Source organism: Rhyacophila brunnea, unplaced genomic scaffold (assembly GCF_057557595.1).
Source record: "Rhyacophila brunnea isolate RB1 unplaced genomic scaffold, BYU_Rbru_1.0 scaffold_4, whole genome shotgun sequence".
Taxonomy (NCBI): Eukaryota; Metazoa; Arthropoda; class Insecta; order Trichoptera; family Rhyacophilidae; genus Rhyacophila; species Rhyacophila brunnea.
The window spans coordinates 31,199,334-31,333,143 of record NW_028233068.1 but is presented as its reverse complement, the minus strand read 5'-3'; the positions used below and the strand labels follow the sequence as shown (position 1 = coordinate 31,333,143).

Genomic DNA, 133,810 nt, shown 5'->3' with positions numbered 1-133,810 from the left:
ACAATTTTTGAACAATTTTTATACAAAGTTAAATGATTACCAAACCGATGTATCTCGGTCTGGACTAAGCATTATTTGATTGTATTTATTATAAATGCATTATAGCTACGTGTTGTGTAGGTTTTATAGTATTATGAATATTTTGGTATAAAATTTTGAATCTATCAACCAAAACTAATAATTGAATAGAAGTCAAAAACAATAATTATTGGTCATCAAATTTTATTTAGATGTTTTAACTAGAACAATAATTAGATTACCTACCTTATTTATTGATCAGGGTGTTAAAAAGTATTTAGGTGAATAATATTTTATTTTGAAAACCGTGCCATTATCAATTAATGATAAAGTAAATGTGTTCTAGTCATACCTGTTAGGTATCCTGATAATTATTATTGTGTTATATTTTCAGTGAAAATTTCTCTCATCTTATTGTTAGATAATATTCTAATTATTTATTTCTGTGTATCCGTTGTATTAGCGCCTGTACACGTGCATGGTTTTAATTGCACCAATAGTGTGTAAATTAAACTATTGTAATAATAACTGTTTACATGACGTAAAAGTGCTGACTGTCTCTCTCGCCAACGGCATTCTTCAAGCATAAATGAGATGTGTTGTTGTCATTGAATGGTGCTTTTTCACTCGGGAGGTGAAAATTCAGAAGCTGCTGAACTCTTTTGATCCATGCATGCAATCTTACAATACGTGTTTACACATGAATTTTCCATTCTGGCCATGATAATCCATTCTGTCAGCAGCAAAACCATGCACATGTAAACGGGGTATTATAATGAAATATCTAAAGCTATTTATTAAGTGTTGAACCTATCTAATTAAATATATGTTTATTGAAATGTGTCATATGTTATAACTTACTATCCCACCTTAACACACAATGCAGCACACCATGGCATGATGCATATTGGGCATAATGCATAAGTATCAAGATTTAAATCAATGGGTCTTTTTTTTTCTGTGCCATATCCATTATCAGTCGTCGGTGATGACTTTGGCGATGGCTATCTTTTCTCTTTTTGTTGTCACTTTAAACAGAGGTGGACTGCTGAGCTCAAACCATTCTTCAAAATTCTTTTGCTATAGCTTCACTTACCGGAATACTTCCCTTGAATGATAAGACGCTGATGTTGATGTCTCTCGGGATTACATAATTCCGTGGTCAAAAGGAGAAGTGGTATATGTCACAAAAGTCTTATTTTGCAGGAGAATTATTTTTAACTTAAAAGTTGAATATCAAATCAGATAGTTATAATTTTTACGGAGTTATTGTTTTACACATATTACATAAAAATAATGTTTATGTAATTTGTATATTTTTTTCATTTTTATTAGTCATTTGTCTAAAAAATGAGATATACCTATTCTCCTGAATGAAATTCGAGCACTTGACTAACATAATATTATTTTCAAGTTATTTTCATAATCTGGTATGGACTAAGACTTAAATAAATGAAGATAATTATTATGTGTCATAAAAGTTTTAATTTATTCATAAAGTAACAATAAAATTTGTTATAGTTACAGCTTTTACGGGACTAAAAATAATAAAACTTGGAATGATAAATTTTATATTTTACAGTTTTACGCATTTGAAATTTTCAGAAGGAACATAAAATTGAACACTTATAGGCTGATTTTCCAGTCATGCTGACTGTCGGCGCTGATTGGCGAATATGTATTATCACAATGTAGCGTTTCCTAATAAAGCTGATTGCTTAGCGCTGAGTAGTGTCGGCGCCGACCGTATGCTGACACACCTTCAGGGCCAATGAGAGTTGCAGTGTCACGCTGATCGTACGTTACGACGAGTACAGTCAAAATGACCCATTGTCATTTTTTTCCATTAGTAATATGCGGCAACAATTTTGACAAGCATTTCGCCAACTGTACTTAGCGGCGATCGGCACGAGACTAAAACGAGTCTTGGCTGACAGTCAGCGCCGAGCAGCTACGCATCATCGTCAGCGCCGACAGTCAGCATGACTGGAAGATCAGCCATAAAGTACCTACCTTCTAGATAATATTCATCCATTTTACCTTAATTTTATCGTAAAATTAAATCATATTAATCTAGCGCAGTGGTCTCCAAACTCAATAAGGATGTGAGTTACTTTCAGAAATTGAAATTCCCTGGTGAGCTACTTATACATATTCTTTCTTTATAGTTTTTTATCATCGTCGTTTATGGTACCATATTATTAAATAAAATTAAATTATTACTTCAAATAAATTAGGACTTCAGACTTTCAATAAGACATAAAATGTGGTATTGACCATGTCGTATTATATGCATTGCTGAATGTCATTCCCACCTAAGCGGCAATACAAATGAGCGAGAGAGAGACAAAATGTATGGCGCAGTTCCCATCGTAGTACATCACTGACTGCTTCTCTATTTTGTTTCGTCTGTACGCACAAATCGTTATGCGAAGAAATTCATATTATACCAGCAACTTGTTAACCATTTCATTGAAACTAAGTTCGAGAAATATTTCATTTCGGAGTGCAATAATAAAATTTGAGAGGCAAATTTATAAATATGATAAAATATCCTACGCGAGCGACCGTTTGGCAATCACTGCTAGCGGCTCCTCTTCAAAATCTCGATCAATGTATTGGAAGTTTTAGATTGTCTCCCTCTACCAATATAACTATTTTTTCTAAATACAGTTTTCGTATTCATAATAATTGTTTTGAAATAAATTATTCGAAATTCTTTTCTATATTGAAATCATTTTATTTCAAACCATGAATATTTCTGCCCATCAGTATCAACTTTTCGGTTTTGGAATGGTGCCTTCAATAAATCATAAAATTGATCTTGATCCATAACATCAACATGGATATTTTTTTTGTTCCCGCTAATCTTTCTAGTTGACACCAATTTCATGGGTGTTGTATTAGTATGTCCCACTCCATGTGACTGTGCCCAGGTATCAAAAATTTGTGGTCAATTGATTTGAATGTTTGAGGGCTCGCACATCAGAACTCGCCGCATGCATTTTACGATGAATTTGTCGATGTGACGTCATCGTAAACCAAGAAACAAACATTATCAAATGGAGTTTCGCAGATTGGCCGATGCAACTGCGACACTCCTGCATGTGACAAATTGCGTTTGCTAGAGCCTGCATGTCTGCGCACAGCCGCACAATCGGCCATTTCTGTCTCTGTCTCTGTCTACACTGTCATTGCTCGCTCATCGCTGGTCACCGCGTTTGACGTTTGTTTATACAATCAACACAATAAAAATGGCAGACGAGAGACTTCTCCTTAAATGTCTCTGGTACCAATACATAATAATCGCTGTTTTCGCGTCTGATGACATATTTGCACAATGGCGTTGTCTAGCTAGAGTATATTTTTACGTTTCGGGAGATAACGCGCGAATGCGGCGAATGTCGATGTCGCTAGGCAGATGTGCGAGGTTGTAACATGCAACATTCGTCGGCGGTCTCGGAAGTTTTGATTTATGGCCGTCAGGTACACAAGGCGAGTTGTGATGTGCGAGCCGGCTTAGTGATTGAGACATACAATATAAAAACATGAAAGTCACGTAGCTATTTCTGTTTTGTACTCCACCCCGTAAAGTGTCAGAAAAAAATGTCACTTGTGACAAATTTAATGTAGAGGTTTAATTCTATTTTAAAAAGTGAAATAAACGGTGCAATTTGATAACCCCCTTTTCCTCCTATAGCCTCGTGCCACATGTAACACTATGGATGCCCACCATCACAATCGTAGATGGTTAAGTTAAGAATGTACAAAGTAGGCATTTATAGAAAGAAACATTAGATGCTAGCATCGAGGTTGGCAGGCACTGCTGAAGATCGAAGGAAAAAACCCTCTTGGTTGGATCCAAGTTGGCTTCCTCTTTGTCTTACTTTTTTGTATCATATACTTTAGCGGATTCTTGATATTTTTTTTAATTACAAATTTGTATATTAATAATGACTATTGCAAGTGTAAATAACAAGTCAACGTGAAGTAAAATATACACTGTGATACGTTTTCTGTGTTGAAATATCACTCATCATTTTATGATTTCACCGGCAAAAAAATTGATGTCACTCGGAAAGAGAATATTGTATCTAATTTCAATGTAATAGAGTGTTGGTTGCCAAAAGTGCATCAGACTGGCATTTTTATGCTCTCTATAGGCACCGTCCAACCTCTTTGGGTATATGTCACTGATTCAGACAGCACCGCAGTATTAATTGTACGCTACAGCGAATTGGGAGTGGAGGTATAAGTCACATAACACTGTTCTCTTAACGGTTTTCTGAATATTTTTGACATAAACCAAAATCAAATATTGAAAACAGTCATAAGCATTTTTTTTTCATTACTTGTCTTTGTTCTCCTGAATAGAAGGATTGAAATTTTAGACATCTGCATACTAACTCATTTTCGGAATTTTGTTGACATACCACTTGTGCTGGCTATGGTGTGCCAAAGTATGAAAAACTTTCAAGTTTTTACTTCTATCATCATTTCTTCGGTCGTTAATTTTCCTAAAATTTTAGAATGGCTGCAGGTTGCAAATTTTACCCTAAAGCCAGGGTTTCACAAATCAATCAAATTTAACCCATCCACATAATATGTGATGTCGATTTTAGATGGATTTACTTTTACAACCATTCATCTCATGGCCCCCACAATGGGGGGGGGCTGACAGGGTTCTAGTCCGGGGGCCCAGCGTGGCGGCTCGATCAGTTAAGTGAGATAAATACACACCACAAATATGCTCTGATAGTAAAACAGTCGCTTGCGGCGCTATTTCACAAGTAGGACTTTATTTCATAATTATTCTTAGTGTCCCTGACTAATAAAAATGACTATTTATCCAATATGGTGAAGGGTTGCATGTTACTTGGCTGTCATAAAAAGGGGTCGTGATCAGTGCATCATAATTTGATGCCGAAAGCCGACAATTCAAACACATTTTTTTATATCATATTTACACGAAATACTGTTTATTTTACATGGAACCCTGGAGTTCCGCGGGATACCATTTGGGGAACACTACTGTAAAACATTACACTGCCCTTAACCTTAACGATAGGTTGGGGGCCCTCCAAACATCGTGGCCCGGGGGCATGATTCACCTTCAAACAACCCGATTTAAATAATTTTCATTTCCTTTAGGTACGGGTATCTTATACTCAGACCTAGACTAGACTTTCACTGAAAGATGAACAAACTATTCGATAATATGCTGAAACAGATGCCATTGATATTCTCACAAGATTTTCCTAGGTATATGCATTCGTAGCATATAATTGCATCATCATACCCTATTGAATATTCTCGATTCTCGAGTACATATTAGTACTCAGATCCATAGATAATAAATACGCTCAGATCTACCTGCAAGTATGTGATGATCATGGCCCCCACATCCTGAAGCGGGCCCCCAGGCTAGAATCTTTGGCGGGCCCCTACCTATCGCTAAGGATAAAGGGAGATACAGTAGCGTTTTCCAAACGATGTACGCGATAAAATTAATGTCTATATTTGTTTGTCAAGTATTGGATACACAATTAAAAATTGTATCGTACAACCACATAATTTTTAATAATACAATTATTGCAGGAAAATAGCGCCGCAGGCGACTTTTTTACTAGTGAAGCATAGTTGTGATGTGTGTTTAGCTAATTTATCTGGTTGACACGCCTCGCCGGGCCCTTCTTGAGCCCGGGCCCCCAGGCTAGGGCCCTGTGAGCCCCCCCTTGTGGGGGCCATGGTGATGATAGTAGGTATTGAAGTTCAGCAGAACAATTTGTGTGCCCTAAGCATTTTTAAAACATATTTTATAATATCGACTTATGTTTAAATTCTCATTCAGTTTTTTACTGACCCAGAACTAAAAATAAATTGATCATCCCGTGCGTGGACTGTGTAAGCTAAATTTTATTAACCTATTTACAAATTACAGCGTTAAATGTGTCGCTAAGTTTCAAAATCCGCTATAACACTATCATTATGTTGAGAAAATCAATAAAAACTTTTTGAACTAAAAAGGTCTTTGAATGTTTCAGTAGTGTTATAGCGGGAATTGTTAGACGTATTGATTTTGTTTCATCAGTTTCACAGTTAATCGTAGAGGATTTTGAAAGAGGCGATAAAATTTTCATGTAGAGATTTTAATATCGAATCCAACACTATATATATATATCTTAATTATTTCAAAAAGGTGTTATAGCGGGTTTTGAAATTTAGTGCCACAAATGATAAATATATTCCAGTTTTCCGAAATTCAAAATAAGACGCCTCACACTCTTCATCTCCTCCTCATCATCAGCGTAGGCAATGCCAGTGCAATCGGTTGGAAGCAGTATTCTAAGGAGATCGTCGAAGAGTACGTTCCATAGAAGGGGGCCGCTCTACTGTGGTTGATCCTACGCGAAACTCGATCGATCTATTGGTGGAGTAGCTTTGAATCGACGCGAACAAATTTCCTGGAAGTCTCTTCAGCCAAAGCTTTTGAAGTGTCAGAGGCCGGGACGCACTATCAAACGCACCTGCAATGTCCAGGAAAACTCTTAGGACGTATTTACGGTGAGAATCTCAGCAATGGTAATCATGCTCCTTATGGTGTCTTCTGTTGATTTGCCTCTTCTTAACCCAAATTGTTTATCAGAAAGCGGTGCATATTATTCCAGGTGGGCTTCAATCCTGTACCACAAAAGCTTCTGCAGCACCTTACCCCAAGCCAGCAAGAGTGTTAGAGGGCAGTAGGCTTTGAGGTTTGACGGTTCGACCGCCAGCTTTGGGGATTACCTTAAGAAAGCCCCTCTTCCAGCAGTTGGGGAATGTGCCACTTTTGATGCAGTCACTTAAAAGATTCGTAATCTCTAGCGCAGCGATAGACCATGTGCGATTGACAAGTAAATTGTCAATGCAGTCCAGCCCTGGGGCTTTGCCAGCAATCAATGTACGTATGATGTGGTTGATCTCCTGCTCGGACGGCAATGATGAGTGGTCCGTGTCGATAGGTAGAGCAGCCTCATTGCGTCATCGTCCCTGGATTCATCATCTAGGGCAGGGTTAGTCAACCTTTTTATACCTTCCGCCCACTTTTGTATTTCTGTTTGTAGTAAAATTTTCTAACCGCCCACCGGTTCCACAATAATGGTGATTTATAAAGTAGGGAAGTAACCTTACTTTATAAAATTTATAAAGCATACAATAATAATTACTTACTTAGCAAATTCTTTAATCAGACTTTCGCTAAGTTTGGCAGAATAAATCTTTATAAAACAAATTTGTGTAGTTAAATCTATCTTTATATTTATACTTTGCATACATAGAAGCATGAAGTCTGATGAAATTACATTAAATTAATTAAATTATTACTGAGATCCCTGAGGCTGATGTTGCAAAACTAAATACTGGATATCTGGCTCAATTTTTAAATTTTAAACACCTACCGCCCACTAGCGACAGGTTAACTACCCCTGACTAGGGCATCGATGGGTTCTAAAAATAATGCAATAGACATACTTACCTACCTAGGGTTTTTAATAACACTGCAATAAAAATGTGCAACTCACACCTTTTTTTGTTTGAAAATAGAGTGACCAATAATAATTATTATGCCAATACCTAGTTAATCTTGTTTTTTTTCATAACTTATTTTACTATCTAAATATGTAGGTACAGCATTCTTAGGGTAGGTAGGTAGATACCTACAATATACATGCAGTACAGAAAAATACTTTTTATGTTAATTAAATATTCAGCTAATTTAATGTAAACAAAGTGTGTTTACAGAAAAAATTGATAGACAGAAACACAATATTTACCCTAGGGCAGGGATGGCGACCTACGACACGCGTGCCTCTAGTTACACGCGAGATGATTTTGTATGGCACGCGAATGTTCTTAAAAATGGTTTTTTTAAGTTTTACAGATAAATATATAAGTACTTACCGAAAAATAATGACGACATAGCCATGTGTATTTTCTTCTGTTTTTCATATTATGTTTACCAATCGATGCGCAAACGGAAACGACGAAATTCATGCATAATTAATGACAAATCACATTGTATTAAAATTGCAGGAAAATCCTTTTCATTACGTTTAATGTAAATATACAATTGCATAGGTCGGTCATTAGGATCGGGAAATTAAAAATAAAAATATTCAATCAACAAACCTTATAAAATTAATTACCGGCAGCCATTCAAATTTAATAGCTGCTTGTTATTTTGCCTCAAACATAATCTCTAAATATGGAAAACCGTTCAGTGATGGAGAATAAAATAATTATGAAAGAAGAGTGGTTTAGTTAAAATGCTTCCACGATTTCTTTGACTAATTCGAAAAAAAGGGGAAAAATCAAAGATTTAAAGGTATGCCTTCGGATAGAAATACGGTGAAAGATAGAGTATCAAGAACTTAATTCTAATTTTTAAACTTTTTTAATAGAATTCTTAAAAACAAACATAGTCACACAGTTTACAGTCAAAAAATATTATTTGGGAAATTTTGGTACGCGTACGAAAAAAGGTTCGCCAACCCTGCCCTAGGGGAATGAGCGCCTCGAGGAGGACAGTAGCCGTTTCAGACTCCGTACTGGTATGAGCACCTTCCGGTTTCTCGATACCGCACGTCATGATGCTCATCGGTCTCAGTCTCATTGCGTCCGAGTCCGAGCCCCCCTCGATGCTTAAGACGTTTCTCCAGTGGTCCTTCTTGGCTTGGGTTATTGTTTTCTTGTATCTGTATCGTGCGGATCCAACCATGGATGCGAGAAGAACAACAGAGGCAGGTGGTTGCTTGAGTCAGCGTGTACATTGATGGATCTTGCATGTTTTCCTAAAGATCGCACGTAGGTACGACACTTGCTGCGCCCGCCACGGTGACTGGTCGGTGATGTCTGCAGTCAGTCGTGATGCTGCTGAGTGCAGGTCCGGTATTCGGGATCTCGAAGTCCTATCGAGCTTTTTGGAGAGCGCCACTTCATACCTTTCCCAGTCCCCATTACGCGCTCTGAAACGCGCAAGTGGGATAGGGGATACGTCGCAAACCCTATCATGTGAGGGTTCAGTAGCCAGGTAAAAAGTGATCAACCGGTGATCAGTCATGGAAGCACTCTCATCAACCCTCCAACCACTGATTCGCTTCGCGATGGACTCAGTGGCCAGAGTAATGTCGATGTGAGTGCGTCCGGAGTTAGCATGCGACACAAAAGTCGGCACGCTATTTGGGTCGTTGAGGACGACCAGGTTGTGCTGGTGTACTAACTCCTCGATGACGTCCGCGTCGCACAGAGGATGTTCCACGGGTGCCCAGAGTGGGGACTGCGAGTTGGCGTCCGCACAGATGATGACATCTCTGCCAGCAACTGAACGGAAGATACCGTCAAGCAGCCTAGCCACGTGTTCCTTTGTACTCTTAAAGCTGAAGTATGCGGAGATAACCACCACGCTGCCTCCTCCGGGTAGGCTGATGTCCACGCACGCCACTAGCTCATAAGAGAGGTGCGAGAGCGACAACACGCAAAGGCGGGGCTCAGGAACGAATATGCAGGCCTTTAGCTCTGTACATCTAGCGCTGACGACAAGGCCCACTCAGCCGAATCCCTTTTCAGCGAACCTGGGGCTCTTTTCAGCGTCCCCAGTGGGACGGTTCCTGCACCAACGCCAGCGACATGCCGGCGGCCTGCATAACCGCAACCAACTCCGCAGTGCCGGCGTCGCTCAGGTTAACGTTCGGCTGAGCAAAGGACATAATCGCGAAGCGGTATAATCCACCTTAGCTCTCGCACGCAGCTCAGTGCTGCCTGGCTGGGCAGTCGGGGCTGTTGGTCGGATGGGCATTTGGTTGCTTGTGCTTGAAGCATGCAACACATTTTGCCGGGCTATCTTTGTGGGGGCAGTCGGCACGATCGTGCCCCGTGGACGTGCAGTGGCCACATGTAGCTTCCTTCGCAGTACAGCCCTTGGCCATATGGCCGTATAAATGGCACGTATTGCATTTGATAACCCCGACAAAGTCCTGGAGTAGGAAGGAGCCCCACCCCATGTATAGCCTCTCATCCGACGTCAGAGCAGACCATATCGCGGAAGGGGTATATAGACCACAAAAGTGGTTAACGCCCATAATATCTACCGCTGATTTCCTCAAACCCTTTTCAAATCCCGCGGTCAACACATGAGCTTACCTATTTCGTGAGCTGAATGGTCGCGGCGCTTTGTACAATTCATCCACTTTCGTAGCACCTGACACACTGAGAACTCAAGACATAAGTAGGTGTTGGGCTTTTTTTGTCCTCGGCAAGGCTAGATTTAAGCTTTTTGGAGGCCTGGGCTAATACAATATGAGCGTGTCCTGAAATGTGTACATATGCAGTTCGCCGTATCACACTTTACCGTGAAATGTTGTATCGGAAATATATGGTCGTATGTTAAAGACCGTCCAACCTCTTTGGGCAGTATAGTACTGAGATAAAATTCATGTCAAAATAAAACACGTTCTTGTCGATTTACAGGAAGCCAGCGGCAAACAAATTTAAAAATAGCCGATATACTGGATCATTTGTTAGGTTAGGTTTTCATTCTTGAATTCATGAATTTTGCCAAAATCGGCTATAAAAATTAAATTAATGCTCATATTGAATCTAATAAAATTGGTGACTGGATAGTATACGGTCATCTCTTTCCGATAAGAAAGTTCACGGCTGACTGTACTACGGTGAAATGTAATACGTACAATTTACATGTAACCACATATTGTAAGACATGCCCATTATTAAAATTACATTATTTTTTTATGTTGGTTAGTTTTAGTTGAATGTTTTCAATAGCCTTCATGTATTTTTGCTATAATTACTATATTGCACAGCTTTCGTGTTTAGGTTGATGCGTGCGTGCCGTGTTTAAATTTTAGTTTTTTTTTACCCTGGGAGCCTTGGGTTGTCCCTTAGGTATGGTAAAACCGTCTCTGGTTCTAAGAGGAAAAATGCAAATATGACTACCGACTAATTTAATTTATCTTTAAAATACAAGGTGATTGGATTGATACTTAAGTATGTCAAAATTGATCAGGGGACTGAAAGATTGGATTTGAACAGCAATTATCAAGTTGGAGACAGTGAGAACGATCAATGTTATTCTTCCGCACGTAGCTATGTCTCAAACCAGCATCATCCACTGACGGTGTAATTGATTGATGCGAAGATTTAAAAGGAGGCCTCGAAATAGTTCAAACCAAATCGGGCCCCATGCCCCATAACAAAGTCACTCAAGAGACGTAGGTACAAAAATGAAACCATCATCATCTGTCATCTTCAATAATAATTATTTTTGTAGATTTGATTCTAGAAAATTGATAATATTCATGCTAGGTTTTTTAATTACACATATTCATACATTCTACATATTAATTAATTTTAAATACGTGATAACATAAATTATCAGATTTTTTGTATAATTTCCTGCTTCGTATTTTGTCTTGTCGCCAGATGTCGCTAGTAGCATTAATCTAATGAGTGATACACATCGGTTCGTCGACTATACACGCTATGCTACACCACTGGTAGGTATATAATAAAAAATAACACTTACCTATGCGATTTCTTTTCTTGCAAAGGTGAAATCTATATTTAAAAGTAGGCATTGCTTTGTGAACTTGACACAATTTTATATTGTTACCTACCTACTTGTTTATTCAAAACATGATTTTTTTGTTGTTCACGATTTGCTGTGGACAATTTATTATTTAAATTTAAATCAACTATGACAACAACGCCTCAAAACATCGATAATAAAACATTTATAACAATGGGTATATTATTGTTATCAATTAACAAAAATTAAACAGATCTTAATGTTTCATAAAGTTTCAAAATCCTTAATTATTATTTTGAAAATTTAGTTTCTAGTGGCCAAAGATGTTGAAAAACCATGTTCTATAGAGATGAAGCCTAAATGTAGGATATTAAAGCAAAAAACGACCACGACTGGTGACCGCATGTTCATTTGCAGAGAATTTCTCACTACTGCTATGACATTTATTGGATTATTTTCGGGGCTTACAAAGAGACAATAATTCGTCACAATGAAAAGATAAGCAGCCAATCATACTACACTTCGGCATTATTATCTAATTGAAAAATCATGTACAATTAGTATAAAATCGTTTATAACTGCACTCGAGTAAATAATCAAATTGGCAGCCATTGTGTATGTAAGAAAATCGGAATGGCAACTGAGTAATCTATTATTTGCAGAGTTTACCAACTTTTTTGGAAAAACAAAACAATACGCATCAAACTCGTAGCGACCGAGCATGTCGTGCTACACTTGTACAACCACGTTATAAATATTTTCATGCGTAGATGCGTCAGTTCTCGGTGATGGATGTGGTTACGAAGAGGCCGTTTAATTGGATTTGACATTTGTTGTAAAAATAAAGGTTGATGACCACTGACCGGAATACTTAACATGACAACGAACCACACTTCGTATGCACTCTAAAAACAATGTATCTTTAAAATTATTGTAGTCTACAAAGAGAGTTTCGAAGGCAATATTATGGATTATGGTAATCAAAGGACACCGAGCATTTCTGGGATGATTCATCGTTCAGTGGCTCCAGAAATAAACACCGATGTCGCAGTAAGGTTCAGATTGGTAGACATAAATGAGCTGATTCGTCGATAAAAGTTACCTAATTAAGCATATTTCATTAATGTGAAATTTAGTTCGAAATCAATACCTACTGCTGTAGAAACTAATTTTCCGATTTGAAATGGTCGCCATGCTTTCCTCTTGTAATTTGACAGGATCTGAGGAAATATTCAATTAGAATCTGTTTGTGAGAAAAACTTCTTCGAAAAATCATAACCTGACAATAATTATTCAAAGTGGCACTAGGTACTTACAACTATCATAAAAAAATTCATATAAGATAATAATATTATGTAGGTTGGTGTTACTGTTTTTATACGAAAGATATTGAATTTTCTTTCAGATGGAGCCTTCAGCTTACCTTCTACTTATCATTATCTAAAGTTGGATATTTTTAATAAATCATCAATTAAATAAAAATGCCACATTATTTGTATACCTATACATAATTATAGTGCCTATATACTGTGCACGACAAAAAATCTCATGTGTGCATATGGCTATAGTCTGTCTATATAGTATGTAGCAGTGGCGAAGGGTGGAGGTAGGCTGTTAAGATCTGACATAAATAGTGCGCATTAAACTTTGTTAGTCATACGTATTTGTTTTTATTGAACATTTATGGCGTACAGATGGCGTTGGTTAGTTTTTGAAAATAAATCAAACCTTGCCTTACCAAACCATAATACTTAGTAATAATTCATAATAGAATAAAAAATAGTATTCTATCTACTTATAAAATATCCAAAGTTATGTATGATTCATACTTTTAGATATATATAGACGAGTACCTATTTTTTGACTAAGTATTATTTATTTATTTATTTATTTAAGAATACAAAACATTGTGGACATAACAAATCTAAATTCAAGACGTACACAACATGAGATTTACATTATAAGTCAAACATTACCCTCACAAGAGAGAAGAGAATATAGAAAAATATATATATATATATAATAACAATAATAATAACAAAAAAATAATCAAAACATACTTAAGTACAATTTAATACAGAAAAATATAATTTTTGAGAACGAAAAATATACAATTTTATACAGAAAAATACAGTTTCAAAAATAAAATGCAAAGTGCATCATTGAAAATGTCTATGTCTTTAGGGAGCGCATTTACTAGTCTTGCACCTATCGCTAATGGTGCCTGATAGGCTTGACACGAGGAAACGGTTCCAATCCAGAATAAATCATGGCTGCGACCACGTAGGTAATTGACAGGCGCATGGAAATTCAAATTCATTAGGACACCAGGATTGGAAACCATCCCTCGCGATAACATGCAAAAGTGTTTTAAGACCAAAAGAGACCGACGAGATTCAAGAGAGTGAAAAGTAAGCATGCCTTGTAGAAAGGCAGTCGGAAAATAATCATCTGACGAATTTCTTCTGGACGCGTTCTAAAATAAGCTTATAGGAAACCTCATAAGGACACCTTGGACGCTTGGTTTCGCAGGGTTTAATTGAATTTTAAGGGGGATCATAATAATGCCAGCAGAGAACCTAAAAATACGAACCTTGCAATTTGAGATTTTTTTTTGATAATTTACAATTTAACTGTATTAATTAATAAATACTTATGTACGAGCTTAAATATTGGGACCATACCTAAATAAGACCGTATAAATAAAAAGGATTTCAAGTTATACACATTTTTTTTTTTATAAATTCGATGTTTTTTAAAATAGATATAAAAAATATTAAAACTATGAATTAGTCAAAAATCTGAACGCTGAAAATTTGAAAACTTAATAAACTAAATTTTAAAATTAAATATAACCATAAAATAATGTAATAGTAGCGTAACCTATGTACCAAATATGTGACAAATTCACATTTTTTTACAATTGTAAGTTTATCTTTGAATTTAAAAAAAATCTTTTTAATGTTTTCAGATACATGTGTATTAATTTACATACAGTTGAAATTGTAAATTATCAAAAAAAAACTCAAATTGCAAGCTTCGTATTTTTCCGCTAGGTTCTCTGTTGGCATATGATCCCCTTTAAAAACACACAACACCATCTGTAAATTGTAGTATTATTTCAATGAAAACAAATACGTATAACTGACAAAGTTTAGTGAGCAATATTTATGGCGGATGAACAGCCTACCTCCACCCTTCGCCACTGGGATGTATAGTATGTCACGTACCGTAACGAATGTTCTATCAAAGAGATGAGATTACTGATGTTCCTTGATTGTCATACCCTAATGGCTGAGGATTGTGACCACCTATTTAGTAATCGAGCGACTAAGTCCCTCCCCCATCTCGGTCCACTAGTTCTCTCGGGTCAGAGTGAAAGCTTCCCCCCAATAAGCTTCTTCACTTGGGGCACTTAAGGCACTCACGGTGGAGTAGTGGCAGTGGCCGCTTCTGAAGGCCTAGGTCGCGGATTAGGAACAAGCGTCTAACAAAATTCACATATCTTTGATTCAGAGCCATTGGCCCAACAGGTTAAATGAATGGCTAATAGTCACACATAAAAAATGATGTTGATTATTATAATTCCTATAGCCTTCACTATATGGAGCCCCATACTTTCAGCATAGGGAGCAATCAATGATGGTAAGTACCTATTAAAACAAAGAATTCTGGTGAAACAGATGTGTAGGTACCTAATCCTTTTTATTTAATTTGCATAATATAGAACATACCTATTACCTACCGTACACTGCACTGTTATAAATACCTACTAACACAAAAGATAATGACCGCCTACATTTTATTGCATCTTTAAACATTTATTTCATTGTTAATAGTTTACCTAGCAGTAATAAAAAAAGCAAATAAATAATCATTAGGTACGCAAATGAAATACCAATGAAGTATGTGTATTATCAATTCACTGTGACCATCCATCCCCCACATGACTCCCATATCCTGAAGCGGGGCCTCGGGATGGGATCGTTGACGGGCCCTCTACCTATCGATAAGGTTAAAGCAAGTATGACGCACTACATTGACGTTTTTCAAATTGTTTTTCAAGTAAAAATATGGGTACCTGTTCAGTGTATTAGCGGTTTTTTTTCTATTTTTAATAATTCTATGTCATATAGTCATGGTCATGGAGTGTCTATAGTCATGGAGTTGTCGATCAATAGTCAAAAATTACATCGCACAATCATATACTTTAAAATGTTAATTAATGATCATGAAGTATGCGACTTTTTTTACTATTAAATCACATTTGTGATGTATTTTTATTTCACTTATCTGGTCAACCTTCCACGCTGGGCCCCTCCAGAGCTCGGTTCCTCAGGCTAGATCACTTTCAGCCCCCCTTGTGGGGGCCATGACCCACCCTCTATTTGAGCATAGTGTCCGATAGATTAATTTTATTCCGAAAAAAATGAACTTATTTTTTACCGAATTCTAGAAAATACATGAATTGCATCTGTGGGGGAAATAGCTTTGTAGGGACCAAAGAAAAATGAATAATTACAAGATAAAAAGAACTTTTTAAATACCACGTTTTTAACTTTTATGTTGAATCATATAAACTTGACAATTCTATGTATTAATAATTTAGGACACATAAGGCAATTGTCAACAAATCAATTTTTTGCTATTTTGCAACAAACAAACAAATAAACAAACAAACAAACAATAATACAGAATACTGAAATGTCATTTTGATTTCCATAGTAACGCACGTATTTATATTAAGTTAATTTAGTTGCTAAGACCACCCACTTAGCAACCAATAATAGTGGATTGGATTACGGATTTCTTCCGAAATAACTTCTCATACAAAACAGAATTAACTGAAAATGAATTCAATTCTGCTTAAAGATGACTAAAAGTATTAAAAGAATGCATTGGCATCGTGTTCTGATATATTCTAAAAGTTTCAAATGTCCAGCTATTCGGGAAGTTAGTTAAAAATCAATTGCAAGATTTGTATTGGATAAACAACCACCGGACAAACAAGAATACGAGCTAAGAAAAACGTGATAATAAAAATAGAATAATACAATAACGTATACGTGCAGTATTCTAATCGTTAATAAGAGATAAAAAAATACATTTACTATATTATTATGTCACATTGTTAATAATTTTTAACAAAGGTTTTTAAAAGCATTGTGATATTTTATTTCCACCGTTGGCTCCATATTATTTTTTTCAATGTCGGTATATTTTTATTTTCAATTCTATTCGGAAAATTCAATTCTAAACAACCACCGGACAAACAAGAATACGAGCTAAGAAGAACGTGGTAATTAAATAGATAATGTTTTTTTTTTTACGTAAAATGGATTTGTTCTGGAGGGAAAATTTTCATTAATATGAAAATAGGGCGGACGAATATGGAAGGAGAGTTTAAAAATAGCCAAAACGCGCAAAACTGAATGGATTGATTTCGGCATGACGATCTAAAAATTTAAAAGAGAAAAAGGGTTCCAATCCGAAAGATCAGAAAGATGTAAAATAAACTAATTTGTCCACTATTTTTACATAGGAAATATAGTCACCATAATTATATTGACATATTATGTGGGTATGATGCTAATTAACATTCGCTAAGGTTTTCCTAAGTGTCTGATTGTTTGAGAAGCGTGCTATACCTATCAATAATTAAGATTTATTCTCTGCACTAATACTCGTTTATTAAAAGGGGCCTCTTTGGTGACTGGGTGACTTACTTCCATCGTTGAGGCATGGCCGGCATGGCCAGCATGGCCTGCTCAATGGAGTCGCCTCACTTTACACGTGTGAGACAACAGGGGAGATCATTGTAGAACACACAGAACAGATTAACATATATAATTCCGATAGGCTATAACCCAATACACTACATTCTGATGCAGGGTTTTGAATGTGTGAGTGTCCTACGAAAATGAACCGCACATTATAGACGTGCAATAGTGTGTGTTGCAATTTCAAATACACCAATATTGAATAAGCGCCAGTGCATGAAACGAGAGCAGTTGTCGGAACGAAATACAATACGTGTTTAAGTGTATCCCACATTCTTCCACACTCGAGATCGGTTGCCTGTTTCTCCATACCTGTTAGGTATTTCAGTTCCAGGGAACTCAGAAATAATGGGAACTGAAATACCTCCGGGTAAGGAGTAGCAGGTAACCGATCTCGAATAAGGAATAATCCGTGATAAACTTAAACACGTGCCAAAAAACGTCATACGTCGAATACTGACAACTGCTCTTGGCTTATGCATTGACCCTCATTTAACATTGGTGTATTACACACACTATTGCACGTGCATAATGCGTTTTTCATTTTCGTAGGACATTCACACATTCAAATCCCTGCATCAAAATGTACCTATTGTATTGAATATAGCCTATCGGAATTCTATTTATTATCTGTTCTGTGTTCAGTTCCCATTATTTCTGAGTTCCCTGGTATGTAGGTACCTATATTTCCTGGTTGCAACTTCCTCGCCACTTGCCATCTTCGTGGTATATAACAATGTATCTCTTATATAATATATACAATTATTATTTTTGAAGATGACAGTTATGACACATAATATTAGTGGTGTATTTTTATTATGTAGGTACAAGAATATATATGTTGGCCTTAGTTGCACCCAATATTTCAGAAATACCTACACATATTTTTAAGATTCTGGTCTAACTTAATAATAATTGTATGAGTGGTTTGAGCTGTTTCGAGGCTCACTTTAAAAACTTCTGACGAATCGATTGTGTCATTTGCGTCAAAGAAAATCGTCGCTGTCGTGAGTGGTACCACTCACGACGAAGCGCAATTAAAAAACAATGGACGTATTTTGATTTTGCTTCATTGATCGAGTTTCATTTCCTTTGTAACTGTAAATGCATGTTTTTGGGGTAGTTCCGGTTTTGTCCCTTAGTAGTATTTACACTTGTTATCAACTTAATGTTTAAAAACAGTTGAAAACGTTCATTTATTATAAACAAAACAGGAGAATGTATTTATGGTAGGTACCTATTTTTATATATTTCGACTAACAAAGGTGTACTTATAACATTGTTTTATAACATCTCTCACTGAATTGTAGTCACTGTGAATTAATTGTCCGTGCATGTCCAAACTATTGGACGATCATTGTGCATCAGCGCATTGAAGTAAATTATCTGAATTATTATTTAAACCAGGGCGCACAATTTCATTACCACTGCATTAAGTATAGGTAGTGATTATTTTAACCATCGCTTGTTATTTTAAGAACTGCATTGTGTGCAGCGCTCGAAATGGAAAAGTTTACGAACCGGAGCGCTCGACAGTTTTCTGAAGAACAATACATAGTTATCATAGTAAGAAGACATAGTTATCCAACTTTATGTGTATTTCATAAAAGTATGTATGTTAGATTTTCTATTATGTGGCCTATCTAGATCAGACGGTCAATTTTTTGTCCACGAGACGGAGCGATAATATTACCGATCTCACGAACTGGAACGGCGCTCCGGTGCGCTCCGGTCCATTTCGAGCCCTGATTGTGTGCAATAATTTGAATACATTTCTACAGAAACTCAAGGTAAATAATGGATACGTAATATTATAAACCGAACTAAATTATTATTTCTTGCAATAGTATTTGGAAATACACTTAACGATACCAATAAAAAACATTGTGAAATCGAGGCTTTCGATGTCATTGGCTTTTTTCATGCGTATTATACTTACTAGAGTAGACAGGCTTTATAACAAGAAGGCATCAGCCGTGGCCCACTAAATGTAGTATGCTAAAAATCGATAAAAACAAATTAAAGGACGCATTACTTGATTCCCAATATCAACCGATATTAGCATAGTGGTACCATTTCACATGTCAATATGGTATTGTTCTGACCCGAAACTCCAGGTAGATCAACAATTTCATCCGTTGATTTTATTCCACCTAGTGTGAAACCATTGATCCTATATAATACGGGATATACAAAATCTGCACAATATATTAATGATTTGACTTGATTGTAGCGATGCATGTGAGTATTTTTCCAATTAAAATTATGAAGGAATAACAAAATGTTTAATAAACGAAATACAAAAAAAACAGTAGTTTTGAACAGTCTTCTAATAAATAATAGCTATGCTATTATTTTAAGCTTAAGCCAATGGCGTGCAGGATATTTCAACACGATGATGTCCCAACATTTTTAAGGGTTTGATTCCGAGTCCGGTTTCTGTGGAAAATCGAATGGGGTTCATTTCCGGAGAGTTGTTCCAAAATTAAATAGAGGAATCGCTTATATCCGCCTATCGATACGCACATATCTAGGTTATGGTTATATTATGGATATTTTATGTCTATACACGTTTTTCAAGATATCGTTACCAGGTAGAGCACACGTGGACACCACACATTATAGGTATTCAATTACTACATTGTATAATAAAATATTAATTAAGTAAGTACTATTTTTTAGAATGAGTTAACTCCAGCGTGACTTATTATTGGCCAAAAAATAATATAATAATAGCACCTCCAGAATCCTGTAATATTTAAATAATTCCTGCTCCGGTTAGGTTTTCTCCATTCAAGGGTTCCCAATCCAAGACAAGGGATTCTCATGGTTCCAGAATTTGGAACCAATTTCATTACAGCTCCGGTGGTAAATTATTAATTTTATATGATACCTACCTGATCGCTTTTCTTATTATTCGAATTAAAATAAAACGATCTAATAAATTAATATTACATATAGGCTCCTAAAATATATCGTACCTACCTCTACTTACCTCTTGGTTTGGTAATAAAATTAATTGAATATAATATTATTAAACAGTGTCTCTTTTATATTCTATCTGGGTACGTCTGAAAGCGTGTTTACCTATATTAAAATAATATAATATTGTATTAGCTATAATTTAAAATGTTGTTTGTTGAATCAATCCTGATATCGTATTGAGCTAATGTTTTTGAAATACAGAGAATAGCAATAAATTGACTACATGAATGCTACAGTCAGTGACGTCCCGTGGGGGTAGGCAGATTGAGCGTCGCTTGGGGGCGGCAGTTACTCGAAGGGTGGCAAATCGAGATTTGGTATACTTATTTATAGAAATAGCTAAAAATATTTTGTTTACATGTTATACCTACCTACAATAATAGCTTTGTAAAAATGGTGTGGAAATAACAAATCTGTGTATTGATAAATGGTACAAACCAAATGTGTCAGAAATATCAACCAAATACGACATCAGACTTTGATGATTTGGGTAAGTGTCTAACTTAATTATATTTATTCGCTTTTTATATCTATATTTAATTTTGTATGCTTTATTTGTGTATATTTTGTTAGTAATGTATCAATACAACACATTTCTTAGATACTGGAGTCATGAAAGGGTGACAAAAATACTGTATAAAAAATTGAGCGGCTTTTTGGCGCTGCCTAGGGGCGGCATTTTGCCTAGGGACGTCACTGGCTACAGTTGATGTAATAATACATAGTGAATGGTGGCTTCATTTATAAAAAAAGGATATGTCTACATATGTATGTATACGTAAGTATTTAAATAAAAATGTTTGTAGATGGGATCAATTGATAATAAAACGAAAATCGGACTTCAATCTATTACCCTTTCCGAAATACCAGACAGAGTTTGTTGAATTGCTCTGAGACAGGTATGCTATTAATCACCTAGTTGTGAATCTATCAGAACCCCGAATTATTTACTTGAATCAAAATAAAAATAGTAATATATTATACATAATATATCAAGGCGGAGCATATCACCAGTGCGAATGTATATTGACAGACTTCTTAATATCATCACGATTGAATCCCTTGCGGTTAATCGAATGTAGTCGTGCTCCCTGATTGAAAAATCAGCATCCAAATCTATCGGAAGACACCGTGGGATCCGAATTCATGAAACCCATTGAAAATAGACAAGCATTTGAGAATGTACCACAAGTAGATCATTAATTGAATTTCATGACATTTCGTTAAAATTAATAAACCGATGACTTTTAATTTCATAATTTTAAGTACTGGAATATAATTTATTTTATTGCATTGAAAAACCAAGAACTCAATATTTGTATTAGGTAAGTAATGTTTTATAAACGAGAGATTATATTTATTGTTTTCTTGCGTTCTTCAAATGCGTTATTATGCAGTCACGTTATACGTATTTTTTATTTGATCACTACATAATTTGTTCAGAGTATTGAGAACTGATGTAAAACGAAATTGTTTCCATTAGCTCAATTATTGCAAGGGTTGTTTCATAATGCAACAAGAAATAATAACACAGTTTATTATATAGAACTTCCTTTGGTTCGTCATTATTTCATATCCGAAGAAACCTTCTCCGTGGCTTGGATCCATCCTCTCGTCAGGCACACACTTTATGTGTCAGAAGAAAACGAGCGGCATTCTTCGTGCATCTATCTCTTTGTCTCCAACCGTCGACCGCACCAAAGACGAGTTTTTCCAGGCTGCTTTCTTCCCTGCGGAGAGTCTGAAACCTTTAATATTGTACTCACTGATGTTATAAACGTTTGTACACGACATTCTCAGCGGATATGGCAACCCTCGATGATTAACGTGGTCACGAAAAGGCGCTTCACGTGGTTAGGACATGACGTGTTCCGGATGCTGCCAGAGAGTGCGACACTGCGTATCTCTGTGGCTCAGCATCATGGGTTCCGTCGCCGTAGCCGACTCTCCCTCACCTTGCAGCGGTGCTACAAAAGCGATATACACGCTGCAGGTCTTACGTGGCAAGAGTTGTGATTTTGTGCTTGCCCTATGCCCCAACACAGGATTGACAAGTAAGTTTCTGTGTCTTGTTTTTACTATCCCATGGAGGCATATGTAGTATAATATACAGATTGAGAAGACGAAAGGTCTTCCAAGTCGCTTTGGAAATGATTTTTGCATTTCCAAATTAGTTATAGATTCGATATAGTATTTTTCGTCATTGTTATTCTTCTTTTGATATCAGCCTCTCATACACCACTGTCAGATATACTGGACCATGGCCCCCACATTCTGAAGTGGGCTCCCAGCCCAGGATCTTTAGCGGCCTACCTATCGCAGGGATAAAGACAGTGTGACGCTCTTTGTTCTAGGTAAAATTAAGGGTATTCAGTGTATTTTAGCAATTTTTTTTTGTATTCTTGAATACACCCATTTAAATGAAGGAATTGTTGAATATCGACCTACAATAATTTAAAATTGTATCACATAGCCACATATTTTAAAATCTTATTATTGAGGTTAATCCCTCCAAACCAAAACCCGCCACGCACCACGCGGCCCGATGGGCCCAACAGCTGGTTGGACCGACCTGAGCATCTCCTCCTGTTCGGAGCACATTCTAAGACATTCCCAGAGGATGTGGTTGGCATACTGAATTCCTCCTCCGCATGGACATGTCGGACGTCTTACAAGTCCAAGCTCAAAGAGCTTGCCAGCGAATCCGCCGTGTCCAGTCACAAATTGGCTGGTGTGATGGTCAGGAGTCAGATATTTTATCTTCTTTTAATCTTAATAGTCTTGAAGTAAAATGGCGCCGCGGGCGCCTTTTTTCGACCCGTCATAGACATATTCATTTGCCGCCTTTTTGTCTTTTAGCAATAAACTGGGCTGCTGCATACATATTATGATCTATGAACATCAGTTTTGTCAAAGCGCACCATTTCTAAAATACAGGTAGGACACGCGTAGTCGATGTACACTATGTAGATGGGACTCTAGGTAAGCATCCCGGGCGTGGTAATAACTGAGGAGTATCTGAAAATGGTCAATATCCATAGGATGCTAGACGGGGCGAGCAGCAGAAGTCGGTGATAGGTACTGGCTACTTTTCTATAGGTAACCCCTCCCCCCCGTTAAAAACAGTAAGTAATATTAATTATCTTATTACGGATATTTTTTCAAAATCGAACCCCCCATAACATCTTTGTACCCGCCTTTAGGTAGTTATGCATATTATATAGCAACAACTAACTGTTAGTTTAAAAACATCGTTTAATACAGATATTCATTTTTTACAATGGGAAATTTACCTTATTGTAGGTAGGTACTGAAATAAAAATAAATTTCGACACCCAACTTTTGTATTTATAATAAACATATCGTATGGAAAACGTATCGGACGATAACAGTACATTACTGTTAGCGCATGCATATTGTATACACTATACAGTGACACCCTGCAGGAGTGAGCAGATCATGTGTTGCTTAGGAGCGGTGCATTTTAAGAGGTGGAGAATTAAGAAACGATTGTGAATACTACAACTTTTAAGAGAGGATTTCGTTTAAACGCGGGCCGAAAAATAATCACGCATATGTATGAAGGTAACCTCCATAGTGAATTAATTAGGAATCTATTTATAACTACGTGTGAATTCATTGTGAAACCCTGCTAAATAATATTACTGTAATTTACCGAATGATTGTTGTAATAATAGATCTAAAGAGCTAGTGGGTCTATTCTGTACTTATTGACCGCTAAAGTGATAAAGTGATAAATATTATCAAACTTAGGGTAGGTTTGTATCAAAGTATTAGCACTTATTGTAAAAATTCCAATACGTTGGTTGTAAATAAAATTAAATACTTACTACATATGTTGATATTTTCATAAAATTATCAAGCGCTCCGGTCAATAAAATTTTCCATTTCGAGCGCTGAAAGAGTTTATGCTTTTAAATCTAATGTGAATAATACCATTTGTGTACGTACCTATATATTTTTATTACCTATTTATCTTTCTCAGTAAAATATTTCATGGGTGATAAAAATGTTAGGCACATTTACTAACATATCAACATTTTTTTAATTTAAAAGAATAATAATTTTAATCATAACATAGGTACAGCATTAAATTTATAAATCAATTTATGCAGAAAATGGCAAATAAATAGCGTCGCCGTTTTTCTTACTAGATACCTATAGCATTTTTAATATGTAATCTAGCTTGAATAATACGAATCTCATAATATGGCATCAAATGGATTCCCAAACAGAAAAATACTTTTAAAAATCTGTACTTATACCTAATTTCATTGAAAAACAATATGGTGTTCTTTGTGCACCATGTCGTACTAATAATAATAAAAATGTAACATGCACTATGTATTTAAGTGGTGACCTATTCGTACCTTCATTTATTTCTAATTGTATGGCTTATTTTTCTGTGAAATGTTAGTTTTTATAAATGTTTTAAATTTGGAAAAATCTATCATTTTCTGGCAACTAGCTTATTTTTTTAAACCTGGAATATTTTTGTGACACTAGAAGTAAGTGGTTGATAATCTGACTAAAATAATAAATAATCCTAATTAAATATTATAGTTATGTGTGTCCTAATTTTGACGTCACTAAGCCTCATTGAGTGAAGAGGAATTATATCTTGGAGCGTAAAGAGTATTAGTTAAGAGTTTAGCTCTTCCTTCAAAAATGTTTTCCGTCCAAAACCCAAGTCAAAAATTTACATATTCTTTCGACCATGTCCGATCCTAATAGGATCATATTGGCCTCTACAGAGTAGAGGTTTGTATTGACAGATTTTGTTTTTTACAAACTGACTGACCTGACTAACCTGACTCACACAAAAAAAAACAATATGTGTACTTGCCAGACCCAGGCTTCGAACCTTGGACCCACGGCTCATGGCATATTCTTTCCAAAAACAAATTATTCAGTTCGATTCAGTTAAAAAAATCGTCGAACATCTCGTCAAAAGCTTTTTTTTTTAAATAGTATGATTTTCAAAATAAAGGATAAAATTGGAGGGTTGGGACTGGCAGTAACGTCCCTAGATAAAATGCCGCCCCTAGGCAGCGCCAAAATGCCGCCCCATTTTTTATGCAGTATTTTTATCATCCTTTCATGAGTGCAGTATCTAAGAAATGTGCTGTATGGATCCATTACTAACAAAATATCAGACTAATTATTCGGAAATCTGCCCGTATCGTTTCTGGTTATCAAGTACGTCGAAGGGCAACGGCAGTAAACTAGATATCGCGAACCCGAAAAAACCAGTGAGCTGAATTTGTTAATGAAAAGATATTTTCGTTATTACTAAGTTAACACGTCTACTGCTGACCAGATAATTACTAATTAATTACCACATTTAAATATCATGTTAATTATTTCCAATGGCCAATTAATGCAAACGCACCAGTCGCGTTGTCAGCACTAAATGAGTTAAATGTCTATATATTCCAAATGGTTCTCCTCGATTTGCCGCCCTTCGAGTAACTGCCGCCCCCAAGCGACGATCAATCTGCCTACCCCCACAGGACGTTACTGGGGACTGGGGTTGCATTACTACGTCTCCGGGACGCATATTGCCAAACCCTATTTATCAGAAAGCCAGGAAACGGCAAATTTCGCAAATCTCGATGTAGCTTTTGGTGACAATGTTTCAACGTCTCCCACACCAAACCCTTAACTTAACGAATATCAGCAGCAAAATATTCATAATCTTTTTTATTTTGCGGCGAAAGTGGGCTTCTAACAGGTACGAGTACCACTGACTTCCGCGTTTACGCTGCCTACTACGTATAGCTTCTCGTATCTTCAACTGAGATCTCTTGCAGTTTTTCCGATGTTTAGTACATCCTAAACCAGGGATGGCGAACCTTTTTATGTACGCGTGCCAAAATTTCCCAAATAATTTTTTTCAACTGTCCGACGTGCCATGCAGTTTTTTATGGCGATTTTTTTTCTAAAAAAAGAATTCTATTAAAAAGGTTTAAAAATTACAATTGAGTTATGTATTGATATTCTACCTTTCACAGTATTTCTAGCCGAAGGCATATCTTTTATTCTTTGAATATTTTTCCTTGTTTTTAAATTACTCAAAGAGATCGTGGAAGCATTTAAACTACTCTTCTTTCATATTATATTCTCCATCACTGAGCGGTTTTCCATTTTTAGAGATTATGTTTGAGGTAAAATAACAAGCAGTTATCATATTTGAATGACTGCCGATGATTAATTTCATAAGGTTTGTTGACTGTATATTTTTATGTTTATTTCCCCGATCCTAAGGACCTACCTATGCAGTCATATATATACATTAAACGTAATGATTATTCTTTAAAATGATTATTTTGCCTGCATTTTTTTATAGAATGCGATTAGTCATTATTTATGCATGAATTTCGTCGTTTCCGTTTGCGCATCGATTGGTACCTAAACATAATATGAAAAACCGAAGAAAATACGCATGGCTAGGTCGTCATTATTTTTTAATACTATTCATACGTAAGTACCTACATAAGTATCTATATATTTATTTGTAAAACTTTTTTTATAAAAGAATCATTTTTTAAATATACTTATATAAAAGAGTGATATTTCTTTTCTCTTCAAAATGAAACATTTGCGTGCCATGCAAAATCATCTCGCATGCAACCAGTGGCCCGGTGCCATAAGTTCGCCACCCCTGTCCTAGACACTTTACTTTTCAGTCTAGCGATGAATTCACAGAAAAGAAAAATATTTCTGAGTTTCCTGGATGAATTCATGACCTGCAGTTATAACTACGAGCGCTCACCTACGGGTTATTGCGACCTCTTGCATCCACAAATTGTTATCGAATACGAATGGCCTTACGTGCAAAATAATTAGTATCATTAGAGTCCGTTTGTATCGTCCACACTGTACTGTCTTTTCGAAATGTCGCGCGTCAGAATATTAAAGCAAACATTTGATGCCCCAGGGCCCGGACCAATAATTTTATTCATGAGTTCAGCCGACACATACCTTACATGTCGTAGAATTCAATGCCAATAGGAGAGGAGTTAGCCCTCTGAGAAGGCTATTCAACAGTCAAAATCATCCATCTCATAATCATCAGTCATGAGGTTTTATAAAATTATAATATAATTATGTAAAAACGAAAATCTTTTCTCATACAGGAATCATCATTGGAAAATCATACTGTATTTTTATAACTGATGGTAAAATCCGGGGAAAACACGTTACTTTGGACATTTTTTTAAAAGTTAATGACTACATAATTATATCGTACAAACACATGTTATCTCGTATTTAAATATAATATACAAAACACATGCCTACAATCACTATCGGCCAATATACTATCTCAAATTGAACTAAACAACAAAAATCTGAAGCAATATTTTAATAATTTGTCCGTCATAGTCAGTGGCGTGCAAACGTGTGATATCAAAAAAGAATAACAGCTATTTTTTTTACTCCCAAAGTTACTTATGCCTTCAAAGTAGTTATATTTAAATGTGTTGAATAGGTTGTGTTTAGTTTGGTTCTTTAAAATAGATAACCACTGCAAATAAATCTAAAATGTTTGTTATTTTCCAAAAATCTTAAGAAATAAAAACACAAGATGCCAAATCACACAAATTTGTATCTCTATATTTTTTTCCTCCTCCATTAAGAGGAATAATGAGAAGTAGGCATTGGTCCAAGTAGACGGTTGCGAAAAATGACTTTTATATAATATATTTATTTATATAAGTATACATAATACTTAAATCAATTAGAATATTATATATTATTTTGTTTGTAATGATATAACCCCACCGAGTTATTTTTATTTACGATGTTTTTTTAATTCTATAGAGTTCGGAAAACTTACAGAACGTTTATTCAATTTGGTTTATTGAGTTTATTTTTATGGAGAAAAGTATGTATTATAATATAAAAGCGATAAAGACAATTTAAAAATAAAACTAAATAATATATTTAAAAAAAAAACTCAAAATCTGAATTTCATGAAAATATTTTCACGTCATGTTTTGGAGGAATTGTATCATTTCATTTTTGAAATTTTCCGAACAATTTGAATACTCTCTTCGGGTTGCAATCGATTCCCGTACCTTGTTTTCAAGCTCATTAGTGTGGAAAACCCTTATTCGCAAATATACGTTGTTGTAAACGGCAGCAGAAATGTCATCGCTTCTTTGTAAGTATGCAGTTTTGAAAGCCTTTGCAGCAGTTGGCATTCAAGTGCCTCTATCAATCCTTCAGGCTCTTCTGCTACATCGACATTTTCACAGTGGAAGGGACTCACGATTCAATTCGGTACGAGTGACTGAGATTGGCATTCGGAGTTTAATAATATATTTGTGTGCAATTCTCTGTGTAATTTACTCCAGTTCTCCGACCCATATTGTAGATAATCCGGTTGCTGTATTTATTTATCTTATTTCATTTGTGTAATCTATTCTTCAGTAAGGTCTCCCCCAACCCTCTTTTTAAGGACTATTACTCCCGTTATTATGTGCTTTGGTGATACTAATTGTCAGGCGTTCACCAGCACGGTTTCTAAGAGAACATTGCGAAACATCTATGGCCATGGGCGCCGCCAGGATTTTGTGTAAGGTGGTGCATGTAAGAAAACTCATATTCTTATTACACCAAATGTTGGATATTTCGCGTAGACGTCGCAGTTTATAATTTGCAGACACCCCTAGTCCCCTATCTCTTCGACATTCACTTACTTAAACCGTACTATAACGGTACCGCTTAAGTGACTAGTAATTCATACCTAAAGTATAACAACCAAGAATATTTCGTTCATCACAGTCGGTACCTTTTACCTGTTATATTATATACAATTTTTTTGAACCAAAGGTAGTGCACTTGCACCACGCTGCCGGCGCCCATGTCTATGGCCCTACTCAAGTCAATGAGTGTGGATTATCCAGATGGTACGCCATTATCTAGATTGGATAACGTATACAGGTTTGCCTGAAGGGACCTAAGGGAAATAAAAGGTTTCAGTTAGGTATACTAAAGTAACTTCCCTCCTTTACCTACCGACGTGTTTATTTTAGTTTGCAACTACATTTTATAATACCAACCTTATTCACCTATCAGAGGCACCTAGCGGAAAAATACGAATATTATATATATTAATACATTAATTAAGTATGTAATTATATTTTGTAATTCGATGTATTGTTCTTGTTATGTGTTTTGTAAAGATATTAGTAACCACGGGTGTAAGTTCGATCAATGAAATCAAATGGAAATCGAAGTGAAACGGAAATTGAAACTGATGGTCTTGCTATGGTAAGAACAAGAACAGTGCATTCCGCTCTCTCTGTCACACTCAGTATTAGTCAGTCGACAGAGTTTGCATCGAGCATTACGGGCCAAAATCATATTGGACCATTTTTTTTTATTGCGGTTCGAATGAGGTGGACTATGACTGAGGTAGTATTATTTTTATAGAATAATAATTACAATCGATGACTTGCATATCATAATATTGTGGTTATCCTAAACCGATAATTAGTAATGTGAACTTTTGTTACTTAGGTACTCTGTGAAATTACTAGTGGCTTTACTCTTTACTTTACTCTGTGAATTTACTAGTGGCTTTGATTCGGCTTGTCCTTTGATTTATACATAATGTTAAATTTGTCACATTACTTAAGCTTAAAACAAAATAATACATATTTCTCTTTCTCTTTTGCAGATAGTTTTAGTCTCGTAATAATTAATTATACCTATTTTCAACCAACGCTACTGATTAGGAACTACAAAAACCACAGTTGACTGATAAGTATTAATTTCTGCCAGTAAAAAATGTTTTTTCGTAATGTCATGTGTAATGTCAAATAAAGTATTATACAATATTATTGGACATAACTTAATGAGTTGTTTTTTCACCTATCAATAAAGGTAGAGTTTTTTCAATTGTTATAGTTTCTTTTACGAAAAACAATACATAATCTGATTGATCGACGAACGTTTTTTTTAATTGTTGACTATCGGTGAGTGGTTAGCAGCTAGTAAGTATTTTGCCGTGCATTATTAATAATGTATTTAACTGTTGGTTTGACGGTGCAAACAATTTAGTTGTGGATTGTTGTCCACGCGGTGATGTAGTGCAGCTCTGTAGTGTAAATCTGTGATAAAAACACCCGCCAAAATAAATAATAGAACCAAAAGATTTGAAAAATAAGGTAAGCACCAGAAGCTTTCTATTATCGAAACTGGCTTAAATATATTATATAATATTTATTTATTTTTGCTCTATAACAATCATTCGTGAGTTGGTAAAAACTATTTATAACATGATTAAAAAAATATTATAATAAAAACATTACGATACAATATCTATACACTAACAAACAATTAAAAATAAATTCACTATCTAATATAATTGAATTCTTGGTTAGAAGGTACTATATATTGTGTGCAATATTTTAAGATTATTTGATATTTTTTATACAAAGAGTATGTTGTCTAATAATTAAACCATTTGTACTAAAAAATCTTCCGTAAGCAATTTATTACTCTTATCAAACTATATTTCTTAGGACAGTATCGAAGAAAAATATAATTTCTGCTGATTCGATTCGTTCCCATTTCCTTACATTTTTTTGTGATAACAAAAAAATACAGCGACAAAAACATAAGAATGAATTTATTTATCTCGAAAAAACTGTAGGTGATTACTGATTATTTAAATAATTTTACATCAAATTCATTCATTACAATATTTTTTCTGTGCTTAACAGTTACGATTAGTAGTTTAAAAGTGCCAATATAAGTAACAGATTACTTACATAAAAACTGTAAACAAGTATAATGTTTCATTAGAAAGTAGTCGTTGATATTATGTTGGAATAACGTAACTAAAAAAATATTGATAATATCGAAATAGAAATCATGTCATATCAATAAAGAACGTTACTTAATAACTGTATTAATTCTAAAATAATATTATATTATGTTTTACATAATACTGACATAGGTACCCGCTAATTTATAAGCTTACATAGTCTATAATATTATGTATGCAGTACACCAGTGGTTTTCAAACTGTGCGCTACAGGTAGCGTCCAGAGCAAAACAGCAAAAGGTTGTATGAAAAAAATGTTACTTCCAGACAATTGTAATTATTCGATGTTCTGATGCACGATCAGTGATCACACTGATAGATTTGTATGTGTCCGTGGCTGCTTTCTTCAAGCACTTGACTAACAAAAGTAAATTACTCTTCTAGTATCATTACGGAGAATATTTGTCATTTATCTGTGCCTTTAAGATGTTTATTTTTTATCCGTACTTTACTTTCATTAACACAATGAATAATCTGACTCTGATTCTGAAGGGATAATTTTTAAATGGCACCTCACAACTGCGCCGTAGAAGAATCTTTATACACGACGGTCACTGTGAAAAAGTTTGAAAACCACTGCAATATACCATAATATAATAATATTTCACATATGCAGACTGTATCAGAGAGAGGAAGCAAAGAGGTTAGCTCTAGGTCTCATGATTTTAGGGGGCTCTATTTAAAAAAAAAATGAAAAACATGTTCACAATGCAACAAATTGTTTTACAACGCAAAATAATTAATTATTACAATCTGATTTTTATCCATATCTGTTAGTGTATAAGAAACAGAAGAATCGTTTAATGCAGATACGTACTGAGGTGATTAAAAATTTTATACAGACAATATTGAGTAGAGAGTGATGAAATAATAGACTTGCGAGATTGCACGTAGGTACTTTCGATTATTCCGAAATACATTATTATTACAATTGCTTACAAGTTAGTGTGAAATCGTGAAAAACTTTATTTATATCTAAAATACTATTGACAAAACCATCTTCTTACATTTTCTTCCTCATAGTTTTGAAGAAGGATGGGTTCAAAAATATCGGGTGACCGTTAATTTCTCTTTCCCTGGGTTTCTCTAAAAGATTCTGTGTTCCATGAATAAACAGAACACGAAGAAACAGAACGGTGACTGAACAGAACAGCAATAAACAGAACTATGACATTTCAGGAAAAATATAACATTTAATATAGAAATTTTCGTATCTCTATAAATGTTGTATAGATCAGATTATATAATTTCTGCATTTCTAATCGTTGAAAACCCTCAACTCGGTGTTGCCGGCAAGCTAGGTATATCTAGTCTTAATCAATCTAATATTATGTTCAAAATGCTTGGGTGAATAGGTACAACGAAATAATGACTTTAATACTTTTATTCAATTATCAAAATCAAGCAGATAAATTGAGGTTGTTACGCCGAATGGCCAACATGCAGAGATTATATATTAAATATTTATATAATATATTTATTTTATAAACTTATATAATAAGCTTTATAAGTATTTAATTAATAAATAGATACGACAAAGATGAATGTTTTATTTTTCCACTGGCTGTTCTGTTTTTTCCGGTTACCATGTCTAAGTAATATAATGGTGTCAGATTCGTGTGGCATTACATGCGACTCATTTAGGTGTTGGTATCGTTACTTACACCGTTCCAAAGTGATTTCGACGTGACCGCAATGCCAGAAGAATCTGTCCTTCCTCTGTCTACCTGGGTATTTTATATTAAAGTAAATATGTTGCCTTCGGCGTTATTTGTACTGTACATTATCAGTTTCGTGGTCTTAAGAAACAAAATCTAAGCTTGCATGCCCAACTGATTTCAGCATACAACACTGAAGTGGTTTTGCCGTAGTGGTGTGCCTACAATTAAGTAGTTGGTTATTGATCAGCCAATTTTGCCTAAATAGTTCGATTACATTACATTTCAAACCGGTTTCCAGAAAAACAACAAGTAGGTACTCGTATATAATTTTAAATTATATCTATAGTGAAAGTGTTGATCATTACAGAAAAAGGTTTGAAAGATTCTCTCAGTGGTGGCCTTCCTTGAAGCATGCGAGGGGATCGCTTTGTCAAGAAGAAGGTACCTACCAAAATCTTATATAATAAGTTTGCATATTTTTCACAATCTGAGTGTAAAAATCAATCAAAGCATTAAAAAATCCTAATAATTAGTTCATAGTTTTTCTGTTTCTGGAGGGGGGGTTCGGACCCTAACACCCCTTCCCCTAGTTTACACGTCTGTATAGATAGATATAAGTAGGGAACTACGTAGTAGTACGCAATTAGGAACCTACCATAAAATACAACAAAAACTCTTGGAAAGTCTGAAGCCAATGTGAATTCATTCGTTTCTAGTAAAAAACCGTTTTGCTGGACACTAGAAAGTTAAATGTTTCAACATTCAGCCACATTTTACAATATAATAAATACAGAACAAATAGAAATATGGAACAAAAATATTTTCACTTTAGACCAGCGGTGAGCAATCGTTGGCCATAGTAAAATACCATGCAGTCCGTATGCTGAACTATTTCAATAATTAATTGTAAATAATTAATAAAATGATTGGAGAAAGTCTATATTTTATATGTTGCAGCTCACTTTCATCAAAAGCTCATTATTTTCGCTATTGTAAGGTATTTATTATATTATGTAAAAACTGCAAAATGAATTTTCATAAAAAAGCAGTGATGATTTTTGAAATATCGAAATATGTTATTTATTATTAATTTTCGATGCTTTTAAAAAAAGGGATTAAACTTTTTGAAGATGGTGGTCGTATATAAGAAGCACATAAATTTTCTTACATGAATTTTAGAATGAAATTTATGAATATCTACATGCTATAATTAGAATTTTCACGTCAGGTTTTAAAATCGATTCAAGTAGATTATGAGAAATAGCCATCACAAAAGTCACATTCAGCAGAGAAGCAGACTGTAATGAATAAACTGTTTTGTTCATATTCATACTTTATAAAAAAATATAAATAACAATGAGATTTATGTTATCCCAATATATGCAATCAAATTCCGCGTCTGACCAATTCATGTTATTTGGGCGCTTATTATTGTTTGTCGGACTATGGCGTCGTGGGTCCCAGGTTCGAATCCTGGGTCTGGCAAGTACACATATTCTTTGTCAATTTGTGTATGAGTCAGAGTATGGACCTAATAGGTTGAGCAAGTGGCTGACATCCATTTCTCGTAAAAACAAAACCTGTTAATACAAAACCTCCATTCTGTGGAGGCCCATATGATCATATTAGGATCGGACATGATCGAAAGAAAAGAATCTATGTTACTGTGTTTGATTAAAATCAAAGAGCGTGGGTAGGATGAATAATTCTACCTAATCGATTATGAAGGAAAATTGCATTTTTACACATTCTTTCTTAAATTATGTGAATACCTATATTAAAAATAATATAATACTTACATTATTCCATTTCCGATAAAACTCCGGCTCTCTTCTAAAGTTAAGCGGCGATTGGGCTCTGAATGAGTGTAATATACTGCGGCGCCTCCGAGAATTATCGTGGCACCGTGTGACACATTTTTGAATAACTCTGAATTAGTAAACAATGTTTATGTGTACAATTAAAAAATCAATTCAATTTGCTTAAATTATAACCGCCCTAGTCGGTTTTCAATACCAATATTGTTACAAGTGCATCCATGCATGAGAACAAATTTATATAATATTATTTTCATTCTTATGAATTGAATGAAGCGTAAAAACAATTAGGTAGGACCTGGGACGATTGGTTTTATAATTTTAAATAAAAATAAGTTAACTGTTATGGTGAGTTGACAAATGTTGACTTTGCTGTATAGTTATAATCAGTCCCTCTTAGGTCGTATACGTGCACTCTTATTTAAAATTATAAAATCAATCGGCGCAGGTTCCTACCTAATTGTTTTTAGGCTTCCAATACAATGTAAGTTAGCCATTTTTATTAGGTAATATGAATTTGTTAATATGTAGTAACTATTCTTCTTCTCGTGGCATCCCCTCTCGATGGTCGGTCATAATAAGGACGATATGCACTGTAACGTATGCTCCCTGGAAAAGTTCGGTGGAGCTGCACTTGTACCAACCACGGAAGTTCTTAAGCCGAAAAATAATAACTGATAAAAATGAGTTAAACTCTTTAGTTATAAACGAAACAGTACTGGATATGCAAGGACACCGCGTTTAATCTTTGGAATTTATTGGTTTATTTTAGCTAGTTCTGATGCAGCGATACTCAACCTACAGCCCGCGGGCCGCATGCGGCCCTTTAAGCTTTTATGTGCGGCCCGAAAACATTTATTATCAGGAATTTCGTATATCTTGAGATTCGTTTCGACTTTGACGCACAGATAGTGACACCCGAAGAGGATTGTCATTATGGTCCACATCAGATCTGGTATAAGAGTGTTGCTATTGCACACGATTAATTAAAAAAAAACACGCATAATTTTTTAAATCTCAAAAAAATTTTGTAAAAAGGGGGGGTTTCATGATTTTTTTCGTCACACCAGTAGTGATGCGGCCCGCGTTACTTTACAAATATATGTATTTGGCCCGAATAAAAAAAAGGTTGAGTATCATTGTTCTAATGCATGAATGATATAGATAGGTAGGTACCTAATATATTTTCATTGAATCATCTATTTCCTTTATATCAGCGGTGCACAACCTATTTTAAAAAGGCCAATTGTATGACCGGCGTAAGAAAAGGGTTTGTTGCTATTTTTGAAAGAAAAAAATAAACATAAGATACTTGCTCACCACTGCACCATTCGTCAAGAAGCTCTTTGTTATGGAATTGGTGATTAAGATTATCAACTCTATTTTAAAGCTTTTAATAATCGCCAATTTAAATATTTTTAGTTGAAATGGAGAGTGAGTACGTAGATCTTCTGCTGCATAACAAGGTGCGCTGGTTATCAATAACAGAAATTAAATCATTTCTCCTTGACAAGGGTGTTAACTATCCTGAAATAACGGACGACCAGTTGATCCAGAAATTTTATTTAATGGTAGACGTTACGTCTCATCTAAATTAGCTTAATCGTAAACTGCAGGGGGAAGGAAACACATTTTTTTCGATGTTAGAAGAAATCATTTCATTCGAAAACAAATTATCCCTATTTCCTCAAGATTTCGAAAGAGAGTCTCCGATTCACGTTCTAAACCTGCTGAAACATCGCCAAGAAAATAATTCTGATATTGACATTTGCTATTTCAAAACAACAATTTTAAATATGAGGGAAGCTTTTCTCAATAGGTTTCAGGAATTCAGAAACAGCAAAGTGACGTTAGACTTTGTTAAAAAAAAACTTTTAATGCTACGGTAAGAGAATTAATTTTTTCTCCATTTCATGTTGACATTGGCAACTTTGAAATTCAATTGCTGGTTTTAAAAATCAAAGAATTATGGAGATCTAAATTTGAACATCTCTGTGCTGATATGGACATATTGGAGAAAAACAAATGTGGACATGGTTCACAGTATAAGTAGTCTGCTTTGAAAGACCTGGAGAAGGAAGACATATTGTTGATTTTTAACACTTGGAATAGTATTCCTGACTCATATGATCAGTTGAAAAAACTAGCGTTTGCTGGTCTTCCCTTTCCGGTTCTACATATTCATGCGACCAATCTTTTTCGAGCATGAACCTTATCAAGAGTAAATTGAGAATTCGTCTTATTGATGAGAACCTGGAATCGTGTCTAAAATTAAAAACAACAGCAAACAAACCTGACCTATCCAAACTTTTCAAGGATATGCAAAGCCATTGTTCACATTAAGTGTTTGTCAGTCATTGTCATGATTTAATTTTATGGATACCTTACTAACAATTTAATTTTTATCAATAAATAAAACCATTATTAAGTATGATATCAAGTTTTATTCAGTGTACATTTAATTTAATTTAGACTTAAAACTTTAATTAAAGTTTATTAAGTTGATAAGGAGTGTACCTACCTATATAGTTTAAGTTTAATAAATTTGGCTCTCGAAAGAAATCGCAATCGTTGTACTGTTGATATTTGGCTCTGTTGACTAATGAGTTTGCCGACCACTGACCTAGTCTAATGCGTAACTCACTCGCTTCTCATTTAGGTTCGATTCTAGATGAAGTCACAAGTCACAATACATTTATATTATGTATATGATATTGACCACAGGGCTCGAAATGGACCGGAGCGCACCGGAGCGCCGTTCCTGTTCGTGAAATCGGTAAAATTATCGCTCCGTGTCGTGGAAAAAATAATTTGACCGAATGAGCTAGATAGGCCATATAATAGAAAATCTAATATACTTATTTTTATAAAAAACACATACAATTTGATAACTATGTAAATATCTTCAGAAAACTGTAGACCGCTCCGGTTCGTAAACTTTTCCATTTCGAGCTCTGCTTAGTTTGAAATATTAATAAAAGAGGTAAAAGGAAATATTTTCATACGGGTTTTTCTAAATTGCCTAAATCAGGTTGGGACTTATAAAACAAATAATAGGTAATGTATGTTGCTTACAAAATAAATGTAGATCCAAGTGTTTGATCATATCTACATGTCATTAATCCGCAGTAAAAGAAGAAATAGGCACGACATATAAATTAGGAATGATTCATATCATTAAAATGCAATTTATAATCGAGAAGATCGTTGAAAATATGAATAATCAATAAAGTATTGCAGAACATTTATTGTGTTGTCACATTGTGTGAGGATTCTTTTCTCTAATTCGCAACAGTCACCGGTTTTATCACCTACGATGGTTTTAAGTAATTAATTATGCACAGTAACAATCAAGTAATAATATAACAATAAATATCTAGGTATATCCATTGACTCAGTTTGCATAAATATAACATAAAAACCACAACAAAGAATCAATTCAAGATAAGAAATATTACCGAGTATTCCTTCTAGTTTTTTTCTATTTATTCAGTTTTTGTGTGAATAAAAATGGATTTAAAAAAAACGCTTTCATAAACAGAATTCATGATTATTTTCGTACGATTTACAAAAAATATGTAATGTTGAAATGGAACATTATTGATCTTTATCGATAGCGCAAGCTAGTATATAACTAACTATTGTATAATGTACAAAAATAGTATAATATTATTATCCTTGTACAGTTCTACGGAATTATGTTTAGTTTCCCGGATTCCTTTCTCACTAGACGTTTAAAAACATATTTATTTTAAAAAAATCCACAAGAATTTTTTTTTTTTGTAGAATATAAATGTTTTTTGTTTTTTAAATTTTATTTTTCTGATTTAATTGTATTTAAGTATGTTTTGATTTAATTTGTTTTTCTGTTATTATTATTATTATATTCTATATTATAATATTTTTTATACTGTAAATCTCATGTTGTGTACGTCTTGAATTTAGATTTGTTATGTCCACAATGTTTTGTATTCTTAAATAAATAAATAAAATCTGTCTAGAAGTGTCTAAAAGTTTAATGAAGCATTTTTAACTTTATATAGGTACTTACCTACATTTTGAGCAACTATTCCCATCAAATAGTATTTATAATAGTGTTAATTTAATTTAATTATGACATGTGACTTAATATTATAAGAATACAAAAAAATCTTGTTAAAATTAGGAATATTTTGATTGAGACACTTATGAAATAGACTCAGAGTTTTTATGCGAAACATTGCTATATTGTATGTAGGCCTAATTCAATTTCATTGTTTCTTCTATACCACCATAGGAATCTAAGAGAAAAATCAGTTCCATTGAATCTGCTCTAGGATCATTGATATACTACTGGATGAATCATATGCTTCTTAAAATGACGCCCGATTTTCAGCGACTCGGCCAGTGTTAAAAATTACTGTTTTAATATCAGCGGACTTAACTCGATATAAGCTCACTTAATATTTGTCTCGAAAACGACCTGGCAATAATTATGAGTAAACCCGATCTAGCTTGCATCTTACTCTAACTAATAGTCAGCGCATGACGTCTTGCTCTGTCCGCTCAGACATGAATTTTTGGTAGCTTGCAAGCTTTGGGTTGCAGACACCCTTAGGGTCACTATTCCACGAACGCAAATTTAGTTTTACAGCCAGGGCAATACGGGTGAAATTCAGGAATCCATGTTAACGGTCTTAACGCATTATACCTACAAGGAAATATTATAAGATGATATTCGTAATATCTTCTTTTGTGGTACATTTCTAAAATGACACTTGTATGGGAACTCCTCATCTAGTAGTATATCAATGCCTAGGATATACATAATAATAAATTATCAATGTCATAATATAGATTGGGTACTCGTACACTAGAAGCCGCAGGGGGTTGAGGTGGGTATTACAGGGGGTCGTATGTGGGCCTAAGACAGGGTCGGAGAACCTTTTTACGTGGCGTACCAAAATTTCCCAATTTGTCCACTGTCTAACGTGCCAAGCAGTTTTTCACGGGAAGAATATGAATAAAAGTTTGTAAGAATCATATTGAAAAAGGTTCAAAATTACAATTGAGTTCTTGAGATTCTATCTACCACCGTATTTCAAAACGAATTTATATCTTTTGTTCTTTGAATAATTTTTTCCTTGTTTCCAAAATTTTCAGCATTTTAACCAGGTACGCTTCTTTTATATTATATTCCGCATCACTGAACGGTTTTCCATTTTTAGCGATTATGTTTGAGTTAAAATAACAAGTATCTGTTATATTTTAATGACTGCCGATAAATTTTATTAGATCAATAAATTCTTTTTGTTCGCCCTTGATTTTCTCATTTAGTGATTTATGGTTGGTCTCATAATATGTACCGTTTTAATGACAACGTTCGGCATACAACTGTCCCAGAATACAAAATACGTACTACAGTTAAGTTCTTTCAATCACTGATTTAATTCCAATAATGTCACATTTTAAATTATGTGACAGCGGATTTTTTAAAATGAGAAGTAAGAAAACCCTTATTTACACCTGTATATTGACAATAAAAAACAAATGACGTTAAATGGACGGTTCATAATATTATGGTATAGTGAATAGTCCACTGGTAACAGCAAAAGCATCGTTACAGTCCATTGATCTCCGTTCAATGTGCATATTGAAGTACCTAGGAAATAGGTACCTAGTATTTAACTGGATTACCCGTGTGTTCATAATCTATGGTCGCGACCTTAAACTCCTCGGCCGGTACATAAGTAGGTAGGTACTTATTATATTGCGATTTGCTGAATAAACGAAAGTAAATATAAAACAGGCACATTTTTTTTTATATTTTACGGTTTATAAGATAAGTATACCTACCGATTATTTTTAAATATATGTACTTATAACAAACATCTTCAATATAAAAGTATTTTAGAAAATATTATGGTTCATTATCCACTACATAATTATTAAAGAATTCCTATTCTATTGAAGGCGTTTTCTTTAAATTTTAAATAAATACTATTTCTAGGCCTTATTGCTATCAAAAAGATATAGTATGGTAAATTTATATCGCCATAAACCTTAAATTTCTAAACATAAAAAGCGAACCAACACTTTACACAGCCTACTAAAAGTGTCAGTGGATTACAGTGACTGATATCACGATGTGTTGTTTTTGTGTCTCAATATACCAAGAACATAACAACGATTAGATATTTCGACTATATTTTGTTTATCCAGCATATTTTTTTCATCTAAAGAAATTTAGTCCAACGCTTAAGCCGCGCGGCCACCGTTTGTGAGTGTGGGTGTGTGAGTCAGGGTATGGACCTAATAGTTTGAGCAAGTGGCTGACATCCATTTCTCGTAAAAACAAAATCTGTTAATACAAACCTCTACTCTGTGGAGGCTCATATTCTATTAGGATCGGACATGGTCGGAAAAAAAATATTTTTAAAAGGCAATATATTTGTCGAGTGGCTTCCCTAGGCAAAAATCGCCATTATCAGACTCAAAATCTAGTACATACAATACAATTTTTTGTTTAGAAATATTATTTATCCTTATTCGAAGGTATACTTTCCGGAAAAGCGTAAAGAATATTCTATAAATCATCCATTTGTTTATGGCCTGTACCTACGCGAAATATCATATTCTGATTACCACAAAACTCACTATCGAGATCGCGTATTCTTTCATTGATTTGTAGCCCCTTGGAACTTGACGCTACTGATGGATAACCCATGGGAAGTTACTGGGTTTATTAACAAAAAATATCGAAATGAATAAAAATTACTATGACGTATTCCCCAATATTTTGAGATTGCAGCATTTATGAAAAATTAACAAATATATAATAAAGATAAAGAATAACAATCAAAATATATTTATTTTTTCCTTGTTAGTACATAAGCAAAATAAATAATAAACGATAATGAACGAAATGCCTACAAATGCTGAAAAAGCAACTTCACATAGATATGAAGTTGGAAAAGCGAGATGTATTTCAGGACTTTCTGTTAAAACTGGATACACATGTTGCATTTGCAACCAGAATGATCTTAAAGTACACTCCTTTTCAAGAATCCGTCTGAAGCTAATTCCAACAATTGCTCTTCTTCCGCATGCGATAAAACTTCTAGCATGTATGTTATATTGATGTCGTATTAATGTTTGTTGCACCAGGCGCAGCCAAATCCCGGTGCAGCGCGTACTCCCACCAAACTCTTCCCGTACCCCAGGGGGTACGCGTACCACACTTTGGAAAACACTGGTCTATACCACTGTTTCTTAATCGTTTTATACCTGCAGGCCGGTAAAAATATGAGAAATATTTCGGGGACCGCTAACTCAGAAAAACTATTATTTAAGTATACCGATAGATAGCATTTTGTTTATTAGATTTTAAATCTATTATAAGATAATATTATATAAGTACATAACACTGCTGCTGCATTTATGCTAGAATAGTTGAACCATGGCTTCAATATTGTTTCGGAGAAATGAAGTACTGCATTGACATCTATTCGGTTTCTCTCATTCGTTTTTATTACTGACATGGCAAGAAAAGTTTTCTCACGTGTATCTATGTCCTATGTAGTCGAAAATGTGGAAGATAATTTAATGTATTTGTTACTAACAATGCTGCATTTTTTGTCTGGATACCAAAGTGGCTAAAAAAGATTAGAAAAACTCGATTAGATTTTCTTACTCTCGATTATTAATTGTACATGGATTGATGTCTTCCATAAACGGATTACTTTTTTTGAAAGGAGTTGCTTTGAATTGTTGGCATAACTATGCACAACTTTACCGTTTGCTAACCGGTCCAAAATTTCTGCGGACCGGCGGTTGGGAAACACTGTATACTATCTAGTTTATACTAAACATATACAGTTAGTATTTCCTTTACATTTTTACAACAGCTGATGCGTTTATTGGCGATAAAACATGTAATCATAATATCAATACCTGTTACCTACATACTTATTATATTTTTATGCATGTAAGTATATAATAATATACCTTGTAGGTATGTATTAAAAAAAACATGACGTGAATCCAACGCCACCACTTAGTTGTTAAATTTAAATATGCCAGAGATACATTTATATTATATTTAAGTGAAAGTAGAGACGTGTATATTATTATTAATATTTTTTCAGAAATTTATGTGTTACGTCAGCGACTGAAGTTACTCTTACAATGTCAACCAAGTACCTAACCTAACCCAATACATAAAATAAATCACATTATAGAAAAGAATCTAGATAAAAATTTGGTCCTAGTGGGACTCGAACTCACGTCTTTCACTTTCCGGGCGAGTGCTTTGGCCTCTAGCTTTATTTATCATTGATTATTTCTCGAGCTATAAGAATCTCGAAATTTCAAAAATAAATAATCTCGAGAAACGAGATTAAACTTTTCTCATTATCTCATTAAGAAATCTCAATTGCAACCTCCACCAGTGACATAGACGCCTTGTGAGTAGGGAATCCAATCCCGAGCCAAAATTCTGATCCCGGGATTTCGGGATTACAATTTGACAATCCCGGGATCTCGGGACTGGTCCCGGGATTGGCATTTTTTCCATTGTTATTATAAATTTTTTATATTTACAAAAAATAACATTGATAAAATCGGTCAAAAATAAATCTAGTATAATTTAAGACATTTATTGTTAATATTGTATACGTTCAATCTTGGAAATACATAAGTTTAATTCAGTAAATAATATTGTAATACAAATAATAATCTGAATTTAATATGAGATTGCTGTTTCTGATAGTAAAGACCAATTGAATGGGTTAGCGAAATTTAAAATAGTAAAGCAAATCATGGTGTACTTATGGCCTTTCCGCTTCATAAATCTAATTAGTCAGCCAAATATGAAACTGACGTAAAACGTATGAGATCATGGTGGAATTACTTTGTTAAAAGTGCGAAGCATTGTTTTTTCCAATCTTTCTCATTTTTATTAATTTAAGTATGTGAAAAAATAAAATGAATCGGTAACTTACACATGGGTATAAATCAAACTTCAATCAAACTCAGTTTATTTCTAATGTAGTTATTTGTTATTAAAAGTATTTTTTTTTTCTGTTATATTTTATTTTCCATAAAAATTGATAAAAAAAAATCAATCCCGAATGTTTCGGGATTATGTTTATCAATCCTGGGATTCATAGGTATAGACACTTGTGAGTAGGGCACGTCATGCGATGCTTAAACAGCACATTCCAAAGGGCAATGGAAGGAATCCATATACGTAGGTATAAATTTTATTGGAATGAGATATCTTATCTGTGGGCACGGCATTTTAATTAAATTGAGGACGGCATTTTGCCTAGGGACAACACTGGATGTGCCCCCTTGTGTAAACAAGCTAGGCTCTTCGATCTAACGTTAATTATTGTTAATTGGCATATATTATTCATTGATTGGACAAACATTTCACAGTTACGATGTTGTGCATGTAATATTAGTTCGATCACATACAATAAGTTACTGAGCTGCATTAACTGTGATTTCGAAAAACCTGATTTCATAAACTCATTAAGCAGGCATACCTACACTTATGTAGTAAAGTACTTAGTTAGAAATTACAACGTAAATATGGGCACACCTGCTACTACTCATATAATTAGTTTGAAAGTTTAACTGGAAATAATTACTATGCGGGTCTTTTCAATAATCCAATGCAGTTAGTTTATCTAACATGCTTCACGTTATTGTTAGTATTTTTACCATAATTATATGCTGTCTTTTACTTCTCAAACAAATTATATGAGTCAGGGTCCTATTAGCCCTAGGTACAATACAACACTGACGGTACATTATCAACGATCTAAGTAAACTGGGAAATTTACCTACTCTGAATCACAATAATAATAACCCACATAAAAGTATATTAAGGGCGGACGTGCTCAGCGTGGGTCAAAATGGAGCTTTTTTTCTATTTTCAAAGCGTGATCCTGGACATACCTTAAACGTTGTAGATAATCTATTTATATAATTTTGAAGCCTTATTATCCTTTGTATTTATTTTAAACATTTGATGACTACATAAAGTATTTTTGTTACATAACATAGTATTCTTTTAAACCTCTCGCTCTAATGTTTTAGAATATAGTCATATTTCAGTAAATAACTGTGCAGTGGTGTTACGATTTTTTACATTTATTAATTTTTAAACGCATTTATAAAACCATCAGTATAATTTATATCGACATTATTATAGTGAAATATTTACGATAAAAAATTATATTGATAATCTCTGTGATCCCAAATTTGACAAGAATTAGGCAATTTATTATTCAAAAAATGGGCAAGATTAACACATTCGAAGGTAATTCTAAAGATACTCATTATAAAGCTATGTCTTTGACCGCATGTTTGAACATGTACCGTTTAAAAAAAATATCGGTAAGGTTGCATAGGTGCATTTTCTTTTAATCTGATTTAAAATAAATTAAACAGGTTGGTTCTCTCGCATAAAAAAGTGCAAGATAATATTGTATAATTTCTTTATTTATTTAAGAAAACAAAACATTGTGGACATAACAAAATTAAATTCAAGACGTTCACAACATGAGATTTACATTATAACCAATATTACCCTCACAAGAGAGAAGAAGAGAATATAATACATACACAATACATAAGTACAGTTTTATACAGAAAAATAAAATTTCGAATACAAAATACATATCATGTCACCGAAAATGTATACGTCTTTGGGGAGCGCATTAAATAGTCTTGCTCCCCTCGCTAATGGTGCCTAATAGGCTTATCTCCTTGAAGTGCCTATATAATTTTTTAAAGTGCACTTTGAGTTTTAAAATACATACTCTTTGACTTATAATATGCAATTACATAAGTACCTATTTTAATTTTGTATTTTGCATTGAAATCGTATGCAAACCATTGAATCTGAACATTCAAAAAATGTATATACCTAGAGCTTTTCCTAGTGATAAAGGTAAATTAGAAAATATGATGTATATGAGTTTATCAAGAAAACTATACTTATAAAATGACTGCTTGTTTAAATCATAAATAGACTTCTTGATGTAGTAATAAACAGCACTATCTCCAAATCAATGTTATTCAAAACATTTCTATAATACATATATTATTATTTAAAAAGTTAAAATGGGATATAAAATAACTGCAACTATCTTTGTAATAATAGTTAATTCTAGTATTTACAACTAGGTGTACATAATATGTTTTAATTTTAATGACATGTCCGTGCATTACACGTAAAAGAAAACCTGTGAGTAATATTTACCGGTTGTCCCATGTTCTACAACGGTGCACTTGGGTGCACTGATTTCACATTGGTAATTGACTATCTATTACTTTAAAATTTAACTTTTAAATCAATGATTTTGCAGATTCAAGGCAGCCATACACATAGATTTATTACCAGATACGTTAATCCTAATTTATTCAAAATAAAAAGTGAGTACCCCACCGCTGATTGATTGCCTTCGAATAAATTATTGTATTGAAAATCTGCTGTTTTGCAAGATTGGGTCATTGAAATTCTGCATTCACTTATTTAAATTATTTCCACAATATATAATCATAGATTTTCATTTGCATAATGTCATAATATTTATCATAATACATTTTAATATTTTGTAATGGTGAGATTTTTTATTCATCTCTTTCTATATGGCATACTAGGATACTTTTTAAAGAGTTTCCCAACTGTTTAAAAATTTGTAACTTTTTTGTGTTAAATTATTTTCTCAGTTATGAAACATTTTTTGAAGATTTATAATGGCTATTTACAATTTGCAACAACGGATCAATATTATAAATGTTTTTAACGGTCTGTTACCTCTTTTTAAAAATCTAAATTGTTATGTCAGAAGACCTCGAAGAAGTGCTAGCATGATTAAAAACTAATGCCTAAAATTATATAGGCCCAAATGTGTGGGTCTAGTCCTGTTCCATTGCCACGTTTAAAGTCATCGGACTTTTCTTCCGTGTGAATAATCCCAAATCTGCGGACTTATAAGACCCCAGACAAAGTTCGTTCTATTTCAAACATGTTTGATATTTTACTCGCCAGGATTCGTCTGTCAACCACTACGTGAATTCCAGAAACATTACGAAAACGCTCTAAAAAGAGTCGATATTAATTTTCAGCAAGAAAATTGAAAGCATGTCAGGGATGTACCATTTAATACATTGTCGTTTGCATAAGTTATTTTTGTTTTCCATTCATCAATCACAGTTGGACTACTCTGTATGTACTTCCTATAAACAGGCATTAAGCCAGTTGGGCATAATCAGGCCTGAAACGATTAACGAAAGGATAAACTATGGGTCAAGATTTAATATTCTCATGGGGAGAAGCGATTCGCACCTCTGAGACTATGTTCAGAAGGAAATTATACACGTAGCCGTACAATAGATAAAAGTGAAGATGGGACCTGCATAATATGTACTTGTATTTGAGGAGGAGTAAAGGAATGTAAAATCGTAAAGTTCTTTAATAACAGAATTGGAGAGAGAATCTGAACAACATATCACTCACTCAGAGGAGAAGCAGGCTTTTATGAAAACGGGTTGCGACAAGGTCAAAGCGAATGGTAAAGCAATAAATTAAGTTAGCTATTTTTTTATGCAACGAATAATTCACAAGATTTAATTCTTCTTCTTATTGTGCCATCCCCTAGCGGAGGTCGGCCACCATCAAGGCGATCTTATCTTTGTCGTCTGCTACCCGGAACAGTTCAGTGGAGCTGCACTCGTACCAATCACGGAGGTTCTTAAGCCACGAAATGCGGCGCCGTCCTCTGCTACGCTTCCCATTGATCTTTCCTTGAATGACAAGTTGGGGAATGCTGTATTTTTGTCCTCTCATAATGTGGCCGAGGTACTGTAGTTTCCTGGTTTTGATACTACGTAGAACTTCTCGGTCCTTCCCCATTCGATTGAGAACTTCAACATTTGTCACCCGGTCAGTCCAAGGAATTTTGAGGATGCGCCTATACAGCCACATCTCGAAAGCTTCAAGTCTCCGTGACATCTCTTGGTTTAGCGTCCATACTTCCATACCATAGAAAAGAATTGAGAGAACATAACAACGTACCATACGCAGTCTCAAGTTAAGATCTCGATTGCTAAGGAGGCGTCTCATTTTGAGAAAGGCGCTCCTTGCGATCTCAATTCTAGTTTTTATTTCCTGAGACTGGTCCCATTTCTCATTGACCCATGTACCTAAACATTTATAATGGGTCACACGTTCGATTGGTTCGTTGTTAATGACAAAATTTGTGTTGGTGTCTGGTGTCGCTATTTTTGATACTAGTAATAGTTTTGTTTTCTTGAGGTTCATTTTTAAACCATAAGAATTACTGACCTCATTAACCTTTTCTACCAGTTGATGTAAACTCTTTAAGCTATCATCAATCAGCACAGTATCGTCGGCATATCGTATATTGTTAATATGTTTGCCATTAACCAAAATACCCACCGATTCACCTTGTAAGGCTTCTTTGAAAATAGCTTCTGAGTACATGTTAAATAGCAGAGGTGACAATATAGACCCCTGTCTTACACCGCGACGAATTTTTACCTCTCCACTGATTTCGTTTTCAATCTTGATATTCGCTGTTTGATTCCAATATAAGTTAGCTATCAGTTGAATGTATCTTGCATCGATGCCTTTCTCCTGTAAGAGTTCGAGAAGTTTAGGATGCCTAACAGTATCGAATGCTTTCTCGTAATCGATGAAACACATATAAACATCAACATTAACATCTAGGCATCTTTGCACTAGAACATTCAAGCTGAAAAGTGCTTCGCGAGTGCTCAAACCACTTCTGAAGGCAAATTGTGTGTCATCCATGTCTTTTTCGCATTTTCGAAAAATCCTATTATGGATGATTTTTAATAACACTTTTAACATGTGGCTTATCAAACTTATTGTTCTAAACTCGCAAAAAACAATCAAAGCCATTAAAGCCGTTGCGACCATGCCTTCAGTTATCTAAATGTAAGCTGTACCGAAGTTTATCCTCTCCACCTTACATCAGTACTGGTAATTGCTGCTGCCCAATACCAGGGATATTTATTGACTTCCCAGTCTAGATCCGCTGTGTTCTGCGATACCAGGGTCACCTCTAGGAGGATGTGGTGCTGGCACCACGCACATACGGTCTCGGTAATGGAGAGGCTAATGATCTGTTTTAGATCTATATTACGCATCCACTTGCCTTGTAGGACAGCGAGGACCATTGTCTGGTTTACTCAGAACAAAGGTACTACCTCTGCAATCCAACTTAACCCCGATTTTAATTAAGAATGTAAAATTCATTTTGTTGAACAAATAGAAAAAAATCTTTTTTGAAAAAAGTACGACATCCAGCAAAAATCGAACCTGCGTCTCTTGAGATTCGCGCCCATGCACATCGACCACAATGCTATAGGTAGAAGTATTTTCAAACACTTAGTAAACAAGAAGAAAATTAATATACGAGTAAATAATAACAGATTTGCCTATTTGCTATACATACGGATAGAGAAAGAATTCTAAATAAAACTACATAGTTTGTTACCATTACATAATATGTGCGATATTATGTATTTTGAGCGGTTATTAGAGATTATGATCGAGATTTATCGAAAAATAACGACAACATTGGATTGTCATTTCTCTAGAAATTATGAATGTAAATCTTGATATCGGGATAACGGAATACTTAATTAGATTTGAGAAGCAGCGTTGGCAACTTAGCCATTTCTTGGATTTTTTCACTGGAAGAGCTAACGACTTTCATTGTAAATACAAATTTATTTTCCTCAGACGATTTAAATAAGAAAAAATCTCTCGACTTGAATTCAATAGTTCTCGAGAATCGAAAAATCACAAGCTCTAGTAATGATACGATGACACGTTCTCTTTGTATAATAACAAACATTGCATATAAATGGGGGGCACCGAGGAAATATATTACATTTCTGTAAATCTATGATAATTTTTTGTCATGTAAACTTAAAAATCTTCGTTATCCATGGTCTAGTGGAGCATAATGACGCTATATGACACAGTTGTAGTAATTTAGTATCATATCATGAGTTTCGCATTTTAATTACAAAAATGTTGTGAACCGTGACGTGACTATCACGGCTCATAGTGGAAATACGCGCTGATAGTATGATTTTAATCAAATTTGAAATTAATTATCATTCAAATATACACATTTTCGAATAGGAGTCCAAACTAAAACGAATCGTAACCTGACGATAAACATGTTCGGTATAACAATACAATAAATGTCTATAATTGATGATTTTGATAAACATCATTATAAAAATTCCTGTATGTATAAGCAGTGGCATTCCCTTTTATCATTTTTAAACATCAATAAATGATCCATACTAATAATTATGGTTTGCATTCCGGTAATCCTGAATCTTGGGATCTCATAAAAATTAGTATGTCCAAATTCTGGAATTAAAATAACTGAGATTCCGTCATTTCAGAATTATTATGTGTTTTTAGATTAGATTAAAAAGCAACGTGAAATGAAAATCAAAGTAATGATAATATCTTAAAATTTAAAAAAAATACGAAAATTACTCAATTTCTCAATGGAAAAGGGTCGATCAACAATTCTCTTAAAACAATTTACACCACTTAGGTGACATTGGAGAAATATTCCTGGGGATTTATTACAGCGCTCGGAATGGAAATTTTTACGAACTGAAGCGCTAAATAATTTTCCGAAAATATTAAGATAGTTATCTAATTTTATGTTAATTTTATAACAATAAGGGTGTTGGATTTTTCGTTATATGAGCTCAGATGGCTAAAATATTTTTCCACGAGATGGAGCGGATTTTTTTCGATTTCATGAACCGGACGGCGCTCCGGTGCGTTCCGGTCCATTTCGAGTCCTGGATTTATAAAAAAATAAATACATTACTAAATCGCGGGATTATAAATTCACTTTGGGATTTCAATCCCGGATTCAGCAGTGTTCATCGCAATTAATTATTAATTGTGAAAATCCCCACCAAACATCGAGTCGTTGTGGATGCTCTGATACTAAGACTTTTGTGGACACGTTTGAATGTTCAGCACCCTGAATGCTACAGTTTTAATTCACATAGTTATATTATTGTTTATTAAAAACCTGCTAAGCTGTACTAATTGTATTAATCACTGATTGTAGTAAAAAACAATATATCTGTGATGAATGATCACAGAATTGTTTTACAACCTAACGACAAATTTCTGCAATGTTGGATTAGATTAATATTTCTGTTCGTACGTGACGTTCATTCTACAAAATTTTAACGCGTTCTTGTAAACTGTGAATAGTTACCATACGTCCCGGTGTGGCCGATATTATCCCAGTTATTTATCTAGAATCATATTTTAAGACGACAATACCGAACTTGTGGACCAAATTTAAAATGTACCTAAGTAGCATATTAGGTAGGTAATGAAAATGCCGATAAATTCAAATCAAACTCGATCACCCAAATTGTGCTAAAGAGAAAGGTGCTTTGGAGATGTGGTGCTAAGAATCCCCTGTGCGGCCAACCGCGCCACCAACTCTATCAAGGTAGATCTGCCTATCCGTTATAGTATCTGGGCGTTATACGTTTGAACAGTGAAATCGTATGCAGGAGTCGTCGGCAATCTAAAAAAAATGCGGCGTCGAAGATTTTTTCATATAGTTGTTTAGTTTTAGCTTTGATTTTCGTATGATATAACATTTATTAATTAGAATCATTTATTTTTGTTAGTTCACCGTGCTCATCCCATGGGCACGTTTTTATTAGGAACTATCTGTAAGCTCGGGCAAAGCACACTTGAATGGGTGTCGTCGTCAGTCTTTGGTATCCTCTTGAGACATTCCCAGGTGTAAAAAAACTACTGATGCTTTACATCCAAACGTAGACCCACGTGATACGCTCGATTAAGACGTGTTGCGGGTCAGGTTGGTTTAGAGGGTCTATGTTTGTGTTGCAGGGGACTCAATATTTTCGGAGATACTGATGGTGACTAGCAAAGTCGAAAGAAAAAGTGTAAGTGATAGTTGATACTACGGGCGTCCTTCTCTCATTAACATTCAGAGCTACTAATTTCAGTAAAATAGTGGTGGTAGTAAGTACTGCTGCGGGTCGCAACGTTCAAATGCTTCTTAAAAGACAACATCATGTTGCATAAATAAAACAATAAAAGTATTGTATTTGCATTATCTATCATTTCAATGACTACACCAATTGAATGCAAGCCACTGGACATAATAATGCACATTTTAGGTCACAACATATATATATATATATATATATATAAAGTTATTTTCGAAATAATGAATGCAATTGTTGTACGACTGCATTGAAAATGGATGTAATAATACTGCTAATTTTAAAACTTTTCAGCATATATAATTAAGTTGTGTGTTGATTTGTAAAGGTTGATTGTTAGACAAATGCATACGTGATTCGATAATCACATAGGCAAATCATAGTATTAATAACATTATATACCATCTTGAATATCTAATATTTGGACGTAATTGCGTAGATAAACTTAGCGAGTAAAAACTGTCGCAAAATAATGGCGACATTCGTTAGGACTTATCACAACAATAATATAATAAGTGGCACTCGTACATCTACGTTATATTGTAAAAAGGGATATAATAGAAGAATAGTTGAATAGTACCAAACATTTTCCACACACACTAACGTAAACACAATTATTACAAATAATAATATTTATACTTTCTAGGAATCGCGCAGATAAAACACGCGACTGGACACTAGGATTATCTTTGAAATCAATTTGTTGATCTCGATTTAATTGATTCTTTATACTATAATGATTTTATTTGAAAGTGTATGAGAATCGAATCCAAATCGTTATTAATTTTTAAATTTTGGTCTTTTGGAATATCCCTGTGCACTACAAGCTTTATGAATTACTATTATGTATACCAGTATACCTATGTAGGTAATTAATAAATTAAGTATTCCTGTTTTATAAAAATGTTGTTTAAGAAAGGTATATATATATTTTTTTGAAATAGATCGTAATAAAAAAATATAGGCTGATTTTATCTGAAAATTATTTTTAAATGACTACGTACAAAACATTGAAAAAATGTTTTTCAAAACAAAGTGTGTGTGTGTGTACATCAGTGGTGCACAAGCTTTTTGAAAGAATGGCCAATTTATCCATTTTCTAAATTTTCACGGGCATTTTTATCATATTCAATAAAAAATTTGGTGATGAAGTATGTACTTGTTATTTTTGGCCGCAAGAAATGCCATTTCTGGCCGCATGCGGCCCACGGGCCGCGTTTGTGCACCACTGGTGTACATAAATGAAAAAAATATGAATATTGCTTGCTTTGCAGGACGAATTGGACGGTTGCAATTTCGATAGTTTTTTCATGGGTATTCTTCTTAGGGAATGTCAGCCATGCACCCACCATTGTTGGTGATGGTGAATTTTTTTGATAAGCATTTATAATAAAATAAAATTCTTATTGCGAAATGGACGCCTACTGCTCCCGTAGGATAGACCAGCCACGGTATTGCACACATTATCTTATGTCTTTGGTGTAAAAGTAATATATTGCAAGTGTACACACGACATGTGGTGAAAATCAGGATTGCCTTGCGATTAGATTTTTAAAAAAATGTTTATTATTTTATGAACATCCTGTTTACATACATACAAATTCCCAACTACATAGGTACTTACTAATTATTATTTAGTTACATAATATTGTAAGATCCTTTTTTACTTACAATAATGATGGTACCTATTAAAACGGTGGCCACGCGGCTTAAGCGTTGGACTATCACGCCGTGGGTCCCAGGTTCGAATCCTGGGTCTGGCAAGTACACATATTGTTTTTCAATTTGTGTGTAAGTCAGGGTTTGGACCTAATAAGTTGAGCAAGTGGCTGACATCAATTTCTCGTAAAAACAAAATCTGTTAATACAAACCTCTATCCTGTGGAGACCCATATGATCCTATTAGGATCGGACATGGTTGGAAACATTAAAACTATTTCATAGATAACAAGTCATGTCTGATTGTATAATGTTATTATTATGACAATGCCAGAGATGGTGAATCTTCTTCCAGATTCCAGATTTGTCTATGAAGATCGCTGAAGGCGACTTATATTTTTGAATGCAAAAAAATATACTTAGAAGTCATTTGAGAGTTTGTATGTAAATCCTTGCGTAAGGGTGTTCACCTACAAGTTATTCTGAGCTGTTGCATCCACACGTGGTTATGGAATGCGTGTGATGTAACGGTCATAATATTATTAGGACCGTTAATGTCCGTTTACATCGTCCGCGCTGTATTGACTTTTAGACAATATGTCGAAACTCGAAAACTTTCCCTCTGTGTGCGCGCCTGGTGACAACCTCAAAAACCTAATACGATAACAAACAACCGCGGAAGTCTCCAACAATATATTGTGTTAATTAATTGATTTATCTTTTTTTTTCAGAAACCAGAGGCTCTCAACAGTATTACGATGGTGACCAGAAATTGTTTCCTGTGCGTTTTAGCGCTAGGATTCGTATTAAATGTATCAAGCGAAACACCACAGTACAGGCTTCCAAAAAATGTTGTACCCAAACATTATGACCTTCAAATTCTTTCACATTTGGGTGATAAGAGCAACTTTACATTTAATGGATTGGTTAAGATACAGGTAAATGATTTTGCACATATTACGCATTATCACCTACACAAGATACGATTTGTGAAATCAGTTTGGACAATATTTCTGCACCTATATCAGTAGGCACATAATATTGTGCATTCTTAAATAGTCAAATATTTCAATATTATAGTTAAATATTATAGTTAAATGACACCATTCTAATTATTGGTATGATTTGAATGTTGGTAGGTACCTAAGTACGTATGAACCACAGAACAAGATAGACAAGCGAAAGTCTGCCGCCATGGACCAAGAGTTTTAATGCAGGCTCTTTTATGACTTAATGAGAATCCGCCAATTTGTCCGCACGAATGTCCTCAAATATTACCAATATTTAGTACATATGCGTTTTGTTTACTTGTCAAATTTTAATGCATAATTATTATTATAATATAGAGATAAATGAATATTGAAAAATTATCAATACCTGTTTTATATTCCCGTAAAAATCATTAATTTGACTCTTGATACTTACCTATGTATCTTACTGATACTAAGTAAAGAAAATGCTATACAATATGTGGTGAATTTTTCACTGTCGCAATTCGCAACTAGAGATTCCAATCCCGGGATCCCGAGCTATTTTCGATACCTATGAATCCCGTGATTGATAAACATAATCCCGATACTTTCGGACAACAGAAAAATACTTTTAATAACAAATAACTACATTAGAAATAAACTGAGTCTGAATGAAGTTTGATTTATACCCGTGTGTAAGTTACCGATTCATTTTATTTTTTCACATAAATTAATAAAAATGAGAAAGATTGGAAAAACAATGCTTCTTACTATTAACAAAGTAATTCCACCATGATCTAATACGTTTAACGACAGTTTCATATTTGGCTGACTAATTAGATTTATGAAGCGGAAAGTCCATAAGTACCTACACCATGATTTGCTTTACTATTTTAAATCTCGCTAACCCATTCATTAAGTTTTTACTATCAGAAGCAGCAATCTCATATTAAATTCACATTATTATTTATATTACAATATTATTTACTCCATTAAACTTATGTATTTCCAAGATTGAACGTATACAATATTAACAATAAATGTCTTAAATAGTATAAAAATTATACTAGATTTATTTTTGACCGATTTTATCAATGTTATTTGTAAATATAAAAATTTTATATCAACAATGGAAAAAATGCCAATCCCGGGATTGTCAAATTGTAATCCCGAAATCCCGGGATCAGAATTTTGGCTCGGGATTGGATTCCCTACTCGCAACCAAGGCCTGAACAAAAACTAACTATGAGTGCGAGTGAGCAAGCATTTGGCATAATCTCCGCAATATGCGTTGGAGTAAGATAGAAGACATATGAATAAACGACTTAGTGAAACCGGTAAATATTAGTTTGACTAATGAGCTGAAGCCAAAACCGGGAAATCGTGTTGCTGAAATATATAGATTTTTTGTGCTAAATATAAAGGTCAATATTTTTAGGTGTGTTTAAATGTGGTAGCAAATTATGGTTCTACTGTACATCACACGCGGCGAAAACGGCGTCATATGTCCATATAATATGCTCTCGCTTTAGTATTATTGCTCTGAGTTCGTAAAATATTTTTTTTTGCTCCATGAGTGGGCGTATTTTCATTACACCAACCGTGTGCGCAGATTAGTTTCTCCTTTTAATTTTGCTATTACCTACGCACCCTGTATAGCAAAGTGGGGTTGAATCTTTGTGTGATAAATGCACTATAACAATAATATTTTTTTCAGTCCGCCTCTATATTTCTATAAACATTTGTGATACTTAATATTTTTTTGCATTTCAGCTCAGTGTATTGAAGGATACAAAAAGCATCACTCTTATGTCGAAAAATCTCGTGATACGCGAGAAAGACGTCAAGATTAAGTGTTTGGATGAATCAGAAAAAAAAATCAATGTCCATAATGTGACATATGATATTCCCGTGGACTTTCTCACCTTCACTTTCGACAGTAGTCTCACAAAATCCCACTCCTACCAACTGACCATTCCCTTCGACGGGGTCATTTCGGAGTCACTCGTCGGTTACTACAGAAGTAGCTACAAGAACCACCAAACAGGCAAAAACGAGTAAGAAATCATGTTTCTTCAAATAGGTTGAAGACAGTCCAACTTCTTTGGACTCAGCCAGAGTGAACGCGCGGGCAGCGGCGCGTGAAACTCAAACGTATAACCGTGTGCCCAAAAAAAAAAAGATACAGTCTACGAACATTTCACACACGGTTATAATATGTTTGAGTTTCACACGCCGCTGCCGCCCCGCCGCCCGCTCGAACACTGTGTCCTAGCACTTTGTCCCTATTTGTTAGATAACTACAGTTACGACCAATGCGTGCGCGTGAACATTTTTAAGAGTTTGTCCGCACAACTGTTTCCAATTTCCATACCAAATGTGTGTGGTTTGTATATATAAAAAAACTAAACAATGACCCAATTATTAGATCGGGCGGCATAATAATTTGACGAGTTCATTTATCTACTTACACAAAAAAATAATGAACATTTTCGCATATATTATTTTGTAGAGAATTTACTGCTCATGCAAGTTTATGCTCCGCACACACAATGTAACAATTATTAATTAAAGGGCACCTTCCACACTACCGTAATATTATGAGTATGCATCATAATAATTATGTACCTACTTATTACGCATTAACTACCTACCTATATAACACTTTTTTTTTTTTAATTTTCTAAATAAAATTTTGTACTTAGCCACCGCGAGATAACGTATTTTGTAGCAACTTGTGGTAAGTGTAAGTTGGCAAAATCCTTACTAACAATTACTGGGCTGGCGGTTCACGTAGTAAAATGTACTAGGTAGGTACTGGGTTCTCATTTCTCATACCAGGGGTTCAGGGTCAGATTAATGTTCAGAAGTAGGCATATATTATGTGAAATTTTCAAGCCTGGATGTTTCAGTGATGTGTCCCTAATATGGAGGTAATAGGTACTCCCGATGCAATGGTACCTAGTACAACATAACACAGTAATGTACCTAACGTACATAATGTAATGTATAACATTGCTGTGTTATTTTGTACTAGGTACCATTGCATCGGGAGTACCTATTACCTACCTCCAAATTAGTGAAACGCATCACTGAAACATCCAGGCTTGAAAAATTCATATTTATACCTACATCTGAACATTAATCTGACCCTGAATTCCTGTATGAGAAATGAGAACCCAGTACCTACCTTGTACATTTTACTACGTGAGCCGCCAGCTCAGTAATTGTTAGTAAGGATTTTGCCAACAGAGCAAAATTTATAACCAAATTACCAACATTAATATTTTTTTTCGTAATAGTAAATGTATTTATTATTATGACGGTATATAAATATTACAATATATCACATTAATATTCTGCAAGCATTAGTGACTATAATATTATTGCACGATGTTACCGGTTTGATGAACTTATGAGTATTATTATGTCTGCCTCAAGCGGCCCGCACAATATTATGGTTACTCATACGACTACGAATAACACTCTTAATGATGAGTACCCTATCTTTTCTTGAGGGCCAAATGAAATACTGAAAGGTTTTAGGGGACTGCATTTATATAAGTACCTACAATATAATATAATACATTCTTCGCATAACTTTATTATCCAAAACAAAAGAGTGAATGATGACCACAAATAATAGAACAGTAGAACCTGCGGAACAGCATAAACTTTAAGAGGTTCCCGTTTGGGGTTTCGGTTTTCATTTTCAGCTCTGGTCATAAACGAAGAGATCGGTTTATGCATGTGTTTCATCCAAACAAATAATTAGGTGTTTAAACTCGTAAATATCGTTGATAGTATGATGTTCTTTTATTAGATGGATTGCTGTGACCCAATTCGAGCCAACATACGCTCGAAGGGCCTTCCCCTGCTTCGACGAGCCAGACATGAAAGCCACCTTCTCTATTACCCTTGGTAGGAAAGACGGACTCAACTCCATCAGTAATATGCCCTTGCTTGAAACTGTCCCTATGTAAGTACTAACACAAAATCTTATTTAAATTATACTAGGTACATTCACAAAGAAATGAGTAGATATGTATGTGTATATATTTTAATAATAAATTGGTAGGTAGGTATACGAAAATATTGCGTTTCAATCCTGGATAGAATTTTCAATCATATCTCAGGCTTATGTTATTAGTAGTTATATTTACTAGTAAGTACCGCTTCAATCGTCTGCCAAATCAAATACTATGATATATTCGCAACGATTATCCAGATAAACAAAGTAACTCACGAAAAAGTATTGTGAAGTCTACGTTAGCTGAGATATGGACCCTGTGATGAAGTGATTGTCAGAAACTGTAGGTGTTTGAGCGTATCCAGAAAGAATCTTGCAGTGACGTCCCGTGGAGGTAGGCAGATTGAGCGTCGCCTGAGGGCGGCAGTTACTCGAAGGGCGGCAAATCGAGGAAAATCATTTGGTATATGTTGTAGAAATAGCTAGTGCTTACTTACTTAATAACAAAAATATCTTTCCTTCAAAAAACTCAGCTCACTGGTTGGAAACAAAATGTATTAATTAACATAAAAGGTTTAACAGGGCTGTAATTTTTTGTCGGGTTCGCGATGTCTAGTTTACTCCCGTTGCCCTTCGACGTTCTTGGTGACCAGAAATGACACAAGCACGGATGATAAAAAATATTGTAAAAAAATGGGACGGCATTATGGAACTGCCCAGGGGCGGCATTTTGTCTAGGGACGTTACTGGAGTCTTGGCCCTTGGGTTAATTTGTGAAAGTGGAGTATGGCGGCGCCAATCTAATCACATATTTATAAAGATACTGCTGTATGGGCCACATAGAAACTTCATCGTCGAAGGGATTAATATCGATAACGCTGGAAGGATAATAACACGCCTGGAGATCCCCACAAAGAACAAATTTCTTTTAAACATACTAGATTAAAAAGAAAAAATAGTTATAATTAATTACATAAATAACATGAAAGAGTATTAAAAAACTTCATTCGGGCTAGCAGAACGTTGGCAATGTCTGAGTCCTCTTTGGAAAAATTGCGAGATTGACTTTTTTTATCTTACTTTTTAGCTCGATCTCTATTGAAATATATTTTCTTCGACATCTTTGAATTATTAATCAATACGAAAAACATTAAAACATTCATTAAATTACGATAAATTTTAATTTATAAATCCATTCTATAATAATATATGGTTATCATTAAAAATTTGTTTATTAAACTCTTTCCAAGGTCTCAAAAAGAGTTTTGAAGAGTCATAGTTTTAATGTATTTTATATTTAATTTTAAGAACATCGATAAGTACAACATAATATCCCTTTTATCGAATCTAGATCGTTATGGTTACACTATTAAACCTTGATTTGATGTAAAAAGATTATGAATAATTATTAATTAAAAAGAAACAGAATGGGTAAATTATCAATACATTGTATTAAATTACAAGCTTCATGTTCTGCAGCTGGATGCTTCTAGTAGCCAGAGAATTAGGCATTATTTATATACGATTTGTGTTGTTATTTCAGCGAGGGTTCACCAGGGTGGTATTGGGACAAGTTCGAGAAGTCTGTTCCTATGTCAACCTACCTCGTAGCGTACATTGTCTCACAGCTGGATCACAAGGAGTCACCTAAAAATAGTTCCTCTGCTCAATTCAGAATCTGGGCCAGAAAGGATGCCATAAATCAGGTAATAAAGGCCTTTCTCAAAAAAACTTTCATCAATTATTCAATGCATGCCAGAGCTGTAATTTTGAGTCAAAGGATTTGTGAATTTCTTTATAATGTTATTAATACCTACCTAATTTATTCAAATCTACGTACCTACCTATTTATTTTTTATTAGTCATAAGCTAAATGACGGCCACGATGACAGACTGGTTACCGCGTCGGCTTATAATATCGTGGGTCTAATCTTGTCTGACAAATTCATATGTTGTTTTTCAATATGTTTGGACGATAGTAGATATGGACCTAATAGGTTGAACAAGTGGCTAACTTCCATTTCTTGTAAAAACAAAAATCTGTTGTCACAATCTCCACTCAGTGAAGGCCATGATCTTCTTAGGATCGGACATGGTAAAAAAAATGAAGGTATATTAATAAATTGGTTCTAATGCAAGAAACAGATTGTAATCGCGTCACGTGACTCGTAAATGTGTAAATTTACAGATATATATAAGTATAGGTATACTATATATACGAGACTGGTGGTGCAGTGTAATACGAGTGAGGTGACTTCAGTATGGTTTTGATACAATATTTAGAGTACGTACCAAGTAAAACGACATTGCACACCTTCTGCCCGTAAAACCACAAGCTTGCCGTGAACTCATGTGTGCTCACGTGACGTGATGATAGTCTGTTTCTGCCATTAGAATCGCATTGCCCGAAAATAAAACTTTAGATATAAGTCCTTCAAATGGTTGCTCAACATAGTGAACTATCCAGATTTGCATGACAATTTGGGGTATGCGAGTTATTTGATCATGGATGTTATAGACTTACTATTTATTATAATATTTTCTTTCATGTACATGTATACTCCCGAGTCCCGACCAATACTTCCCTACTTAGGACTGCATACGCTGCTATGAAAGCGCAGCAATGGTGATATTAGTATGTTGATTGTAGAATCATAAAATCGGACATCAATACAAAAGGAAGTTTTAAAAAAATATAACAATTAAAATGCAAGGGCATTACATCACCTGTTAAGTGAGGTTTTAGAAAAGTAACCAAACCATTATATTATAATATTATTATATAAGTAAAAATAAAATAAATTGCTTTTTGTCACAATTCTCAGACTCTCTATGCATCAGAAGTGGGACCCCAAGTGTTGAGCTTCTATGAAAATTTCTTCGATGTGCCGTACCCACTGCCCAAACAAGACATGGTCGCAATTCCTGACTTCTCTGCTGGTGCCATGGAAAATTGGGGCTTAATCACTTATCGGGAGACCGCTCTGCTGTACTCGCCTGAAATTACTGCCGCTTCCAACAAATTCTATGTTGCCAGTGTAAGTAATAATTGGTTCTAATGACAAACATTAAATTCAAAGTTATGCAATATAATATATAAATTAAACATAATAAATGATTTAGTTTAATTTAATATGTAATTAAATTATGAATTTATCATGATAAATTGGTCCGAAATGGGGTATGCCGGTATAACAATGTCACACAAGTGCTACATCCACGTTGCAAGTTTGGGAAATACTGGATTATAACAATTCCTAAGGATTAACTAAAGATGCTGACACACAGCCTTCTTCTTTCATAGAAGCTTTGGTTTAATGAAAGTGAAGCTAGGTAATAGGGCCTCTAAAGCCAATGACTAAATTAGCCGCAAGTAATTTCACACCATATGTTCATTTGTAACCAGCTTCACAACAATTATTATTCTCTGAGATTAATTTGCCAGTGCCGAACTAAGGTAAAATATCTCTTGCATTAGTGTTTCAATTTTATAAGAAGTTTTATATAATACTCAATCACAATAATACACACAATGTATTCAGTGCTATCTGGCATGCACAGAAAAATGGTGTAGGGGTGGGTCCATTTCAAATAATTATCCATAATAATTTATTATTGATTTTTAAGGCGATGGGAGGGGACAGGATTAACAAAATCTAACAGATGCCACTGAGTTCTGCATTTAACCCGCGGACCCTCACACTTGTCTTGGTACATACCTTATACCCAGACACTCTGCACTTTCAGTCCAGCTATGAACACTAGCCTGCAGCTATGACTTGTCGCATCCACAAATAATTATAGAATCCGCGTGGCCTAACGGTTATAATTATTAGAATTGTTAGTGTCCATTTGTGTCGTCCGCGCTGTCTTGACCCGTCACAGACCTTGAGTGCCGTAGAATACTGAGAGGAATGGACGCAACCATTTGAGAAGGCTGTTTGACATCACATGAGGTCCTGACGAAGAAAAAGAAGTATTCCACTCACCTTAATAATTTGTATTCTGTCCGGTCCTGAAAACCCCCAAACAATATAGCCTATATCAACTAAAAACGTTCTGAAATCACATTTTGTAATATAAATAGAGTAAATTAATCCCCTGTAGTCCAAAATATTTGGGTAAAATAATATATTATACATATTTTTAAATAAGTAAATATAGTTTTAAATGTTATGATTTGTATGCCAACATGATGCTAAATATTTTTAAATTCCTTTCACAGGTGATTGCTCATGAATTAGCCCATCAATGGTTTGGAAACTTGGTGACAATGAAATGGTGGACAGACTTGTGGTTGAATGAAGGCTTCGCCACTTACATCGCCTCATTGGGAGTCAGCAATATTCATCCGGAATGGAACAGTCTCATGGAGGAATCAGTCAATAATTTACAAGACGTCTTCGAATTGGATTCGCTCAGTACGTCCCACCCAGTGAGTATGATCAATTATTTACACTAACGTTACATTATCATGGTGGTTTTCAATACATGAAAAACAAAAAGGTAAATAACGAACAGTCATTTTTATTAATTAAATAAAGATTTAAGAGTGATAGATTAATAAGTCAGTAATGAATATGTACTAGATTTAAGAATGGTTCTTATTATTGAAAACAGATAATATTTCAATCATTCTTGTTTGTTTATTTATACATGACATATTCAATTAAAATATGTGGGAAAACCAATGACATTCAAAACTACCTACACACACATTAATTAAAACCACAGAACATTGTGTTACCCGCCATAGACATAGCATACCTATGTACTTATTTACACATGTATAAACAATTTTACCTGTTTCTGATGAATAAGTTTTCATTTTCTTAGGACTCAACATATACCTAAGTAAGAAACAAAGGACTTGTATTTACCTTGTCCTGAATAGCAAAAACCCATACTATTTGTATGTGTTAATAATTTTAATATTTTAGAACTAGGTATTACGGCGGATAAAATGTGCATTGCACAAGGTTGGCTAAGAATGACCCATTTTTTTATTGTTTTGAATTGAAACATGCAATGGTTAGTGACTGCCGCTTTTCACCGAGATATCATCTAATTTTCTAATTCCACCAAAAATTAACGAAAACTGCCAAAATATTTATATAAATATATATAAAAAGGATTTCAAGTTATACACATTTATATTTTTTATAAAAATCGATGTTTTTTAAAATAGATATAAAAAATATTAAAACTATGAATTAGTCAAAAATCTCTTAAGTGATGCTTAGAAAACTTTATAAACTAAATTTTAGTAATAAATATGACCATAAAATATATGTAATAATAGGGTGCGGTCCGATTCAACAAATTCACATTTTATTACATTTTTTAAAATTGTAAGTTTATCTTTGACTTAAAATAAAAAATATTTTTCTTTTTAATTTTTTTAGATACATATTTATTCATTAATACAGTTGAAATTGTAAATTATCAAAAAAATGTCTCAAATTGCAAGCTTCGTATTTTTCCGCTAGGTGCCTCTTTAAAAAAGGCTCAGTGAAGACTTTGCAAATACCGTGAAAAGGGTCCCGGAACGCCGTTCCACCGCGTTACATTAAAAAAAGCCCTGTGAATAACCATATCAATATCGATGCTCAATAAATAGAAAAATATCTTTCCCTTTTCTATCCTGCCAGTATAAAAAAATCTCTGACTGCAAATCGCCCTATTCCAGTTGGAGGTCTTTCGATGCTTGGGTTAAATGAAATCGTTTGGGTCATGTTTTGGACAGCCCTAATTTAATGTAGGTACATAATATTTTAAAATTCTAATGCAAACTAGTAGATAGCTACATACACATTGCATTACAATAACAACAACGTAAAGCTATATTAATTCAGCGTAGGCATGCTGGCAGCTGTATCATTTCCTTCACCATTTTTACTTTTGTTTCAGGTATCGGTACCTATTGGTCATCCAAGTGAAATTAACCAGATTTTTGATGCAATATCTTACAAGAAAGGATCAGCCATTTTAAGAATGATGAACATTTTCTTGACTGAAGCAGCATTCAGAAAAGGACTGACAAGGTAATTTTTTATTCATGTACCTATCTTATTATGTATATAGTTTTACATTTTCCAAAAAATTAAGTCTGACATACACATGGGTCTTCTGCGCAGGTCCAATTTTGAAGTCGATGACAGATGATTAAAACAAATCAAAATAGCACTGTTGTTATTCGCATTACGCACTGAACAAAATAATATATATTATACCTACCTATTGTGTTCTTGTTCTTTGAAATAATGGGAAAGCATAAAAAGATGTATTGGATGGTTTTAGAAGACGTTCAGGCAATTTACTTCATCAATTAATATTAATTGTGGAAATAATGCTTTTACATAAGGTACACATAGCATTTTCCTTGGTAATAGTAATTAAAATGATGATGATGTACCTACTGACCATAGTCCTAGACCTTAGATTAACTTTAAAGGAGGACTTTAGGCAATGAGGCACGTTCCTAAATTACCTATAGGTACATAATAATATAATCTATGCCAACAATATAAAGGTTCTAAAATTAAAAAGAATTTGGATTCTTTTTCTTAACTACATCATAGGATGGTCCTTTCAGCTAGTTATTAATAATTTAATACATACTTAATGTAAATAATTTCATTGAAATTGATTATGGAATTTTGTCGGTGATTAAGAAATTTTTCAGTAAAACCGTAATATCAAAAAACAAATCAAACTAATATCATATTCATTACAGCTATTTAATCACAATGCTGGTTGCCTTTCCTTGGTGAAATTTGAATCACCTCCGATAGCGTAGTTATTAAAATTAATTATCATGAGCCATAGGCGAATCGATAGCTCAAAAGATAAAGGAAAGAGAAGTTTGAATTCCACTTACTCCAGTTTGGATTTTTTCAAAATTATGTATTCTAAATAAAATGTTTATTGTTTTTAAGTACATGTCGTATTCTAAAATTGTGTTTTCATTTGGCACATTGTCTACATTTCAGCTACTTGAACAAATACAAATACTCAAATGCAGAACAAGATGATTTGTGGGATAGTCTGACGGTAGCAGGACATGATACTAAATCATTCCCCACAGACATGACGGTGAAGCAAGTCATGGACAGTTGGACCACTCAAACCGGATACCCATTGCTCACAATTACCAGAAATTATGATAATAAAACAGTGTCAGTTGCCCAGGTAAACTGATTTTTGATTAGTACCTATTCTCATTTCAACTTACTACAGACGCAGCCGGATTTACCATGTGGCTAAATGGGCTATAGCTCAAAGTTTCTTCAATTGGTATTATGCTCCGGGGTCTGAAAAATGAAAACATTTAAAACACATAAAAGCAAACGAAACATCTGTCCTCGTGTGAATGAATTTGTAGGGACTGAAAACTAAGACGTACAACATCATAATAGTAAAAAAGCATAACTCTTAAAAATAATTTTCTGGGGGCCTAATATGTATTAGCCCAGGGCCGCTTCGAGCGTAAATCTGGCCTTGACTATAGGTGTTTTTTATATTGTCATACTAGACTTATCATTATGATATCAGTACAACTCGAATGTGGATATCGGCCGGCTCTAAGAAACGTTTTGACTTCCTTCTGCTGTGAATCTTTCTACATAGTCAACTGCCTCAGTCTAGGTAGGCCTCCGGCAGTCTTTTATGTCTATTGAAGAGAAGCCTCTTGGAGGGTTATGTGTATACCATCCGTGAGACATATCCATCAGGGACAACGGGAGGTTCATTATAGAATGGGTCTAGTTACCGGTTGTACCTTCCTCACCGTGTGCCATCTTCGTCGCATACGACTACGTAGGTATCAATATCTCAGATGCGTTTATTGATGGCACAGTTTTAGCTAATAAACTTTGTGAAGATTTTTCATATTGAGTATATATATTTTTCCCTTTATAATTCAGAAACGCTTCTTGAAGTCAAACCCCACAAAGAGATCACTGAACGCTAAATGGTGGGTACCTATCACGGTGAAAGGACCGGCTGATACAGCCAGCAACCCCATTTCTTGGATGAAAGGGACATCTACACACGATATGGCAGTCGGTGCGGAAGCCCATGAATGGCTTCTCTTTAATGTTGACTTGGCAGGTAATTTCTGAGTATTTAATAAAATTAATACGTACTTGTTTTCACCTCCACTACCTGCCACGTTTCCATACTCGTTATATGAGCATATCACTGTGTCGTAACGAATTTCAAACACTGTTTAAAGTTGTGGCGAGTGTGTTAAGTTATTTCAACCAAAATATTTATGTATTTTATCATGTATAGGTACATCCTTTATTTGGTTGGTCAAATTCGAAAATTCTACTTACACTACATTTCCTCCTAGGCTACCTGACAGGTAGAGAGCTTATCTATAGGACATCGGTCATGGGTTTAATTTTGCAGATGACAAATATACATGTTGTTTTCTCAGTGTATGTTTCATCGAATGGCTGCGGCAAATGGTTAATAACCATCGTAAAAAAAGTTTGTTAAAATAATCACTTAATGTGTCCTGCTTAAGAACAAAAACCGCAACTACCTTTTTTATATCAACATTTCTAAAATAAATACTTACATATTTAAACAAATTGAAAATGTTTTATGTCCAGCGGTGTGCCGAGTAAACTATGATGAGACCAACTGGAAGATGCTGATTAAAGCTCTGAAGAGTCCAAAGTTTGGTGGAATTTCACAACTCAACAGATTCCAGCTGATCACCGACTCTATGGACTTTGCTTGGTCTGGCATTATTGACTATAAACTATCTCTAAGGTTTGTAACAACATGTTTTTATAAATTAATACAATCTCTCAAGTAAAAATACTTATGAGGCGATCTACTCAAGACCTAATAAATATTTGGCGCCAGTATTCAAATCAAAGCTGAAGACTCTTATTTCATGAATTAGATGCATCTTCATTGTTGACTAGTGATTATTCAACAAAATGGGGAATCTATGATGATCCATAATTATGTAGTGACATAAATATTTATTTTCTAATGAAATATATATCGTCACCTCAACTATATAACTCCGATTTGGTCATTGTTGGGAAAATGATATAAACTTTACTTGATTATCATAAATCTAGTCTAAAATTATTATTTAAAATAAAAATGAAAAATTGTGCTTGTTTAATTGGGAACAATTAAATAATGTTCAATTGTATGAAAAAATATTGTAGATATATTATTTTATTTATTTAATGCATTTATGGTTTTAAAGTCAGGGCTCGAAATGGACCGGAACGCACCGGAGCGCCGTTCCGGTTCGAGAAATCTGTAAAGTTATCGCTCCGTCTCGTGGACAAAATAATTTGACCGTCTGAGCTAGATATGTCATATAACAAAAAAATCTAGCACACTTATGTTTATAAAATACACATCAAATTTGATAACCATGTTAATTTTCGAGCGCTCCGGTTCGTAATCTTTTCGATTTCGAGCGCTGTTTAAAGATAACTAATATTTTCAAACACAAAATTAATACAGTTCCCATTAACTACTGACTTACCTAGTTCTATCATTTTGTAGAGAAGGAAATGTAGAATCATATTCAATAGCTAATTCAAAAACAATGAAAATCAAGTTATCTAGTTGTAAGATCGAGGTGACAACATTATATATAATATAATATATGTTTCGTTTCTAGCCTTCTCCAATACTTAGTGAACGAAAATGATTTCATCCCATGGTCGAGTGCTCTATCAACATTAGGCGGAATCAACAAGCAACTGAAGAGGACATCTAGCTACGGAGTCTTCACAAGTTACATGAAACAATTACTCAACGATACTTATTTGAAGAGTGGAGGTCTTCACACCAAAGTTATTACTGATCTAGATAAACTTGATTCCGTGAAACATCAGGTAATAAAAAAATGTCACCATACTTCAAAAATTTGTCACTACAAAACCCGTCGGTACGGGTTTGAATCCTGCATCTAGCAAAAATCACATACTTTTCTAGAGCAGACACCATTGGCTTGACCAATATGGCTAACAAGTTAACCTTGTAAAAAGTCTGTTTTTAACATGAGGCATCTATTCCCAAAAACCAATAAGTCCACAATTATGATCAAAATCTTACAAAAAAAAAAATTTTTTTTTGTCCGTATCCAAACCTACAGAGAACATAATATTATGGGGTTTGAATACACAGATTTTTGTTTTTACGAAAAATGGATATTAGCCACTTGCTCAAATTATTAAGTCCATACTCTGACTCCAAACACAAGGCCCGAGTGTTTGTAATTTTTTCACTACAATATTGTCATTAGGTATCCATGGCCTGTTGTAGACCTTTTTCTTTTACATGTATTATTATACCGAAAGATGAAAGTCGGGTCACAAAAAATACTCAAATGGAATATTACAAAACTTATAATTATAATTTAAATTCAAATTCCATTAAGTACTCTTAGTCGATAGTAATAATTTTCTTAATGTTGAATTGTGGACATTTGGAAATAGATACCTTATATAATGTTAACTCTGTGGAAGTATATCTGCTTACGAGTGATAGTATATAACCTTTGCATTCCCATAAACATAAAACAGCTTCCAATAAAATAAATTTCAAATTAATATTGAGTAAATAATGTTATAAAACCAAATATACATGGAACAATAATTTTTTTGTGCAGGTTCTGATTAGTAACTGGGCGTGCAAGATGGGAATTGAAGAATGTCATAAGAATGCTGTAGATCTGTTCACTGAATGGATGTCCGAAGCAAATCCAGACCAAGTTAATAAGTAAGATATATTTACGTTTACAATGCAATGTTGTAACAAATAACATTATCCATTAGAATTACGATAACTACATCATCTCCTATTGGGTGATGTAAGTAAATATTAGCCATCAAATTTATGAGTATACGCCAGGGAACTCAGAAATAATGGGAACTGAAATATACAACGGGTAAGGCGATAGCAGGTAACCGACTCGAGTAAAGATGAATCCGGGTTAAACTTACACACATGTCTATAATACGTTTAACGTCGAATACTGAAAACTGCTCTCGGTTTATGCATTTACGCTCCTTTAATGTTGGTGTATTACACACTATTTATTGCACGTACATAATGCGTGCTTCATTTTCGTAGGACACTCACACATTCAAAAGCCTGCTTCACCATGCGGCGTATTGAATATAGCCAATATTGGTATTCTATTTATTATCTGTTCTGTGGTATACGCATTATAACTTTGCACTTTTTTTGTACTTTTAACTACACTAATACGCCTCTTTGCCTGATAACCTCGCATAAAAGTAGATTAAATGATATTCACTTGTATTAATATAATTTGTAGTAATATATAAATAAATAGATAATATATTATGTAAAAAATATATTTTTAGAATATGTTACATCATTTTCATCCTAGAGCCGGACTGCAAAGTTATGAAGTGACGACTCTACAAGAAATCTGAAAATATTATGAAAAATAAAAAAAAACGCTGTCTTCAAATACTGGAAGAAGCATAGTTGTTAATTTTGTCAACAAATTAAAGTATTGTAAATACGGGATTGGTTTGGTGGGTGACCAGTGAAACACTCTGATATGTATCTATTTAAATATTTGCTTTGATTATAATATAATGTTAATTTATAAATGTGTGCGTTGCAACGCAAGGCAACTTGTATGCCTGTATTGTTGACAGTGCCCAGGGCCTGCCACGGACTGGTTAATTCAGTGACACTAGATAAATGTAAACGGTGTACCGGTGTATAATGATTTAAAAATTATCTTCATTACTTAGGTACCTACCTAATTTCCTAAACTGTGTCATGGGGTTTTGTTCTCTCTCCACCTTCTCATTAGACCAGCCTACAAGTTGACTTGATTTACCAAAGCTACTTAAAATTTAACCACCTTCATATGAGGCTGTCAGTTTCAAAGTCGGTAACTTCCATATTGTCATTTTGTGATAATCGCAAAAAAATGTCCACACAAAACACATTTAAGATTTTTTAAATGTTTATTCAATTTTTTTCTTAGAAAAAGTGAATAGTAAAATAAAATGACCTTAACATCATTAAAATTAATATAAAATTAAGTTTAAAGTTAGTTATATAAAAATGGCGGCTGATAAATGAATATAATAAAATAAAACCCTACAATCAACCTCCGGTTTTATTCTATTTAACTAACGAAGCTGGATTTGGATTACATCATATTTTATGAATACCATGGAAAACTACCTAAAAACTGAGTCAAGAAAAATATTTTTAAAAGTAAAAATGGAGGTTACTGACTTTGAAACTAATAGTTTCATATAATATGACTACTTTGCTTTAATATTTTCACAAAATACTATTACTGATATCTCCATAATGGTTAATAGCAGAGTCTGTGTAATATGTATCCATATTCGGCAAATTCACATGTTCATTCTTCAGTATATGTTTGACCCAATGCTAATAACATTTCCTAGTAATAATTTATAGTTGAGATAATTACCACTCTGTCAAAACCTTATATGTTTGACTCAGATAGGAAAATGATAATTAACTAATGATATGGAATTACAATATTATACTGTGGTTTGTAGGATTCCTAACGACTTGCACAGCATAGTTTACTGCATCGGAGTGGAGAATGGAGGTGAAAAAGAGTTCAACTTTATCTGGGAGAGATACCTCAAAGCCCAAGACCCCAACGAAAAGGTCACCCTTCTCTACAGTCTCGGATGTACCGAAAGGATTTCACTTTTGCAAAAGTAAGTGAAACAAAAAAAATATTGACTATTATCATGATGCAAACACTTTCACTTCATTTTTATATCATATTATTACACAAAAAGAAATTGAGTATATTTCTTTTCTCTCCAGGCTTTTAGAAATGAGTATCACAGATGGCAGTGGAATCAGACGACAAGACGCTAGGAATGTGTTTTCACGAGTCGGATCTTCACAAGTCGGCTATTACGTTGCCAAGGCTTTCCTATATGAACACGGACAAGATATCGCAAACTAGTAAGTACCTATGTATTTATTACACATAAGATTGGAGAGCACGGTTTGTCATATACATAATTCGAGGGCTTAGTGTCAAACAACACTATCTACAAAAGTGCAACTTTACAGGAGAGCCAAAAATCGTTATTTTAGATTCTTGTTACTCAACAAGGGAAATGTTTATTTAAAACCTAATGTTAATATTTTATAATTTACTAGCTGAAGTACCCGGCTTCGCACAGGGTCACTTCGTGGTTATATTTATCTTAGATATTTGAAAAATAATAAGAGTTAATTATTTTTTTAATATTAAAATATCTGTGTAATACAATATGGCAATATGAAAATAATTCTAATAGGAGTAAAGGTCAAACATAAGAACACTAAATTAAAATCGAATCCAAAATATGAAAACGTTTTTAATGTTATTAATATGTAGTAAAAAAAAAATCAAAATTGGATGGAACAAACAAACAACAAACTTTGTATTTTATATAATAATAATTTAGAAACCTTCGCAAGTGTGCGCACAACAACTGACAAAAGTTTCATCGCAATCGGATGAATGGTATAGGAACGCATACGAATATTAGAAGAAGATGATTTTCTAAATCAGAAATCTTCGTGGGCATGCGCATGACAACTCACCAAAGTTTCATTGCAATCGGATTAATGGTATAGGAACGCATACGAGTAGAAGAAGAAGAAGATGGTTGTACTAATTCAAACACCTTCGCGGGCGTGCGCACAACAACTGGTCAAAATTTCATCACAATCGGATGAATGGCATAAGAACGCATACAAATAGAAGAAGAAAAAGATGATTGTACTAATTCAGAAACCTTTGTGGGCAAGGGCACAACACTTGATCAAAATGTCATTGCAATCGGATGAATGGTAGGAACGCATAAGAATAGAAGTAGAAGATGATTTTCTAATTCAGAAATCTTCGTGGGCATACGCACGACAACTCACCAAAGTTTCATTGCAATCGGATGAATGGTGTAGTTACGCATTCCAATAGAAGAAGAAGATGATGGTTTTACTAATTCAGAAACCTTCGCAGGCGTGTGCACGACAACTCACCAAAGTTTCATTGCAATCGGATGAATGGTATAGGAATGCATACGAATAGAAGAAGATGGTTGTACTAATTCAGAAACCTTCGCGGGCTTGCGCACAACAACTGGTCAAATTTTCATCGCAATTGGATGAATGGTATAAGAACGCATACGAATAGAAGAAGATAGAATGAAGAAGAGGAAGAAGATGATGATTTTTATAATTCAGAAACCTCATGGATGTGCATACAACCACTTACCAAAATTTCATTGCAATCGGATGAATGGTATAGGAACCAAGGAAGAAGAAGAAGATAGTTGTACTAATTCAAAAACCATTGCGGGTGTTACCACAATAACTGACGAAGGTTTCATCGCAATTGGATGAATGGTATCTAGAGACCATATGAATAAAAGAAGATAGAATGAAGAAGAAGAAGAAGAAGAAGAAGAAGAAGATGGTTGTACTAATTCAGAAACCTTCGCGGGTGTTGGCACAATTATTGATGAAAATTTTATTGCAATCGGATGAATGGAATAGGAACACTTACGAATAGAAGAATATAGAATAGAAGAAAAAGAAGAAGAAGAAGATGGTTGTACTAATTCAAAAACCATTGCGGGTGTTACCACAACAACTGACGAAAGTTTTATTGCAATCGGATGAATGGTATAGGGACCATACGAATAAAAGAAGATAAAATGAAGAAGAAGAAGAAGATGGTTGTACTATTTCAGAAACCTTTGCGGGTGTTAACACAACAACTGACGAAGGTTTTATTGCAATCGGATGAATGGTATAGGGACCATACGAATAAAAGAAGATAAAATGAAGAAGAAGAAGAAGAAGAAGATAGTTGTACTATTTCAGAAACCTTTGCGGGTGTTAACACAACAACTGACGAAGGTTTCATCGCAATCGGATGAATGGTATAGGAACCATACGAATAAAAGAAGATAGAATGAAGAAGAAGATGATAATTTTTCTAATTCAAAAACCTTTATGGATGTGCATACAACCACTTACCAAAATTTCATTGCAATCGGATGAATGGTATAGGAACCATACGAATAAAAAAAAATAGAATGAAGAAGAAGATGAGGATTTTTCTAATTCAGAAACCTTCATGGGTGTGCATACAACCACTTACCAAAATTTCATTGCATTCGGATGAATGGTATAGGAACGCATACGGGACAGACACACAGACAGACAGACAGACATTTATTTTTATATATTAGTATAGCCTATACTCTTCCCGCAAGTGCAAGCAATAAGTTTAAAAAGTTTTATCGCAATCGGATGAACGGTATGGCTGCGCATTAAATACGAACAAACAAACACACAAATACACAAACACACAAATATTAATTTTTATATATTAGATTGTGTATTGTACTTATCTTGCTTATGATGATGTTAAAATTTATAGGGATAGTTTTAAAAAAATATGAAAACAAGGGTTACTTATGTAGTTAGCGTTAAACTTTACTGACGATTTAATAAGAAATAAGAAAAAAATTGACATAACGTTGTTTGACTATCAAAATAACATTATATCAAAAAAAAAAAAAAAACACTTTTTTGTAGATAACGTTGTCTGACTTTAAGCACTCGAATTATGGTGTCACTTGGGCAAATCGGATAAATTAATATTTTATTACAACAAATTTCTTGGATTATTAACTGTTTCTAGGCTATGACAATATTGGCCGGCCATAGTTAGCGTGTAAACTCAGTTTTTACTAGCCATGATCAAGTAGGTATGTTAGTTAGATGATCTAAAATATTGAGCACACAGAGACATCTGAAATGATGATCAAATACTAAGCCAAGGCAGGTTACAAAAGTCATCAGTATTACACTGATTTAAATAAGATCTTCGTTAATGTTCAACATGTATCTTTGTACAGGGAAAAAATTCATGACCTGCTGGCTACTGCCATAGTAATAATACCATGCGTGTGTCGAATGTCAACGATTATGTTTAGCCAAAATAAAGCCCTACACATGTACGCAGGGAAATATTCCCTTTTAACTGCCGGTAGGTGTATGTATGGTGTTACCTTGCACTCCGCGAATTTTATTGCAAAAATAAAATCTTCTAAATATATCGTTTTTGAAAAAGTATTAAAGTTTATTTATAAAAACTTACCAAATGAAGAGTGCGCCGATTGTGCCGTCACTTATCCATAATAACTAAATTAAAATGTTTATGACACATCAGGGTTGTCACAAAATGTGTCAGAAATACACAAACTAAATTAAATGTAAATAATTCGAACCTCCAAACATGGAACACAAATTAAAACTGAAGACCAAGAATTCGGGGAAGCCTGTAGTATAAACTGTGATAATGTATTGCATAAGTCTGTTAGTGTGTCTTTTCAATTTACGTTTCAAGTGGTAAAAACGAATTCTGTTTCAATTCTGAGTATGTGATGATATTACCAATAGATGTCGTTGTGTGTTCACCATATTTGAATGTTTAAAATAATTGATTTATATTAGTAAAATCCCGTTTTAAGCGGTACGTCCAAAGACGAAATTTTTGTATGAGCGGCGTTCCGTTCACGGAAAAGTGCGCGGCTTAAGACGCTATTGGCAGCCACCCGGTTAAGCCTTATATCAATACTCCGCAACCAGTGTGCCGCAAGACGATGCTAGGTGTGCCGTGGCGCATTGCTCCCAAAAAAAATACAAATAATTTTGATTATCATACAATACTTACTTAATAGCCAAATTTTCGTACATGGCTGGTAATATATTTGAGCACCTGTATTAACTTAAAACAATGCGCAAGGTCAGAATGAAAATATATTGACGTGTTCTGATAAAGTAGAAGGAGTTAAGACAAGGATCTCTACAAATGTACCGAGGGACCCACCAGACCACCATTGAAAACAAACAATTAATTTTGGATCCGTCTCAAAAATATTTAACTTTGCTGCAAAATAAATTTCACCATTACTTTTATGCAATCAATATGACTGGATTCGAAACCCCTTTGCAATCAATGCCGAAAATTCGAAAGAAGCACTTTCCCTATAAATTTGAGAGGAATTTGTTGAATTGTGAAACCACGCGACACTAAAACTGAATTTCGCTAATGTTCCATTGGCTATTTTCTGGATTTCGGTTGATAAAGAATATCCTCGGATTTCCGACAAGTCAATTAATTATTTATCAAATAAAAAATACATAAATTAATGCAGGTAATTTTGGTGCATGGCCCCCACCAGGTCAACCAGATAAGTGAGATAAACACAAATTACAAATTTGTTGGCTTGGGGTCCTCCTTCAGGATGTGGGGTCCATGTTTTGGTGTATAAATTGTTTTACGTGTGGTATGCCGTTGAATTCTGAGAAGACCTTTGGTGTGCCATGGGTGAGAAAAGGTTGCGGAGCACTGCTTTATATAATATAAAATACCTCACTGATCAAATTAATATATATTATGTGAATTTTTTTCTAATTTGTTTATTTGTTAATTATAAAATTTTGTTTTAGTTTCAGCGACACACCAAATACGATGGGAGCTTACGCCAAGACTATTGCAAATCAAATTATTACACAACATGAGGCAGACGAGGTATGATTGCCTTATATAATTCATTTTTAAGAACTAATTACCAACTAATAAAAGTAAACAATTATTTTACAAAGAATGACATTGGATCTGGATCCAATGGATTGAAACTGGATCACACACATTGAAAAAAATAGTTTTGGAGTTGAACCCGCAGTTCACTGCTTGACAGGCAGCCATTTTACAAACTCAGCCACTATGGGTACATGTAATAAATAGTTTGACTATATCCGCATTTATAGTGCACAGATATGATTTCTGCATGTGAGCAAGAAATAGGTGGGACCAGTCCGTATAGTGTCTAGGATCACTATCAGACAGTGGGCGAAGGGGTGAATTTGGAAAGAAGTAGGCTGTCGAGATCAGACAAAAAGAGCACACTTGTCAGGTATACTTATGGGAAATAAGAAGATAATACGATATTACTACTAACACACTAACGACAACAACATTAGATAAAATCATGATTACATTTTTAAAAACAATCTATATTTAAGTACCTATGTGAATGCCATAGATTTTTTTTTTATGATTTTGGACAAAGCCGCAGTCATAGACAATTATATTATACAGAGGTTTTAGGTTTCGCCTTTCGAGCCTACCGTATTGCATACATTTCGGTAGACGGGGCTGAGGTCACGTGACCTGTCGGTCATACAAAATAAATCTGAATTCCAAACATAATTCACATAAATACAATAGTTGATGACAGATGGCTCTGTCGCATATTTTTTTACCTTTGATACAAATTGTAAATTCAATACTACAATACCGATGGGTCTGTTTATTTTTTAACTTTGTAATGTCTTTGTACACACATGATGGCTGCACGACTAAGCGTTGGCCTATAGCGTCGTGGATCCCAGGTTCGAATCCTGGGTCTGGCAAATACACATATTGTTTTGTCAATTTGTGTACGAGTCAGATTATGGACCTACATAATAGTTTGTGCAAGTGGCTGACATCCATTTCTTGTAAAAACAAAAATTAACATCTACAAACCTCCACTCTGTGCTGTAGAGGCCCATATGATCTTATTAGGATCGGACATGGTCGGGGAATGTCTTCAGTCTATTTTTCTTAGAAGGTAGGCTTTAAATTATCGCCTAGTATGCAGCCTTCGCCACTGCTATCAGACAGTGTTTACATAATTTCTGTTATATGTATCATCTTATCTCTTAAGCCTGCCTCCCGGTCTTTCATGTTACCCAATCAAACCTTATTTTTAATGTGGTATGGCTATAACAGTATAAAAATACTTGGTTCATCTATAATCAAAATATAGGTTTTCCCTTTTTTTTGATCATGTGACATCAAATCTTATTTCGAATAATAATGAAAATAGAAGAGTAAAAAAACATTAAGTTCTAATTTTGTTCATGAGACATACATGAAGAGAAGTCAAAAAATGTTATTATAGTTTAAATATATTATTAAGTGATAAACTACGAGGGTGGGTCAATAATTCCTTAGAAAAAAGCATTAAAACAGTTTTTATTTTTGTATTTTTTTTTTATTTCTCAACATAATCTCCTTGGAGCTCAATACACTTGGTTAGACGTTTCTCAATTTTTTTTAAACCGTCAGAAAAATAAGTTTTCGGAAGGTCCTCAAAATAAGCATTTGTCCGATCGATGACTTCTTCATTTGAAAAAAAACGTTGTCCACTTAGCCATTTTTTTAAGTTTGGGAAAAGGAAAAAGTCACTGGGGGCTAAATCTGGCGAATACGGTGGGTGGTCGATCAATTCGAACTTCAATTCTACAATTTTAGCCATTGATCGTAAACATGTGTGAACACGGGCATTGTCCTGATGAAAGAGGATTTTTTTCCTGTTTAAATGAGGCCGTTTTTCTTCAATTTCGTTTTTTAGCTGGTCCAATAAAGATGCATAATAATCCCCTGTTATTGTTTTTCCTTTTTCCAAATAGTCAACGAAAATAATTCCACGTGCATCCCAAAATACAGTAGCCATAACCTAACCAGCTGATTTTACGGTTTTCGCCTTCTTTGGACATGGTTCGCCTTTCGCAATCCACTGCTTTGACTGTTCTTTCGTCTCGGGAGTATAGTGGTATATCCATGTTTCATCTACAGTCACAAAGCGACGAAAAAATTCATCCGGATTGCGTTGCATGAGCGACAACAGGGCTTTAGAGGCCACCACCCTATTGCGTTTATTGTCGACTGTGAGCAAACGCGGCACCCATCTTCCAGAAACTTTTTTCATGCCCAATTTGTCATGTAAAATAGAAATGACGCTACCTTTTGAGATCCCTGTAACCTCAATTATCTCACTCAACTTTAATCTTCGGTCACTTAACACCATATCGTGGATTTTATTGATCATTTCTGGTGTAGTCACCTCTACAGGACGTCCTGAGCGTGGTTCATCCTTTGTTGATGTACGACCACGTTTAAATTCATTTAACCAGTTATAAATAGTTGCAAGTGAAGGAGCAGATATGCCGTGAACTAAATCCAACTCATTTTTTATTTCCTTTGCTGTTAACCCTTTTATATTAAAATGTTTAATAACAGCTCTAAACTCAATTTTCTCCATTTTTGTAAACAAGCAAAATTTTTTTTTAAATGTACGAAAATAAAAAACAACAACCCGACCGATCTGATTGAAACTTCGCAGCATACTGAATCGGTAGTGCCGCTGCATGAAAACAAACCGCTTACAGTACTAGTCGCGCCACCTGTCGGCTTTTCTAAGGACTTATTGACCCACCATCGTAGATAGCGGTGGTGTAGTTGGTTGAGTACTTGCCTCTGAAACAGTGGGTTGCGAGTTCAATCCCAAAGCTGGCAAACAATACTTGTTGTTTTTCAATGTCTGTTTGATACAATGCATGGAACTAATGGAATGAGCAAATGCCTAACAACAATTCCTCGTAAAGTCTGCCCACATGCTCCGCTCCGCTGGGGAGTAAAAACGGAGGTTCATCTTTTATAGCTTCACACATTATTAGGGAGACGTATTCAATATTGTTTTAATATTTCAGTTTATCACCTGGACTAAAGCAAATGCGGCTATACTGAAGGACGCAAGTATTACAATTCAGCAAGCGTTGGAATCGCTCAACATCAACTTGGATTGGCAGAATGTCCACTTGCTCACAATCACTAATGTTCTGAGAGGACTGCTCAACCAGTGATTATTTATAAATTAATAAAAAAATTATAGTTGCAAAATCCATCTTTCAAACGTAACACGTTCCATTAAAATTTATTTATTTTTATACATATCACGGACATATACAAAAAGTTGTCTACACAAAACATTTCATATATTTATTAAACTATTACAAATTATAAGCTAAGCCTTTTATGTATCCAATCTATTGAAAGCTATAAAGCCAGGAAGATGCACACTATTTTATATAATATATATATACACATATTTATTACCAAAGAAATGAATCAATATCAATAATTCAGAATTATTTTAAACATAAATTAATATAATAATTTTATACAATTAATTATATGAAAAAATAATTAGGTACAGTAAAAACGAAACAATGATGCGGTTCGTTGATTGTATATGTACGTATACGTGGTCATCGGCTGCCAGGCATTTATTACGGCTCCCCATACTCACGCACACTATCGACCGACTGCATTATTGTTTCGTTTTTACTGTACCTGTATGCCTTATTTTTAACATGAAAAATAACAAAATTAAAAGATGCTTTTTATATAGAATTACACCATGATTGATCTGGGCAATCATTTATGTTTTGGAAAAATGTTTGCATTTTAAATTTTTTTTCTTTGGTTTATTTTTTGATTTATTATCAGAAATTCCAATTAGGTGAGGTACTATGAAATTTTCTTAATGTCAAAATAGTTACCTATTGACAGTAGAAAATATATGTCATGATCATAAATATTTTTTTATACATACATACTTCCCTAAACTATTTATTAAAAAAAAATATTTTTTATTTCTATAAATAAAACTAATTTTGTCCATGTACACAAGTGTTTATTTTATATTAATAAAGTACCTACTTACTACCCGATTTGCGTAAAGTATGAATCTGCAACTGATTAACGGTATTAAGGATAATAAAACAATCCGTTATATTTCTGAGGAAAATCATTTTATTTCTCTAAAAAACACTAAAATATTTTTTGTCCATTTAAAAATACATATCAAATTTATAAAACAATAAGTAAAACTAAATATAAAAAGAGTTCAATTGGGTGATAAGCTTAAACGGTCATTATATAAAAAGTTATCAAAATATATTATCGTGGAGTTATATTTTCTGAATACAAATTAAAAAAAAACTATTTCAAAAATCTACTTTAAAAAAACCACCAATCATGTAACATTATACTTTTCACCCAAGAACTGTTACGGTGAAATCATTGCCATAGAACACATTATAACAATTATCATAATTAATCATGAAACTGTTTATTCAATAGTCAGAAATCTTATAGACAAAGTAAATCAATACTTTTAGCACTTCTCACTTGTCTTTATTGACAAATTCTTAGTTATGGCAAAGGCATCTTTGAGCATGAGGTCTCTAAGATTCCACAGAGCTTTGATAACTTTAGGATTGTGCGTTGGCGAGACGTTGTCGACGGGGTTATTCTGTGCACTAATGTTGTTGACGAGCTCTTCGCTGAACCAGTGAGTGGGCATCCGACCCGCCCCCGCATTCACGCTCATATTCTCTGCGTTGGCCGGTATCGGTGCCAACGTTTTCTCCCACGGAGTGATGTATTTCTGTTCTGAATGCAGTCCTTCGATGTACCTGCAAATAATATTCAAAGACAGTCATAATCAATTACGCTTAATAAATTTTATCAGCTATTCTACAAATAATATAACAACTATTGATCACTTCTGATTAATATCACCATGATTAACATTATACGGATAAATTATTTGTCCTTTGCTTACGTATCGTTCATACAGTAAGGAGAAAGTTGAAGAATTTATGGTATAATAGAAATAAAAAAAATAAAGGCAAACTCAATTTAATTTATTTATCAGTTATAATGAATTGTAAAATATCATATCGTTTGACAAACTACAATAATATGTTGTAATCTGTAATTCACAAATTTTACAGGAGACACAAAAACAGTATACATACAGTCGAACTCGGTTATTACGATCACGGAAATAGCGAGATCTCGGATGTAATGAGGAAACATTCGTTGACATTTTAGTTTATGATTTTCCCCATACATTTATTCCCTTTTATAACGAGCTACTTATCGGATATGCTTATAATGAGCAAATTCAGTCGGTCCCATCTTCCTCGTAATAACCAAGTTGGACTGTATTATAATGCAATGAACCTGTAAACAGTTCTTTCCTGTACATTTTTGAAGCATACGACGCAGACCAAGTAAAAATCTAATACAAATGATCTATATCTCGCTTGGAAGGCATATGACATATTATTGCAATGATTTTTGTTTTGGTCTTATATGGAATAATACGACAATTTGATTTTTCTAATTTAAAAGAAAATTATTCATTAAAACTTCCTGATATTTTACATATATTACGTATATTAAAACTTGTCGCTCGAATCGACAAAAATGCAAATTTATCCAAATTGGTGAGTTACGACATATTGCTGTTTGTCAAATGATATTTTGAGTAAGTTGGGTAACCCATTGGAAGTGACCTAGAGGCAGACCGCGAAAGAAATAGATCAACGGTGCAGAATAAGATTGGAGCAAGATGGGAAAGTTAAGAAACTGGAGAAGATTGGTGACGGGACAGGAGACAGTGGAGAAGAATTATGATTGAGTAAAAATTATGTAATTATCGTTTCTTCTTGAAATCAAACATAGGTATATAAAGCTCTAAAAGAGGCAGGAATCTCGAGGAAAAGAAGTGTAAAAAAGGTTTTTAAATGACTCATGCAACATGGTGTCAATATCTAAAGATTGGACTATTTTTTTATCTCGCTTCTTAAGGTTAGGCATTATAAAGTGGTCTAGATAGATTGAAAATGAGGAATAGGTGTTAGCCATTCGTCCAACCCATTAGCACATGTACTTATCTAAAAATACTACTCGTCATCAACTAATAATATTCAAAATTATCAAAGGTTATGTCAAAATTAAACAAAACCTTACCTTATGTATGCTTCTGAATGTTGAACGCGATGCGGTTTGGGCGGAATGGAAACAAAGAGCGGTTCGGGAACCACTCGGGGGGCGATACCAACCCCGGGAGCTGGCGACGGACTTCCTCGCGAATGCGGTGACAACTGTGACAGAGACACTACAACACACGAACAGACATTATCAATACCCACCCACGTCAATCATTGCAGGCAGTCAAAATCTTAGTCTCGTGATCTAATGATCGTTTCACAATTTACAGTGAATACACTCACCAGTTTGTCCAGGGGTCGCCTGAGGTTGTGGCCTGTGTTGAACTACTGAAGGTCTCGCTTTGTTTTTAGAAGGAACAAAATTCCTACAAGACAGAATCAAAATAAATTAAAACGAAAATACATGTGATTTTTGTCAGACGTGGGGTTCGATCTAGAGACAGTCATTCTACCGTGCTGCATTGCCATTATAATATGACACAGACTATTATGCAAATGAACTGCAGATTGATTGTATGCTAGACTCTGGATATCCGCTGAGTTGATCAGTGCATTTACGAATATGCATAGTGGTAATATTAAACCATCAATAATAAACTTTTCATATTAAACTCGTGTATTAACTAACAGTACACAGTCAGTAAACCCTACTACATAATGATTTGTGTTTGGTTTTGGAGTTCTGAGAATAAATACTTTTGCTAAACTCTAGTATAACCGGCTTACAATCACTGAGATCCCTTGACTAGGGTAAATCTTGAGAATGCCTTCCAAAAGTCACTCTACAATCTTTTATTGTTGCCCAATTTTCACAGAAGCCATGCCTCACCCGGCAGGCAGCAATACTGTAAGACCATTTGAATGAAAGGTATGAAAGAAAGTAAAGCAAGAAAACTTACTTGCTGCGCTCTGGATGGGGAACGTTTTTTCCGTTACTCTTGTTGATGTGCAGGTCTCTGACGTGTCGGGTGAGTCGGGCCATGTTTGGGAAGGGAGCGCCTGCTGTGGCAGGTCTCTTCAGTCGAGAGCATCCTCTCCAGATACACTGATACACGCACACGCCTCCTCGATTTGCACTCGTATAATATTGTTGGATGTGACCTGAATAATGTAACTCAAATATTAATACATTTAATCAATGTAACTACAAATTAAGATTTTCGACACCACCGAATTACAGGTGAAAATGCTTGACATTTTCTAGATATAGATTTCGAGCCTAGATATGCAAATTCAAAATTGCGTCTTGACTTTTACATTACCCAAGTATTAATCAAACATCTAGTTACTTACCAAAAATAGTACATAGACAAATACCATAATTTCGAAATGCCTACATAATAATTCATTCCAAACAAGGTTATACTGCACTTGTTACATTCATATATGAATTATTTCAGAACAAAATCAGTTAATATATATATAATTTCTAAATTATATTGCCAAGTTCCATTGTTTAGATTTTAATATTGCTTTTTGATATAAAACAAAAAGTACCACAACAACAATACATAATATAGTAAATATTCATTCAAGTGAGCTTTGGTTGATTCCCCCAGTCAATGAGACAGGTCATATATTTCCATAATCATGCCATTAGTGACGGAATACACAGGGTAGAAAACGGACAAGTTCGAGCTGGGATTTCGTTTGGATGGGATAATGGATTTTGTTAATGCTTAATTACTAACCCGTGCCTTCACCTATGCAATGTTCTGTGCAATCTCCAAAGTCTTCAAACTGATAGTCGCAACTGTCCCACAGGCATTCAAACACAAAGTCCGGATGCAGGGTTTTGTCCGGTTTTTCAGGCTACAATTAAAATAAATAAAATTTCATTAGGTATATATTATTTACTTAAGCAGTTTTTTTCTCTATTTTTATGACTAATTTTTACTTATTAACATCTAAATGTCTCCATGTAATTAATTATTCAATTAGCTATGACAGATAAGTATTAATGGAATATCGTCGATTAATTTTTTAATAACTAAACCGGTTCAGGGAATAAACAAAACTATAAAATAAAAATAAATAAAACTATGGGTCGCAACCGCAATGGGGTTGCATGGTGATTCCAATGGGATTATCAACTACTAGATTGTAAACAGAAACGAAATTAACTATTTATAATGAAAAGTTCAATATTAAAATTAATTTTTAATCAGTTAGGTGGTTTGTGGTTGAAAAACAGACTGTCGAATAGGACCTTCTTCAGATGCAATTTCATAATATGTATATTTATTTATCTTGTGTATGTATGTGTAGCTAATAACATAGCAAATAATAATGTATTAGTAACTGATGAAGAAAAAAACAACTTATCTGGCATAATAAATTCAAATAACAGGTATTGCAGAATAAAAGATGGTATCAGTTCTGAATTAATTCTGTAAATTATATGTACTTTACATAAATTTTCCTAAAATCAAATCACATTAGCTAGATGTTCTTTTTTACTTTTTCCATAATACATATGATTTTTATCAATTTCTAGCTAATTAATGTCAAATGACATTATAAGATACCTAGTTTATGGATCCTTCTACAAATCATTGATAAAATAAATTCACAAATCATTATTCACGAATAGAGTTCAAGAATATTCTGATAAGCAGATCAATCATATTCAGTAAAGGAAGGGCTTTACCTTTGGCTTGGCGGGGGACATCCCAGCGTTAGCCGCTAACTCGGCCCCCACCCGTGCCGTGTGCTCCTCGTTACATTTGGCTGCTTTCTCTTCCCAAGTCTGCTTTGTGGATGACGGCAGCGACCTCCATTCATTGCCTACAAGTCTTGATATTTCACCTACAATCGAACATTCAAATTATAATTGAGCCAAAAAAAGACTAATACATATCAACTGTTGTTTGTAGGTTCAACATGTTCCATTTCCAAAACATTTTTAGTACCTATGGTTAAATTGGTAACTAGACAAAAATAATAATAATATCTCTATTGGCAGCATTGAATACATTCTTTGTATTTAAAAAAAATAAAATGGCTCCCTGTTAACGTCACGATATGTGATGTCTTCATATTTTTAAATAATGAGTTTGTTATACCTATAAAATCTTCTTATAGGGCTATAGGCTAATGACACTAATGCAATGCATTTAATCACAGTGTGGCCCTGGAAAATAAATGTCAGATCACAAGTGTTAATCTTGTACAAATGAATCTGCAATGCGAAACAATTTGAATCATTAGCCTTAGTTATCTTCCATTCATATTAAAGCTGCATTAAAAAAGGTTATCGATTAACATTTTTGATTTGGTCAATATTAAAAACATTAAACAACTAATAAGCCATAAAGATTTGTATTATTTTGTTGGTAAGTTTCAAGGATTGGTTCCACTGCAAATGTGCAGGTTTCGATAATTTGGACTCCAATTTGGATACATCGGAATTTGGGCGTAAAAATATCAACTATCATATTACTTTCAGGGAATGGGATGAATAATTAATAATACATAATGGTATAATATCAAAGTTAAGGCGAAGTCTTCATTGAGCCTTTTTTAAAGAGGCACCTAGCGGAAAAATACGAAGCTTGCAATTTGAGACATTTTTTTGATAATTTACAATTTCAACTGTATTAATGAATAAATATGTATCTGAAAACATTAAAAATAAAAATATTTTTTATTTTAAGTCAAAGATAAACTTACAATTTTAAAAAATGTAATAAAATGTGAATTTGTTGAATCGGACCGCACCCTATTATTACATATATTTTATGGTCATATTTATTACTAAAATTTAGTTTATAAAGTTTTCTAAGCATCACTTAAGAGATTTTTGACTAATTCATAGTTTTAATATTTTTTATATATCCTTTTTATTTATATTAATATAAATATTTTATTTATATTAATATAAATATTTTATTTATATTAATATAAATATTTTATTTATATTTATAAAAATAATTGATTTGATATAAATAAAAAGGATTTCAAGTTATACACATTTATATTTTTTATAAAAATCGATGTTTTTTAAAATAGATATAAAAAATATTAAAACTATGAATTTGACAAAAATCGCTTAGGTGATGCTTAGAAAACTTAATAAACTAAATTTTAATAATAAATATGACCATAAAATACATGTAATAATAGGGTGCGGATCGATAGAACAAATTCACATTTTATTACATTTTTTACAATTGTAAGTTTGTCTTTGACTTAAAATAAAAAATATTTTTATTTTTAATGTTTTCAGATACATATTTATTCATTAACCTTATAGCGGCCCGTGACGTACGACGAGCGTCATAGTAGATCGCGCGATACACGCCCGTGACGTACGAAACACGCATTCATATTTTCGCGCCTTTTTAAATGTCAAATCGACTTTTTCTCAATTTTGGTGTTGCTAGTGACATCTATTGAAATAATTCAAAACAAAAATTGATTCAAATCGTGGGTAAAACAGAGACTAGACATATTTCAATTCTACGAAATTAGGGCTGCCAAAATTGGGAAATCCCAAACTATCGCCCGCCATTCTGCCCATATTTTTAGTGTTGAACGCGCGCGCTCGGAATATTTCATTGATGTGTATTATTTCACATGCGAATGATCATTTTTCAGTTATTTTAATTTTGTTTTCAATATACAAGTTCTATAACCACGTTTTATCAAAAAAATCTGACATTTATTGTGTACTTTAGTGTTATTTTAATTTGTAACGAAGTTTTTTACGTGATATTTTAGTAGAACTTTGTGTGATTGCTTCGATGTATTTAGTTTTGTTATAAATATACAACACTTCATTGAATATTAGTGTATTCTTAGTGTTTTTGTGATTTTAAGTTATTTTACACGTGTTTTTTGACGATTTGTAATCAAAATGGATGAGCATTTGATGCAGCATTCGGATGATGATTTGATTGAAGTGCTCGTGGAAACAATCGAATCTGAAGACGAACCGAGTGAGGACGAAAATGATATTGAAGATTGTGATGACGATATTCCTGCAGACATTTTAAATGGTATCGAAAGACCATCGTTTTCATGGCAATCGGACCCATTTGATCCTCGTATCTTTTCATTCGATTCAAATATTTCGGGAGGCAAATCAGATTTGCCTTCTAATGCTCGTGAATCGGATTATTTCAAATTATTTGTTAGTGTATCATTTGTGGAGATGATAGTTCGTGAAACGAATAGACAATTTGTGTTTGCCACCAAAAACATGCGTGTACTGAGTGACCGTTTGAAGCGATGGGTAGACTGTACCACCGATGATTTTTATACCTTTTTGGGAATTTGTTTATTGATGTCGCGGAATTCTCGAAATAAAATAACAGAACACTGGTCAACAAAACGATGCTTATTTTCACCGTATTTTTCGGAGTCTATGTCAAGAAATCGTTTTGAAATGTTGCTTCGTATGCTCCACTTTTGCGATAACGAAGCACAGGTTTCAGGAGATCGTTTATTTAAAATTCAACAGGTTCTAACTTCATTGAAAAACACTTTTCAACATCTATTGTACCCTCATCAAAACATATGTATTGACGAAAGTCTTCTTTTATTCAAAGGTAGACTTTCGTTTCGACAATTTATCCGAACAAAGGCTAGTCGATTTGGGATAAAAATATTTGTAATGGCCGATTGCCATACTGGATTTGTTTTAGATATAATTATATATATGGGAAAACAAACGGAGATCGACAAGCTAAACTATATTGGCATATCAGGAAATGTTGTGGCCACTTTACTGAAGCCATATTTGAACATGGGCCACACGTTATATATCGATAACTGGTATAGTAGTCCAACACTGTTTAAATTTTTGCATGAAAATGGGACAAATGCTTGCTAAGACGGAATAGACTCGGGATGCCAAATTTCACCACCAAATTAAAAAAAGGTGAAACCGAATCGTTTCACACGGACGATATGATGGCTCTTTCTTGGAAAGATAAAAAAGATGTGACAATGTTGACCACTCTGCATACCAATGTTACTAAGCCGACAGGAAAAGTCGATTACAAATCGAAAGAACCGATTGTGAAACCCGAGTGCATAGTAGAGTATAACAAAAACATGGGTGCAGTGGATCATGGTGACATGGTCATTTCTTCCGTCACATGTGCCAGAAAAACGATCAAGTGGTACAAAAAGGTATTTTTTCACCTTATTGATCTGTGTCTACTGAATGCCCACGTCATCCACCAAGAAAAAACTGGCAAGAAGCAACCCTTGGGAGATTTTCAAATACATGTCCTGACACAGTTGATCGAAGATCATAAGACTGAACCACGGCAGAATTTGAAACGGAAGGCTCCATTGCCAGCTAGGCTTACCGAACGCCATTTTTTGGGCAAAATTCCGTCGACAATAAAAAAAACCAATGCTACTCGACGATGTTATGTGTGTTTCAATTCCAAAACTGATAAAAAACGTAAAGAAACTAGATATTTATGTAAACAATGTGACATTGCTCTATGTTTCGAGCCTTGTTTTGAAATTTTCCATACGGAAGAAAATTTTTAGTGTTTTTTTTTTGTTTATATGTGTAAATATAGTATAAATATAGTGTAGTAAATATATTTATAAACTTTCTTTATTGTAAATATTTATCGTTGTCTGTTTGGTGAAGTTATTTTATTCGTGAAACTATTTTTTTTTAAGTGAAGTGGTTTGTGGCAACCCTAATTCTAGTGCAAATGTGATGACAGATTTACGAGATTTCGTATGATTAATTTGTTTTTGGAGCTTTTCATGACATCATATCAATGTGAGTGCTATATTTTTATATTTTTATGTAGAATTTTTTATTTTATTGAAATATATAATTCTTGGGCCCTGTTAGTATAAACTCTGTATATCGGCCGGGCAGCTGAAAGGTTAATACAGTTGAAATTGTAAATTATCAAAAAAATGTCTCAAATTGCAAGCTTCGTATTTTTCCGCTAGGTGCCTCTTTAAAAAAGGCTCAGTGAAGACTTCGCCTTAAGAGGAAAGTATGAATGCAAACAAAACCCATCAAATAGGGTGGCCAAGTCAGGACAATCCAAACTAAATTCGGACGTACAAAGTAACCCTGGTGATTTTTAACTTCCTTTTACAAGAACAGACTATTAATCCAATGCTTACGGGCCGCACAAAATTGTGTTTTTGCTAATTGCTTTTCAAATGCAAATTAACACGTTAATTAAAAAAATAATTAAAAGAGCCCGTAAACATTGGGTTAATTTAAAAAAAAAAAAATATCAGAGAGAAAAGTTCACCGATTGAAAACCAGAAAATCACTTAATATTTTATTTTAAGCATGCCTCAAATTACATTCTGTGCTTATCGAGGGATTTAGGCAACTGATACTGTCTATGTTGTACTCACCAAAAGTACACTCAGGGTTGCTAGCAGAGACAGCTTTACGCACATCGCCAGAATACAAAATATACCCAGTGACCAGCTTCTTCTTTCCCCCGCCTGTCCCCCCATCCTCTTTCTTCTTCTTGGAAGAGGTGGGATGGGGAGAGGAGACAGCGTGAGGGGTTGCGGTGGCGGAAGGGGCGGGCGTTGCGGTAAAGTGTCCGGCCAGCGATAGTGAGAGAGGCGTGGCTGGTGAGGCCATGGAGCACTCGTCCAGAGAGTTCTCCAGCAACATCTCCACGTCTTCGGACTTGTCCGCGTACAGCATCAGCGACGAGTCATTGTTCATTTGGTATTCCTGAAAACGTGAAGGAGTCTGTTCATCGGCATAATGTTTAAGTTCTCTTTGTACTAATACATAAGATATCACTTTGATTCAAATGTTGATGAATAATACAAATTAAAGGCCAAAGACGTTGGAGAAAACCTTATTCTATAGAGATGAATCCTAAATGTATGAAAGCGAAGCTGAAAAAAGGAAACCCGTCTACTAATTTTCATACAAACTCTGAAGGAATTCATTGTTTGTTGCATACGTCACATATACATTGTCATGTATGACAAATGTTAAATTGCTAGAATTATGATAAGAAAACCGCACAAGGCTTTACCTGGAAGAAGAAGGTTAACATCAACACCTTTGGACTACTCTGATTCATTATTGAAAGAATCTAACAATCAAAAAAAAAATTCAAAATGTCAACGACTCCTCTACACCAGTGCTTCTCTAACTTCTTCATACCACGGCCCCCTAAATCAGAAAAAATAAATCCATGGCTCCCTCCCCAAAATTTTTAGTCTTTAGTGACCAACAGTACTTTATTTAACATTAAGTACATTTTTATTAAAAATAATAGAAAATTTCAATTACTTGCTTGTAAAGCAAAAATTAAAAAAAAATTAACTTCAAATTTATTACAGCTACACTCTACAAAAACAATTTAATGAGAGGGGGGTGATTGCATATTTTTACGTAATAAATCAATATCCGGTACAATGTTTGAAATGCTAATTCGCAGGGTTTGCTCCAGTCTCCGTTGAAAGACACGACCTGTGTTTATTTTTTATTACCAGTAATGATGAAAATGCTGTTTTGCATAAGTAGGTATGTTGTCGCAAAAGGAATTATGATTAACAATGCTGCTTTTGCGACTGACGGATATTCTTGCAGTCACCTTATCCAAAATTCTGCAAGACTTCTTTCATTAAATTCGACTTCAAGGGAATTATCTGATCTAATATCAACCGATTCTTCTTGAGCTGCCCACGTAATATGATTTATATTTTAAGGATTAAGCAAATGGTGTTCTTATGCAATTGTGGGAAGAGATGAAAGCGAACTAATTCCAAAAATAAAGGAAAACAAAAAGAAAGAAGAAGTGGTGGAAGAAGCCTCAGGCTCAACAATAACAGCTGAAGACAGACGTTAATGCGATGGGGGAAATAATGAATGTCTTGCTAAAAGGTGGAGACTATCAGCAGATCATTAAGCAAACCAATAAAAAAAGCAGTGGACTGGGTATACAAACACTTCAAAGAAAGACATTTAGGAGAAATTCTGGGGGAGGTTCTGCAACAAAATGGATAATAAAAATCAAATTAGGATTTTACAATAGAATGCCAGAAGTATGAAGTAAAAAAAGAATGAAATTGGAAAGTTCTTTAACAGAATAGGAGTGAGGATCTGATTGGCGGATCCCCTTCTATAAGAGAAGAGGCCATATGACAGCAAGTCAAAGCCTCGGTAAAAACACAAAAAAAAAAAATTTCGCCAATGTGATCAAGTATAACACTTTTAATCAAAGTCGAGAGTGATATTAATTTTCATTGGTAGTAAGACACTCTCAATCAAGCATAAAAACATGTCAGTGCATCCTTGGTTAATACCTTTTGACCGCGAAGAAAGTTTTTTTAGAAAGCTTGAAGTTTGATATTCAGAATTCTCTGAAGAGAAAGATTCAATTCATTTACCAATCCGCCAAATATGAAGCAAAACACAACCATTTTTCATCACTTAAGTGGGAAGAAAGATATGATTTTTTGTCATGAAGAAAGAGGCGAAGTTCATTACTACTGCCCAACAAGAAGATTTAGGCACAAGCCAGAAGGCACTGTCGTCGACTAAATAGGAGGAGCTTGTTAGTTTATAATGGAAGTGCGGTTGAAAATGGGAGGAGCTTGTTAGTTCACAGAGAAAGAAGATCTTGTTCGACAGTAAGTTCTACAATTCTTATCCATATCGGATAAAGTAATGTGATCGTGTAAAAATTCGACCTCGAGATTTTGACTGATTTGTATCAGTATCGTCCAGTGATCACGTTATGATTTTTGTTTTTTTCGAAATATTTCACGGCTCCCTGACAGAAGCTCCACGGCCCCCGGGGGGGTTGCGCCCCCAGTTTGAGAAGTACTGCTCTACACCATTACAATGAATTATTTAAGAATAAATTGAATGTACCTGTTAAAAAAAAATCTCGGTAGTAAAATAGTCTCACCATGTGCGAATTGGAAGAGGCAGAATGAGCGGAGAGGTTGGCTCTCATCACGTGCGCCGGCTGCTGACTCACCCCTGACACGTCCTGCATCGATGCCAGTGGCGGTGGCCCCAGTACTTTCGGGAAACTGTACATCTAAACACAAAAATACACCCACATTTAATAAAACAATAAAAGATTTAACACTTCGTCATTTTTTTAAATTGTCCAGCCAATATAGGGACTAATTGAAAATACAATCATGCTGCTTGTGCGTCACCGAAGAATTTTTCGCCTTACACCGACCTGATTATAGGCATATAATGGATGAAACTCTGTGAGTGGTATTGAGACATATGACAGTCTATGCTTGACTGTTCATTCACTAATAATTGTGATTTATACCCTATCCATGGAATAAGCCAAACCGAATCGTTTATTACCCTCCAAACTTTCACTGTTTCCGTTTACAACCATTTACTAACAAGTCGAGTGTTCATGGAAGTGCTTGCGAAACTGTATACAGACATCGCTTCGCGTTCCGTTATGCTTTACTCAAATCATAGTGTTCAGGTATACTCGCATATTTGGATCAAGTATTCATTCTACCAAAATCAGAAGAATATCTTTCTTTGTGGTCACTTTTTTGATGTCTATGGACAAAAACGACACAAGATGTAATTTTTGCATTTTGCCGCGAGATACCTCTAGTAGTAATACAATGCCAATATTGAAAATGAAAGATGTTAAAATCGCTATGTCATTTACATACTCATTATTTCTTATATTTTTCGATTAATACTACATTATGGCCGGATAATCCGAATGCCGAATAAACGTTATTGAATAAATATAATCATTACAATATAAACAAATGAAAGTAAATGGTTATCGTGATAGTATACCTACCTACCATATAATTATTATGCATAAATTGATTCCAGCATGTGAATTGAGTTGTTAATAATATTATATTATATTTATTTGATTTTCATGAATCTGCGTCTGATGTGTATTTACTAATGAGACTCTTAAATTCGAAAGCGTCGCCGCTTTTACGAAATTTGCGGCATTGTGAATTAGCTTCATCTACTAAAGCATTCATGATTGAATAAAATGAAGCACCAATTATAGGATAAATTGTAAAATAGATAATACCATTAGACAATAATCAAAATAATTCACTGAATCATAATGAAATATGGAAGAAAACAAGTACCTAGGTATGACATTTATCAACAAACGCGGGCTGTCAGTTGCAATCTGTCAAAAATCGACTCTGCCGAATTTAGCAATCGGTTCGCTAAACTTATGGTAGAGGGGCATTAGGTGTTCGGGTTCGGCGAGATGCTTATGTACAAAATCTCCATGAATGGAATTATACGTTCTGCATGCCATCTGGCGTAAAATCGCATTCGAAAATATTGGATGAAAGGCCCCTTAGTACCGTCATGGTCAGTGTTCACTCTAACAGTGATTCCCAACCGGGTTCCACGGAGCCCTGAGGTTAAGTGAGATTTGTCAGGTACTCCGCGAGAATTCGGAAAAGATAATAATAATTAAGTAAGTTGATTGTTACCTCATCTGTTGTGACAGATTCGGAGTGTTCATATTTCCGAAGACCAGTTTTTAGCTTCCTGGAAGTTCGAAAAGATTCATCATACAGAGCCTCGCATACAAACACATCTGTCTCCGGAATCTCCGTTGGCCGAGCTGAAAATAATTTGAAGGGTATCATAATTTTATAGTTAATGCACTTTATTATTATATACTTACAATCGAACATTTTAAATTAAGTTTTGTGTTTGCCAATCTCAACGGCTAGTGAACAAGTTTTTGAACAAACAAATTTTGCACGAAAATTCAAAGTTCTATGAACCATGAAATGCTAGATGCATTGGTATTTTTAAAATATCTCTTTTAAAAAAATAAGTGAACATATCGAATAAAATATATTATTGTTTGTCATTTATACTAACTTTAATTTTCTTGATTTATTATGATGTTTGTTTTTACAGTATAATGTACATGCACTATATACCCACTATGACTTTGCCATTTTATTATTTTTATATAGTACATACATATATCGTCGCCTAAATGCGCGGAACTTGTAACTCCATATTGACCAACTTTACAAGGGGAAGAAAAAATTGTTTTAAAATAAAACGAACAGGTTTAGGAAAATTTTGAAAAAACACTATTAGTATTTTAATGTTATAAATGCGTAAATCTGGTCATTTTTACCAAATATTTATTAATAAAGAAGATACATGGTTAGTGAGAAGTTACATGGTTTGCTTTTGTTTTTTTGAGATTTGAGCTGGGAGTTACAATGTTTGAATTAAAATAAACAGTACCAAGTTTGCTTACATTATGTTGGAAAATTAAATAAAATTGTATAAATAGGGGAAATAAGCATTGCATAAATGAACGAAAATAGATTTACATAATTAAAGTGTATTTAAGTTAGCTTTCAAATTGCAGATTAGTATATTATATTTGTGATAATCGGCCTCCATACTTGCTTTCAATTTAAGCTTTCTTGATATAGTTGAGGGAGGCTATCAAAGAATTTCGGTTGCATAATAGTAGGTACTTTAATTTATTCATCACTAAAACGCAGTTTGAAATTAATATTTCCATTAATTCCATCCATTATATTGCAGTGCTCGAATATTAGTTACGACTGTGTCTTCTAGTTTTCCTCCTGGTCGTATGGATTTGTAAAATATAACATTAATTTTTTTGAAAAATGATGCTACTCGTATAAATAAATGTGACATGTATGGCTTAGGTTTTTTCCTGGCTTCATTAAACGCAGTTACATAATTTTTTTATTTTTTTTTGACCATGTCCGATCCTGATAGGATCATATGGACCTCCACAGAGTGGAGGTTTGTATTGACAGATTTTGTTTTTTACGAGAAATGGATGTCAGCCACTTGCTCAACCTATTAGGTCCATACCCTGACACACACAAATTGAAAAACAATATGTGTACTTGCCAGACCCAGGATTCGAACCTGGGACCCACGGCTTTATAGTCCAACGCTTATGCCGCGCGGCCACCGTGGCAAAATAGCATGAACATATTTTTCAAACATTAGATTTTGGATATAACAAAACACATTGTAACTCCATTGTAAACACATATTTTTCAGTAATTTTGTCAGATTCCTTTTCACTTCTGCCGTATTTTCTCTTTTCTTGCTGAACAAGGTGTACAAGTCTATCTAAATTATTTGTTTTGTATGCCGTGCATACATCGCATTTATATATTTCTTACACTGAAATAGTTTTCAATTCAGGTTTTCAAATTTCTGACTCAAACTCCCATACCTATGTTTAAAATGTTTATTTATCCCTAAGGTCAAAATCAGTGTTCCAAATTTTTTTACACTTGCGGACTACTGAAAATTTCAGAGACGTTTTATGCACCGCTAACTCATAAAGAAAACATTATTTATAATATAATAGCGTATGATCGCAGTTGATTTTGTCACGTAAACTATTAATATATTTTAAGAACAAAAACACAATGCTCAAACACTTGTAGGTGCACAGGTGCACAGGCGCACAGGTGCACAGGCGCACAGGTGCACAGGCCAAAAATTTGCGGGCCACCAGAAACTTTCTGAGGACCACTGGTTGAGAAACATTGGTTGAAATTATACATTGGCATAATTAAATATACAACCAAACTTACTGCTTTCCACTTTCTTGGGCCATGGTCAATTAAATTTAATGTAAAGCAGAAATAATGATCGAGTTCGATACAAGGCAACATGCATGGACTTTTTTGTATGACTTTACTGGAGTTACAAGGTATGAAAACTGACAAATAACAGAGCCTGAGATACAAGGAATGAACAATGTGCTTTTGCTACAGTAAATATTTTTTTGGAGTTACAATAAATAAACAGATCGATGGACAATTAAATTTACTGTAAGACTGCATACTTAACTCATTTTAGGCCAAAAGTGGAGTTACAAGTTCCGCGCATTTAGGCGACGATATGTACCTATGTGAGTATGACTAACAATTCATTGTATTTGTGATTTGATATATTTACCTACTTTTGTATATTTTTTTATTCTATGTATATTTCTAATTGTTTTCATAAGATGAACATACTCATTTAACAAATAAACATACCTACGTACAAAAAATATTTCGGTTATAACCGGTTAGCCGGTTACTTAATCCTAAATTAACCGCTAACCGGTTAGTATTTTTACCCCGGTTAATTGGAAGCCCTACCAACAGGTAAAACAATACTAAAATTTTATGTATATCACTCATATATTTTGTTTACTAGAGTAAATTGAAATCTTATTTTTACTCTCCCGAACATTCTCGAAAATGACAGATGGTCCCTTTTGCCATATGAATACCGAGTTTAGCATTAATAAAAATATAATTTTTATTTACAATACAACCTGAATGAACTGGACCAACTAAGAATGAAGATACACAGTCCGGATAATGACAAACTATATACAGTAAAACCTCGTTAATAAGAACACGGATAATTCGAAATTTTCGCAAAAAAAAAAAGTCCCTTGAACATTATTTTCATATAAAACCATACCTTTAATTTGAATTTCGTAATTCGAAATGATTTCAGAGTCCTGGCATACAAAAATATTCAATAAATCGTAATAAAGTACACTATTTCATGAGCCAGTCATTGGAAATTGTGGAGTTTTCTTAAAACATCATAAATTACTTATTTTAAGGTAATATGAATAATCCTGACATTGTATGACCCATTAAGGTGATGTCTCTAGATAAAGTTGTTATCGAAAAATAGCTAGAAAAGTTTATTAATCAGTAAATATATATCCAAAAGTAATGAGAAAAATAAAATAAAAAATTAAGAAGTATCGTGGAGTTCTATATACCAAAAATACGTGTCAAATTCGGTACATTTCTATCGGGTGGTAAGGATGAATGACATAAGATTTATTATCAAAATTACGATAAAAATGTACGTAAATCTATTACCTAGGGAAACGCTAAACGGAAATTGGAATTTATTATATCCTTATATTTTTTTTTTCAAATTTAAAAAACATCGATTTTGAGGTTAGAAAGCATGCAATTAAAATCGAAAAATCTCGGTTTAGACGCAAATTATGGCAAAAAACGCTTAGCGTTTCTATTAAACATTTAATTATTATTTTTTACGGCAGTTATTTAAATTTAATCTTGTATTTTTGTATATTAACGAATCGATAGAAATCGAAACCATAATAATTGTCCAAATTCAACCGATGTTTAGCTGTCCGGTGCTGCCACCGTGGAACTATTTCGAAACAATACCTATATACAAAATACACACACATCCAACAACATGACGTTGAAAATGAAACTCACACATAGACAAGTCAAAATAACATTTTTCTGCTTCATTTTGGCTAGAATCAGTTTGTGGTAAAACTTCGAGGGGAAATTGCCATATGAATAAAAATAACTTAATAATTAAAATTAAAATATTTACTTAATATACGTAGGAACCTGCCTATATTCAAAATTTGAAACTGCAAATTATTTGCAATTAGTATTTGCTTAAATTACAACTGTTTTTTACCATTATTTATGATAAAAATAATCTAAAAATAAACAAATCTCGCATTTTTACATATGGTAGCATTCGTGCTGTCGATCGAATATCGGGTTTATAACAATTAATTATCATCTTCTTTATTTGGCCATTATTATATTGTTTGAAAACGAATGAATCGATCATCAGTAACATTTTTGTCAAGTAAGTAAACTTTTCAGTGTATAATAATATTATCATACATCAATGACAAACTACCTATGTCACGCAGTTTTGATTGTCAAACAAATATTCAAAAATTATTTAAAAGAGTTAAATATACTGTATTTTCAATCACCATCATAAGCATTTATCATCAATATATATTATTTTAGGCGAAGACTCATCGTTTTCGTAAAATTATAAATACTTTACGTCAGTTTGAGGTTATGTTTATGACAAAGCAATTCGTTATGTTGAATGTTCAGTAGGTACCTATGTAATATAATTTATTTTTAAAATGAGAACATAATATTATGTACTTTTGTAATGAAATTGGATTTGAGAGTGTGTACTTTCCTGCTTTGTTTTTTGATAATCAAAAGTAAGCGTGACAGAAGAGGTAGGTAGGTACCTACCTATCTTATCTCCATACCAGTAGTAAAAGTATATTAGTATATGCCAGTAGTAATGCAATTATAGGTACAACAAGTAAACATTGATCTAATTTTTTATTTAATATTTTCAGATGCCTCGGCGATGTTCTGCTACGTGATGAAAATCTAACTATGTATGATAGTTTTTTTAAGAAAAACCTGGTGCTATCTACATTTCGTTTTCCCATGGACAGTGACATGAAAAGTGGCGTCAAGCAGCAGTTCCTTCAATATTCGATAACCTGCCATCGTACAGCAGTATAATATACTATTTATTATGTAGGTAGGTAGTGGTTATTCTGTTAGATAGTGAAATACCTACCTACTCAGTGCAAACTACAAGTGTTAAAAAATCCAAGTCCTGCGTCAATGACATTGAACTACTTTACAAGGTGTTTGTTGACAAATTTAAAAGCGGGCGATTCAGCTACTGCGATTGTGATGATGACACACAAAACTTTCCATTCGCTGAGAAGCCACAAGCCAGCGACTATTTTGACAGAACGTAGTTGCAGATCATAGACAATAGATAATATACGCAAAAAAGTATAGATAATATATTCAAGCTAGCGAGTTGAAATCATAATATTGTATTGTTGTTTACTTTTATCGGGCTTTAACGCTGAAAATGGAATGTAAATGAAAGTAAAATGCTTGCCGAATAATGTTTCCATTTTAAAACGTCAAAACGGTAAATGTCAAAATGAGTTGTTCGTTTTTTTACCGGGACGTCGCTACCATCGCTCTACTGCGCTCTACCGGCTGTCAACTTTTCTCCGTAGATTGTTTATAATCTGCTTGTTAGCTTGTTCGATGATGACACTGGGCGAGTATACGAGCAGATTGTAAATTCGCTATAAAATAACTAGTGGAACTTTTTTATATTATAATAAGTGAAGGTAATTCCATAAACAACGTTTTTTGTGTAATTGTATTTGATCAAATTATATACCAACAATATTATATTATATACCTACTATTATGTAGTGGTTATTTTGGTTTCTTTGGCAATTCTTCTAAAATATATTCCTACAATTGCCAGACTTGTGATAATAAAAAGTATTTGTAATCTACGTATGTGTTTCAATATTATTTCCTTTGGCCCTATATTGGGCTTTTGTATTCTAAATTTCTATTCAAAATGAAAAAAGAAGTTGGCAAGTATAAATTGATTTCAAACTTTTCTTTTAAATCATAAAAATGTCAATACGATATAATAAAATATTATACTTATTTAAAAAAATTAATAATTATTTGAATAAGTATATATATAATAATATTATAGTAAGTAGAATATATTATATTCTTATAATATGTAAATGAATTTTTGTCTAGTGATTTTTTTCATCTGGCAATTTAATCATACTTGCAACTTATTATGGTAACTTACTGCCATCTGGTTGAAATTGACCAAAGTTTTTAGTAACAGATTTTTAGAAATTCATGGTAGATGCCTTTAATGTATATGCCTATATGTGTTATTTAGGCCAAAGACATCGCCTTAACACACACGTAAACGAAATTAATGAAAATCAAAAAAAAAAAAATTTCAAAATTTTTACATTTTTCCCCATACATTTCATATTTCGTAATTCGAATTTTTTTTCGATTTTCGGTCCTGTGGAATTCGTATTAACTAGGTTTTACTATAATACACATGGCAATTTTTGAAAATTACGAATTTTTTAAAATCATAACTAGTTTATATGCATACAAAAATGATAATCATGGCCTGGATTCTCGAGGTTATAAGAAATGATTTACGATCAATCCCACCATAAATGAGATGTTAAAATGGCAATTTCCATTTTCATATTCATTCATTTCCAGAGTCATTAAAAATGTCTTGTATCTTTCCTATACGTATAATTTCTGAAAAGGCATTTTTAAATGTTGTTTATACACTAATAATATATAACATTTTATAATACTTTTTTAGTAATTATACAAGAGATGTAAGTCATTTTCATTAACTTGCCAACATTTTTCAAAAATGGAAACTGTCATTTTGTTTCTAAAACCCTCATAACATGTATACATACTCCATAAATTAAAAGTTAACATTATTTCACACAAAAGTTAGTCATTGTTCCAATCAAGTTAAAAATAATCTTGAAAAGGTTTGTAATAAACAACAATCCACAGATTTAATGACTAATCATTGACATAATATGATACACATGCCGATCTTGAGATAACAATCTTGTTTTATATGTACAACATTTTCACATGATACATACATACTTTTTTTGGTATGTATTTTTTTTAAATTATGTACTTTGTAACTCAATTTCTCTTTACAATAAATTCCGGTCTCATAGATTCTGAATTGATGCAATTTGACTACAACTGTACAGCCATGGAATACGTATTATAATCTAAAAACAAGTCATAATTTTGAAGTTTAAAATGACTACTTACATCGAAGATATTCATCATAATGCAAGACGGCACACTTCCCAACTATTCCCACTAGAGGACTTGAATCAAGAACTGCAGTCAACAGAACCTCTTGTTTGTAAAATACCTTAAATAAATAACATAATTTGTATTTCTAAAATCAAGTACATGTTTTTTGTATGAATTAAAAAATTTGTGTAATTACAGTACACTCTCAGTAATCCGCCGCTAGATTATCCGACAACTACTATAATCCGCCGTTATTTTTACTAGTTTAAAGCACAAAATCAAGCTCTATAATTTGCCGGTATTTAATTATCAAATTCAGTAGTCCGCCACGTACAAGTATACAAGGCAGATGAAACCGGTTTATTTTGGAAACTTCTTCTTCGTAAAACGTACGTTCATCGCAAAGAAAGCAATGTACGAGGGAGAAAAGTGCCCAAGGACCGCATCCAATACAACCAAGACACACAAACTGAAGCTTTTGGTCATAGGGAAAGCCAGGAATCATTCAAGAATATCTGCCTCACTGAACAACTGGTTGTGTCAAGTGATATACTGTTTAATATTTAGTTAATAAACTTAATATTTATAAATATTGTATAATTTAGTAAATACTTGATTTTGATTATAAATAAAACCGTAATTTGCTAGTACAAATTTCTCAAAAAAAAACTATTTTTACGAAATACCTGTTTTAATTTTTATCATATTTTGTATATGCACTATAATCGCCGCTTTCACTAATTGGACACTTGTCCGGTTTTTGGGGTGGCGGATTACTGAGAGAGTACTGTACTACGCTTATTGAAGTTTTTCATGAAACTAAAAAATCATGACGTAACATCGTGGGTCCCAGGTTCAAATCCGGGGTCTGGAAAATATACATATTAATATTTTTCAATTTATGTTTGAGTCAGAGTATGGACCTAATAGTTTGGGAAAGTGGCTGACATCCATTTCTCGTAGAAACAAATCTGTTAATACATACCTCTACCACAATACATACATCCTACCACTCTGTGGAGGCCCATATTATCGTTTCCCCAAAAGCAAAAGGGCACATGTGCAATTTTGACAGTTTTGGGTTATGAATGCAGTTTTCTTCGTAATTTTTTTCTCAACATTATGGGCAAAACGGCATTTGTAAAGCAAAACCTATGAATACACAATTGAGCAAAGAAAATAAAGGTAACTTGTGTATTAGTAAACTAATCTTCATTTAATGTATAGGAAAAAGGTAACATGTACACGATTTTAGGAACCATGTGCAATGTTTACAAAAATAATATAGGAAAAAGGTAACAAGTGTAATTATTTAAAAGTGAGTAAGGGCCTTTGTACAAAAAAAATAATTTCGTTGCAGAAAAGGGGCACTTGTAAAATTTGTGATAAATTTAAAAACATGTTGGCAGCGGACAAAGAGGCCCAAATAAATATTTTGAAAGAACATAAGCGTAAAATGGACGCTAGCAAATCAAAAGATGAAGATAAAGCTAGAGCGTTATTAGATGACAGCTTAAATCTTTCACTTTTGATTTACAGGCGGTCCTCTATACTCCATGCTCATAAGTATCGAGTTTTTATTACACGAGAAAGTTTGGTACATTCAATCTTACCATTCATGACCAAGCATTAAAAGAGAGATTTTCCTACATTTGGAATGAGAGTCACAGTCATCGTGGTTCTGATGAAGTTGGAACAACTTTATTCACTCATTTAAAAAGCCTCCCGCATTCTGTTAAACATGTTTCCCTTTTTTCTGACTCATGCGGTGGCCAAAATAGGAATCACTTTATAGCTGCTCTACTATTGTATATTGTGAAAAACATTACATTGGAAACTATCGACCTTAAATTCCTGGAGACTGCTCTTCTCAAATGGAAGTGGACAGCATACATAGTAGTATCCAGCAGATAAAAAAAAGGTATTTCTATTTACTCACCAGAAGAATGGCCTACAGCCACTGATTAAGCTGGCAAGGCGTAGAAAACCGTTGAATGTGATTCAATTGACTTTTAGGGATATTTTTGATCTAAAACTGCTAAAAACTAAAACCATCCAAGATAACATGGATAATGTATCTTGGATGAAAATAAAATGGATACGATGTCTGAAAAACGAACCGCTGAAAATATTTGTTAAGACGTCGTATGACGAAACCGAGTTCATCGAGATTCCAGCATGTACTCCAAGAAAGAGAGGAAGGCATGCATTATCAACACAACCCAAAAACTTTCTAATGCGAAAATACAGCCAAGAAATTCCAATAAATCCATTAAAATTGCGAGACCTTCTGAAACTGTGCGTTATATGGAGTTATTCCTCGCAATTATCATGCATTTTGGGAGGATTGCGACAAAGCAATATTATAGCTGACAATGTTCTTCATAAATTCTTTGTCTCAGACTGATAAAACAATATTTAAAAAATACACAAATATTCATTTTTACTTAACCTTTTAACAGCCCAGCTGAAAGTACTAGGTATACTACCCAGGGCCCAGGAATTAATTATATTATAAAAAAATTAAAAGAATAGTGAAAAGTTTAATATAATGCACTTACATATATGAGACCTCAATTGAAGTTCGGCGAAAAAGTTTTTCATACACAATTTCGTGAAAATGTCTGAAAATTTTCAGGTATGGTAGGGTTGTCACAACACTGCACTTACAAGAATTAGTTGAATTTTTTTTTTTTTTTTAATATAAGTATTTTGAAAAATAAATTTTATAGTATTTTTGTAAAATGTCACCATAAATACTTATAGCACTAAGAAGTATACTAAACACATTAAAATCACTAAAAACTTTCTTGTGTATGGAAAATTTCGAAGCACGGTTCAAAACACAGAGCAATGTCGCACTGCTTGCACAAATACCTAGTTTCTTTCCGTCTTTTCTGATTTTTTGTATTGGCACATACGTAACATCTTCTTGCCGCATTAATTTTATTGTTAGTAGGTGGTATTTTACCCAAAAAATGTCTTTCTGTTAGCCTAGAGGGTAAGGGTGCTTTTCGCTTCAAAAGAGTTTTTGGTTCTAACTTATGTTTTTCGATCAGTTGTCCGATGACTTTCAATTGAAATTCACCCAGCGGTTGTTTTTTTCCAGTTTTTTGTTGGAACAATACATGGGCATTCAGCAGAGATAAATCTTTCAAATGGAAAAAAAGTTTTTTGTACCATTTGACAGTTTTTCTTGTCGAATTTACAGAAGAAATTATCATATCACTACGATCCACAGCACCCATGTTTTTATTGTAATCAACAATGCATTCCGGCTTGGAAATCGGAATTTTAGTCTTATAGTCTACTTTTCCAGTAGGTTTGAAAGTATTGTTGTGAATTGTGGACAACATTGTAACATCCTTTTTATCCTTCCACGCCAAAGCCATAATTTCGTCAGTATGGAATGTATCGGTTTCCCCTTTTTTCAATTTCTTAGTAAATTTGGGCATCCCAATTCTGTTTCTCCTTACGGTTCCACAGGCATTCGTCCGGTGATCATAAAGATACTTGAATAACGTTGGGCTGCTGTACCAGTTGTCAATGTACAATGTATGCCCTAGTTCCAAGTATGGTCCAAGCATCGTTACCACCACGTTGCCCAATATACCGATGTAATTATTTTTCTCAATTTCAGTTTGTTTTCCGGTATAAATGATTACATCTAAGACAAAACCAGTTTTGCAATCAGCCATTACAAAAATTTTTATTCCGAAACGACTAGCCTTCGTCCTGATGAATTGGCGGAATAAAAGTCTGCCTTTGAAAAGGAGAAGACTCTCATCAATACATATGTTCTGATATGGACACATGTACTGCTTGAAAGAAATTTTCAGTTCCTTCAGGACCTGTCTAATTTTATATAGTCGATCTCCGGGAACCTGCGTTTCATTGTCACAAAAATGCAACATTCGATGCATCAGTTCGAAACGATTCCTGGACATGGTTTCGGAATAACATGGTGAAAATAACAATCTGTGGATAGACCAGTGTTCAGATATTTTATTCCGTGAATTCCTTGACATTAGCATACACAGCCCCAAAAATGTGTACATATCATCAATTGTGCAGTCTACCCATCGCCGTAGACGATCACTCAAAACTGTGTTATTTTTTGTGGCAAATACAAATTGTCTGTTGGTCTCTCGGACTAACATTTCAACAAAAGAAATATCGATGAAACATTTGAAATAGTCCATTTCGAGTGCATCCGAAGTCAAATTATCAGCTTTGCATCCCGAAACGTTAGCATTGAAGGAAAATGCGCGTGGCTCAAACATATCCGATTTCCAATCAAATGTCGGTCTTTCAGTGGATTCCGGTGTGATAATTTCACTTTCATCGACTTCCAAAGTTTCCTCAAGTTCGACATCCGAATCATCACTTCCATCGTCTTCAGATTCAACTGTTTCGATAAGGTTATCGATTTCACCAACTTCGTCGATCTCATCCATTTTGAATAATAAAATTTGTAAAACTAAACTCGTAAATAAAACACTTTGTATACGCAAATCGAATCCGAAATACAAATAAAAAATAGTCACAACACTTAGTCCTTTGTCAATTTCTATCTAAAAACATCGAAAATCTTTCTTTTCATTCAAGTTTAGTAGGTAAAATCTAAAACAAAACTCGTAAATATAACACTATTTTATACGCAAATTGTATATGAAATATAAATAAAAACACTTGGTCACTCAATAGAAATTAAATTTCAATGTAAAAACATTGAAAACATTCCAATTATAACGCAAATCTGAATAAGAAAGCATTCCGAATTAGCATCCCGACTAAATGATATTCCGGCGACAACTGACGCATCACTATCGAATCATACCAACTGCCTATTGTACAAGATATCCCAGTGTGCAGGGGAATTTTGAGCTAACCCTGATTTGGCCTCTCGGGAAATTCCCTTATTCTTGCGATGTATGCGCCGTACAAATGTTTTTTGCTTGCAAGGTCTGATCAGAAATGTAGTTACACGTTTTAAAATTAAATAAATAAATATTTGACTCATACAAGCGCGTAGAACGGCTCGGCGTATATCGTACGGTATGGGCGCCTGAATCGCCGCAGTGCATGACGTAAACGTTACGTTACGGGCAGCTATCAGGTTAAATATTATGAAGTGAAAATTATATACCAATTTAAGAACACTGAATTTGAATTTTAACTATTAAACCTCGGAAGATGAATGAAGAACTGTTTCAAATTATGTGCAACTATTCATAAATGCATATAGGAAAAAGGTAACATGTGACTTAAAACCTCTTAAAAATCAAAAATTGACAGATTATAAAAAAAATTTTAATTGCATTCCAATCTTGAATAATTAGGTCACATGTGTTCTAAATTTCATTTCAAAATATTAAGTAATAACATCCCCACGATTTTTTTTTCACTCTAAAAACACTTAAAATGCGTTTTTGTCAAAACTCAATTTATGCACAAGTGCCCTTTTACTTTTGGGGCAACGTTATGATCTTAATAGGTTCGGACATGGTCAAGAAAAAAAAATTAAGTTCAAAGAATGTGTTCAAGAATTTATCCAGGGCATTTTAATAATTTTCTGCACAAAAATTAACAGATATAGAGTTATTTCATAAAAGTATAAACAATACAAACCTTATTTACAGTACCGGCCACTTCGGATGGGAAAATTAGCCATGGTCCACGAAAATAGCATTTACCACTGAAATATTTAAAGAAGATTAAATTCGTTATCTCAAAACAGAGGATGTGCCAATGGATACTAAATAATAATCAATGAACTCACTCTTTAGTTTCCCAAATGGTGTCGACCTGCGCAATCATCTGTTTGCCACCATCGGTAACAACATAGACATAGTCTCCTGTCTTGATGACGCCCGAGCACACTGTGTTGTACTGCTCATAGTATGAATTCTCATCATCTCCACCCATCGGGTTGAACACTACTACATTCTGCAGAACACAATCATTGATTTAACATTAGGTTTACACAAATATAATTTAATTCTAAGCCTATAATATTTAAACAAGTGTATTCGTAGATCATAAGAAAAAACTAAGCGCACTAAGACTCACTAACGTGGGAAAAAACTAATATACTGTTGTAGTATCTAGGGGACAGAACAGAACATGTGTCACTTTTGAGAATGTCAACATTTTCGTATATTTTTCGTATTCTGCCACTAAAAGTGATTAAAATTAAAAGTAGCCTATACAATAAAGAGAAGATTTGTGCTAGGGAATAATTAATGTCGTTTCGGTCTAACCAAGGTGCTGTATTCCGTGGGATTAAACTGACACCTGAAATGAGTCCTATATAAAACACTAACAACATGGCTCAGAAACCTGGTGCATTACTAAAAACATTGAAAGAATGTTGAATTCATTTGAACAGAATGTACTGCATGGAGATGGAGATACAACCAAAAGCTATAATATGCCTTGTTACATACAATCCACTAAATTGGACCACCTTCGACAGCTAGGACATGTGCATACGAAGGATGAGTCACGCATGACGAACAAACTGACAATTGGCCAGCCGCAAGGCAAACGAAGACCTGGTCGACTTCATACAAAATGGACGGACAGTATTGAGTTGGATTTAAAGAATTTGAATTTGAAAACTGGAAGTAAGCGGATTTGGCCAGACCTGAGTGGACGCAAATAATATAAAATGCCAAAACCTACATAAGATTGTAGCACCAGGAAGAAGAAGTGTTTTATCAACCTGAAATATAGGTGATGTTTAGTTATTTTTTATTTTAAAGATTGAATTAATTTAACATACAGGTCTTTCCTTCTCCTGGACGTTCTCCAAGATGTCCAGCTCGGCCAATTCGTCTTTGTGTTTCTCTACCCTCTCCCTGAAAACGGACATGACTCTCTTAGGCTCCAGGGGCTCCGCCCGGGTGACCAGCTGCACTTGGTCGGTACCTGTTGGCCATACCTTTATTTTCTTGAATGATCTGGTCTTGGTCGAGTAACGAGATTCACACACGTACACATCTTTTTCCGCAAAACCTGCAACAAATAAAAAATATAAATAAAATATATTATTGTAATAATGACATACCCAATATATTTCGCTAAGGCATAGAGTCTGGTAACACAAATCTCCATACTCGGCCAACAATCATTCTAAAACATTCTTTATTAAGAGCATACTTCAGTGAAACGGCAAATAATTTTCAACTATACGTGCGAAGAAATTTCGGACGCGCTGCCAATCGGAGAGCGAAAGTCGAGCTGTGAACACGTCAATTTGTGATGGCGTCGGGGAAATTAATTCTTAAATCGTATAAAGATGACTAAAAAACGTTATCCATTTACTTGAAAAAGAAAACATGTCAATGAATATATTATTATTATTACTAATAGAACAATAAACATAACATTAAATGGACATAACATGTTGAATTTTTATGACAAATTATGTTTTCTTCTGCACGCGTCGTTTGTACAATTTTCGCGTCACGTAGTCACGATCATTTTAGACCGTGCCCCAGCTGAAGTATAGCCTTCAGCAATGTTTACTTCACACCACACTGTATTATATTACCTTTTTTAACAAGTGGAATACTCGAAAACATTCATCATGTCCCTTGAGAATCACGTCAACCACATAAACAACAATATTATTTTGTTGTTTGAAATAAACCATTATTAATTGCTGGTACAAGTGCGTCTGCCGCTAAATGATAAATGATTTTTTAATATATGTACCTACTTATATATAAAATTCTAATATTCAATTGTTAAAATATGATAAGTATATTATTGTGTAGCGACATTTGGTAATATATTAGGTAGGTAAATTTTTATAAATCAGTGTGTCCGAATATGTCGGTGAAAAGTAGAATGAACAAGATTACATGATAATAAATAATATTTTCTTTCACATTTCTGTTTCACACAAAAAATGGTTTGGCGTGCAATTTTGCATGCTTCTTGTGAATATTTAAAAAATCGTCATGATCAAAAAATAAAAGATTATGGAAGTATCATTGCGATAATAGGTTGGCCACCAATCCCTTCTTGATCATAGCTGTTGTGAACCTCTGTTATAGACTGGCGCTTGATGAAAGTGATAATAATTTGCTAAAGACAAACTTGATAAAGAAGTGATAATAATTACACCAATCCTTTCTTTAGGATTTTGGTTTTTGAATGGAAAGAGTATTCATGTCTGGGCAGTCACCATGTAATTAACATACCTTCCGGTCTCAACTTGAAGTAATCCTTCACATTCATGACACAGCATTTTCCAATGACTTGATCCAGAGTCACCGCTAGATGAGATTCTGTCTTGAAGACTTCTTGCTCTAAGAATCGGCGAGTGGTCACATGGTAAGTTTCATAAGGCCTAAAATGAAATTAATCAATTCAATATAGTGTATATAACTATGTATATTGTTAAAAGATTGCACACAAACTCAATTTACACGAGCAGACTCGCCCAATCGACCAATTCCACCCACCGTCTGGCCCGATTGAGAAATGTCATTTTTAATATTTTCATAAAGTCATTCTATTTCAGCCTGACCCAACTCGACGATTGGGGTGACAGATTGCTTTTTGAGATTGATCTCCAATAGTTTGCATTGACATGTGAAGTAAGAAAATATGAGGGAAATTATTAGTGTTTACTTATAATTTTTAACATTAACAACACAATGAATGCTATGAACCAATCGAAACAAGTAATTGGTATTTAACCCTTTCGCTGCGAGCCATTTTCGCGGGAATTTATTTTCAGTCAAGTGATCTGTTAAAACGGTCACTACAGCTAAAACAGATCGATTCCAAAATTAAAAAATAGATTACTAGATGAACTATATATCAGTTATTCCAAATGCACCAAGAAATAAACTATATTCGTTACATTCTCACTAAAATAAATCGAAGAAAGTGAAGACGCTAAAAAATATCCAAGCTTTGACCGCGCGTTCAAAATGGCGGCTGTCCAGTCTTCACATACACAGTTTCAACACATACTACCGAGCAATTCGCCGCGTTTGTATTCGTTATACACAGGGCTGTGTTGAGTACATGCTGCCGTAGTTGATTACGGTCTATGACAGATATATTACTAAATCACTTGTGGAATAATCAGTGGGTTATCGCTTATCGCATTTAGTAAGTCGTAAACTCAAATTTTATTACCATTTCAAATTCTGAACCTATATTTATTTTCGTCGCCATAAAATAATGTCATCCACTTATTCATTAGGATGTTTTGGAGAATAAAACACTAAAAATAATTACCGCACTGCTAAAATACTATTATGATATAATTTATGAGGCGCCGTCGGCTTTTTCATTGTACAAAGGGCCTGTCGAATAATCGCCAGGCATAATATGAGCATGTGAACAGAGCTAACACAGTTTCGTGGCACATAAAAATAAAAATTATTACCCATTATAATAATGTAAATATCAAATATGGAACAATGAACAAAGCCAAACAAGTTTACTGGAGAGCTGTGCATCGATAAAATATTTTCCAGCATTATTTTTTCGATAATATTATGTGGTAGTGACATTTTGGCGGGTGAAATAATTATTTCACATATATTTATAATGACAAAAAATACTAAAAACAAATCTTCAAAATGTTTCTATCGAGATCACAGATCACTAAGAAAAAATACATAACACTAACGTAATCATAATAATTAATTAAAAGGTAAATAAAAATATTATCGATGCACACTTTTCGATGCATGACCAATGTTTTGTTTTGATAACCCTGGTGACGCATCTAGTACACCCGTCTTCGCAATGGCGCGCGATTCAAACGACTGAATAACGAGTGTTCTTTTCAAAAATATATTTCCTTGTGTTTTACTTGACATTTTTATGATCTGTTGCCTGATATGTCTACCTAAAGGTTTGAACTAATTTTTAAAGCATATTATCCACAAGTGTCTCTTCTAGTTTGGTCAAAAATACGAGATAAAGTCTATGGCATGTTTACATGCCATACGCAGGGATAGGGTTAAGTTGACAATTGTTTGCAACGATTGGCGTCAGTTGTCTAGTCAGCTCGTTTAGTTACAGCATTAGTTACAGCAAGGATTCGAATGTATAAAATTAATGAAAAAGTCTGTTTTCAAACAGCCTGAACAAACCTGAAATAGCTGTTTCCGTAAACCATGGGCACATCCTCAGCATTAGTCCAGACCCTCTCCACTTGGAGAATAGAATGCTCCGGCTGACCTTTCTTAGCCTGCACGTGAACAAAATCTCCCTTACAGTATTGGGTTTGGGCGAGAGGCTGACCACCTGCAGGAATGAGACTCTCATCCGAGCTGGATCTGCAATATGTAAATCATAAATGGCATTGGAATGAACAATGCTCCTGCAGTGCTAATTGGATATATGTTATTTAAAATACATATTAGTAGTTAAAGTAGTGGGGTATAAGCCGTATAAGTTTATTATACTGTCAATCTTTGTGTATTTATTCTCATATAAAAAATGCGGCACATGATGCAGCTTTTGCAAGATTACCGCATCGCAGAGTTCACACTTCTAGTGATTGTAAAAGTATATATAAAAGCATGTATATATCATTTTTTATTATAGAATTATAGGTACTGTTCGGTTATGAGGAATACAGCGGAAAACACATTTTTAAAATAGCCGATATACTGGATTATTTATTAGGTTAACCTAACCAAACCTAACTTAACCTAACCTAACCCAAACTAACAAATAATCCAGTATATCGGGTATTTTCAAAATGTGTTTTCCGCTGTATTCCTCATAACCGAACAGTACCGAATTATATTATGATATAGTTATTAATGTTATTTTTTTATACATAATGCATTAAATATTTGCATAAATTCAGGTTGAGAACATGCTAGCAGTTCATTTACTAAATTGATAACTGATGTATATTACGCGGTATTTCTATTTAGATATTATAAGAATTAAAATATGTCAGTGACGATTCTCTTGAAAATTTCAACTGAAAATATTCATCGGTTCAGGAATTTATGAAGGCAATATAAATTTGCGCACATCATTAAAAATCGTCCACTCCACACTACGTTCTATTGTCATGGACACCCTATTAAAAATGCTAATGTGCTATTTCAGATTAGCAGGAGACAATAACAAACCGAGTTTCATTGTCTTCTTCGGTGTGCTCCTCAAGCATCTTGCACTGTTTGACGAGTTCCACAGCGGCCAGCACGTCCTCCTTCTTGAGTCTTAGAGCGGGCGAGGCCAGCACTGCTCCCGACTTGCAAATGTCATCTCGGGACGCTATGTAGAACAGCTGCATCTCCACGGAATCCTCAAACACTTGGCTGTCGGTCCGTGACAAGTTTCTTGCCCTGATACAAAGATATATCTACACTGAGAATACTTTCTTACAAAGTAACAACATAACTTTGTCAAGTCTATATATTTAAAATGGCCAGGTTGATGCTAATTTTTATCAAATGTGCTGAACTTTACTATGTACTGACTCATGCTACTCGATTTATAAAATCAATTAGATTATGGAATCATTCACTTTTACATTATCAAGTTCACTACTTTTGCAGTTGTTTTGCATTTAATCTCGAAATTGAAAAATTTGCAGATACCTTGGTTTTACACTCACGGTGCGACATGATTATGACTGAAATTATATATCGACACATTTGCACAACTGAAAGTAAAATTACATAAATACAGTAAAACCTCGTTAATAAGTACACTGATAATTCGAAATTTTTGCAAAAAAAAAGTCCCTTAAAAATTATTTTCATATAAAACCATGCATTTAATTCGAATTTCGTAATTCGAAATGATTTAAGAGTCCTATAAATATATCGCACCGTGAGTGTAAAACCATAGCAAGTGCAAATTTTTCAATTTCGAGATTTAAATGCAAAACAACTGCAAAAGTCATAAACTTGATAATGTAAAATTGAAGTTACTGCAAACTTAAAAATGTTCATTAAAAAAGACAGATATTTGGGTTTTACAATAAAAAGATTTTCTTCCATTGTTAATGTAAAACCATAGTATCTGCAAATGATTATCTATGACTAATTGTGAAACCCGACCATCAGACGCATTCTTTTGGTGAATGCAATGTGGCATTGTTTTTATTATTGTGATAGCAGGCAATTATTGAAATGATTCAGTGTTAAGACTTTGATAACGCATCCAGACGTATTCTACAACACATTATTGTTTCCTTTAATTCAAGTAATGTAGTGCAGTGTATTTTGTTTTTATCAAATATAAGTTTAAGGATTCGAATGATGGTGGAGTTAGCTTTAAAAGCTGAAAAACTTCTAAAAAGGTAAGACTTTGTGATAAATATTATACTAAAATGATATACAAAACTAACCTTAATATTATTATTGTTATGAAACTTATTATTATCGACTTATCTTATGTACCTATGTATTTATTTTATGCACCTACAATAATAAACTCTTTCAATTAACACAACAGTATATCAATCAGATCTATGATATTTTTGTTTTTGCAATGTTACAGATTTTCAAAAATGTGACAAGTACATTTCCTGATGCTGAAGAACCCATGTTGGATATAGATAAGGATGCTGCTGGTTTGCAAGAGGAACAATACCCATTATAATATAGGCTTTTTTCAACCAAACAAGGACCTATGTGACTTTTGTGAAAAATATAAAAATTGCAGTAGCGAAGAGAAAAATATAATTCAAGTTAAATAATATATGACATTCATCAAAAAAAATAAACAATTATCGAGAACACAGAAGGCGAAAGACGAATAAAATAGTATGTTGCTGTAATCTGCAGGCCGTATTATCAACACCAAATGCCCAGATATCAGTGCTATATTATAAAAGAAAGCTTTCAACCTATAATTTTACCATCTTACACACATTAATAATAAAAATGGTTACTGTTTTGTTTAGCATGAAGGGACTACAAACAAAGGGGCCAATGCAATTGGTTATTGTGTTGTAAAATTTTTGGAAGATAAATCAATTGGGAAGGAAGTCATTTTTTATTCGGATAATTGTGCCGGACAGAATAAAAATAAATTTATTACAGCAATGTATTTATACGCCCTCCAGGATTTTAACCCGGCCGGCGCCGATGTCACACACCTTGTACAAATCGGCCAAATTCGCAATGCGCATGTGTATAAATCGATGCCACCGCGTCCGTATTTATCATACGGGACTGATTTTTTCACGTAAATTTGGCCTGATTTGTCCTTCTCCTGCCACCTATGACATATTTTAAAAGCATTGGTTCTAAATATAAAATAATCACCAAAGTTTCGAACCAATTCGTATGGCCAAGTTTTGCCGGTCGACAGAAATCAGTTTGAACTGCGCGCCGCGTCTGCGCAGTATACGACAGACTTTCAACCGAGCGGGCCATTGCGCGGGATTGTATTTATCGCATACAAGTTGAATATTTACCGCAATCGTTGATAAATACTTTTTTTGCTGTCTGGTGTACTTATCACATTAAAACTGGCATGATTAACTATTGAACATATGATTTTATTTTATCGCGATTTTTAAAATACTTTTTGTACTGTCTACCGTGTCCCATTTTAGTGAATGTGAAAATTAATACTGATATCAATAACTATGGTGTGTGAGTTTAATGGTTTCTGTGATTTGGCGTTTCTTAATACTGTAGTTAAACATTTTAAAAACATTTCATAGTTTTATAGTGCGTAAATATGGAGGAAGAAAATGTGCGTACTAATGAGGAATTGGACTCGGATTATGACATGTCGGAAGAGGAATTGGAACAACATGAGACTGATCATGATGTTGACGATACGGACTCTGACGAACCAATTGAATTTTTGCGGTCATGGAGAACTGGTCCGTATATTCCAATAGTTCACGAATTCAATGATTGTCGATCTGGCGTGACATCGAACGACTTGGACGAATCCTCTCCCGAATGTCTTTTCTTTGAACATTTTTTGAATAAAAATATAATGTCGGAAATAGTGAACCAAACGAATACATTTTTTAACCATTCGTACAGTGCGGGAGACCTCAGACCGAAATCGCGGTCACACAATTGGACAGACACGTCAGTGCCGGAGTTGTATACATTTTTTGCCGTATCAATGCTGATGACTCGAAATAAGCACACGTCGATAGAGGAACATTGGAGTACCGATCCTTACCTGCATGCAGACATTTTTGGGAAAATAATGGCTAGAAATCGATACCAACTTATTTTACAAATGCTTCATTTTTCTGATCCTAGTGTGACCGCCTCAAATGATAGACTAGCTAAAATTAGATTACTGTTAGAACACACAAGAACAATTTTTAGGGAAACGATGATACCGTATCAGAATCTTTGCATAGATGAGAGCATAATCGTGTTTAAGGGTAGATTAATTTTTAAACAATTCATTCCTTCCAAAAGACATCGATTTGGAATAAAAATGTTTGTGATGTGTGACGTAATGACAGGATATATTATTGACTTTATAATTTATTGTGGGGAAGGGACTGACATACAAGACAATGAAAATCTCGGTATTTCCGGTGCGGTAGTGACAACGCTAATGAAAGACTATATCGGGAAAGGTCACACCTTATGGTGTGATAACTGGTATTCGAGTCCGGCGCTCTTTAAATACCTTCACTCTCACAAAACGAATGCTTGCGGTACAGTGAGAAAAAATCGTAAAGATATGCCAGAGTTCAGCAAACTGAAAAAGGGAGATACCGAGGCTAAGTACAATAGTCCACTTTTGGCTCTGAAATGGCACGATAGGAGGGATGTTCACATGCTATCCACCCTCCACGATGCATCATTTGGACCAACGGGAAAAGTGAACTATAGAACTGGCGAAAACATTGAAAAACCAAAATGTGTTATAGATTATAACAAAAATATGGGTACGGTAGATAAGTCCGACATGATGCTTAGCAACTTGTCGTGTATGAGAAAATCGATCAAGTGGTATAAAAAGGTCGCATTCCACATGATCGACTTATATTTATTAAATGCTTTTTATTTATATAAATTTATTAAATCTGACAAAAAAACATTGGGCGATTTTCAACTCTGTGTAATAAAACAACTAGTGGACAAATATTGTGTGAGAATTTCAAATGCACCCCTGCCTAAGCCGACAGCGTCAACTAGCGATAATCCCGTACGATTATTGCCCAAAAGTGCAACGGGACATTTGCCAGAATACATTTTACCGACACAAAATACCGATAAGCCTAGAAGAAGATGTTTCGTATGCGGGAATTCTAAAAAAAATCCGAAAAAAACAAAACTCTCTCGCTATATGTGCCCAACGTGTGATGTTGCGTTATGTCTGTCACCTTGCTTTAAAATATATCACACATCTAAAGAATTTTAAAATAGGTTTATTATTGTATTTGTTTTTTTTTTTAATATGTGAGTTCGTGTTAATTTATCAATAATATTCAATAAGTGAAGTGTTTGTGTAGTTTAAATATATTAAAAGGGTCCCCTTTATATTTGTTTACGACTCAACCCGAAGACATTAATATGTGATTTATCGATATGCACTTGAAAATTAGTAACGCTCGATTCGTGGGAACGTATGCACAAGTGTCAAAATATTACACACCGCGCAGAGCTCTAACTATTTGCTACAAAATGGCGACTTCGGTAAGTTCTTTCAAATTTGGATAGCATTCGTTTGTTCGAGTGTTTCTGATATTATAACTGATTTATTACGGTTTTTTAGTGTGTCGAAATTATCTTAATGGCTTTGGGTTCTCGACTGGAGCTGTGACATATTTTTTATTGCTTTTTTTAGTATAGAACAAAGACGATAATGAAATTCATGCGTAGTTATGGTGCGTCATACGATTTTTGAGGCAGGTGCCGGGTTAATATCCCAAAAATCACACACAACTTTTTGGTCGTAGGACACACCTAGAACGAGGGTGACTCTATAACACTCTTGCATAGAGAAACAAAAAAATAGTCTTGAAGTCAGGTCCAATTTATATACCAATACAGTGGATTCCAGTGATTCACTGGAAATTGGCACTGACGACAGTGGCGATGCTCCCTTGAGAGCGCTGGAGCGGTGAACACCCACCCACTCAATAAATGCGAAAAGACTTATTTTTTTAAATAAGTATTTCATTTATATTTGATTAATTGAAAGTGTTCTGCACCGCGATTTCCTAACTCTCGTCTCGTGTGGCACCAGACGAGATGACGTAATTGTGACGTCACGCTCGAGGCATGCCGACCGCGCACAGAATAACCATAGAAAATTTTATTATGATACACCTATATGTGTATGGTGACAATGAATAGCGCCGCTGTCTGACCACTCGCTATTTTCTCGAATGCTATTATCACTCCGGTAGTACGTCAAAATGATGTCATATGACGTCATCTCGACCGGGAAGCTTGCACTCGCAAGTTCTAACATAGAGCCCCTGATCTATTACCGTAGTCATTAATTCATATACAAAAACTAATTCTAATATGTGTTTTTAACCGGCTATTTTAAATATTATATGTTGATGGGAGCGATACCCGACATCACTCGAACTAAGCGCCCAGTTCGATTTCTTTGCAATGAGAAAGAGCGTCGTCTGCCTCGTGGACTAGCAATATGTAAATATTTTTTCTGCGTGCTCCGGAGCGACAGTTTCAGTCGCTCCCGGCCCGAATGCGGCTTCACCGGTTTTAAAACAATACAGTTTGTATCACACGTACAATTATTGTTTGACAATTTTTATTCAATATTATTATACAAATTAATTCTTTTCACAGTACGTATATTAAATTTCCGCACATGTTGACAACATTTCTCAAATTTAGGCGAAGTACAATTTAAAAATAAACTTTCAGTTTGATAACTAAATTCACAATGTTTATCAAGTATGATATCTCTCCAAACTAGCTCTGTGGGGGGTTTAATATGCGTGGTAGGGTGGAAATCGTAAAATATCACGGCTACATGCTTAAATAATGTCAATTTTGATGAGTTACTGCTTTCAAGAGCCACATTAAATCAGGTCACCTATTTTCTTAATTTGTTTTTGAAGTAAGCCAATCCTTAATATGTTGCTTCTCATTAGCAGAAGTCCTATTTTTTTTATTGGAATTGATTGATAAATGGCATTGTTGATGATAATATTCTCAATAGTTTTTTTTTGATTTTTTGGTGAAGTTTTGATGAAGGCAAAGGCCTTTTTACGGCAGTCAAAAGGTGAAAAAAGTGAACTCCCAGTAAAATAACTCACCGGTCACCACTGACTGACGAGATTTTTGATTTTCACAAGTTAGCAAATGAAATGGGCAATAATTTTCAACTCAACGAAAATAGTAAAAAGGTTAGTTGGGTAGACATTTGCGTTATTGAAGTGAGGAAAAACAATCCTTATTGCCTGTTCTATAAAAATAAGCATGAAACAGAAGTGTTTGATGTAATAAATATTAGAAAACGTCAGGGCGGACGTCAATCAGTACAACCTCAACTACACAAAGCATTTATAAAACCACCTCGGATCTCCGAAGCAAAATTAAATGACTTGATTTCCCTATGTTCATCAAAAGTGATACCAGAAATACACCATAATTTTTATAAAAAAAACTTTCATCTACACATTTAAATACAGATTCAGATAATAATTGACGTCGATAAAATTAATTATAAAAACATTACAATTATTGTAATTTGCTATTTTTATTTTGGTTTAAAATTGTATGCATCTATTTTAATAAATTATAGTTAGTAAGCTTAAAATATCAAAATATTATAGGTAAATATCATTCTTGATTTATTTAATAATAATATAATATATTATATTATAATGGTATTACCAAAGTTCCCAATAAAAATCTTACTGCAATTCAGGTAACTGCGAAATATCAACATTTTCTATGCATCATGAAAGTGTAAAACCATAGCAACTGCTAAAACTTGTAATCTTGATGGATTTATATGAAAAAAAATAAAATTAATAAAAGAACATGTCATAATGTATACATACACCAAATATTATTGTTTTATTTTAGAAACTCTATTTATCCTGACCAAATGAAAACTTCAAACCCTTATATCTCCAAACTATGTAATTTGCACATACGTTGGTTTTACACTCACGGTGCGATATGGCATATAAAAATATTCAATAAATCATAATAAAGTACACTATTTTATGAGTCTTCTTAAAACATCATAAATTACTTATTTTATGAAGGTAATAAGGAGGAAGGAAGGAGTTGTATCGAAAATTTGGTAGGTACATCTACGATCATAAACAAAATTAATGAAAATCAAAAAAAAAAATTCAAGATTTTAATATTTTTCTCCCATACATTTCATATTACGTAATTCGTTTTTTTTTTTTCGATTTTCGGTCCCGTGGAATTCGTATTAACGAGGTTGTACTGTATTATAGCAAATCAGTAAATTTTTTTGTGGTGAATGGTGAATGGCCACCGTGGAGTCAACATATTTGGCTTCTAAGCTGTGGATTACGGGATGAAGTACCTAAAATTTGCATCCGATGCAAGTACCCATGAAGTTGAGCAAAAAGTTAATAGACAATTCTGTGGAGGCCCATATTCAAGGAAATGGTTATTTATTAACTTTTTACGATTACAGCAGCTATCATACGCATAGTGTGTAATGAATAACTACTAAACTCAGTGGAAATTTACCTTTCAAAAACACCGAACATATCTTCTTGGAAGTGATCTAATCTCTTGTATAAACCTTTGTCCAGTCTCCGCTTGACCAAATCCAAAGAAATGGCTCTGGTGCGAGTTCCATTCATGTCATCGTGCTCTGGAAGTTCTGCCATACTGTCAGAAAAGCACCTGAAAATAAAACGATGATTAAATAATATCACGTTTCTTTTATTTTATATACTTACTCGTGGGAAAACTGTACTGAACAACAGCTCTGCTTAAATTAATAACTGAACTGTCATTTACTTGGTAGAACAACCTTATAATCGTTTTGAAACAAAGTGGTTTTTGTTAATTCTATGATATTTGTGTTATTTATGTTGACGGCTGTTTTGGGTTACAAATCCATCCTCGGACCGGTCTACAGAAACTAAGGCCCATTCTCAGACAATGCTGATAGAGAGAGGATCTATTTATTTTGCTTAATTGTTTTCATTATTTTTTACCTATTTAATTATCTTACCAAATTAAAATAGTTTGTGATATCCTAGAACCAGTTGCTTCAAAATCAGCCAACAAAAAATATCAATACAATGTGTGCTACAAGTGTTCATATACGCATGCAAAAATGGACCTTAAATCTCGTGTTTAAAAAATGTGGCTTGGAAAGCGCATATTGGGCTAAAGGTAGAAATACCACAAACTAAACCAATGGTTAAGCTGATGAAATAGTAATAGGCGGGATATGTCACTTGGCGAATGGATAACAGCTGGATCAATGCAGTCATACAGTGGTAACCATGAGGCATTAAACCGCCAGTCACCTAAAAAATAGCTGGTTTGACGGATTGACTCGGTTATGTAATTCGTGTCGGAATAGCAATGTGGAACTAGGGACCGACAAGAATAAAAAGAGATACAGGATGTCTTCATCTAACAGTGGATCAACCTTGGTGGAGGACGATGATAAACTTTGTGTTCAATGTCAAATTGATTTGCTCATTTTAATTTTGGAGAATCTACATATGTAAGTGTATACGATTTCAATATGTCAATAATTTCAATTGGATTAGTTATAGGTGGGGTAAATTTGTTGAGCTTGTCCTTGTCATTGTCATTACATACAAGTATATGAAATGGAAGGGTAAAACGTTGATGATTATTTTTAACTATAAGTCTCACCTTCCCTCTTCATCTTGATGATTATAAACGGTGGTAAAGAGATTCATGAAGATTTCCTGAACAGCGGAAGCCACATCTGGCACGGATTCATCGTCTTCTCTCAGCATCTGCTTAGTCTGAAGGCAAACTCTCTGCAGCACGAGGGCGTCTTTATATATTTGTGAATCGGGCTCGTTGTACTTGCAGGCGTTGTCGAACATCAAAACAAAATCGGTGGCCAACTCCTTCACCGATGAATAAATCCCCGACTTCAGCTTCTGAGCGATCCGTTCCATGTCGATGGGACTTTTGATCAGCTCATAGTAATCGGGGTACTCCAGTTTGTTGGGCAGCTTCATGAATATTAGAGCCAGCTGTCTGTTTTTAGGGTCCCTGTAATCTCGTATGGCATCGTACAGAGTCCTCAACTTCTGCTCAATGGGAGACAGCTGTTTGGGTTTGGACTTGACGATCTTAAGAGGAGTCTTCCTCTCGGTAGCGTTGGTCAGATCTTTAAGCTTGTCATTGAGAGCCTTCTCCAGCAGATTGGCGTCCTCATATATCATGGAGCCCTCCTCATTGTACTGCCGGCAATTGGAAAACATCACCTTGAAGTCTGCGACGATTTGATCCAGAGAAGTGTAGCGCTCATTCTGAGGGAAAAATACAACTGTCAATGTGATGCTTGAATACTTAAAATATTGTGGCAGTGGAGAAAGGTGCCTGTTGAAAGAAAGTAGGCTGTAGTAGGTACCTAACTGAAAAAGTCCTAGAACTTTTCCTAGAACAGTCCTAGTATTTTACTGATACAATTTACTGAAGATAAAATATTCTATTTTACTTTTTTTATAATAGATATTTCACTAAAAAAGACAACATGCACTAAAATAGATATTTTATTTAAAAAATAGTGATGTCCAACTGGGAATCGAACTTACGCTAAAAAATCTATTTCTCATTAGTTTCATTATTTGGCCATCTTATCCATCCACTGTGTGTAAAATAAAAAACTTAGTCATATATATAGACAATATGTACAAAGGTAAGCGCAGTTTTTGAAGGTATGAGTCATTTCACATAATGAAGCAGACAGCGTTAAGATCTTAAGGACAAATGGTACCAAACTACATACAAAAAAATTGGATTATCCAAACTCTACACCCCGAATTGGAATACTCTTTGGAATATGGATTATCAAGACTAATATTTAATGCATTATAATCCAACAGTGCTAATAGTTACCTTGATGTTGGACTCAATCATGAGCATGTCGATGGGCCTCTCTATGACATTATAATAATCGGGATAGAGTTTCTTGGAGGGTTTCTCCATGAAGAGGAGCATGGGCTGACGGCCATCAGAGCAGGTGAACTCCAGCAAGTGTTTCTGAAGATAGTTCAGCTTCTTGCGAATGGGGATGACAACGGGTGCCGCCGCCCGCGCCGGAGTGGCTGGATTCGATGCCTGCCCCGATGCCGATGACGGATTGCCCACCGGGAGAGGGTTCAAGCGAGGACGACCTGTCAAGCAATTTATACAACTCAATTAATTTGCATGCCTCACATGACGACATAATATGGTCGAGGTAGAATGGTTGAATCAAAAAAGTTGAAGAAAAATCTTCTTCTACGGAGATGGAACAATTATATTATGTATTACATAAAAATGAGCCTGATGATTAAATCAGCAAAAAGTTGCATGTTCACCCGTAGCAAGTTAACCCATGCGTTTTGAGGTTTATTTTCCAAGGCTACAAGGTGATAAAAATGTCTTGTCTTGCACTAGTGCACAAGCATGGAAGTGTTTTATACGATGAACCATCATTAGTTAGAAAAACAGTACGTAAATAAGTAATTGAAGCAAGAGTGTCAACAGTGGATAACTAGTTGCATTTATTTACAAATTTTTAAAGGTGTTGCCAACACAAGAAATATTAATTTTTCTTTGTGCTGTTACCAATTCGACTGTACTATAAATATTTCAGAAGCTTTGCAAATATTTCGATAGGTTCCTTAGTCCAAACTCAAGGATCGAAACTGAAAGCAACTAACCTCTCCCGCGACCAGGGGTGGCAGTAGTGGTGGTGGAGGAGCTCTTGATGGAGGAGAGGCTCTGTCCGTCGTCGCTGGAGGAGTCGTGCACGATGTCGAGGAGATCCTGCACACGTTGCTGCATTAGGCGCTGCAGCTTGACAGCGTCCTTGTAGAGGCGGGAAGTGTTGGCGTTGTACTGCTTGGCGTTCTCTAGCATGATGTTCATGTCACCGGCCACCTCTGACAGCGTACCATAGTCCCCACGTTTGATCTTCATCTTTATCTGCGTGAGCGACATGGGGTTCTTGATCTCCTTGTAGTAGTCGGCGTAGTAGCGTCGGGACGGCAGCTTCCAGAACGGCTCTGACATCGGGACCCCTATGCAATTTTCAATACAATATTTAATACAATTATAATGTCGTGGGTCCCAAGTTAGAATCCTGGGAAGAGCAAATAACATTATATTTCAATTTGTGTTTGGAGTCAGAGTATGGACCCTGTAGGTTCAGCAAGTGGCTAACATCCATTTCTCGTAAAAACAAACTATCTGTTAATACAAACCTCCACCCTTTGAAGGGCCCATATGATTCGAAATTATTATTAGGATCGGACATGGTCAAAAGAAAAAGAATATTTAAACATTCTATTTCTCTCTGATTTTCATTTTAAAGGATAAGCTCTAGCATCGTAACATACTAAGAAGATTGAGAAAAACAAATTGTCTGTGGCCTCCGAGTGTGGTGGAAGAAATATTTGATGACCATTAAAGTGTAAATTAACCATTTGAAACATACAATTCGAAGAAAATCACGAATGGACAGGAACAAATAAAAGCTATTAATTTTAAGGAAATGATAAAAAAATTCTCTTGACAATGAAAGATTTACATGAGAGGAAAATTCATTTCACTTATTTTAAATGATCAATATTTAACATAGGTATATATTGCCTATATTTTTTGTTAGAATTCGTTGCATTCGAATCGAACTACCCTGACCTGACACTATATGACATTTCAAGACAAATATTGGTCTCACGATTTTACAATAACATCTAAAAAGGGTTAAAAAATTACTAACCATAAATTACGTCGCAGATAAGAGGATGTCTGTAGACTGTCACACATAAGAAATAACATTTATTACAAAAAAACTCAGTTTAAAAAGGAAATATAATGACTAGTTTGAAAATCCATTTCTTCAATCAGACGAGGTAAAATATGCATGTCATCAATACTGACCATTGGCTCCTTGGTAATTTTTGACGGTTTCCAAGAGCTGCCATTGCGGACTCTCCCTCAAAGTGGAGTCGACGTCGCTGTCAGCTGTCGCTTTTTCTGAGTCGCTCTCTTGAGACTCTGGCGGAACGATTATATTCCCTGATTGGCAAATCGATCAACAGTTAGGTATATACATACATTATTCTTAGATATGACTGGTATGATTTGAATTAAGAAACAATATTGAAACACTCAATTGCAAAACCATTAACAATTCCATTAGAGATATCACAGTTAAAAGAATAGATTTATGCAAAAGTGTAGAAGAAAAAAAATCTATGTTGAACTTACAATAAAAAAAACAGTAAAAAATTAGTGTTTCCATGTATTTTTTTTTAATTTCAACAATGACATGTAGTTTGTAAGGTCTCTCAAAGTCAAGATTAATGAATAATTCAGAGTTTCAATGTATGTGAATTTGAAAACAACATCGATTTATGTAAGAAATAAAAATGCATTTACTGTAAATTATATAATATATTTTTATGAAATCGTGCCTCTGCAACCGGGTTCCTGCAAGCTATGCTGGGAGCTCGGCAAGAATTTGCACAAGCTTGTGAAAAAAGATAAATATAAAGATTATGTATCAGGTGAAAAAATGTGTTATAGGACCATTTATTAAATAATGGATACTGGCAAGCAGGTCACGCAAAAAGTTGGAAATCACTGCTATCCACTTTAAAATGACAATGTTTAATTAATTTATGTAGTAGTTATTGAGATTCAAACTGCTGAATCAATTCTTTTATGTATATATTATACATCATCTGGAATTAATTAACGCTGTCTCATGAAATCAGGAAAAAGTAGATCTACATGATGTACGACATTCCCTATCAACGTTGCCTCTTTTCTATCTCTTTTACAAAACAATTTCTTTGATTTAGCTGGCAATAAACTAGCGTTCTAACATGATGGTTGAAGGAATTTCATTTCAAACCAACAATATTATTTTACATTTCCCTACATGAAAAAGTGTGTGTAAACTGAGTAATTCAACTTTATCAGACATAAAATTTAGTTACCTGAAACTGCAGCACTGGATAAAGAAAGAGGCGTAGGGCGGGAAGATCGTTTGCTGCGAATGCGTTCTGAAGTTTTAGCCGTCTGCAGGCGGCCATGTTCTATTTCGTTTTTCTTAGCTTGGATGTGCTGAAGTATCAAAAGATTATATTATGAGCCAATATGTATTCGATGTCTTGAAATGTACAAAAATAACTATAGTGAGTGCAAAGACCTTTATTGCCTTTAAATAACCTTTATTTGTACCCACAACTGACTGTACATATAAACAATTTTGCACAATTGAAAATGCATTGGTTAGGTAAATAAAGAAAAGAGAAAGAAGAGAAAATTGCTTAAATAAACATTCAGTCATACAGTTAATAATTTACATCTACCATGTTAAAAAGCATTAGACGAGTTGAAGGAGAAAACATGTTAATATAAAAAAAATATCTTTTCAAGACCATCACTACCCATAGAATAAAAGTACATACTTCATTATATTAACACATAATATAAGAATATTGGTTTGTGACTCTGCTGATAATATCCCAAATTTTATTGTAATTTGATATTATCAATATGTCCATTTACCAACAGTAAGTTGATGTATAACCAATATTAAATATATTTTTATCAACTGCATCTAAAAGGATGCCTGATAAAATTTCAGTCCGGCAGCGTTAGCAAGCCGATGTCTGAATAAACGCAACAATCAGAAGTATCTAATTTTGAATGTCTAAGATGACAGATTTTAATTACTCTTTTCAAGGCCTTGGCATCTTTGTATATCTGAGAGCCCGGCTCATTAAAAGCGCAAGCATTTCTGGTGATGAGCAGAAAATCTCTCTCCATCTGCGAGAGCGATGTGTAATCGCAGTTTTGGACTTTGGTCGCAATTATCTTGAGGTCCATCGGACTCTTGATCACGTCAAAATACTCAGGGTAGCGCTTCTTCAGAGGTAGATTCAAGAAAGCCGTATGTAACGGCCGCCCCTCTATTGTGGCAGACATAACCTATAAAACATACATATGGATTAAAGACTTTAGTTAAATATCGAAAATCAAATGTTTTATATCTATACAAATTATACAATGCAAAAATGCAGTTTCAATTTCTAGTAACAATTTCTATATAATATATTTATTTAAATCAGTGATTAAATAAAAAGAATCTATCAATGCTTCGCTGTATGAAAATATTTATTGCTAAATGGATAAAACTTACGGCGACAAAAAATTCTTCAAATATCTCATCATCATCATTGGTGGTAGAAGTCTCAGATAAATCGCCTTCAACGTTATCAAGACTGGTTGTTGACTTTCTCGATGTGGATGCCAGTCGGGACATGCGGGACGACTGTTTGATATCTTCACCTGTGACAAGTTTAACAACAATAAATTAGTCAAGGTATTTGTGATGATAAAAACTTTGAACCTTTAAAAGAGTAATTACCGCAACTCAATCAACTAAATTTGTTTAAATATGATAACATTTACCAAAAAAATAACTAACCGCTTGAACTCTCAAGGTTCTGTTTTGTCTGAACATATAAATTCCACAGATTCGCTGCGTCTTTATGTTCCACGGTGTCCGATTTATAAAAAGCTTTTGCATTTTTCACCAAAAGTTCGATATCCGCTCCCATGTCATCGATATCTTCATAGGAATCGGTTTTCAACTTTTGCTGGACCTTGAAACATTACCTCAAAATATTAAAATCTGTAAATACATAATGCATGTCAACTTTCCCAACAAACAAAAAAATATTTCTAAGCAATCAACATCTCAACTCGCAACCTCGCTCGCAATTCACAAATGAAGAAAATATTATTTTTGCAAACTCAGGAAATAATAAGTCTGTCTGAAATTTTCAGTTATTGTTTGCTAATTTTATCGTTTAAACATTACAATTATTGAGGTTGATCGACTGAAATTATTCAAGTATAACATTTTCATAAAAGTTGTTTTAGATTTTTCATTAGTTTATATTATTTATTTATTCATTTTTTAAAGTGTTTTTTCTTTTTCTTTAATCAAATGAAATTCAAAGTGATAGTACGACTTTCTTTCCGCTAGCCAGTTGTCATAACAATTTTCAATGGTTGCTTACAATACTGAATGATGTAAATTAACCTTTATTGATTATCAAAAACATTTTAGGCCAAATGCAGGCCAATCGATATTAAATAAGCCTTATCTGAGACGTTCTAATAACAATAGTGTAACTAGATTTTCTTATTTCCACGTATGTCGATGATCTTGGCAGCGTAAAATTAAACATTGCCCGAATGAATTTAGTATATTATGTTGCAATGGCCATTTAAAGATGTCTGAAATTAATTGAAATCAAATTTTGCCTTACGCAATTAAGTGCGACTATGCTATGCACTTGAGAAAACACGAAAAACTTACCCTGAGCAGATCAATAGGTTGTGAAACAACTTCATAGTACTGAGGTTCCTGCCTGCGTTTAGGTGCTCTTATAAACGAATCACATAATAAACTTCCGTCTTCCTTTCTGTAACATCTTATTGTATCATAAAGCTGCTGACAAAGTTCTCCCTGAAATCCAATCGACTGTATTCATACTAAATTACAATACAAATAATTAATTCCAGATTGTCACATACATTATAACGGACACAAAAATACACATCACATTATTGTCGATACGGTTTTACATGAAATCTTAATATTGCACACAATATAAAATGTTAATATTAATTAAGTTAACAATATACAGGAGGCATTAAAAAGAAAGTCATACACAATATAACCAGGAAACAGTAAAGAAGTCAGATTTAAAATGGATAGCAAATAGATAAGTGCAATAAAAAATCTACATCAACACAAGAAAAACAAATCTAGAATAATACTTAGCATTCAATACATTATTTTCGGAGAATCATAATAATTATAAATCCCTTTCCTTCAAACTTAAAAAACCTTATATTGATTTTATTTAAGATCTATTAAGTAATATGTGCATTTAATCCAGGTTATGGGTGTTTCCTCCACCACCTCCTTGTTTTGTATTACACCACTACCTGAGCAAAAATTTAACGAATGATTAACAAATCGGATGCCATTATGCCTTCACAGATCGTGTAACGGTTTTCAGGTTTAAAGTTTTGCAGTTCTTAAATTTGAATGCAATCTGGGTAACGGGTATTAATTAAAAGCTGCCTTGTGGTAACACAACATCAATATTATTACCTACTTCCATTATAACTTAAAACAACGGTTACCTTAGAGCCAAAGAAGGGTTCACCTTTATTTAAAAGTATTTAGATTACTTATAGCGAGCGCGCACAAGCTACGAAACATATTAAATAAGACCACTATTGGTAAACTCTTATTTTTCCGCACCCAGTTCTTACTGTAAAAAAGATTTCATCTTATAGTTGGCATTAGGCAGTCCAATTGATTAACACAAACTAAAAATTATCCTACTGTTCAAAAACTTTGATAGTATGCAACGCCTCTCGATCCATAAATCAGAATAAATGATAAGGCAGGCAAGTGTAGTCCGATGATTGCTGCATTGCTGATATATTATCGGCTGAAAGGTTTGTTCAGTTGAGCAACCCATATGAAGATAAAACAAGCGTTGCTTACAGGATCGGGTCTCCTTTTCTTGCGGGCAGAAGCAGAGGCGGGTGGCGGGGGATTGTCATTGGTGCTGTCACTCTCCTCCCCGTCATCTGCTTCGCCGCGACTCGCCCCTGAAGACGCTCTGCGGCCGCGTTTGCTTGTCATTCTCTATCTCACGTCTGTCTATCAATCACACAATAACAATGCTCATTCAAATTCTACCATTTCTATTATATTTCAAATTTTTGAAAACAATGAATCCTCTGGAACCCTGACATCTTTATTTATAAAATTCGGGAGCAAGGGTTCCAGTTCTACTTTCACCTCTGGTACCTATATATATTAAGAAATATCCAAGACCTTATGTTACAATAGGCCATGTTGCACAAAGGCACGTTATTTTAGAGAAAAAACCAGAAAAGTGAAAGAAGTGCTTTACCTTCTAGGTGTGTTTGTAAGAAGGTATGATTCTTAGGTGGGGAGAGAATTATGGGATAAATTTAAACAGGTGGTAAAGAATATGTTATTTTTAATATTTGTCTGCCTCATAATATGCATTAAAGTTTGTGGTAATTGTGCCGCAGATGCCGTCATGAGCTTTTTTAATATTTTTTTACGAAAACAGTTTATTCCATGTAGAAAATTATAACAAATACCTTTTTCTGTTAGCGCATAGGCTTTTCGATCCAGTAATTGTTAGTTTAAAATTTGAAATTTTCATACATTTTGATGTATCATTATCACTAACTAAGATTATATTATTAGGTAATATTAGGTTGGGTTAGGTTAGGTTTGGTTTGGACTAAAAAGAAAGTTATGAAATCTCATGACGGCATCTGCAGCACATTTACCAAGCTTGTCACGTAAACGCAATGTGCAGTCATTAAAAATTAAACCAAAACTGCCGCCAAAGTCTTGGTCTATGGCAGTGGTCGGCAAACCGCGGCTCGCGAGCTACACGTGGCTCTTTGGCCCCTTGAGTGTGGCTCTACCACAAATGACCACGTATGGACTAAAACAGTGAAAGATAAATCAGTCAAAATGTCATCGATTATAACCAATCAGCATATCGAAGATGTTAAATTGGTTTCAACTTTATTAATAGTAGTTGACGATTTTTGTGACATTAATGATACAGGACAAATTTGTACGATTTATTTCATCTACAGGTAATAAAGAAGAACTTTTAGGACTATTGCCTCAAAGGTCAAACATGTGGAGAGGATATTGCAAATGCTGTAATTGAGTACATGGAAAAACGTCATATTCCACTCGATAAAATTGTGTCAATTTCAACAGATAGGGTGAAAAGTATGACCGGTGTAGGAAAAGGGTTTGTTACTATTTTGAAAGAAAAAAATAAGCATATTGCATCATTCGTCAAAAAGCACTTTGTGTGCAGACATTTCCAAAAGAAATTTGCAAAGTTAGCTCTTAATTATCGCCAATTTTTTTTTTAGTTAGTTTAGTACGCCGATCTTCTGCTGCATAACAGGGTACGTTGGTTATCAAGAGAAAAAAATTTTAAAACGTTTCGCTTCCTTATTAACAGAAATTAAAGCATTTCTCCTTGAGAAGGGTGTTTGTTCACTATACAGAAATATGGTAACGGAAAATCAGTTGATCCAAAAATTCTATTTCATGGGAGACGTTACGTCTCATCTAAATTAGCTTAATCGTAAACTGCAGGGGGAAGGAAATACATTTTTTCGATGTTAGAAGAAGTTATTTCATTAGAAAACAAAATATCCCTTTTTGCTTAAGATTTAGAAAGAGAATCTTCGATTCATTCAAAGCCTGCTGAAACATCGCTACGAAAATAATTCTGATTTTGACATTTGCTATTTCAAAACAACAATTTTAAATATGAGGGAAGCTTTCCTCAACAGGTTTCAGGAATTCAGAAACAGCAAAGCGACGTTAGTCTTTGTTAAAAAAACCTCTTAATGCTATGGTAACAGAATTAATTTTTTCTCCCTTTAATGTTGACATTGGCAACTTTGAAATGCAACTGCTGAATTTAAAAATGAAGAATTATGGAGCTCTACATTTCAACGTCTCTGTGCTGATTAGACATATTGGAGAAAAACAAATATGCGTATGGTTCATAGCACAAGTAGTCTTCTTTGAAAGACCTGGAGAAGAACACGTGATGATTTTTAACACCTAGAATAGTATTCTTGACTCATAATAATAGAACATATTATGTTCTATTGAAAAAACTAGCGTTTGCTGTTCTTTCCTTTTCCGGTTCTACATATTCATGCGAACAATCTTTTGCAAGCATGAACCTTATCAAGAGTAAGGTCGTCTTATTGATTAAAACCTGGAATCGTGCCTAAAATTAAAAACTACAACATACAATCCTGACTTACCCAAACTTTTCAAGGAGATGGAAGGCAATTGTTAATTTAAAGAGAATTTATGACTTATATTTTTATCAATAAATAAGATCATTATTAAATAAGACATCAAATTTTTCAGTGTACCTACCTATAGTTTAATTAAGACTTAAAACTTTAATTAAAGTTTATTAAGTTAATAATCAGTGTACCTACATCTATCAGTGGCGAAGGCTCCATACTAAGCGATTATTTAAAGCCTACCTTCTAAGAAAACTATATCTTCAAGTAGTTATTTCAAATATACATAAATAAAAATATGGAATATTTTAAAATATTAAGAGTCATCTAGTGTGTGAATTTGAATGTAGATTGGCCTGACTGTTTAAATTAGTCAAGTTTAGAATCAAACAAAAAATTACAAGCGAGTAGCGACATCTGTTTTTGTTCTTTGAATGACGATTATTGAGAGCATAATCGAAAATGGTTTTCTATACTTATGATGACTCATCTCTTCAAGCAAGTCTACAAATTTTGTCGCGTTTCGGAAGCGTCGAGAGACCCGCTTCCAACTCTTTTTGCAAAGTTTATTGTCTATGCCTGCTGCTTTAAGCAAATAATAAATAAATAAGATGATTTAAAAAAATAATGTCTATTGGGTTCAATCAGATATAATTATTAATTGTTTTTAAAAATAACAAATAATTGTATCTCGTGATAATTATTTAGATTAGTTCAGTCATAGACAAACATAATTTATATCATTTTAATTCAGTCAGATTGTTGTTCAAAACATGGTGGTATAGTTTTATTTTGTGAGACAATTCAGTGATTTATTGTGTTCTGAATGTGGATAGATTATCTTCTTTTGTACCTAAGTCATTCGTCAGTTCTTTAAATACAAATTATTTGTAAAAATGTCTAGTTTTCCAATTGAAATTGGTCATTGTTGCAGTACGGATCAAATTTTAAAAATATCGTTTTCGAGTTTGACGTTTATGTGTCCACACATATTGTCGAAATACTCAAAATCATACTAGATTATCGAATCTTTCAATTATAGCTATTGGAAAAGAATTATTAATTAAATTAAAACGTGGGCAAACATTCTGCAGAAAAACAGACGAATTGACTTAGAGTACAATAATGATGATATTATAGTAAGCCTTTATATTAATTACCTACTGAAATATCTTGAAGTGTTTTGAATGGCAAAATGACAACAACGGCTTTTTTCAAAGCCACCAATGATATATTTTTGGGCGTATGTTACGTGTATGAATGTTTATGAAAATACATAATTTAAACTCATCGCTCAATTTTATACCGTCGGTGAGCTATTGAAATTTCAACGATTCAGTGTGTCGTTGTCATTAGTGTGCACATATTATTATTCATCAGTACTAATATCGTAAGTATTATCTTCTTATTTCCTGTAAGTATACCTTACAAGTGTGCTATTTTTCTCTGATCTCTACAGCCTACCTCTTCCCAAAAGTCACCCTTCGCCACTGACATCTATAGTTATACGAACGTATCTTTTTTAACTAATCTATAGCCAGCGAACAAATCGGTCCCGTGTCACCTGGCGCTTATGTCGTTCGAGGCGAACGAGATTCGCGAGAGTGCGCGCGCTGTATAGGAAGAAACGTGGGTACGAAGGACACGCTGCCAGGCGAATTGAATATGTCGTTCGAGGCGAACGAGATACGCGAGAGTGCGCGCGCAGTATAGGAAGAAACGTGGGTGCGAAGGACACGCTGCCCGCCGAACTGAATATGTCGTTCGAGGTGAACGAGATACGCGAGAGTGCGCGCGCAGTATAGGAAGAAACATGGGTGCGAAGGACACGCTGCCCGCCAAACTGAATATGTCGTTCGAGGCGAACGAGATACGTGAGAGTGCGCGCACAGTATAGGAAGAAACGTGGGTGCGAAAGACACGCTGCCCGCCGAACTGAATATGTCGTTCGAGGCGAACGAGATACGCGGGAGTGCGCGCGCAGTATAGGAATAAACGTGGGTGCGAAGGACACGCTGCCAGGCGAACTGAATATGTCGTTCGAGGCGAACGAGATTTGCGAGAGTGCGCGCGCAGTATAGGAAGAAACGTGGGTGGGAAGGACACGCTGCCAGGCTAGTACTATACATTTTATTACGACAACAAAAGACACAATTGACGTAATCTGTCCGAACAAATCGCTATCCGTAATTTACCTATTCGGTCGGAGTCCTTATTAAGTGACTCATTTCCCATATCTAGTTCAGTAGATAAAAAATAAACCTTAACTAAAAATGCATTCTTTATGGAGTCAATGGAAATTAACATAGTTACTTATTATAAAAAAAGTTAGGTAATATTATCCATATCGTCATTTTGGTTAAGATGTTTTGAGACCAAAAACCAAACAAAAAACCAACAACCTATTTATTTTCGGGCTACAGTGGGTTGTGTTAGGTTTTTGGTCTCAAAAGACCTCGATCACAAAAACGATATGGAGTATTATAAATTAAGTTTTTTTGACCTTCCAGAATATGTGAAAATTTGTATCTTATCGTTGTATTATAAATAATGATGCACTACGTATTAAAACATATTGTTCAATCAATACAATGCACTGTATTATTATTATCACAATAATTTCAACATGCGGATGTGTGGGACCAAACACTCTCGAGATTTGATTGCATTTCCTTTCTTGGCCTATTTCCATGAGCAATACAATAAAATATTGGAGATTATATACCCAAATATTGATAATATAGTCAATCTATACTAGTAATAATATGAAAACACTTGCCGGTATTATCCGAAAATTATACCCAAGCGTTGTCAATGTCAATAGACCGAACAAGCTTTTTATCCATAGACTATTTTTACTGTCGAACAAACGTCAAATCAATCAAGTCATTGTCTATGGTCCATAATGCTTGTTCATAGGTCTATTTACCTGGTTCACCCATAAAACTCCAACTTTTTTGGGTACGTTCGTTTGTGCACGATTTTATTTCGTTTGTGCACCTATAATAACCGAAAAATTCTAATTTCAAATTGGGTGTTCCAACTAAACGTTGGGTCACCCAATGTTAAAATTTCAATTTTTTTAGTGCGTTCGTTTGTGCATCGCTACTGTACGTTTGTGCACTTTTTTTTTTC

At 34.2% G+C, this 133,810-nt stretch overlaps 2 protein-coding genes across 10 annotated transcripts; one reads left to right on the top strand and one right to left on the bottom strand.

Annotated features, from left to right (window-relative positions):
- The first annotated feature begins 30,196 nt into the window (after positions 1 to 30,196).
- LOC147067255 (aminopeptidase N-like) lies at positions 30,197 to 79,312 on the top strand. 2 transcript variants are annotated; one of them, XM_085953806.1, is made up of 17 exons: positions 30,197 to 30,563; positions 54,179 to 54,385; positions 56,192 to 56,475; positions 58,242 to 58,397; positions 59,932 to 60,094; positions 61,214 to 61,426; positions 62,614 to 62,823; positions 64,299 to 64,432; positions 65,381 to 65,579; positions 66,314 to 66,500; positions 67,010 to 67,172; positions 68,053 to 68,269; positions 69,046 to 69,155; positions 70,961 to 71,128; positions 71,241 to 71,384; positions 75,939 to 76,020; positions 79,029 to 79,312. In XM_085953806.1, the coding sequence occupies exons 2-17, from the start codon at positions 54,206 to 54,208 to the stop codon at positions 79,179 to 79,181; spliced, it is 2,763 nt and encodes a 920-aa protein (XP_085809932.1). In that variant the 5' UTR covers positions 30,197 to 30,563; positions 54,179 to 54,205; the 3' UTR covers positions 79,182 to 79,312. The 2 variants fall into 2 exon arrangements, with proteins under 2 accessions (XP_085809932.1, XP_085809933.1); XM_085953807.1 differs by lacking the exon at positions 30,197 to 30,563 and adding an exon at positions 52,527 to 52,656.
- A 798-nt stretch (positions 79,313 to 80,110) lies between these two features.
- On the bottom strand, positions 80,111 to 133,531 carry polybromo (protein). 8 transcript variants are annotated; one of them, XM_085953797.1, is made up of 28 exons: positions 133,455 to 133,531; positions 128,337 to 128,491; positions 127,131 to 127,295; positions 126,231 to 126,408; positions 125,943 to 126,091; positions 125,477 to 125,731; positions 124,735 to 124,861; positions 123,671 to 123,808; positions 122,449 to 122,808; positions 121,640 to 121,917; positions 120,419 to 121,050; positions 119,267 to 119,425; positions 111,734 to 111,949; positions 110,735 to 110,920; positions 108,818 to 108,966; positions 107,392 to 107,624; positions 106,387 to 106,553; positions 106,236 to 106,302; positions 100,617 to 100,722; positions 93,570 to 93,703; positions 92,012 to 92,146; positions 89,481 to 89,814; positions 84,775 to 84,932; positions 83,816 to 83,936; positions 83,024 to 83,225; positions 82,407 to 82,489; positions 82,144 to 82,291; positions 80,111 to 80,798 (listed from the first exon to the last, which is right to left on the bottom strand). In XM_085953797.1, exons 2-28 carry the CDS (start codon positions 128,475 to 128,477, stop codon positions 80,498 to 80,500), a joined length of 5,322 nt encoding a protein of 1,773 aa, XP_085809923.1. In that variant the 5' UTR covers positions 128,478 to 128,491; positions 133,455 to 133,531; the 3' UTR covers positions 80,111 to 80,497. The 8 variants fall into 8 exon arrangements, with proteins under 8 accessions (XP_085809923.1, XP_085809924.1, XP_085809927.1 ...); XM_085953798.1 differs by having other exon boundaries at positions 83,828 to 83,936; XM_085953801.1 differs by having other exon boundaries at positions 89,481 to 89,766.
- Between the last annotated feature and the right edge of the window lie 279 nt (positions 133,532 to 133,810).

Excerpts from the sequence above, each read along its gene's own strand:
- LOC147067255 (XM_085953806.1), top strand. The coding sequence starts at position 54,206 with ATGGTGACCAGAAATTGTTTCCTGTGCGTTTTAGCGCTAGGATTCGTA. Across the intron at positions 71,129-71,240 it reads AGGATTTCACTTTTGCAAAA|GCTTTTAGAAATGAGTATCA; the intron begins GTAAGTGAAACA and ends TTTTCTCTCCAG. Across the intron at positions 76,021-79,028 it reads CACAACATGAGGCAGACGAG|TTTATCACCTGGACTAAAGC; the intron begins GTATGATTGCCT and ends TTAATATTTCAG.
- polybromo (XM_085953797.1), bottom strand. The coding sequence starts at position 128,477 with ATGACAAGCAAACGCGGCCGCAGAGCGTCTTCAGGGGCGAGTCGCGGC. Across the intron at positions 110,921-111,733 it reads GAAGAAGACAATGAAACTCG|ATCCAGCTCGGATGAGAGTC; the intron begins GTTTGTTATTGT and ends TACATATTGCAG. Across the intron at positions 93,704-100,616 it reads TTATGATGAATATCTTCGAT|CTCGGCCAACGGAGATTCCG; the intron begins GTAAGTAGTCAT and ends AATTATTTTCAG.